This window comes from Hirsutella rhossiliensis (assembly GCF_020360975.1).
Source record: "Hirsutella rhossiliensis strain HR02 chromosome Unknown scaffold00007, whole genome shotgun sequence".
NCBI lineage: Eukaryota > Fungi > Ascomycota > Sordariomycetes > Hypocreales > Ophiocordycipitaceae > Hirsutella > Hirsutella rhossiliensis.
Genome location: NW_025408673.1, coordinates 1,642,970 through 1,784,650, shown reverse-complemented (window position 1 = coordinate 1,784,650; position 141,681 = coordinate 1,642,970). Strand labels below are relative to the sequence as shown.

General features: G+C 45.0%; 21 protein-coding genes across 21 annotated transcripts; 11 read left to right on the top strand and 10 right to left on the bottom strand.

Moving 5' to 3' along the window:
* Positions 1-73,105: 73,105 nt before the first annotated feature.
* Positions 73,106-74,758, top strand: HRG_06916 (subtilase family domain-containing protein; the record flags this gene model as incomplete). Its single annotated transcript, XM_044865387.1, has 2 exons — positions 73,106-73,477; positions 73,529-74,758. The coding sequence occupies 2 exons, from the start codon at positions 73,106-73,108 to the stop codon at positions 74,756-74,758; spliced, it is 1,602 nt and encodes a 533-aa protein (XP_044719349.1).
* A 628-nt stretch (positions 74,759-75,386) lies between these two features.
* On the top strand, positions 75,387-78,593 carry HRG_06915 (uncharacterized protein; the record flags this gene model as incomplete). The annotated part of the gene is made up of 2 exons (XM_044865386.1): positions 75,387-77,988; positions 78,058-78,593. The coding sequence occupies 2 exons, from the start codon at positions 75,387-75,389 to the stop codon at positions 78,591-78,593; spliced, it is 3,138 nt and encodes a 1,045-aa protein (XP_044719348.1).
* Positions 78,594-78,993: 400 nt separating this feature from the next.
* Positions 78,994-80,733, bottom strand: HRG_06914 (the record flags this gene model as incomplete). Its single annotated transcript, XM_044865385.1, has 1 exon — positions 78,994-80,733. One exon carries the CDS (start codon positions 80,731-80,733, stop codon positions 78,994-78,996), a length of 1,740 nt encoding a protein of 579 aa, XP_044719347.1.
* An 890-nt stretch (positions 80,734-81,623) lies between these two features.
* On the top strand, positions 81,624-81,950 carry HRG_06913 (uncharacterized protein; the record flags this gene model as incomplete). Its single annotated transcript, XM_044865384.1, has 1 exon — positions 81,624-81,950. One exon carries the CDS (start codon positions 81,624-81,626, stop codon positions 81,948-81,950), a length of 327 nt encoding a protein of 108 aa, XP_044719346.1.
* Positions 81,951-85,298: 3,348 nt separating this feature from the next.
* On the top strand, positions 85,299-86,898 carry HRG_06912 (uncharacterized protein; the record flags this gene model as incomplete). Its single annotated transcript, XM_044865383.1, has 5 exons — positions 85,299-85,383; positions 85,443-85,499; positions 85,656-85,718; positions 85,812-86,039; positions 86,279-86,898. 5 exons carry the CDS (start codon positions 85,299-85,301, stop codon positions 86,896-86,898), a joined length of 1,053 nt encoding a protein of 350 aa, XP_044719345.1.
* Positions 86,899-88,061: 1,163 nt separating this feature from the next.
* Positions 88,062-89,054, bottom strand: HRG_06911 (ahpC/TSA antioxidant enzyme domain-containing protein; the record flags this gene model as incomplete). The annotated part of the gene is made up of 2 exons (XM_044865382.1): positions 88,062-88,576; positions 88,676-89,054. 2 exons carry the CDS (start codon positions 89,052-89,054, stop codon positions 88,062-88,064), a joined length of 894 nt encoding a protein of 297 aa, XP_044719344.1.
* Positions 89,055-90,465: 1,411 nt separating this feature from the next.
* On the top strand, positions 90,466-91,581 carry HRG_06910 (uncharacterized protein; the record flags this gene model as incomplete). Its single annotated transcript, XM_044865381.1, has 1 exon — positions 90,466-91,581. The coding sequence occupies one exon, from the start codon at positions 90,466-90,468 to the stop codon at positions 91,579-91,581; it is 1,116 nt and encodes a 371-aa protein (XP_044719343.1).
* Positions 91,582-96,818: 5,237 nt separating this feature from the next.
* HRG_06909 (cid1 family poly A polymerase domain-containing protein) lies at positions 96,819-100,949 on the top strand (the record flags this gene model as incomplete). Its single annotated transcript, XM_044865380.1, has 5 exons — positions 96,819-97,857; positions 97,937-98,008; positions 98,075-98,293; positions 98,374-99,098; positions 99,147-100,949. The coding sequence occupies 5 exons, from the start codon at positions 96,819-96,821 to the stop codon at positions 100,947-100,949; spliced, it is 3,858 nt and encodes a 1,285-aa protein (XP_044719342.1).
* A 2,936-nt stretch (positions 100,950-103,885) lies between these two features.
* On the top strand, positions 103,886-106,931 carry HRG_06908 (uncharacterized protein; the record flags this gene model as incomplete). Its single annotated transcript, XM_044865379.1, has 3 exons — positions 103,886-103,957; positions 104,022-104,666; positions 104,730-106,931. 3 exons carry the CDS (start codon positions 103,886-103,888, stop codon positions 106,929-106,931), a joined length of 2,919 nt encoding a protein of 972 aa, XP_044719341.1.
* Positions 106,932-107,690: 759 nt separating this feature from the next.
* HRG_06907 (solute carrier family 35 domain-containing protein) lies at positions 107,691-109,076 on the bottom strand (the record flags this gene model as incomplete). Its single annotated transcript, XM_044865378.1, has 1 exon — positions 107,691-109,076. The coding sequence occupies one exon, from the start codon at positions 109,074-109,076 to the stop codon at positions 107,691-107,693; it is 1,386 nt and encodes a 461-aa protein (XP_044719340.1).
* Positions 109,077-110,999: 1,923 nt separating this feature from the next.
* On the bottom strand, positions 111,000-111,772 carry HRG_06906 (uncharacterized protein; the record flags this gene model as incomplete). The annotated part of the gene is made up of 2 exons (XM_044865377.1): positions 111,000-111,019; positions 111,076-111,772. The coding sequence occupies 2 exons, from the start codon at positions 111,770-111,772 to the stop codon at positions 111,000-111,002; spliced, it is 717 nt and encodes a 238-aa protein (XP_044719339.1).
* Positions 111,773-113,417: 1,645 nt separating this feature from the next.
* Positions 113,418-114,593, bottom strand: HRG_06905 (CAS1 protein; the record flags this gene model as incomplete). The annotated part of the gene is made up of 3 exons (XM_044865376.1): positions 113,418-113,644; positions 113,741-113,869; positions 113,930-114,593. 3 exons carry the CDS (start codon positions 114,591-114,593, stop codon positions 113,418-113,420), a joined length of 1,020 nt encoding a protein of 339 aa, XP_044719338.1.
* Positions 114,594-116,738: 2,145 nt separating this feature from the next.
* Positions 116,739-117,407, bottom strand: HRG_06904 (ctr copper transporter family domain-containing protein; the record flags this gene model as incomplete). Its single annotated transcript, XM_044865375.1, has 2 exons — positions 116,739-116,841; positions 116,905-117,407. The coding sequence occupies 2 exons, from the start codon at positions 117,405-117,407 to the stop codon at positions 116,739-116,741; spliced, it is 606 nt and encodes a 201-aa protein (XP_044719337.1).
* A 687-nt stretch (positions 117,408-118,094) lies between these two features.
* Positions 118,095-120,095, bottom strand: HRG_06903 (ferric reductase like transmembrane component domain-containing protein; the record flags this gene model as incomplete). Its single annotated transcript, XM_044865374.1, has 5 exons — positions 118,095-118,101; positions 118,158-119,210; positions 119,274-119,525; positions 119,585-119,705; positions 119,768-120,095. The coding sequence occupies 5 exons, from the start codon at positions 120,093-120,095 to the stop codon at positions 118,095-118,097; spliced, it is 1,761 nt and encodes a 586-aa protein (XP_044719336.1).
* Positions 120,096-123,399: 3,304 nt separating this feature from the next.
* Positions 123,400-125,373, top strand: HRG_06902 (PIF1-like helicase domain-containing protein; the record flags this gene model as incomplete). Its single annotated transcript, XM_044865373.1, has 4 exons — positions 123,400-123,573; positions 123,643-124,649; positions 124,704-124,771; positions 124,859-125,373. 4 exons carry the CDS (start codon positions 123,400-123,402, stop codon positions 125,371-125,373), a joined length of 1,764 nt encoding a protein of 587 aa, XP_044719335.1.
* Positions 125,374-130,073: 4,700 nt separating this feature from the next.
* HRG_06901 (ankyrin repeat domain-containing protein) lies at positions 130,074-130,709 on the top strand (the record flags this gene model as incomplete). The annotated part of the gene is made up of 1 exon (XM_044865372.1): positions 130,074-130,709. One exon carries the CDS (start codon positions 130,074-130,076, stop codon positions 130,707-130,709), a length of 636 nt encoding a protein of 211 aa, XP_044719334.1.
* A 653-nt stretch (positions 130,710-131,362) lies between these two features.
* Positions 131,363-132,079, top strand: HRG_06900 (uncharacterized protein; the record flags this gene model as incomplete). Its single annotated transcript, XM_044865371.1, has 1 exon — positions 131,363-132,079. The coding sequence occupies one exon, from the start codon at positions 131,363-131,365 to the stop codon at positions 132,077-132,079; it is 717 nt and encodes a 238-aa protein (XP_044719333.1).
* A 798-nt stretch (positions 132,080-132,877) lies between these two features.
* On the bottom strand, positions 132,878-133,435 carry HRG_06899 (uncharacterized protein; the record flags this gene model as incomplete). The annotated part of the gene is made up of 1 exon (XM_044865370.1): positions 132,878-133,435. One exon carries the CDS (start codon positions 133,433-133,435, stop codon positions 132,878-132,880), a length of 558 nt encoding a protein of 185 aa, XP_044719332.1.
* Positions 133,436-133,984: 549 nt separating this feature from the next.
* HRG_06898 (uncharacterized protein) lies at positions 133,985-134,701 on the bottom strand (the record flags this gene model as incomplete). Its single annotated transcript, XM_044865369.1, has 1 exon — positions 133,985-134,701. One exon carries the CDS (start codon positions 134,699-134,701, stop codon positions 133,985-133,987), a length of 717 nt encoding a protein of 238 aa, XP_044719331.1.
* Positions 134,702-136,867: 2,166 nt separating this feature from the next.
* Positions 136,868-138,067, bottom strand: HRG_06897 (tyrosinase; the record flags this gene model as incomplete). Its single annotated transcript, XM_044865368.1, has 4 exons — positions 136,868-137,282; positions 137,335-137,358; positions 137,417-137,513; positions 137,587-138,067. 4 exons carry the CDS (start codon positions 138,065-138,067, stop codon positions 136,868-136,870), a joined length of 1,017 nt encoding a protein of 338 aa, XP_044719330.1.
* A 730-nt stretch (positions 138,068-138,797) lies between these two features.
* HRG_06896 (peptidase family m3 domain-containing protein) lies at positions 138,798-141,137 on the top strand (the record flags this gene model as incomplete). Its single annotated transcript, XM_044865367.1, has 4 exons — positions 138,798-139,732; positions 139,775-140,096; positions 140,159-140,799; positions 140,915-141,137. 4 exons carry the CDS (start codon positions 138,798-138,800, stop codon positions 141,135-141,137), a joined length of 2,121 nt encoding a protein of 706 aa, XP_044719329.1.
* Positions 141,138-141,681: the final 544 nt, after the last annotated feature.

Sequence of the window (141,681 nt, the reverse complement as noted above, 5' to 3'; positions counted from 1 at the left end):
GTCGAGTGCTAGCTATAAAGGAATAAGACTACTTACTATTATACTTTAATAGCTTCTTTATTTAGTTCCTAGCTAGCTTTTCGAAAGATAGTTAAGTAACTATTACTAATAAGCTTTATTAATAGAGATATATCTTATAGCTACTAGCTAGAAAGAGCTTTTATTAGGAAGTATTAGTTAGCTTCCTTAAGGATCTCTTCTTACTTAGCTAGCTATAAAGAGGCTAGTAGATTCCTAGTAGAAAAAGCTCCTAGGTAGGCTATATAAGTCTTCTTAATATAGTTAGTTATATAGCCCCTTAAGGGAGCTATTAAGGTCTCGAGCTTTAAGAGCTACTACCTAAGAGTCTCTTCCTCTTAAAGAGAGATTAGCTTTATAGTACTAATAGATTCCGTTATCGCTATACGTATAGTAGTTAGTAGCTTTATCTTATAAAGGTATTCCTTATAGTAACTCTTATAGTTACCTAAGGTAGTAGAAAAAGCTCTTTATTATATAGAGGTTAGCTTAGAGAAGAGGAAAGCTCCCTTTATAAATTCCGTTGCCTTAGGATAAAGAAGGGGCTCGAGAGGGTCCTACTTATTAAAGAAGAATAAATTATAAATAGTTCTATCTATATAAGCCTATAGCTTCTTTACCTACTTATCTTAATCTTAGGGCTTTATAAGAATCGTCTTATAGACTATAAGGGTAGTAGAGTCGTTTTTCGATATTATTATAAGGAAGGGTAGAAAAATCAAGTAAAAATCGGCTTTTCTAGTAAGAGGGGTAAAAGGAAGCTATAAGAGATATAAGAAAGGTACCTTTTATAGTAGCTAGAAGGTATAGGAATTTTATTCCTCCTAGGCTAGTAACTCTTATAAAGAGAGATATAAGAAGTATATAAAAATATATAAAGGTAAAAGTAAAAGTAAGGGGATAGATAGGTAGGGCTAAGCTATTTAATTCTTATAAGGGTAGTAATTAAGGTAGGGGAGTAATTATTATATTACCTTAATTATCCTTCTTTCCTTTATTTAACGCCCTTCTTTATACCTATCTAGTATCTTAATTAATAAAGAAGATCTTACTTAAAGAAGCTATTAATATCCTCTTAACTACTAAGCTTTTTACCGGTTTTCCCCCTCCTTTCTAGCTATTACCGGTATATCTATCTTATCTTTCGCTACCTCTATAAGAAGCTATCGCTACTTTTACTTCCCTTTTTACCGTTACCCTCCTCTCTATACCTCCTTTTACCTCCTTCCTTAAAACCTAATTTTTTAGCTTCCTTAGTCCCTTATACTAAAGGATATTTCTAAGAACTATAAAATTAAGCTATACTTCGCGATCTCTTAACTTAATAATAAAAGGCGCTATTATTTAATTATATTTTATTTAAGGAAGTTTACTAAAGCTAAACTTAATTATAGTATTCTAGATTAAAAACTATTCGCTATCGTTAAGTTATTTAAATACTAGCGATATTATACTAAAGAGGCAGCATATAATATAAAAGTATTATTAAACTATTATAACCTTTAAACGTTTATACGCTAAACCTCTTTAAATAAAAGGTAAGTAAGATAGTATATATATTTAGTACTATTTAACTTAATAATTAAGTATTATATAAGTAAATTAAACCTAGTAAACGCGCTATTAAGAATACTTAGATATAAGAGTAAGAAGCTATTATCTCTAAAACTATTACTAAAGCTATAACCTAAGCTAGCTACTATTAATACTATATTTATATAAAGAAATAATAAAGCGTTTTTATAAGTAAAGAGATACTTAACCTTAAGTTAATATAAGTATAGTAAAGTGCTTTTATATAAGGAAAATATATAAGCTTATATATAGCGAAACTATAATAATTTAAGCGCGAGACCTAAATAATTAGCCGATTAAGCTAAATAAAGAGCTAGTTATAAATAGTTACTTTTAAGGAAGACCGCTAAAAAAGCAGCTTACTATATAAAGGTTTATATAGTAAAAGTTCTAAAACCACTACTAAAGTTACTAAAATATATTTAGTCGGTTAATATAGTAATTAGCGGGCTAAAAGAGATTAAAGACTTCTTAAAAGAAAAGGGTTTTTAGTTAGTACGCTTAAATAAACTACTATTATAAAAGGGTTATATTATAGTATCTTTAATAGTAGCTTTATAATAAGAGCTAATATAGCTCTTTTATAATAATTTATTAGTAAGATACTTTAGCTCTTAATATACTAGTAAACTATTAGTAAGGAACTTTTACTAAGATAAAATAATAAAAGATATAAATAAATACGTTTAGTTATACTTAGTATATTAAGGTATAATATTTAAGAAGTATCGCCCTTATAGTATTATATAATTATTACTATATCCTCTATAACTATAAGAAGAATTATTAATAAACTTTATTATAGGTTTACTTAAAGTATAATATAGTAAATAAGACGCTAATATAATCTTAGTAATTATAGACTAATATACTAAGTATTACCTTTTTTTTCTTATCTTTAAAATAATAATAGCTTTAAAGCTAGTAAAATTATTTTATTACTAAGTTAAATTAGTATATAGACTTCTAAAAAGTATTATCTTAGATAAAAGGTCCTTATTTATAAGTAAGTTTTAGTTAGATCTTTATTTTATCTTATAAGTAAAATATAAGCTATTAATAGTATTTTACCTATAAATTAATAGGTAAATAAAACGAATAAACTAAGCTATATAGTATTACTTAAGATACTTTACTAACTTAAAATAAACTAACTAAGTTATTACCTAATAAAGCGTTAATAGGTTACTAACTAAACTTTTATATTAATATTAAGGACGATATTATTTAAAGGGGGGTACCTAAAGTAAGAGCAAGAGTTATTAAGCTATAAGAGCTATAAAAGAGGCTTAAGGAATATTAAAGAAAGGCTATTAAATTATAAGCGAAATACTATAATTTAAGGCACTAACCGCTTATACTAAAAGTAAGAGACCTTATAGTATTATCGATATAAAACTTATACTTTAAAGACGAAAAAAGAAAATTCTTACCTAAGTATATTAAACTATTTTAGGTCCTATAAGCTATTAAAAAGTAAGTATATTATCTTATACTCTTTAAGAAGTACTTATACTTTTATAACGTCTTTTATATTAGTCTCTTAAAGCTAAAGAAGGAGTATAAAGGTACCTATAAAGATAGTAAAACCTTACTAATATTAAACTTAGAGGATAATAAAGGTAAATAAGAAGTTTAAGAGACTAAAGACTAAAAGAGATTTAAGGGTAATACCTTTTTCCTTATTAAATAAAAAGGATAGCTAGCTAAGTATAACTAATAGGTTAATACTAAAGATATAGTAAATAGCTAAGACCTTACTAAAGAATATACTACTCGCTTAACTAGGAAAAAGAAGTATAAGACTAAGTAAGGTAAGGAAATCTATTAGCGTAAGAAGGCACTATTAAATTAGTAACGAACCTTTATTAAATCGCTACTAACTTATTAATATATTAATACGCTTAAATATCTTATAACTATATATAAAATAATAAATTAAGAGAATAAGGGAAAACTATTTATACTACTTATTAAATATTATTAAGGAAAATAAAACTAAACTATAACTTTATTAAGACCTTAATAATAAAAGAGAGAAAGATAGTTATAACTAAATAAAAAAAAGATAAGACTTATTTATTACTTTTAACTACCTTTCTTTTTTACTAGTATAGTAGGAACTAACTAAGGCGCCCCTTTTATTATATTAAATACCTTTAGAAATACTAAAACTACCTTATCTTTTACTCTTTCTTTATCTTTTATATTAAGACCTATCTTTATTAGTATAGTACTTACCTTAGCCTTAGTAAATAATAAAGCGTATTACTAAGAAGTATAGCTTATATCGCTATCGATAAAGTAGAGTTTTAACTAAGATTCCTAAGCTTAGTACTCTAAGCTTATATAAGTAATATTAAATAAAGGTATAGGGTTAAAGTAAATAATAAGCTCGCGGCGCTTATTAATTAGTATATAGTAGTATTATAGTATAAGATAGGTAGTAAGCATTAATCTTAAGTAGAATAAAGCTCTTAATTCTTCTATTTAGAGAGGGAGTATAGATAATCTTATATAGCTAAAAGAATTAGTAGAAGTAAATAAATAACCTAGCTATTAGGTTATAGCTATAAAAGGCATAGGTAAAAGGAAGGTTAATTGCCTATATTAGCCTAGGTTAACTAGAAGACTAAATAAGCCTTAGCTAAGTATACGGCCGAATATACCTCGACTAAGGGAATAGTAAATAAGCCTTATAAAAGAAAGGTTAATAAGGCTTATAGATACTAATATACTAGTATAATAGTGCAATATACCCCCTTAGGTTAAGCCTAAAGATAAGGGCTAAAGGGTTAGACTAAAGAAAACTAGTAGTCTAAATTATTTAAATTATCTAATAGTTTAAGAATCGAAGAAATATCGACGAGGTTAAGGCGTTTAACGAAGTCTTTAAACTTCTAGCCTAGAAGCGGCTTAGTAAGACCGTTAGTAAGCATAAGAGCTATTAAGGTATATTTAATATTATAATACTTCTATTAATAGGCTTGCCTAGCTTAGTAAGAATAAATATTAATATACTTAAGTACTATATAGAGCTATAGAATATCTTAGGATATAAGACGAATTATCTAAAGGTTATTATACTAAATTATTAGCTAGCTATCGAGCTTTAATAAAAGCTATATAAAGAGGCGTATAGTTATAATAGTTTCCTTAATAGTATAAGTAAGGGTAAGGAGCTCGGCTTTAGTAGATAACGTTATAACGGTATCCTATTTACCTACTTTCTAAATAATTAGCCCGCCGAAAAGGGTAAGAATATATCCTTAGGATAACTTTCTAGTTTATTTATCGTCCGTAAAGGCTATATTAAACGCGATTTCGAAATTACTTATATAGTAGGTTTCGAGGGATAATATTAGGGCGGATATACCTATAAGTATAGGATCCGAAATTAAAATAAGCTCTATTAAGTCTAAGAACTTAATTACGAGATACCTTATAGCGTAGAGATACTTAATTAAATAGTCTACCGCCTTAAAATAGTATTCTAAGGGGTTAAGGAGGAATTCTAAGAGTTTTAAAGCTGCCTTAGCTATATCCGGGCGAGTAATTACTAATACGTAATTTATAGAGCCGACTTTGCCTTAGTAGAGCTAAATTTCCTTATTAGAAGCCTTAAGTAAGTTAGGCTATAACTTATTTATAGGGAAAGGGACGCCTTTAACTTTATCGAGCTATCTAAGACTATATTTTTAAACGATCTTCTCGATATAGGAATCTTAGTAGAGCTATAGCTTCCTATTAGGCCTATCGCGAAGGACGCGAATTCCTAGGAACTATTAAAGCTCTCCTTAGTCCGTTATAGCGAACTTAGCTTAAAGGGCTACTACTAGCTAATCTACTATAGCTATATTTGCCTTTTAGTAGAGGAAGACTATATTATTAACGAAGAAGAAGATAGTAAGCTAGTCGTTCTAAAAGATATAAGGTTCGTTAGGGTATTAGGTTAGTCTAAGGTCTTTAAAGGCTACTATAAGATCTTTCTACTAAAGAAGAGGGGACCTTCGTAACCTATATAAAGCTCTATTAAGTCTAAGTACCTATCCGATTTATATAAAGCTGTCGGGGAACTAGACAAAGATAACTTTATCCTTATTAAGGAGGCTATTTATAAATACGTTAACCGCGTTAAGTTACTTAGTCTCGAGGTTAAATTTAGCTATAATAGCTATTAGAATACGAAAGGAGCGGCCTATAAGGGTTACTAGATAGGTATCTTTATCTACTAGCAATTATAAGTCTCCGCGGACGTAGATTCGGGCTTTAAATTTAATAAGGAACCTATACTTATTAAACTTATATTTAAATACCTAGGTTAGGGGTATAACGCGTCCTACGGCTTCGGCCTTTAGAATTAGAGTAAATGTTCTTCTTTATTAAAGGGATCTCTATTCGACGTTTCTAGCTTCTTTAAACCGTGGTCTAAAGGGATGATTCCTAAGGTCTCTCTAGGTCTTAGGTTTAGGAGGAAGGGATCTTTAATAAAGCTTTTCTTCTTTACTAAGAAAGAAGCTACTATAAAAGCGTCCTATTATAAGAGCTAAGAATGCTCTATGCTTTCGAGGTTATAAGGGTCTTTATAACCTATAAGGTTACGGCGCTACGGCTGCTAGCTGCCGACTTAGTAGTATAAGTTAAAGAGAATCTAGTAGAGAATCTCTCGTAGGAGTAGGAGATAGATAGGGATTCTAATCTATATCCTTATAATTAAATAGTTTATTAGTTTAAACTACGATAGTATTATCGGTTTAAACTTTAGTAGCGGATTTAAGGGTCTAAGTAATATCTTTGCTAATTTCCTTATAGTTAGATTCGTCTTTAATATAAGCTAGAAGTTAAACTTCTAGACGTAAATGCTCCTTATTAGAGGGTTCTAATAGGTCTAGGTTATAGAAAGAGTCCTTAGCGAATTTAATATTACGAACTCGTTTAATTTTATCTTAGGAAGGAATCTAAATACGGAAGATATTAGTAGAATCGTAGCCGATAAGGTAGCCGACTTCGGCGTAAGGAGAGGTCTTAAGATCCTTCTTCTAGGTATTATTTAGAGCCTAAACTATTAAAGGATAGGCTTTATAACTATATGCTTAAAGGAAGGTAGTATCTAGCTTAATATAACCCTAAATATATCCTATATCCTTCTTTTCGTCGAGGAGCTATTAATAAAGCTTCTTAAAAGGGGTTTTCTAGTTAGAGGATTACTAGGGCGATCTATTATAAAGGAAGGCTACGGCGTTCTAAGTTTCTAGCTATAAATTATAGGGAAGATTTGCTCCTATTTATATAGTGCGAGACTTAGTAGATATTACCCCCCTAGATCGTTTAGCTAATCTATTCTATATAGGTATATAGGGAGTAGAAGGCTTATCCTTAATGCCTTTATATATAATCTATTTATCGTAGGCTGTCTATAGCCTAGGATCGTTATCCTTATAGATAATATAGATTTATAGCTTCTATTAACGAAAAATAAAGGCGGCGAATGCTTTAAGAGTACCTATAAGAGACTCTTATATAGTGTCGTTAAGAGGATAGACGAAAATCATACTTATAAAATCGTCTATAACTAAAAGGGCGGCTCTCTTCCCGTTAAAGGAAGGGTAATAACTAAAGATATCTATATAGATTCTCTAGAAGGGCCGCGGCGCCTTCGTCTATAGTTTCCGTCTTAAAACAAGCCGTTTTACTTTACCTAGGGAGCAAGCTTCGCAGTTAAATTATAATAGGCCTTTAATCTTATATCCGAGAGTGTTTTTAACCGTGTGTTAAAGTATATTAGCGTTTAAGTAGCCTAGTCGCTTATACTAAAGGCTAGCTTCTACTAACTATAATATATATAGGCTTAAAGAGGCTATAAATAATATTTTTAGGAGTTTATTATACTTAAGAACGGGCTAACGATATATACGCTTTATAAAGTATATAATCGTACCGTTATACTTAAATACCTTTCTTAAAGTAGGATCCTAATTATATCCCTTTTAAATAAAGAGGTCGAGCGAGGCAACGTTAGTATAGAAGTTCGGGATATATACTACGTTATTAAGCTAGAATAGCCTACCTATAATACGTAGTATTATAGTGCCGTAACTAAGAATATATAGCTATAAGTCGCTTACGAAAAGTTCTTTTAGTTAATTAAGGGGAACGTAGTTAGAAAACCGGGATTCGTTATTATAGATATATATATCGGATCTAGAATCTAGGATAAATAAGTCCTAAAGAGGATATAGAGCCTTTAAAGTTAAATAGCTCGTATAATAAGTAGGTAGAGTAGGGAATAAATCTAGCGTAGGGGCAGGCTCGTAATTAGATACTTCTTCTATCGGAAGTCCTATAAATACTATACCTTTAAGGGGTTATTCCTTCTTATCTAACTCTAGGAGAGTGCTAGTACGGTCTAAGATAGTATTAACTTTACGTTTTAAATTAATATTAGACTTAAGCTTATCCCTAATCTTCTTAAGGGCGGGTTTATAAGGGACCTATCCTTTTAGTCTAATCGTTTTATCGAGGCAGAAACATTTATTAATTAAGTAGAATTTATTACTATAAATACAATGGTTTTTCTTCTTCTTATCGTCTAAAGTAGGATTCTGCTTCCTATCTTTATTACGGCCTTAGAAGCTAGCTAGAAATGCTCCGCCTTTATTATTATTGCCCCTAGGACCGGCATTTTTAATATAGTAGGCGCGTTCGAAGATCTTAGAGATCTTAATACCGTCTAGGAAGTAGTCCTTCTAGTTAGGTTTTCCGGTAACAGCTTTATCCTCTATTTTATTAATCTAGTAGTTAGTAAATAGTTCGTTAACGGATAAGACTGCTTAAAGAAAGTCTTAAGTAGGGCGGAGACCCTATATATTAGGGAGCCCTAGTTTCCTAGCTTCGGTAAGGGTCTTCTACTACTTCGTAACCTAGGTCTTAATCTCGGACCTATTAAGGGCTTAAAGAACGGCTCGGTAACGTTCTAAGACTTCTCTCTTAAGGGCCTAGTTAGTCGGTGCGACTCTAGCTTAGAGGAGAGATAGCTGCTTAGCAACGTTATATTTATTAGCAATTATACTATAGTAATTTCCGATATACTTAACGATATATTCTTAAAGGCTAGCGAGGGCCTTTATATTATCCCGATAGGTTTAGAGCTTAGATCGGTATAATATATAAAGATATTCTAATTAACGGAATTCTTCTAAGGTTAAAGCACTAAGATTAAATGCTTAGGCGTTTACCTAGATATATATAGGCTCTAATAGCCTTATAATAGTTAATTTATCGTTATTTATAGGGTCTATAAACTTCTAGATATTATAAGATATAGCGAATTTCTAGATAACGGAAATCTATTATTTTTAGTTATAAGGTCCGTTAAGAATAATAACCTTAGAAGAGCTCTCGTAATTAGATAATTAAGCTATCTTATCGTCGCGTAATAATATAAAGTAGAAGCGATACCGTGAAAATAATATAATTACCTAGTTATATAAACCGGGCTTATAACTATTATAGTACGAGATAGGTAGTAAATATTAATCTTAAGTAGAATAAAGCTCTTAATTCTTCTATCTAGAGAGGAAGTATAGATAATCTTATATAGTTAAAAGAATTAGTAAAAGTAAATAAATAACCTAGCTATTAGGTTATAGCTATAAAAGGCATAGGTAAAAGGAAGGTTAATTGCCTATATTAGCCTAGGTTAACTAAAAGACTAAATAAGCCTTAGCTAAGTATACGGCCGAATATACCTCGACTAAGGGAATAGTAAATAAGGCTTATAAAAGAAAGGTTAATAAGGCTTATAGATACTAATATACTAGTATAATAGTATAATAAGTAGTTAGTACGCTTAACTTAGTATATTATTAAGCGGTCGCTAATAAAAAGGTTAAATAAAAACTTATAACTATAGACTTTTATATACTTATAGTCTTAAAGGACTTATAATAGGCTATCTTAGTAGCGTTAAAAGCCTTAGCTAAATACTATATTATAATAGTAAGATAGCGCTAATTAGCCTCTTTAAAAATAAGCACGCTTACGTTTAAGCTATTATCCTTAGTATCCTTATTATTAGTCTTTAGCTTATTAAGCTTATATAAGTACTTTATAATAGCGACTATATTAGCTTAGTTACTAAATATAAAAATAGCGGCCTTAAGAAGGATTAGCTTATTAATTATAATATTTAAAGTTAAGGGGAAACTTACTTAGTTATAAGTTATAGTATATTTATAGTACTACTTATAGCGTATCAAGGAAACCCTTAAGAAAATATAGCTAATTAAAAGTACCTTAATAGGCTTAGGCTTAGTTATACTATACTCCTTAATAACTATCTTAAAATAATATATATACTAGAGCTTATAAGGGATAACCCCTTAGGCCCTAACTAAGTAAGCTTTAGCTTTAAATTAAGTACGCTTTTTTATAAGAGCGCGACCGCTTTATACTACCGCTTAAGTACCTTTATCTTTAGCGCTACTATTCTTAGGTTTATTAATAAAAGGAGTTAAATTATAGCTATCTTTATTATTACTATTATTATTATCTTAGCCCTTATTTAGCTAAGTATTAAGATTATCTTAGCCTTTATTTAGCTAGGCCTTATTATTAATATCGGCCTATTTATTTTAAGGAGCGGCCTAAGTAATAATCTCTTCTTAGCTAGAGCCGCCTTATTAAAATAAAGTAGCTAGGTTATTAGTACTTACTTAAGAGCGCCTAAGTATAATTTCCTTATTAATATTAGTATCGCTAATAAGGGTAATAAACTTATAAGTTTCCTAGCCTATAAAGGTAAGCTTATTAATAGTTAGAGTTAAGGTATTTAATAGGGTAATAAGGGCACGACCCTTATTAATATTAGGTCCTAGACTAAAAGTCTCTTAAGACTAAGATTCCCTTATACCTTTCTTAGCTTTCTTTACTAAAGGGGAACTAATATTACTATAAGACTTTTAAGCTAATCGCTTATACTTTAAGGGTAAACCTACTACTACCTACTCTTATATATAGCGTAGGAAATTAACGTTATAGCTCTTTATCTTTTTTAGCGTAAAAGGTATTATTATTAATATATCGTTAATAAAAAGTAATATAAAAAAGTATAAGGGATTAATAAAAAAAGTATAAACTTTTATAGTAATCGTAAGTAAAAGAGTTAAAGAAGAAAATAAAATAAAAGAAGTAAGAAATATATATATACGCTCTTTATATTATAGTTATATAGCTAATATATAAGCGATACTATAATAGTTACTTAGCGGTAACCGCTAGTATAATAACTATTAACATTATAAAGTATAAACTAATATATATATATATAAGCGTATACGCGCGATATATAACTAAAACTACTTTTCTTCTTAACTAAATATATATATATATTAATAAGGTACTAATAAGGAAGTATACTTACTTTACTTATAAGTTATAAACTACCTACTACTTTAATAGAAAAAAAGAAATCCTTTTTCTTATAAGCTCTAGTCTTATAATAAGGAGAATATAATATATATAGCGTGATACTTTTAGCTATCTTTATTACCTAACTAATTACACCGTAATATATATTCTATTTTATATTTTTAAAACCGCTAAGCTAAAATAAGTAATAAGGTATCTATTTTACTTATAATTAACTTATATACTCTTTATTTATTCTTATTTATTAAGATAGGCTTATCTTAACTTATATTTCTTTAAGGAAGCTATAGATATTTAGTAAAGGTCTTTTATCTTTTAAAGGTTATTCTTTTAAACTATATTATAAAGCCTTTTTTTACTAGCTTATTTTATAAAGCCTCCTAATACTTATTATCTCTTTATAATAGTAAAATAAGAATATAAAGGTATATTCTTATACTTTATAAACTACTTTACTTTTAAAAGGTTATAAAGTATATTTAAAATTAAGGGTAAAAGGTAGTAGTTTAGCTTTATAATTATATTTAAAGCTTTATAGTTATAATAGAATTATATCTTACTTCCTAGCTTATATATAAATAAGACTAGCGCTCTTACTTTAAAGCTACTTACTTAAATAAAACCCTTATTTAAGAGGTCCCTTAGTATCTTTTTTAATACTAATAGCTCTATATATAATATACTATATAGTAGCTTAAATAGTATAAGTAGTTCTTACCTTTTCTTATTAATATAAAGTATAACTTTATAGTTTACCTTTAGTTTATATAAGTTAAGCTAATTTACTTTTTAAAACTTAAATAGTAATAAAAGGTTATAAAAGCGCTTTAGATCTATTACTATAGCTTAAAGTATAACTTTAGCTTTTTTATTTAAAGGGCCTTATTAATATCTACTAAGCTAACTATATAGACCGCTATATTAGCTACTATATAACCTTCCTCTTACTTTAATCGTTATATAGTTCTTATAAAAATAAAGGTTTAGACCGTTTATACTAAGTATAAAGCTTATATACTTAGTCTTATACTTATAAAACTATAGTTATAGTAGACCTATTATTATATAATCTTAAACTATAGCTTCTTTTAATATAAAATTAAGTATAACTCTATATATAATAACTAAGATTTCCTAAGAATTAAGGGAAACTTTAGTTAAAGGATTATATAAGCTATAATAAGCTTATAGTAGCTATTAACCTTTATAGCTAGCTATATAATACCTTTAATCTTTATACTTTTTATTATACTTAAGGCGCCTTTACTTACCTTAAGGTAATTCTTTTTACTAGTACTTATATCTCTTATATAAGCGCCTTATTACTTATAGTATAGTATTAATAGCCCTTATTTATAAGGGCGGCGACTAATAAAGTATTATTAATTATAACTTATATTAAAGTAAGCTTATTTTTTATATAAGTAAATAACTCTTTTTTATCTTTTACTAGTATTAATAATTAAGGCTTTAAAGCTTATCTTTACTATAGGGCTACTCTTTTTCCTTTAAGCTTAAAGGAGTAAAGTCCTCTTTATTATTTTAAAGTAAAGAGCGGTTTTATCTTTACTACTTAAACCGCTATAAGCCGCTTAGCTAAAAGGAAGGGGTAGTTTAATATAAAGTATATAAATATATTATAATATAAGTAGTAGCTATTAGTCTTCCTCTTTTTAATTTCCTTACTTATTACTTACTTTACTTACTACTTAAAGTATAAGGCGGTATAAAAGGAAGTTAATAGTATCTTCCTACCTTATTTAGCTTAGTCTATATAAGTAGCTAATATTAAAGTATCTTTATTAGTATTAATAGCTAGCTATTTACCTTATAGAAAAGTAGTAATCCTATTACTACTATATAGTATATACTTATAAAGCTTTTAAAAATATAGTATTTACTTATAGCCTTATACTATATTTATTAACTAGCTTATATACTTACTATAGTTAGTAGGTATAATTATAAGGATAAGTAGCTCTTATAGGGATAGTATAATTAAATTATATAGCTATATAAGCTTTATACTATCTTTTTATACTATAGTCCTTACTACTTATAAGAGCGTCTTATTAAAATTAAGAAGGAATTCGCTAAAGGTTTATTTATCTTTTTATTAAAAGGTCTATAACCTATCTTATACCTTCTCTTACTTTTATATATTACTAAACGTATATATAAGGTATTAAAAGTCGTTTTATTAGTTATATTTACCTTTAAGGCCGCTCTTATCTTAGAATCTAAGGATCTATTATATTTAAGGCTCTAAAAGTATATAAAGGAGTAAATACTATACTATATTATAATAGCTTATTAAGTACTATTTCTTATTAGTTATAAACTTTATTTATAGCTAGCTAAGAAAAAAGTAAAAGGACTTTAGCTTACTATCTTAAGTTAGTTAAAAGAGCAGCTTTTATATTAATAGTATTATTACTATAACTAGCGTTAAAAGGTTATAAGGGGTAATACTAGTCTTATAGATAGCCTTTTTAATATAGCGAAAACCTTATTTTTCTTACTAGCTATCGCGCTTTTAATCGCTATTAAGATAGCTATAATACTTCTTATTTATTTAAAAAAAAAAAAGTAAAGTACTTCCTTAAAGAAGTAGTACCTTCTTTAAAAAGATATTTATTAGATCTATTAGTTAATAGCTTATATTATTATAAAGTAAGTAAAGATATATATATAGGTACTATTTATAGGATAATATTAATAAGCTATATAAAGCTCTTTTATATATAGCTAGCCTATATATATCTATATAAGATCTAGCCCTTTATATATAACTATATAGCTTAAGCTATAGCTTAAGCTTATAACTTATAATAGTTAAAGACTTTTATACTTACTTTATTAATTACTATTAAGTCGCTCTTTATCTTACTTTTATCTTAATACTAATATTTTAGAAAAGAAATATATAAGAAGTATATAAAAATAAATAAAGGTAAAATTAAAAGTAAGGGGTTAGATAAGTAAGGTAGAGATATTTTAATTCTTATAAGGGTAGTAATTATAGTAAGGGAGTAATTATTATATTACCTTAATTCTCCTTCTTTCTTATATTTAATACTCTTCTTTATACTTATTTAGTATCTTAATTAATAAAGAAAATCCTACTTAAAGAAGCTATTAATATCCTTTTAACTACTAAGCTTTTTACTAGTTTTTCCCCTCCTTTCTAGCTATTACTAGTATATCTATCTTATTTCTCGCTACCTTTATAAGAAGCTATTACTACTTTTACTTTCCCTCTTACCCTTACCCTCCTCTCTATACCTCTATTTAGCTCCTTCCTTAAAACTTATTTTTTAGCTTCCTTAGTCTCTCTTACTATAAGATATCTTTAAGAACTATAAGATTAAGCTATGCTTTATAATATACCCCCTTAGCTATAGCTTACCCTTATAAAAAGGGTAAAGATAAATAATTAGGCTAGTAAGTATATAGAGAAAGTCTTAGTTTATACTTATCCCTTACAAAAGAAATCTAGGTTTTAGCCCTAGGCTCTTTTAAACTTACTTTTTAGGAAAAAGGGGCCTAAGGAGGAAATTAAGTCCTATAAAGCTATAGACGTCTCCTTTATTCTATATACTATTAGCTCCTCTTATAGACTCTTAAAGTAGGCTTCTAAGGATAGCTTCTCTTAAATATTTTCTAGCTTAATTTACTATAAAAAGATAGCTAGCTTTTACTTTAGTAAGGGCTTTATAAGACCGTTAGCTTTTATTAATACTATTAAAACCTAATAAATAAAAATAAGTCCTTTTTAAACCTCTTAGTATAACTAATACTAGTAAATATTAATATACTATAGCTAGGTTAATAGCTTTATATTTTCTATTAAAATTTATATAGTTTATATATTATTATATTTTATAGTTAATAGGGATAGAATTTATAGTTATAAAGATATTAATAGCTAGCTAAGGAAAATCGCTTCTTTTAATACTTTTAAAAGAGCTAGTAGCTTTACCTTTATACTTAGAGTTATAATAGTAGCTTATTTTAAAGCTCTTTAAGTAATAGTTCCTTTAAAAAGGGATATAATATACCTTTATAAGCTCTTTTTATCTAAGGAATTATCCGTAAAAGATAAATCGCTTAAATAAAGGAAGATTTTAGTAGCTAGTTTCCTTTCTTACCTTCTTAAGTATAGACTATTTAATCTCGTTAAATAAAGATAAAAGATAGCTTAGTCTATTACTTCTTAGTACCTAAGGCTAGTATTCTAGTTATACTTAGCTAGCTAAGAGACTATAAAAGAGATATCCGGTCTAGTAGAAATAGCTAAAAAAAAAGTAAGGAGCCTACCTTTTATTAATATTAGTATTTCTCTTACTCTTTAGCTTAAAAGGATAGATTAAGTAAAAGCTCTTTATTTAATATAAGCGTAAATAGAAGCTTCTTATTAAGGGAATTAAGGAGGAATTTATAAGCGACCTTATTAATATAGGCGTCTAAGTAAAGTAAATAGTCTATTAAGACTTATTCTAAAGGATTTAAATCCTTAGGAACTACTTTAGCTCCCTTAGCTTAGTTATATTATACCTTTATTATAGCCCTTTTATAGCCTTCTTAGTAGTTACTTCTTCCTCTTTTAAGTAAGCTTAGATAATATTATTAATATAATAAAAGACTATAATTTTACCCTTTTATATTATATATAGTTCCTAAGGGACTTTCTTAAAGGCTAGGGCTTTAAGAGAACCTATTAAATACTATTACTAAAAAGGGGGTAATCTTTATAGTCTATATAAAGCTTTCTTAAGCTATAGAACCTTTCTTAGCTCTTAAAAGCTTAGTAGAAAGTATATATAAATAACTTTTTCTTTCTTAAGTAAGTAGTTAATAAAAGCGTTAATAGTATCTATTTAATTAAGTTCGAGGTCGAATTCTACTATTATAGCTATAAGGGTCTAAAAGGATATCCTTACTAAGGTAGTTACCTTAGTAAAAAGATCCCCTTTTTCCTATTAGTTCTTATAAATAACTAGCTAGGCTTTATACTTTTAAAGGAAGCTATATTTATTTAGCTTATAGATAAAGACTTACTTATAGCTAAGGACTTATTTTCCTTTTACTTTCTCTTTAAGGACCTTTTTAAAAGACTTTATCTTTTTATATAAGGCTAGATAGTCTTTCTAGGCCTAGAAAAACTAGTCTTTAAAGGGGCGTTTTTCTAGCTACTTTTAGTTTACTAGTAGGTTTAAGAGGTCTCTTTTATATACCTTCCTTACTAATAGATACTTTAAAAAGCTAGCCTACTATAAATACTTTATAGGAACCGTTTTTAATAAGCGTTAGATAAAAGTTAGAAAAATAATTAAAATAAAAAAGAGGTTAGTCTTCTTTTATATTAGGCCTTATACCTTCTTTTACTTCTTAAAGTAAGGATAAAAAGTAGCTAAGTAATCCTTTTAAAAAGAAAGAGGTACCTTTTCTACCCCCTTAAAAGTTAAGATAAAAAGACTAATAAAAAAGCTATTTTTAGATCTTTTTCTTAGTCTATAAAAAGAAGTATAAGAAGGTAAGCGTATTCTAGCTTTATTACTTTCTTATAGTCTCCTTCTTTATTTAAATTATTATTAAGATTATACTAGGGACCTAGCTAAAGGTATCTAGAACTTTAATATTAAATAGGAGGGAAAAACTAAAGTACTTAAAGGAAAACCCTCCTTTCTTTTAGTATAGGTTTGCTTTAAACGAGGTTAAAATAGTAGTACGTAAGAAATTTACGCTAGCTATTACGGGCTCCTCCTACGTTATTATATCTTAGCGTAGGCCCTCTTAGGCTATAGCCGCTACTATCCTAAGCAGCCGCGGCCTAGGCTCGCTAGCCTAGGCCTAGGGTTATAGGTAGTAGTCTCTCTTTAAGGGGCCTAACTTATAGGCGCCTTTATTTACTATAGCTTTTATATTATAGCCGCGTAGCCGCGGTCGCGTTAGCTTATCTATCCGTTAGTTAGTAAGGTAGGTAATATCTAGTTACTAGGCCGGGCGCTAGTATAAGTCGCTCCTAGGTAAGGCCGGCTAATCGAAATTTAGTTAGCTAGCTTTATTAATCGTAAATCGGTTCCTATCTAGCTACGTAACTTCCTAATTAAGGGCGCGGCGGCCTCTATTTACCTTCTATTATATAGTTATTAATTACGCGCGCTTAGCTCGCGTATATATATACCTACCCTCCCTTTTTAGTTTTATTTATACCTCTTTTTATCTCTCTATTATCCTTCTCTTTTATAGGCTTAACTATTACCTCTCTTACTTTATTTCTATAATTCTAGGTCTCTTTAATACTATATCTAGTTTACTTATTACTATATTATAATATTTAACTAAGAAGCTAACTTAGGTAGTAGTAGCTTACTTCCTTTAAAGCCCCCTCCTTATAAGAAAGTCGCTACTATAGTAAGACTAAAGCGCTCTATTTTATATTTTATATATATTAAGCGTTTTACTAGTAAGCTTACCTATAAGTCCTTTGCTAGCTATTAAAACTAGTCTTATAAGTATTAATCCTAGTTTTATCTTAGGTCGGTCTTACTTTTAGCGTTTTTAGCTAACTTTAATAGCTATAAAAGCTAAAGCATATATTACTTATACTAACTTTAATTAGTCTTATTACTAAGTAAGTAACCTTATCCTACTATAGTATTATTTAAGTTTAATACTAATCTATATTCTAGATTACTTTTAAAGGTAAGGAGGCTATATATACTATTTACTAAGTATAGTCTAAGGTTAATAGCCCCTCCCTTATTAAGGGTTTAGTATAAAAGCGCTTTTACTATATTACTCTAAAAACTTATATTCGCGCTAGTTAGAAGGCCCTTACTACTAAAGGTAAGAGCGCGTTAAGCGAGTTTACCCTTAGTTTAGCTATAGTCGCTAAGAATATCGAAACGCTTACGTTAGCTTTTACTTATTTTATAAATAATACCTACTATATATATAAGTCCTTAAAAAAGTACCTAGGTAAGTTTAGTAATACTATTAAGACCCTAGCTTAAGTTAAGCTTAAGTCGCTCTTAGTTACCTAGAAAACTCTTATAATAGTTAACGATCTTACTAACTATTTTTATTTTATTACTAATAACGACCTTAATAGTAAGGATAGCGGTTTTAATCTTACTAGGCCCGGTCTAGCCCTAGTCCCTTTTAATAAAAAGAAGGGTAAAGGTAAGGGTAAGGCGGCTATTACGCTTAAGGCTCTATCTAAGGCTAAGGCTAAGGAGTCTATTATTATTACTATACCTATAGTCGTTATAAAGCTAGCTTAAGAGCTTATTATATCTCCCTTTATTAGTTTTAACGCTAAGCTATAGCTTAGTAGTTTTCTTAGCGCTAAGCCCGCCTTAAAGCGTCCCTATCTTATATCGCTTACTAATCCTACTAGCGCTCCTAACTTTATTTAATAGTATCTTTATAGCCGTCGCGGTTTAGTTTTAGCTAAGATTATCGCTAGTCTTAACCTTAATTAAATCTAGGGTTATAGTATAGGCTATAGTAAACGCCTCCGCGCTACCGCTAGTATAGGTCTTACCTTAGTATAAACCTTAGTTATTACTTTATCTTATAAGCTAGCCGTCTAAGCTAGCTTTAGTTTAGGTTTAAGGTTAGGCCTAACTAGTTATTATTAAGCTTCTTATAGCGGTAGTAGTCCCTATACTTCTTATAAGCCTTAGGTTACTCCCTTTTATACCTTATATACTACCCTAAGAGGGTCTTATTATTCCCGCTATAATAATAAGGTAGACGTTACTACTAATAAGCTAGGCTAAGGTTATAGTTTAAGGGGCTAGTTATTAGCTTTATCTTAGTTTAGTTTTAGGTTAAGTCTTATTTAGTTACGGTCTTTTAATAGTAGGTCTTATTCTATAGCTATTAAAGCTAGTTTAGTTAGGTTATATTAGTTTTATTCGGTCTATAGTTTAATTAGTAAGGTTTATACTTAGTCTAGGTCTAGTTTAGTTAATACTATAGTCTTATTATTATAAGTCCTCTCCCTTCCTAGGTCGCTTTAATAAAGAAAGTAGTTAGCTAAGGTAGTCTTAGTTAAGGCCGCTTTATCTTTAGCGCGACCTTAGTCTTATTATCCGGTATATCTATATATAGCCTCTAAGCTAGGTTAAACTAATAGAGCTTACTTAAGTAAAGGAACTATTATATTAGCGGCGCTACTATCCTTTTCCTTTAAAGGCTTGCTTTTATATTACTTATATCCTAGGCCTATATTAAGAGGGACTCCCTTACTTCCTTTATTAATAGATAGTCGATTATTATATAGTAAATAGTATCTTATTTTTATCTATAAGTATATATTAGCGAGACTATACTAAGGACCTATTAATTAAAGAGGAAGTTATTAAGTATAATCTTTCCTATATATATCTAAGTAATTACTATACTAATATACTTAGGGAGGCCTTTATAATAGTCTAGTATTATTACTTTATTAAACTATAGCGGGAAGTTAGTAGGGTAAAGGGTAGTTTAGTATTATTAAATTATATCTTTCTTAGCGTTCTATTAAGCAGCCTATTCCTTATTTAGCCTTTTAAGCGACTAAGCTTTATTTAAGAGGTCGTTTAATCCTATTTAGCTCTAGACCCCCCTTATCTCCTTTATAAGGGGGGGCCTACTAAGTAGTAGCGCCGCTAAGGGCCTACTTACTCTCTAGCGTCGCCTCCTCTTAAGTATACCCGCGACTATATTAAATATATATTAGATTTAGCTTAAGAGCGTTAAATCCTTTAACCTTTAAAGGGTATCCGTTATTCTTTAGTTTAAATAAAGGTTAATTAAAGGAACCTATACCTTTACCTTTACTTAGTAAACTAAGGTCGCGCGGTAGGCGCCTATTATTACTTAAAGGTAAGCTAACTAATCCTATACTAGGTCTCGCGTAATCCTATATAGTTTCCCCCTTATAAGCATTATCTTATAGAATATAACTATAGTATAAGAGATTAAGGACTAGATTACCTTATTATAGACTTCCTTAGCGTATAGTAAGGTATAGCCTTATATAGATAACGCGAGCCCGGTTAAGGCTATAGTTTAGTGCTTTATCTTTGCTTAGAGCTATTTTAAGTATACCTTTTAGCGTAGTTTCTAGTATACCTAAACCCTTAATAAGCGGGCCTCTTAGACCGGTATTACTACGTTAGTCCTAAGGTAGACTAGCGTTATTATTACTTATCTCTTTTATATAAAGTATATTAACTTACTCTTTAACGGTTTAAAAGTAACCGTAAACTTAGCCGCTTACTTTATATATACCTTTTAGGCCTCCTTTAAGCATACTACCGTTATAGCTTTATTAGGTTTAATACTAACTATATTTATATTATTAGTAAAGCTAATAGTATAAATATTATATATTATACTAAGCTTCTTATATAAGGAGGTTATATAGTAAAGAAATAAGATTAAGGATAAGGGGGAGCTTTAAGGGACTCTTATTAATACTTAAGTTAGCTTTAAAGTCTTTTTATTAAAGTAAATGGTCGATCTTTTATTACTTATAAAGCTTTATATTAAGCTTATAAGCTATCTAAGGTATCCTTAAAACTTTAGTTCCCTTATAAGCTTATTATAGTTAACTATATTAAATACGCCCTTAATATCTAGCTATAAGAATAATATAATACCCCTTTAAGCTTAGGTCGCGCGTACTAGTTCTATTATTAGTAGGATCGCTGCTTTTATAGAGCGCTCCCTTTTATTCCCTATTTATCTATTTAAAAGGATACCGTTCGCTTTTATAGCTCCCGCGATCCTTTAAGCTAGTATTTACTTTAGTAATTTCCTTACTATAGGTAGGAGGGAAATTAGTTTCTATCCCCTTACTATATAGTAAGCCTCTAGCCTTTTACCTAGCTTTTAAATTACTATTATATTCGCGCTATAAAACTATTCTAGGAAATATAAGAGCTAAGTATAAGCGTTAAAGATTATAGCTAGTCGCTAAACTAAGGCTAGTCTATACTTCTTAATAAACCTTAAAGAGATACTATTTAAACCCGCTACTTTCTAACTTACTATCTTACTTAGCGCCGCTATATCGTTAGCTAGCTAGATCTATTAGTTAACTATAAGGGTCGCTTTAGCTATAGGCTAAGGTAGCCCTTAGGTCGTACTAAACTCTAGTAAAAAGAACTTAGCGGCTAGTAGCTAGGCCTTCCCTTTAAAGGTTTCTATTAGTTAGTCCTCGCCCTCCTTAACTAATAATAAGATATAGGTTAGTTTTAATAGTAGCTTACTATAAAGTCTAGCTTACTTCTTTATATTTTAAAGCTTAGTATTATTAGCGCTAAATTCCTCTAAGAACTTACGTTAATAAGCCCTCCTTACCTTATAGATAGTTTACTTTTAAGCTATAAACGCTTTATATAGGTCTTTTTAGTTCGCTTTACTCCTTTCCTGCCTATACTTCCTCCTTACCCTCTTAGCCTCCCTTATTACCCTCTTTACTTTTAAGGTAAACTATATATTACCCTTAAATAATACTTACCCTTAGTATAGAACTATAGCTATTACGATTTATATTAAAGTAGTAAAAATATAGTCTAGGTCTTAGTTAATATCCTTAAGCGTTTAAAGTATTAGCTAGTATAATCTAAGCTAAGATATAGTCTTAGCTTTAACTAGCTTTACTTTTACTTCTTTTTACCTTAAGGTTAGTTTAAGTACCTAGGCTTAGGTATCGACCTATAGTATAATAGTTTAAGGGATATAGCTTAACTTAGTTAGGTTTAGGTTAGGCCTAGTATATTATATCTTAGTCTTTAGCGTTACTTAAGCTAGGTCGATAGTACTATCCTTTTAGCTATAGAAAAATCTTATATACTCCCTTCTTAAAGTAGCGAGTTTAAGTTATAATCTTATCGCCTTTTATATAAGTTATATTACGCTATCTAAGGTTTTATTATATCTATCCTAGAGTAAGTAATAGATATTAAAGTCCTTTAATATTACTATAAAGTACTTTAGTTTAATTATACTTAGGTTATATAATACTCTAGCCCTCGCGGCCCTTAGTAGTAAGTAAATCGCTTATAGTTTAATATTATCCCTAAAAATTACCTCGCTTTAGTCTAGCTTAGACTAAGGCGACTAAGTCCTTAGCCTAAGCCTTTTATATATATATAGCGCGTACCTCCCTTCTTTATAGACTAGGCTATAAAGCGCTGCTTTAAGGGGGAGGGGCCGCTTCTTAGTATAGCCTTTACTTCCTATAGTACTATTAGGTCGAAGCTAGCTTAATAGTAAAGCGCTAACTAAGCTAGCTTATATCTTTTTTATATATTTTAAAATAGTACTTTTAGTTATATATAAGTATAGTTAAGGTAAAGGGGGTTATTTATATAAGGAGGGAAGTACTCTATCTCTTAGCGCTTCTTTATTTACTATACCTATAAATATCGTTTATACTTAGTTTAGCCTCCTAGCCTTACTAGCTAGCGGGTGTTTTAAGCTTAACCTCTTATCTTAGCTCGGTCTACTTAGTCCTTACTTTTAGACCGCGGTCGATTTAAGAACGCCCTAGGTTTCGATAGTAGGAAGTACCTATTACTTAGTATATATCTAGGTATTCGCGAACTATTAATTTTATTATAGGTAGTTTTCCCTTACCTTTTCCTAGGCTTTATTTACTATAAGGTAAGTCTAGGTCTATAATAAGTAGTCCCTTTAATATAAGATATAGTTATAAGGGATTTTACCCTTCTTAGCTTTATATTTATCCTTACCTTTATTATATACTATACTCTTATATTAGCTATAAAGTTATATTAATATATACTATTTAGTAATATAGCTATACTTATAGTAATTATAGTATCTTTATAGTTAGACCGACTTATTATAAGGTTTATATTAAAAGATTTATACTTTAAGGACTAAGCTTAGGTTATAGAGCTTATTAGCTTCTTTTAAGCTACTAACTTTAATAAGTATAGTTATTACTATTAATATCTTAAATTAAGGGTATAGCGCTTAAGCTTAAATAACCTTAACTTTATTCGCTTTTATAATCTTATAAAGTAGTCGCTCCTTATTTACTATCGCTACCCTTAAGGGGATATTCTTAGCGACTACTATATATATATAGTAAGTAATCGTAGCTTTTAGTTTAAATATAGCCTTAACCTAGCCTTAGTCCCTTTAATAAGCTCTTACTATAGTATTAAATATAACCGTAATATCTTTACTTTAAAAGCGCCTCGCCGCTATAATACTTATAGCTTTTAGGGCTATATTTACTACCTTTACTATATCTTTTAATTCGCGGCTTAGGATTTTAGGCGGTGCCTTAGTAAGGACTATAATAATCTTATATTTATAGTATAGTAGGACCTATTTTACTATAGCTTTATATTAAGTTAGTCCTTTAGTCTTAGCTACTACTATAGCCTAGGTTCGCTTAGGGCCCCCTAGGCCTAAAGCGATACTTAGGTAGAGTTCTTCCTTAACTACCTCTTTAATTACTTCTTAGATTATTATCTTAAAGCTCTTATCTATATAGAGTACCGCTAATAACGCGCTACTAGCGCGGCTCTTTACCTTAAAGAGCTATTTAACTACTACTTATACCTTATTAAACTATACGCTTAAGATAAAGCCTATAAGTTTATTATATACTACTTTTTTTATAAGGTCGCTTAGCGCTTAGGCCGGTATTATATTACTACTTTAGGTTTATTAACTTACCTTATTAGGGTATATAAATTTAAGTAGCGTCTCTTTACGCTATACGCTTTAATTAAGCTTAGTATATCGATAGCCGCTATTATATCTACCTACCTTTTAGCCTTAGCGTAGTATTATTACTAAGGGTAATTAATACTATTAAATTAATTCCTAGTATTAGTTAGTATTTTAGTCGCGATATATACTTACTATAGGTATATATTAGTTTCGCGAAAAGTTTTTTTTCTTCTCTATTTAAATTATTTAATTTAATAGCTTCCTTTTCTTTTTCTTTAAAGTTAGCGTTATCCTTAACTACTTTAATATTAGTTTTTTTTTATTTCCTTATTTAAGACCTCTTTTTAAGACTATTAAGAAAGGGGGATTTAAATCTTTTAAACTAGCTAACGTTATAAAAGTAAGAGAGGCTATTAATCTTTCTTTTTTTAAAGAAGCTAGATTTATCGAAAATTATATCCTTAGTTAAAATAACCTTTTATAAAAAAGGAATCTAAATCTAAAAGATATTTATAAAATTATAGCTAATAAGGTAACTAATAAAGGCTTTAAGATTAAGCTTTCTTTTCTTTTTCCTTTTTAGCTATATATTAATAGTTATAGTATATACCTTATAGCTATAGGTATAAAAGTAAGCTAGTAAGGCCCTCTTTTTTATAAAGAGCTTAAAAAGGGATTTTAAGTCTATTTCTTAGTTTAGTTCCCTAAGGTCCTTAAAGTCCTTAAAGGTTTAGTTTTAAAGGTAATAAGCGGTCTTAACGACTTCCCTTTAAAGGTTATAAGGAAGCTTTATAGTAAGTCTTATTATATAAGCCCTTTCTATTATAGTACCTCTTAATCTTTTTACCTTTCTATTTTAAGGCTAGATATTTAGTACTAATAAGAGCGGTAAAATACTTCTTTTTTAAAACTAATTTAAGATATTCTTTATAAGTAGCTCTCTATTAAACTATATCTTCTTTACCTTATAGCTAAAGTAAGAATTTATTTAGTTAATAAAGTCTTAAAAGGTAGTTTTAAGGTATATAAGTAATAGTAGAATTTTAGGAAATTAAGGAATTATATAAGATTATATAATAAAGAGAAAGAAGGAGTATAAAGTAGGACTTTTAATAGAATTTATTAGTAGTATATTAGTATATAAAAGAAGTATTAAAGTTTTTAATTCTTTCTTTATTTACTAGCGGATATACTACTTTATATAGATAATTATAGCTAAATAAAGGAACCTTTTAAGACTAGATTTTAGCTGCTATATAGCCCTAAGACTAAGGAATTTAGTAATACTTTAAGTATAGCTAGAGGTATCTTAGTTCTATTAATATTTATATTTAAAGGAGGTTAGTCGTATTAGTATTCTTAAGAAGTCTTAGCTAGTATTTTAAGCTAGCTCTATTCCTTCGATTCCTAATTATATAATACCCGGTAACCTATTTACTAAATAATAATATATAAAATAACGAGCGATTCTTACTTTATAAGATAGGATTTTATTTATAATTAATATACTACTTATTAGCTTATATAATTAAGAGAGTATTTTATAGCTACTTTATTTATAGTAGGAAAATACTATTCCTTATAAGTAAACTAGTTATACTTACTTAGGTAGGTTTATAAGAAATAAAAGAAAACTATCTTTAAATAAGCGTTTATAAGAAATATTACCTTAATAAAGCTTTCTTAGTCCTTAAAGATATTAGTTTAGTTAACTTAAACTTCCTTATATAGCTTAAGCTAAAGCCTAAGCTTATAACCTATAATAGTTAAAGACTCTTATAGATATACTAGTAATAGCTAGAATAAAGGGGAAAAACTAATAAAAAGCTTAGTAGTTAATAGGATATTAATAGCTTCTTTAAGTAAGGTCTTCTTTATTAATTAAGATATTAAATAAGTATAAAAAAGGGTACTAAATAAAAGAAAGAAAGATAATTAAGGTAATATAATAATTACTACCTTACTATAATTACTACCCTTATAAAAATTAAATATCTTTACCTTACTTATTTAACCCCTTACTTTTAATTTTACTATTATATATTTTATATATACTTTTTATATCTCTTTTTAAGAGAACTTAAGTCTTACTCTTAAAGTATAGCCCTTATTAATAAGATAGTCTATTTAAGAAGCTTACTTAATAGGTATTATATATTATTATTATTAAGATTATACTAAGGACCTAGCTAAAGGTATCTAAAACTTTAATATTAAATAAGAGGGAAAAACTAAAGTACTTAAGGGAAAACCCTCCCTTCTTTTAATATAGGTCTGCCTTAAATAAGGTTATAGTAGTAGTATATAAGAAATTTACGCTAGCTACTATAGTATTCTCTTATATATTTATATTTTAGTATAAGCCTTCTTAGGCTATAGCTATTACTATCCTAAGCGGCCGCGGCCTAGGCTCGCTAGCCTAGGCCTAGGGTTATAGGTAGTAGTCTTTTTTTAAGGGCCTAACTTACGGGCGCCTTTATTCTCTATAGCTCCTATATTACTACCGCGTAGCCGCGGCCGCGTTAGCTTATCGGTCTATTAGTTAGTAAGGTAAGTAATATTTAGTTACCGGGCTAGGTACTAGTATAGGTCGCTCTTAGGTAGGGCCGGCTAATTAAATTTTAGTTAGCCGGCTCCGCTAATCGAAAATTAGGTCCTATCTAGCTATATAACTTCTTAATTAAAGGCGCGGTAGCCTATATTTACTATCTATCGTATAGTTACTAATTACGCGCGCCTAGCTCGCGTATATATATACCTACCCTCCCCCTTTAGTTTTATTCTTACCTCCTCTTACTTCTTTATTTATTATCTTTTTTATAAGCACCGATTTCTTACTTATATTATTTCTATATCCCTAGGTCTTACTAATACTATTTTTAGTTTATTTACTATTATATTACTATATTTAACTAAGAAGCTAACTTAAGTAGTAATAGCTTACCTCCTTTAAAACCCCCTCCCTATAAGAAAGTTACTATTATAGTAGGATCGGAGCGCTTTATTTTATATTTTATATATATTAAGCGCCTTACTAATAAGCTTACTTATAAGTCCTTTACTAGCTATTAAAACTAGTCTTATAAGTATTAGTCTTAGCCTTATCTTAGGTTAGTCTTACCTTTAGTACTTTTTTACTAACTTTACTAGCTATAAAGGCTAAAGTATATATTACTTACGCTAACTTTAACTAGTCTTATTACTAAGTAAGTAACCTTATCTTACTATAGTATAGTCTAAGTTTAGTATTAATCTATATTCTAAATTACCTTTAAAGGTAAAGAGGCCGCTTATACCCTTTACTAAGCTTAGTCTAAGGTTAATAGCCCCTCCCTTATTAAGGGCTTAGAATAAGAGCGCTTTTACTATACTACTTTAGAAACTTATATTCGCGCTAATTAAAAGGCCCTTACTATTAAAGGTAAGGGCGCGTTAAATAAGTCTACCCTTAGTTTAGCTATAGTCGCTAAGAATATTAAGACGCTTACCTTAGCTTTTACTTATTTTATAGATAATACCCGCTTTATATATAAGTCCTTAGAGAAGTACTTAAGTAGGTTTAGTAATACTATTAAGACCTTAGCTTAGGTTAGGCTTAAGTCGCTCTTAGTTACTTAAAAAACTCTTATAGTAGTTAATAATCTTACTAACTATTTTTATTTTATTACTAGCGACGACTATAATAGTAAGGATAATAGTCTTAATCTTACTAGGTCTAGTCTAGCTTTAGCCCCTTTTAATAAAGAAAAGGGTAAGGGTAAAGGTAAGGGTAAAGCGGCTATTAAGTTTAAGGCTTTATCTAAAGCTAAGTTTAGGGAGTTTACTATCGTTCTTATACCCGCGGTCGCTTTAAAGCTAATAAGGGATCTTACCTTATCGCCCTTTATTAGCTCCGACGCCGAGCTATAGCTTAGTAGTTCTCCTATCGCTAAGCCTACCTTAAAGCGTCCTTATCTTATATTACTTAGCGACCTTATTAATACTCTTAACTTTATTTAGTAGTATCTTTATAGCTATTATAGTTTAGTCTTAGCTAAGATTATTATTAGTTTTAACCTTAATTAGATCTATAGTTATAGTATAGGCTATAGTAAACGCCTCCGCGCTACTACTAGTATAGGTCCTACCTTAATATAGACCTTAGTTATTACTTTATCTTATAAGCTAGCTATCTAAGCTAGTTTTAGTTTAGGTTTAAGGTTAAGCTTAGCTAGCTATTATTAGTCTTCTTATAGTAATAGTAGTCCCTATACTCCTTATAAGTCTTAGGTTACTCCCTCCTATACCTTATATACTACCTTAATAGGGTCTTATTATTCCTACTATAATAATAAAGTAAACGTTACTACTAATAAGTTAAGCTAAGGTTATAGTTTAAGGGCTAGTTATTAGCTCTATCTTAGTTTAGTTTTAAGTTAGATTTTATTTAGTTATAGTCTTTTAATAGTAGGTCTTATTTTATAGCTATTAAGGCTAGCTCGGTTAAGTCTTATTAGTTTTATTTAGTTTATAGTTTAAGTAGCGAGGTTTATACTTAGTCTAAGTTTAGTTCGGTTAATACTATAGTCTTATTATTATAAGTCCTCTCCCTTTCTTAGGTCGCCTTAGTAAGGGAAGTAGTTAGCTAAGGTAGTTTTAGTTAAAGCTACTTTATTTTTAGCGCGACCTTAGTCTTATTATCTAGCGTATCTATATATAGTATCTAAGCTAGGTTAAACTAATAGAGCCTACTTAAGCGAAGGAACTACTATACTAGCGGCGCTACTATCCTTTTCCTTTAAAGGCCTACTTTTTATAAGAGCGCTACTAGGAGGTACGGGCTAATAAAGCACTCGGGTACGTAGTACTAATATATTAGTAGGGTATTAGCAGGGAATCGTGCCTACCCCGCTCGTATATTATAGACTACTCGCTACTCCGACCGAAGAGGAGAAATCCCTCTTCTCGTAAGCTTTAGTCTTACGATAAAGAGAACATAATATATATAGCGTAGTACCTCTAGCTATCTCTACTACCTAACTAATCGTACCGTAATATATATTCCCTTATAATTTCTAAAGCTTCCCTTTTTAGTTACTTAGTAGAGATAGCTACTTAGAGAAGACTACGTAACGCTCTTATAGCGCGACGTAGTAGTTAACTAGTTAAGGCCTCTTCGTTACGTATATCGAGTATCTACTCGGGAGACGAAGAATAAGAAGATATATCCTTAGAATAGACCCTTACTATAGACGGCGTTATAACTATATTAAAGATATCGCTACCTATAGGCGTAAGATAACCGTCTCGTAAGGAAAAGCTTACGGCCCTATAAGCGCGCGTTAAGGAGCTAGAGGAGACGAAACGCCTATAAGATCGCGTTATATAATTAGAGGAGGAAATTGCTAAACGCGCCGGTGCTATCGCTATCTATTCGGGGAAGCGTCGACGGTCCTCCTCCCTTAAATTAGACGGCAGTCGCGGTAGCGAGGTTAAGATTAAAAATATCGCTTAGTTATCCTAACCTACTAATACACGGAAACGTCTAGACTAGACTTACGATCTAGAGGACGCCTTTAAGGCAGCGCTTAAACGCTTTCGTCGCGACGAAATAAAGATCCTCTACGCGGTAGATTATATATATAGCGACTATAAAGCGAGATAGCGCCGATACCTTAAAGAATAGACGCCGATTAACTAAACTAAATATAGCACGGATTAGGTATACTTTAAGGAATAGATACTTATCTTAATTAAGGATACTACGAATAGGGAGATACTATTAGCGACGTAATTAAAGGAGGCTCGCTAATAAGAAGGCTAGTCCCCCTTAGAGTTTAGCTTATACCTTAACTCCTTAAAGAGGTATTTCGAACGCTTATTAGAAAAGGCGCGTACTCTTATATTTTTCGCTAAGCTAGAGCTATAACTTTAGGACTAAATTAACCTTTATTTAATACTTATCTATACCTATTAACGGGAAGAGCTTATATAAGTCGCCTAACGATATTAGGATACTACTACTAATAAGAGGCGACGCACCGATACTACTTCTACCCCTAGAAGAACCGGGAATAAAAGTAGTGCTATACCCTAAGGCGGTATATATAAGGGAAGGAATTAAAGAGGCCGATAAGCTAGGCCGAATTGTTAAGGAAATACTACCGATTTAACTAATAACTAGTAAGCTAGCGATATACCTACTAAGGGCTAAACTAAGGGACGTTATCGAGGAAAAGGATCTTCTACTTAATCGGGAATTATATATTTCTAATATAATAAGCCGGGACACCTATCTATAGAATATACTAATTCTTTAAAGGTAGAAACCCTAGCAAAGACTCTTAGACTTAATACCGTAAAATAAGGAAAAGGTAAGATATTAGGGTAAACGCCTCTCCCTTAATAAACTTAATACCTATAGGATAGTTACTTAAAACTCCTATAATAATATTAGGGCGAAACCCTACTAAAGTCCCTATATACTTAGATACTTACGGTACCGTTAACCTCGTAGATATATACTTTGCCCGATAGTAGGGATTGCTATAAGTAACGCTATTATACCCTAAGTTATTAGGGCTTAATAATAGTAGGGTAAGGGAGTATAGAGTATAGTTAGTGCCGCTTTAAATAATAGATATAAGGGGCACCGAAAAGATAATTACTTATTTCTATATTAGTACCGATAAGTTAACGCTAAACGATTAAGTACTAATCCTTTTATTAGTTACTACCTTAAAGGATAAATATATCTATATTATCCTATAAAAACGATAGTAGTAGTTTAAGTATTAACTAAGCAGCGAAACCCTATAGAATCCCTATAGATTCTTTTAGGAATATAAGAATAAAGTAAGGGTATATATAATAGTGCTTAATCCTAAGCTAATCCCGCTACTAGATAAAGACGAAGATAAAGGGATTCTATAGGAAGAATAGGCCGAAATCCTACTAACTCTCTACCGGTTTAAAGATACCTTCTTAGCTAATAAATCTAATTTATTACTAGCTAGAAAGGGAACGGATTACTTAATTAATTTAATCCCTAATATAGAACCTCCTTATAAACCGATTTACCCTTTATTATAAAGGGAACTCTAAGTATTACGCGACTAGATCTAAGACGCAATAAAAAGGAAAATAATTTAAGAGTTAAAGAGCCTAGCTAAGGCGCTTATCTTTTTCGTTCTAAAAAAGGATAGTACCTTACGGCTATATATAGACTACCGAGGACTTAACTAAGTTACGTAAAAAAATCGGTACCCTTTACCCCTTATTTTAGAGATTATTAACCGCTATTAAGGAGCTAAGTATTTTTCTAAGATTAATATATAGAATACGTATTAATATATTTAAATTTAGGAAGGAGATAAATAAAAGACTGCTTTCTAAACGTATTATAGATATTTTAAATACCTAGTAATGCCTTTTAGACTTATTAACGTACTAGCTATATTTTAGAGCTATATCTATTAGGCGCTTAAAAGGCTTATAGATATAATCTATATAGTCTACCTCGATAATATCCTTATATACTCTAAAATAAGAGAAGAATATACTAAATACTTAGGATAAGTAATAAAAAGGCTAAGGGCTATAGAGCTCTATATAAAACCATTAAAGTATATCTTCTATTAATAGTTAGTTAAGTTCCTTAGGTTTATATTATCTATTAATAGGGTATCGATAGACCCTTAATAGGTAGAGGCAATAGCTTAATAGCCTAAACCTATAACCTACTATAATATTTAGGTTTTCCTTAGGTTCTATAATTTTTACCGACGATTTATATATAGGTACTTAGGAGTTATAGCGCCCCTAACTATATTACTAAAGGAGTAAGAATAAGAAGAAGCTAGGGAGTATAGAGCTAAACCTTACTAAAAGGGTAGCGTTTTAGGCTCTTAAGGATGCTTTTTAAGGAGCCCTACTCCTTTAATATTACGATCTAGAAAGACGTATTCGCATCGAAATAGATATATCGCAATTCGCGATAGTAGGGATTATCTCTTAACCTAATAACGAAGGGCGTTACTATCCGATCGTATTCTAGTTAAGGAAGTTTACTAGAGCCGAACTTAATTATAGTATTCTAGACTAAGAACTCTTCGCTATCGTTAAGTTATTTAAATACTAGCGATATTACGTTAAAGGGGTAGTATATAAAGTAGAGGTATTATCGGACTACTATAACCTTTAGACGTTTATATACTAGACCTCCCTAAATAGGAGGTAAGTAAGATAGTATATATATTTAGCACTATTTAACTTTACGATTAAGTATCGTATAGGTAAATCTAACCTAGCGGACGCGCTATCGAGAATGCTTAAATATAAGGGCGAGAAGCCCTTATCTATAGAACTATTACCGGAGCTATAAGTAAAGCTAGCTACTATTAACACCGTATCTATATAGAGAAATAATAAGGCGTTTTTATAGGTAAAGAGATACTTAACCTTAAGTTAATATAAGCGTAGTAAAGTGCCTTTATATAAGGAAAATATATAAGCTTATCTATAGTAAAACTATAATACTTTAGGCGCGAGACTTAAACGATTAGCCGATTAAGCTAAAAAGAGAGCTAGTTATAAATAGTTACTCTTAAGGAAGACCGCTAAAGAAGCGGCCTACTATATAAAGGTTTATATAGTAGAAGTTCTAGAACTATTATTAGAGTTACTAAAACGCACTTAGTCGGTTAACGTAGCGATTAGTAGGCTAAAGGAGACTAAAGACTTCTTAAAAGGGAAGGGTTTTTAGTTAGTACGCCTAGATAGACTACTATTATAAAAGGGTCGTATCGTAGTGCCTCTAAAAGTAGCTTTACGGTAAGAGCTAATATAGCTCTTTTATAACGATCCGTTAGTAGGATACTTTAGCTCCTAACGTACTAGTAAACTACTAGTAAGGAACTTCTACTAAGATAAAATAACGAAAGATATAAATAAATACGTCTAGTTATACTTAGTATATTAAGGTATAGTATCTAGGAGGCATCGCCCCTATAGTACTATATAATTATTACTATATCCTATATAACTATAGGAAGAATTATTAATAGACTTTATTATAGGTCTACCTAAAGTATAGTATAATAGATAAGACGTTAATACGATCTTAGTAATTATAGACCGATATACTAAGTATTGCCTCTTCTTTCCTATCTCTAAGATAATAATAGCCCTAGAGCTAGTAGAATTATTCTATTACTAAGTTAAATTAGTATATAGACCTTTAAAAGGCATTATCTTAGATAAAGGGTCCCTATTTATAAGTCAGTTCTAGTTAGATCTTTATTTTATCTTATAAGTAAAACGTAAGCTATCGACGGTATTTTACCTATAAACCGATAGGTAAACGGAATAAATAAACTAAGCCGTATAGTACTACTTAAGATACTTTATTAACTCGGAATAAACTAACTAAGCGTTACTCCTACGTATTATTTAATTTATATATAATAATATAAAGAACGTAATAACTAGGTTATTACCTAACGAAGCGTTAATAGGTTACTAACTAAACTTCTATATTAATACTAAGGACGATATTATCTAGAGGGGGGTACCTAAAGTAAGAGTAAGAGTTACTAGGCTATAGGAGCTACGAAAGAGGCTTAAGGAATACTAGGGAAAGGCTATTAAATCGTAAGCGAAATACTATAATTTAAGGCACTAACCGCTTATATTAAAAGTAAGAGACCTTATAATATTATTGATAAAGAACTTATACTTTAAGGACGAAAAAAGAAAACTCTTACCTAAGTATATTAGACCGTTTCGGGTCCTATAAGCTATTAGAAAGTAAGTATATCGTCTTATACTCCCTAAGAAGTACTTACGCCTCTATAACGTTTTCTATATTAGTCTCTTAGAGCTATAGAAGGAGCGTAAAGGTACCTATAAAGATAGCGAAACCCTACCGATACTAGACTTAGAGGATAACGAAGGCGAATAGGAAGTCTAAGAGATTAAAGACTAAAAGAGATCTAAGGGCGATACCTTTTTCCTTATTAAATAGAAAGGATAGCTAGCTAAGTATAACTAATAGGTCGAGGCTAAAGATATAGTAAATAGCTAAGACCTTATTAAAGAATATACTGCTCGCTTAACTAGGAAAAAGAGGTATAAGACTAAGTAAGGTAGGGAAACCTACTAGCATAGGGAGACGCTACTAAATTAGTAATAAATCCCTATTAAATCGCTACCGACTTATTAATATATCGGCACGCTTAAACGTCCTATAACTATATATAAAATAGTAAAATAAGAGAATAAGAAAAACTATTTATACTACCTATTAAATATTATTAAGGAAAATAAAACTAAACTATAACTCTACTAAGGCCCTAATAATAAAGGAGAGAAGGATAGTCGTAGCTAAATAAAAGAAAGATAAGACCTATCTATTACTTCCGACTACCCCTCTTCTTCGCCGGTATAGCGGGAACTAACTAAGGCGCCCCCTTTACTATACTAAATACCTTTAGAAATACTAAAACTACCTTATCCTCTACTCCTTCCTTATCCTCTACGTTAAGACCTATCTTTATTAGCACGGTACTTACCTTAGCCTTAGTAAATAGTAAGGCGTATTACTATAAAGTATAGCCTATATCGCCGTCGATAAGGCGGAGTTTTAACCGGGATTCCTAGGCCCGGTACTCTAGGCTTATATAGGCGATATCGAATAAGGGCGCGGGGTTAAGGCGAATAATAAGCTCGCGGCGCTTATTAATTAGCGTATAGTAGTTAGCACGCTCGACTTAGTATATCGTTAGGCGGTCGCTAATAAAAGGGTCGGATAAAACTTACGATAGTAGACTTTTATATGCCCGTAGTCCCGAAGGACTTATAATAAGCCGTCTCGGCGGCGTCGAAAGCCTTAGCTAAATACTATACCGTAATAGCGAGACGGCGCCGATTAGCCTCCTCGAAAACGAGCACGCCTATATCTAAGCTATCGTCCTCGGTATTCTCGTTACCGGTCTTTAGCTTATTAAGCTCGCGTAGGTACTTAACGATAGCGACTATATCGGCTTAGTTACTAAATATAAGAGTAGCGGCCTCGAGAAAGATTAGCTTATTAATTATAATATTTAAAGTTAAGGGGAAACTTACTTAGTTATAGGTCGCGGTATATCTATAGCACTACTTATAGCGCGTCGAGGAAACCCCCGAGAAAATATAGCTAATCGAGAGCACCTTAATAGGCTTAAGCTCGGTTATACTATACTCCTTAACGACCGTCTTAAAATAATATATATACTAGAGCTTATAAGGGATAACCCTATAGGCCCTAACTAGGCGGGCTTTAGCCTTAGATTAGGTGCGCTTCTTCGTAGGAGCGCGACCGCCTTATACCGCCGCTTAGGTGCCCTCGTCTCTAGCGCCGCTATTCTTAGGTTCGTCGGTAGGAGGAGTCAGATCGCGGCCGTCTCCGTTATTGCCGTTATCGTTATCTTAGCCCTTATTTAGCTAGGCCTCGTCGTTAATATCGGCCTACTTATTCTAAGGAGCGGCCTAGGCGATAATCTCTTATTAGCTAGAGCCGCCCTATCGAGACGGAGTAGCTAGGTTATCGGTACTTACCTAGGAGCGCCTAGGCACGATCTCCTCGCTAGTATTAGTATCGCTAACGGGGGTAATAGACTTATAAGTTTCCGGGCCTATAGAGGTAGGCTTATTAGTAGTTAGAGTCGGGGTACTTAGCGGGGTAACGGGGGCACGACCCTCGCTAACGTTAGGTCTTAGACTAAAAGTCTCCTAGGACTAGGATTCCCTTGTACCTTTCTTAGCTTTCTTCGCTAAAGGGGAACTAGCGTCGCTATAAGACTTCTAGGCCGATTGCTTACGCTTTAAGGGCGAACCCGCCGCTACCTACTCCTATATATAGCGTAGGAAATCGGCGTTACGGTCCTTTATCTTCTTTAGCGTAGAAGGCATTATCGTTAATAAATTATCGATAAAAAGTAATATAAAAAGGTATAAGGGATTAATAAAAAAAGGTATAAAACTCTATAGTAATCGTAAGCGGAAGAGTTAAAGAAGAAAAGAAAATAGAAGAAGTAGGAGATATATACGCACGCTCTTTATATTATAGTTACGCGGCCGATATATAGGCGATACCGTAACGGTTACTCGGCGGCAACCGCTAGTATAATAACTATTAACGTTATAAAGCGTAGACTAACGTATACTTATACGGGCGTATACGCGCGATATATAACCGAAACTACCTCTCTTCTTAACTAAATATATATAGCGTAGCGAAAGCAATATATATTAAAGATATAGCCGAGACGTCTATATAGGAGGGGAGATAATTATAAGAGCGCTACTAAGAGGTATAGGCTAATAAAGCACTTAGGTACATAGTACTAATATATTAGTAGGGTATTAGTAGGGAATCGTGCCTACCCCGCTTATATATTATAGACTACTCGCTACTCCGACTAAAGAGGAGAAATCCCTCTTCTTATAAGCTTTAGTCTTACGATAAGGAGAATATAATATATATAGCGTAGTACCTCTAGCTATCTCTACTACCTAACTAATCGTACCGTGATACGTATTCCTTTATACTTTTATATTACCTATATCCTAGGCCTATATTAAAAAGGACTCCCTTACTTTTATTATTAATAAATAGTTAATTATTATATAGTAAATAGTATCTTATTTTTATCTATAGGTATATATTAGTAAGACTATACTAAGAACCTATTAATTAAAGAGGAAGTTATTAAGCTTAATCTTTTCTATATATATCTAAGTAATTACTATATTAATATACTTAAGGAGGCCTTTATAATAGTTTAGTATTATTACCTTATTAAACTATAGCGGGAAGTTAGTAAGGTAAAGGGTAGTTTAGTATTATTAAATCGCGGTTTTTTAGTATTTTATTAAGCGGCCTATTTTTTATTTAGCCTTTTAAGTAACTTAGCTTTATTTAAAAGGTCGTCCGATCTTATCTAGCTCTAGACCCCCCTTATCTCTTCTATAAGGGGGGGCCTACTAAGTAGTAGCGCCGCTAAGGGCTTACTCTCTCTTTAGTATTACCTCCTTTTAAGTATATCCGCGACCGCGTTAAATATATATTAAATTTAGCTTAAGAGCCCTAAGTCCTTTAACTTTTAAAGGGTATCTATTATTCTTTAGTTTAAGTAGAAGTCGATTAAAGGCACCTATACCTTTACTTTTACTTAGTAAACTAAGGTTATATAGTAAGTACTTATTACTACTTAAAGGTAGGCTAACTAGTCCTATATTAAGTCCCGCGCGATCCTATATAGTTTCCCCCTTATAAGCGTTATCTTATAGAATATAACTATAGTATAAGAGATTAAAGACTAAATTACCTTATTATAGGCTTCCTTAGCTTAGAGTAAACTATAGCTTTATATAAACGCCGCGAGCTTAGTTAAGGCTATAGTCTAGCGCTTTATCTTTACTTAAAGCTATTTTAGGTATATATTTTAATATAGTTTCCTATATACCTAAACCCTTAATAAGCGGGCCTCTTAAACTAGTATTACTATATTAGCCCTAAGGTAAACTAATATTATTATTGCTTATCTCTTTTATATAAAGTATATTAACTTACTTTTTAATAGTTTAAAAGTAACTATAAACTTAGTCGCTTACTTTATATATACCTTTTAAGCTTCCTTTAAGTATATTACTATAATAGCCTTATTAGGTATAATACTAACTATATTTATATTATTAGTAAAGCTAATAATATAAATACTATATATTATACTAAGCCTCTTATATAAGGGGGTTATATAGTATAGAAATAAGATTAAAGATAAAGGGGAGCCTTAAAGGACTTCTATTAGTACTTAAGTTAGCTTTAAGGTCCTTTTATTAAAGTAAAAGGTTAATCTTTTATTACTTATAACGCTTTATATTAAGCTTATAAGCTATCTAAGGTATCCCTTAAGCTTTAGTTCCCTTATAAGCTTATTATAGTTAACTATATTAAATACGCTCTTAATATCTAGCTATAAGAATAATATAATACCCTTATAGGCTTAGGTCGCGTATACTAGTTTTATTACTAATAGGATCGCTGCTTTTATAAAGTATTCCCTCTTATTCCTTATTTATTTATTTAATAAGATGCTATTTACCTTTACTACTCTTATAATCTTCTAAGCTAGTATCTACTTAAGTACTTTCCTTACTATAAGTAAGAGGGAGATTAGTCTCTATCCTCTTATTATATAGTAAGCTTCTAGCCTCTTACTTAGCTTTTAAATTACTATTATATTCGCGCTATAAAACTAACCTAGGATATATAAGAGTTAAGTATAAGCGTTAAAAGTTATAGCTAATTACTAAACTAAGGCTAGTTTATACTTCTTAATAAACCTTAAAAGAACGCTATTTAAACCCGCTACTTTCTAGCTTACTATCTTACTTAGCGCCGCTATAATATTAGCTAGCTAGATCTATTAGTTAACCATAAGGGTTACCTTTATCGGAAGACGCGGTTGCTAGATATATATTATTTATAGCGTACCTATCGGAGCGCGTATTCTACTTTTGCCTATATAGCGTAATAGTCTTCGCGATAGTTATAAGCCCGGGCTAAGGGGTTACCCCTCTAGGAACTTCGCGGTGACTACGCACGTACTTCTAGCTAGCCTAGCGCGTATTACCCGAAGGCCCGTGGTTTAAGTCCCGCTAGCGCAATTAAGCGCGGTTTTAGTATAGGGCCTGCTTATATAAAAATTCCCGCTATAGTCTAGGATATCTAGGTATCCCGGGACGAATTAACCCGATATCCCTAAGGGGGTATATCGCGTATACTATATACGTTAATTAACGCTATCGCTTATATCTAATAGGCGGCTATATCTTTTTCGTAATAGTTATAAGCCCGGGAGGGGATAGTATACTACCCCTATAACTTCTAGTAACTACGCGCGGTGCGGGGTTTAATCCCCCGTAGGTAACTACCTCTCTTAGATTTCCTTAGGTTATTAGCGCGGCGCTTAGTATTCGACTCCCGCGTCTTAGGCTACGGACTAGGGCTCTTAGCGGAGCCGCGATCCCTAAGGGGGTATATCGGAAGACGCGGTTACTAAATATATATTATTTATAGCGCACCTATCGGAGCGCGCGTTCTACTTTTACCTATATAGCGTAATAGTCTTCGAGATAACCTTAGCTATAGGCTAAGGTATCCCTTAAGTTATACTAGCTTTTAATAAAAAGAACTTAGCGGCTAATATTTAGGCCTTTCCTTTAAAGGTTTCTATTAGTTAGTCCTTACCTTTTATTATAGGACACCCTATAGTCGATAATCTAGGTACCTAGAACGATATCTACTTCCTTTAAGGAAGTTACCCTTAACTCCCTAAGGCTCCCCGCGGAAGAAGGAACCTAGAAGCTACTAAGTAAACTCTAGGAAATTACCTAGAAATCCTAGAAACGATAACTAAGTAGATTATATAGATATTTTATAGAGATTTCCCCTAGGGATATATTATATAGGGAATATACTATAATTTCCTAAGTAATAATAGTTCTTTAAGGACTATACCGATATTTCCTTAAGAAGTTACTATAAGAATATAGCGGGGAAATTATAAAGAAATACTTATACCTACTTAAGGAAAATACTAGGAGATACTATTAATATACTATACTACTATCGTATAATTATAAGGTTAAGATATTACTTAGTTAAAGCCCTAAGTAAGGTCTTACGCTCGCTATAGTATATATAGAGGATAGAGAACCTATTAGATCTTAGGTAAGTAGAGAAGAATATAGATAGTTATTATTACTCTTACTTTAATTTATAAGACTAGTAGCTAGTCTATATTTAACGCGCGTAATAATATATAGTAGCTAGTCTATATAATACGTTTAATTATATATAGTAGCTAGTCCGTTTAATTACCTATTAGACCTATACTAGATCTAAGTAAACGGTAAGGTTAACGTACTAGCCCTATATTAAGGGACTAGTATATAATAAATAGTAGTAATTCTAATTCCCTTAACTATTTATTCTCTTAAAGTCTATATTTAGCAGAATAAAAGATAAAGAATAGGGAAAGGGATAAGTTAACCTTAACCTATAAACCCCGATATCTTCTTAAAAAGAAAGCTCTTACTTATATACTAACGAATACTAGCTTCTTAATCTCTTTTTATAAAAGAAATACTTAGGGAACTCTAGATAGAGGTAGAACTTCGACGTATTAAAGCTTAAGTATTATAGAGCTTTTATTAGCGGTTAGAAAGATACCTATTTTTAGGATATTTCCTATTAAGTGCCTATAGAAATAAAAGATAGCTAGGTCGCCTACCTTAGTAGTAAGAACGACGCTTAGAGGAATTAAGAGTAGAACTTCTATAATATAACTTATTAGCCTACCTAGCTAATCGTTAAAGCCTATAAGAACGAATTAATAACCTAGAATACGTTCTAGCGATAAGGTAATATTAGCTATAAGTAATAGAGCTATATAGAAATTAGTATAGTATAGCTTCCCCCGCCCTGCCCTAACTACCTCTATTAAAAGGATAAAGCCCTAGAATTTTACTAAGAAGTTCGCTAAACTATTATAAATAAAATAAGGAAGAACCTCTAAATAATACTACCCTTAGCGGCACGTTCGCGATAATAACCCTAGTAAACTAGCTAGTAAGTCTAATTATAAAAGAAGCTCTTATAAGACTACTAATAAAAGCTATAATAAGAGAAACTAAGGATAATACTACTATAAACCCTCCTTAAGCACCCTTAGTATATATTAAACTAAAAGATATAAGGAAGTTTAACCCCGCTAGCCCCTTTAATATAACGTTTAACGTCCTTAAAGAAACTAAGAAAACGATTATATATAGAAGCGTCGATTAATTTATCGATTCCTTAAAACGGGTAGCTATCTATAGACTAAAATACGCTAATAAACTAGTAATACTAATCCCTAGCTTACTCCGCGGAACCGCTATTAAATAGTATTCTAGTAATCTTAGCGAATCCGACTAAGCTATACTTTATACCTTAGACTAAGGATATACCGCCTAGTATACTAAACTATAAAAACGCTTTACTATCTAGCTAAAAGTAGCTTTAAGATCGTTATAAATAGAATAATTTACTACCTTAGATATTATAAACAGAGCTAACTTCTATAAATAGATATTAAAGCTCCGCTAAAAAGTAAAAGTAGTACTATACTTAAAGGAGTACCTTACTATACTAGTTTATTAATAACTAAACGTATTACTATAAGAATTATTCCGCTAACCTATTAGTTTAGAATTATTTAATACCTAGATTAATAACTATAAGTAACTTATCCTATAGTTAGAAACTAAGCTAATAGTTAGGTTATAGGGGAAGATAAGTAATATAGTAAAAGGATATATATAAGGTAGGTTACGCGAAACTAAGAATAAAACTATAGTAAACTTTACCTTATTTATAGCTAAACTAACTAGCTAGAAACCCTAGGAATAAGGATAATTCTAATAGAAAGGAAATATAATAACTATATTAGGATAGAATAATCTATACTAAGTAGATATAGGCCTAGTACTAAACTAGTTAACTAGTCCTTAAACCGGACTACGGCCTTATAATTTAAAACTAAAGGAGGGCTCTTAGGAAAACCTAATCGTTATTAACCTCGCTTATTAGCTTTAAGTAGCACTAACTAATAACTAAGGCGGGATCTATCTTTCCTAGGAAATATAAAACTAGATCCTATTTACCTAGGATAAAGGGCTAGAAGATAGTAATACTACCGCTAACGTAGGAGAAGAAACTAAAGAAATAAAAGATAAGATCCTATTTATTCCTAATATAATAAAAGTAGAACCTATAGGACCGAGCCGTTTACCTAGAATACTAAGGAACTAGCTAACTATAAAAGTAGCGCTATAAACCGAAATATTAGATCTATTAAAGCTATCTTAGTTTATATACGCTTAGATATCTATCTTTAGAACTAAAGGCCTAGACTAGCTATTAAACGTATATATAGACTATATTATAGCCCGCTTTATAATTAAGAAAGACTAGCTTAACTACTTTAACGATATAACCCTTAATATAACGTAGTAGGTCCTACTATTTAGTATAAGGAAAAGCTAAACTAAGGGTTAGGCGACCTTAATAATAAATATCCTAAGGAAATAAGGAATAGGATTTAAGGTTAGATAATTTACTATTAATGCTTAGGTAGTCTAGACCTTATTTATAGGATTATTACTTAGATAAGATTTCTTAGTACTAAATAAAGTCGATATCTTAAATTTAAAGGGAATAATATTTATCGGCTTATATAGTAACTTAATAGTTATAGCTTACTTAACTTAATAGGGCTACGTAATCCGTTATTAGGTTATATACTAAGCTAACGTCGACGTCCTTATATATAGGATAGAACGCTTACTAGCGTAGATTAAGGACGTATTAAAGGATCGTAACTTAGTATTCTTTCTAAGAGACTTATTATTAGCCTATAACTTAATCTAAGGTATAACTCTAGTTATAGCGGTTAATACTACCGCTCGCTATATTAGATTTAAGAAAAGATAGTACTTAGGAATACTAGTAGACCTTAGTAATAAAATATAGTTTTTATAAATCGACCTATTTAAGGAAACCCTAGCTAAGGTAACTCCAACTAAAGAGCCGGCCGTATAAAAAACTATAAAATATAGCGACTTATACTAAGTTACTAACCTATTAATAGAAACCTTAGAAGAAAAGAGCCTTAAGTCTACTAAAAGGGAACTCCTTTTATAAACGTATAAATAGACTCCGAACTATAAGATTAGGATTTTATAAGACTATAGCCTCCTAGAAATAACTACTTTAAAGGACGTTAAAATCTATAATTAAGACCCTACGTTTATAGAAAAGATCTAATATATAGTCGCCTCCTTCCTAACCCTATAAAAAGACTAAGGTACTATTAAGGTCTACCTAGACTACTATATATATATTCCGTTAATAGAAAATTAGTACTTATATAAACTAGCGTTTAGGGCTTACCTACTTAGCTAGAAGGATAAGGTATTAATCGACTATACTTATAAGGACCTATACTAAAAGGGGTATATAAAATAGGCTATAAAGGTAACCCCGTTCGCTTACCTTATATTTATAGTCTAGAGAACTATATATAGTAACGAAAAGGGCTAAATAGTAATAGACCTATACGCTCTTAATAGTATAGCTATCTTAAACGCTTACTTAATACTACTTTAAGGAGATATAATCTAGAAGCTATAGGGGAAACGCTTTATTTCTGCTATAAACGCTTAGTCTTTCTTTTATTAGTTCCTTATTTATAAGGAGTATTAAGAAAGGTTTATAGTAATTAGCTATAGAGGCTTAGAACGACTAACGGTAGCCTTAATAAGATATAAGAACTTACCTATATATATATAAAGATTTATAAACTAAATCCTCTAGGAATATATAGAATATTCTTTTAAGTATATTAATAATATTATAATATACTTAGATATAAAAGATAACTATATTTATTACCTCTAAGCTATCTTTTAACTCTTTATAGAACTATAACCTAGCCTTAGCTCGATCGAAATTATTCTTAGGCTACTTATTTATAGAACTATTAAGATTTTAAGTTAATAGTATCGGCCTAATAAATACTAAAGAATAAGTATAAGTATTATAAGATATAGAGTTTCTAAATACCTTATAAGTACTAGAAAAGTAGCTTAGCTTAGTTAACTAGCTATAGTACTTAGTAGCTTACTTCTCTTAAAAGGTAGAGGCGCTCTAGGTTTAAAAAATAAAGATACTTAAGGAAGTATAAGATAGTTAAGCGCTACTTAAAGGATCGGTAAGGAATAAATATACCTCTAAGGTAATATACTAACCTTCCTTAGTAGAGGAATAGGCCTTTTAAGATATTATAAACGCTCTTATAAAACTAACGTAGCTATATTATTTTAACCTACGATAGCTATTATTCCTATAAATCGATGCTAGCCGCGAGCTAGGCTTTATAGTAGTAGCCTTCTACTTTATATTAAAGGTAAACTAGAACCTAAGAAGGACCCTACCCTAAATAAGTATCTAGCTAATCCTTTACCTTAGTAAACGCTTAACCGGTAAAGAACCTAGATACTAGCTTACTAAACTTAAAGTCGCTTATCTTTCCTAGGTATATTAAAAGCTCTAGTTATATATTATCTTTACCTTACTACTAAAGGTCGTTATACTAACTAACTACGCTACTATAAGTATAATCTTAAAGTAAATATCGCTATTTACTATTAGTATAAAGACTAATAATCGGCTTATACTTACTTTATAGTACCTAAGCTAGTTTCCCTTAAAGGTCTACTATATTCCTAGAACTATAAATATCCTTATTAATATATTATCTCGACTACTATTTATAATACCTAGGAAATATAAACCTAGGGAATTAGACCGCGTCTAGGAAGATAAAGCGCTAGTTAAATATATATATATAGTTATAGAATCCTTTATCTAACTTAACCTACGCTAAAAGATTTAAGGAGTATACGTAGAAGAACCTAAGTAGGCCGGTATACTAAAGTAGCTTAGAAATAATAAGTTCTAGGTCGGTCTCTTATTTATTTAGCGGAATAGGTTACTTTACTTAGTTAAGTCTAAAGGTCGTTATTAGCTTTATATCCTTACTATTTACGCTAAAGAAATTATCGCTAATAACTATATATATAAATTTTACCTTAGACGGTAAAGGATATAAGAGGAGTTATCCTTTATATTTACTATTACTAGCTTTAAGAAACTTATCGATAGCTTTATTAATAAGTATAACGCTTATTATAAGAACTAAACTAACCGGTTAAAGGCCCTTAATAAGTTAGTTTTAATTATATCCCTAGCCTTACCTTTTTATATAATTACTATAGATTTTATTATAAGACTTTTAGACGTCCTTATAGACTAAACTCTATAAATACTACCTATTAAGGTTTACTATAATATACTACTAATAATAACTAATAAGTTCTCGAAAATAGGGCTCCTTATCTTAGGCTAACTAGTTTACTATAGAAGACTAAGCTAAGGTACTATTTACTAAGTTAATATACTATAACTAAGGGATTCCTACTTAGATTATCTTTAACTAAGACCCTAAGTTCCTTTCGGTATTCTAAAAAGGACTATAGATAGTATATAGGTCTAAGTTACTAGTATTTATAGCTTAGTATCCCTAGACCGATAGCTTATTAAAATAATATAACTAGGTAGTTAAAACCACGCTTTAGTTCTTAACGACTAACTTCCTATCCTATTAATAGGTCGACGCGTTATTACTACTTTAATTTACCCTTAATAACTCTTACTCCTTAGTAATCGGTACCTCTTTAAGTAAGCTACTAACTAAGATATAGATAGATAATAGTAGGCGATACCTTAAAGAAGGCCCTTTATAGATAGATAGGGAGATACTCTAAGATTAAGCTAGGATCTTAATCGCTCTAGCTTAGGTAGGAATAAAAAAGCAGTAAAACGTAAAGTACTAAGTACTAGAGTTTAAGCTTAGAGACTAAGTATAGCTTTAGCTAGGGAAAGGATACGGCGTAGCTAATAGATAGGTAGTAAAGTTAAAGGAACGCTATATAAGACCGTTTAAAGTCCTTAAGCGGATCGGCTATCTAGCTTACCGCCTTAACCTAGCTAGATCCTTAAATATCTATAATATTATTTCTATTATATAGCTATAGCTAGCTAAACGATTAAACGCCCGACCTAGCTTAGAACTTAATACTAACTACTAAGAAGTTAAAAGAATCCTTAACTCTAGAACTTATAGATATAGCTAAGGGACCGCTTATATAAAATACCTTATTAGCTAAAAAGGCTAGCTAAGTAGCTATAATTCTTAGGTAGCTACTAAGGATATTATCGCTAAAGACCTTATTAAAGAATTTACTATATAGTAAGGAGTATTATAAGGTTATATTACTTATACTTAGAAGCTCTACGCGCGCGCTATATAATAGTACGAGCCGCTATAGCTAAGGGAGAAATAATAATATATAGTACGCGCTATTATTATTCCTTCTTTTAGAAGTCTAGGGATAGGTTAACTAGCTAATAAGTATTAATAGGCCGCCCGCGGCGAATAGTAACCTAATTCTATATTTTAGCACCTATATTTATTTTTATTTTAAGAACCTAATTTCCCTATCCTTTTACGCTCCCTTTTTTATACTAAACCGCGCCCTTCTTATACTTATATTTAAGGTTCCTACTATCTAAGGCTATAAGTATTATAGTAAGGACCTAGTATTTCGCTAGTATTTCTCTAACTAAATCTACCGCCGACTACCGCGCCTAAGCTTTAAGGGATTCCGCTAAGTAGTTTAATTATATAAGAATAAAGCGGAGCTCTTTTATAACCTTAAGTTTAATATAGCTATATTTATTAAGTAGAAATAAGATAATTATAGTATATATATTAACTACCGCGACCTCCTTATTAAAGAAGGGTATAATCTTAATATAAGCTTAGTAGAAAATAGTATATACTATACCCCTTTATCTCTTCCCTTAGCTAAAGCCTATAATCTATATAAACGTAACTAGCTATACCTCTTTATACCTTATAGTATCGCCGCTTATTATATTACTATTATAACTCCTATAACTACCTAAACTAATAGAAATATAACGTTAACTATCTAACTATAGTAGGTCGGCGATTCCTATCGCCCTATTCCTAGTACTTTATTATACGTTTACTTTAACGACTATACCTTATTACTATTAAGCTTTAGTAATTCGTTTAGTAACTTACTACCCTTAGTTTTAGGTATTATAGGGAAAACCCTTAGTACCCCTTAAAACGCTTATAGGTAGTTTACCTTATTATTTAATAAGGATAAGCTTCTTCCCTTATTACTACGCGACCTAGATAGAGCTATCTTCCTTAATAAAACTAAGAAAATAACTAGCGCTCTTAGAACTACGTAGATCGCTACTATCTTAGCTAACGTTATTAATAAGCTCCTATCTAGATAGGTAGCTTTTATAGACGCTAAGATACTTAAGATCGTTAAAACTATTACTAGTATAAACTGCCTCCCTACCTATCTAAAGATATTTAAGGCCGCCGCTATAAAAGAGTATAAGTATTACGACTACGGTTAGCGGGCTATAGGAGAACCGGCTACGTTTATATAATAAGGCGGCTCGGAATAATAGTTAGGACGAGAAGTTACTTAGGCTTAGCTTACCTAAAGCGTACGTAAGCTAAGTAAGCTTTATATAGATAGATTACTACTTAGGAGTATAGCTTATAAGTAAGCTATAGTAAGCTATAAAGGGGATTATAGCTAGGACCGTAATCTAAGGATAGTCTCTATAGGTATATATAGCTACTTACTTTTACTCCTTTAGATAGATAGCTCTCTAGCTTTTAATATATTATAGATCTTTATTATAATTCTATCTTTAATTTTAATTACTTAGTTATAGTCTATAGTCTATAACCTCCGACTTATTACTAACGTAATATACTTATTATTACTTAGACCACGCCTTATTATATTTACTAATATAAACCCCTCGATAGGTTTATCCCTTAAGAATAATACCGGTCGTTATATATTAAAAGCTGTTATTTAATATAATACCGCGTTACTTTAAGTAATATCGTAACTATTAATATACCTATATAGTAAGCTAGATTAACTAACTCTAGAGCTATTATATTACCTTAGGATATAATACGCGAGATTATTACCCTTCGATAAGAGGTATAGTTACTTAGGAACGAAGGAGGTAATAGATAAGTTAGGGACCTTAAAGAAGTAGTTAAACTAAAATAGCTAGGACTATTTAATAGTACTTATAGTACTCTTTAAGACTTTCTTACCTAACTTAAGGCCTATTACTAGTTTTACCTAATAAAACTTTCGAACTTAATCGAAAAGGTACTTTATATAGGAAATTATTTATCTAGAATAGTACTCGCTTAGTTTAGACCTATTATAAGGGACTATCTCGATAACTAACTAGTATAATAAAATAGCGAAATAGATAAAGTCTTTACTAGTTTCTAAGGATTTAAAGAAGCTATTACTAAGGCATTTAAAATAACTAACGAAGAACGAGAAGCTAAATAAAAACTTTAAGAACTTTAATAAAGGACCTTAGTATTAGACTATACTACTAAATTCCGTTAAGTTACCTTAAAACTTAAATAAAACGACGAACCCCTTATATTACGATTCTATAACGGACTTAAGGAAGAAGTTAAGGACGAACTCTATAAAGAAGATCGACCTAATAGCCTCTTAAATTATATTGCTATAGTAGTATAAATCGACGATAGATAGTATACGCAATACTAAGAAAAGAAATAAGGAAGAGGAAACTAGAATCCTTCTTATAGAAATAACTTTAGCTAACGTACTAACTATAAGAAAAAGCGCGAAATATAAATAGCCTAGGTATATATAATAAATCCTAGACTAATAGATTTAAGTATAATATAGAAAGGTAAAGGAAAGTATTTTAACTATAAGAAACTTAGATATTACTTTAAGGAATATAGATAACCTTATAAGGAGAAGAAAACCTATTAAGTACTAGCCCTAAAAGGTAAGAAATACTTAAACGCTACTAATAAATAAGAACTAAAGTATAAACTCCTTAGTTAGACTATATACTATAACAACGAATATATAGTATACTTAAGCGATAAGAACGGTACTAGATAGTTCTTAAAGCTATTAAAGAAGACCCTTATAATAATATAATAAAGGGATCTTAAAATATAGAAATAAGTTAAATTTATAGAACTAAAATACCTTTATCTTAAAGGAGTCTCTTAAGACTAGATTAAGAAGAACGGTAAATAATTCTAAGAAGATATATAAAATAAAAATCGATAATAATAATAGGTAGTCTATAAGTAATATAATAAAGAAGATATAAATATAGCCCTTATACTTATAAAACTTAGATAATAACCTAAAGAGGAATAACGGAGTATCGACGATATAAGCTCTAAAAAATAAGAAATACCTAGAGAAATAGAAGATAAGAACGAACTTATACTACTACCCTTACTACTAAGGGAAAATACTACGATTAGAGAATACGCTCTATACTTTAAAGAATTTAAAGAAATACTTAAAATTAGAACCTAATAAATACCTTAAATTCTTATAAAAAACTAATAAGCTATATTAATTTAATATTAACTAGTACTATATAGAGGAGACTATACTATAGCTATCGCTATAGTTAATACCTTTATAGCTTTATAATAAGAATAGTAACTATAAGGAGAATTTAAAGACGATTTATAAATACTACTTACTTATAAGCACTATAAGTATATTTTATAGATATTATACGTCTACTTAGATTATGTAATATACTTTTAAATAAAGGTATAATACGATGCTTTCTTAGTTAGGTTCGAAGGATAAGTACTTTCGAAACCCTACTTAAGTATAGAACTAAACTACTAGAAAATCGATTAACGCTACCTAAACGACTAAGTTATATTATTAGAACCTAATTATAGCACGCTACTTAAATACTATAATAACTATAGTTTACTAATAAGATGCCTTTTAAAGATATATAAAATCTATAAATACGCTAAAATAAAGGAATAGTATAGCGCTACTTACTCTAAGGTATCTAAACTATTAATCTTTTAAAGACTTATATAATAAATTAAATATAATAAAGAAGATTATAACGAATATATATACCTAAACTATAAAGTTTATAAATATAAAAAAGTATAAGTATAGTATAAATAATATAACGGTATACTAAAAGATTATTAGTAATATATATAAAGGCTATAAGCTATATTCGACTAAGGAAAACTTAATATAGAAATACTATATAAAAAATAGAAAGATACTAAACGAAAACTTAACCTTTAGTACGAAAACGAATAAAATTATAAAGTATAGTACGTAATTAACTTTAAAGTAGTATAATATAAATAATATAGCGTTAAGAAATAAGAAATCTTCGATTAGCTATAAGAAATTAGTTTCTTAAGCCCGATATAATACTACGCGACGAAAATATAAAGAAACGATATTAATAATAAATTAAAGAAGAATACTTAAATAAAATAAATAAGGACTAAGTAAAAAATAAGGTACGCTATCTATAAAAAGGCTATAGACTAGTATAATATAATAAGATCTAAGGACCCTATATATAGTAATAGTAAGCTATAGTAACTAAATAGTATTAGATATTTAAATCGCGGGATATTACGCGTATATACTTTTAAACTATAGCGTAATAGGCAATTACGTTTTACTTAAAGTCGTTAATCGTTACTAACTTATATAAAGATATAAGATAGATCTATATAAACTTATAAATATTAAAGGAGAGGCCTTTAACTATAATAATAGAATTATTAATATAGAGATTAATTACCTTAATATTAATATCTAGGGCTACGATAAATAAGTTAACTTTAATATTATAGATATTAAAGAATATAACCTTATATTAAGACTTTTATAGCTATAGGAGAGTAACCTATTAATTAACTAGAAAACTAGCTAGCTATATTAAAACGAAGATATAAGTTTCTAAGACTAATAGATTTAAAAGAAAGTAAAATTTTATAATAATTTAGCTACTAAATAAGATAAAAGGGATAACCGTTTAAGTAAATTATTATAGGCTTTAGTAATATAAATAAAAATAGTAACCGAACTAATAGATATAAAATTAATTAATAAGACCTATATACTAACTAATATAGCTATATAACCTAGTATTTAATATAAATAGAATAAAGGATATAATATAAAGATCTAAAGAGTTATTACTACTTTAAGGAAAGACCTTAAATAAATTAATAAATAGCTTAAGTTAAGAGAAACTAGCTCTTAAAAGAAAGAATAAAGCCTATAAGATAAAATAAAGAATATCCCCTAAGAATACTAGAAATATAATAAACTCTTTAAGGAAGAACTTAAGATAGGGTTACCTAAATATAGCTAATAAGACTATAAAATTTATCTTAAGGATAGAATAACGCCGACGTTCTATAAGATCTATAACCTAAACGAAAAGTAACTATAAACGCTACGCGACTACCTTAACGAGAATCTATAAAAGGGATATATATAAACGTTAATATCTAAAGTAAGCTACCTAGTTATATTTATTTTAAAGAAAAATAGTAAGCTATAACTAGTTATTAACTATAGATACTTAAACGATATTATAATAAAGGACTAAATACTATTACTACTTATATTAAAACTATAAGATCGATTATATAGTAAAAAATAGTTTATAGCCCTTAACCTTAAAGGCGCTTATAACTTAATACGTATAAAAAAGGGATATAAATAGATAATAGCCTTTAAAACGAAATTTAGACTATTTAAATATCTAGTAATACTATTTAAACTTATAAATATACTAGCTACCTTTTAACGGATAATTAATAATATCCTATATAAATACTTAGATATCTTTATAGTAGTATACTTAGATAATATCCTAATCTTCTTAGATACCCTAGAAGAATATAAGGAATATATCTATAAGGTACTCCGCGTACTTTAAAATATAAAGTTATTAGTTAAACTAAAGAAAAGTAAGTTCTATATATAGAAAGTAGACTTCCTTAAATATATAATCTTACTAAGAGAGATATAAATATAATAAGATAAGATTAACTTAGTTAAAGAATAGCTAATACTAAAGAACGTTAAAGATATATAAAGTTTCCTAGGATTTATAAATTACTACTAACGATTTATTAAAGATTTCGGAAAGATTATAGTACTACTATATAACTTAAGAAAAAAGGAAAAAGAATTTATATAGGACGATAAAGCTAATAAAGCTTTCGAATATATTAAAACTATAATTATATAAGAACTAGTTTTAATTACCTTTAATTTAGAACGATAAATCGAACTTAAAACTAATATATTAAACTTTACTTTAAGAGTATAAATCGGATAAAAGGATAATAAAGGAAGACTACGACTAATTATATTCTACTTAAAAAGGCTATATAGTATAGAACTTAATTACCTTATCTATAATAAAGAATTCCTTATAATTATTTAAGCTTTTAAAGAATTTTAATACTACCTTCTTAAAAGTAAGTATAAAGTTAAGGTCTATATAGATTATAAGAATATCTTATATTTTATAACGACGTAATAGTTAAACGGACGATAGATCTAATAAGCCGAATACTTATTAAAATTCGACTACGAAATAATCTATAGAAAAGGAATAGAAAACGGTCGAGCTAATACCCTTAGTCGATAAAGTAACTATAATATAGGGGCACCTATAATAAAAGGATAGCTCCTAGAAATCAACGAAAATAGGAACTACTAGCAATAATAGCTAAACGTAATATTTAAAGTATAACCTAACGACTTAACTTACTAAAAGATCCTAAAATAAATAAAAGAATATAAAGTACTAAATAGATATAATATAAGATATTTAGAAGTTCTAATATATAAAAATAAAATCTAGATACTACTAGAATTATAAGATAAAGTTATATAAGATATATATAAATATCTAATATATAGATACTAAGGAATCTAAAGAATAATAAAATAGATTAAACGATAATATAACTTTCTATAGCTTAAGAAAGTAATATAAAAAGTTATTAAAGAATATAAACTTTATATATAAAGTAAAGCTAAATAATATAAACTATATAAAGAATTATAACCGCTACTAGTACTAGAGAAACTATAGGATTTAATAGCTTTTAACTATATTATAAAGCTAATACCGTTAAAAGAACCTATAACTAACGTTAAGTATAATAGTATATTTATTATTACCGATAGATTAATAAAGTATAGATACTTTTTACTATATAAAGAAGTAAGTAATATAGAAGAGCTAGTATATATATTCCTATAAGTAATTATAGTAATTATAGACTATTAAATAAGATTATCTTTAATAAAAGAAGTATATTTATAGCTAAATTTTAGTAAGCTCTTATAATATAATTAAGGATAAAATATAAGCTTAGTATAGCTTATAACTTATAAATAGATAGATAAATAGAATAACTTAACTAAACGCTTAAATAATATTTATAATACTATATTAGCTATAAATAAAATAATTAAGTTAAATAGCTACTAATAATATAACTAGCTTATAATAGCTTAGTTATAGAAATAACTAAGCTCTTACTAATATACGCTAATTATAAATATAACCTAGAAGTATTTAAGGTTACTTAATAAGGACTATAAGTAGAATAAGCGATACTATATTATTATTAAGATTATACTAAGGACCTAGCTAGAGGTATCTAGAACTTTAATATTAAATAGGAGGGATAAACTAAAGTACTTAGGGGAAAACCCTCCCCTCTTTTAGTATAGGTCCGCTTTAAACGAGGTTATAGTAGGAGTACGTAGGAAATTTACGCCGGCTACCGCGGGCTCCTCCCGCGAAATCGCGTCTCGGCGCGGGCCCTCTTAGGCCGTGGCCGCTACTATCCCAGTGCCGCGGCCCGGCTCAGCCCGGGCCTAGGTTATAGGCAATAGTCTCTCTGGCCCGACTCGCGGGCGCCTCTATTTACCCTAGCTCCGCGTTATAGCCGCGTAGCCGCGGTCGCGTTAGCTTATCGGTCCGTTAGTTAGTAGGGCAGGTAATATCCGGTTACCGGGCCGGGCGCTAGTATAGGTCGCTCCTAAGTAGGGCCGGCTAATCGAAATTCGGTTAGCCGGCTCCGCTAATCGTAAATCGGTTCCCGTCTAGCTACGCGACTTCTTAATTAGGGGCGCGGCGGCCTATATTTACCCTCTATCTCGTAATTACTAATTACGCGCGCCCGGCTCGCGCCTATATATACCTACCCTCCCTCCTTAGTTTTATATATACCTCCTTCTATCCTTCTATTATCTATCTCTTTTATAGGCCTAACTACTACCTCGCCCGCTTTATTTCTATAACTCTAGGTCTCCTTAGCACCGTATCTAGTTCGCTCGTCGTCGCGTCGCTATATCTAACTAAGAAGCCGACTTAGGTAGTAGCGGCTCGCTTTCTCTAAAACCCCCTCCTTATAAGAAAGTCGCTATAGTAGCGGGATCGGAGCGCTCTATCCTATATTTTATATATATTAGGCGTCTTACTAGTAAGCTTACCTATAAGTCCTTCGCCGGCTATTAGAATTAGTCTTATATATATTAATCTTAGCTTTATCCTAGGTCGGTCTTACCTTTAGTATTTTTACTAACTTTAATAGCTATAAAGGCTAAAGTATATATCGCTTATACTAACTCTAACTAGTCTTATTACTAAGTAAGTAACCCCTTCCCGCTATAGTACTATCTAAGTTTAGTACTAATCTATAGTCTAGATTACCTCTAAAGGTAAGGAGGCCGCTAGTACCCTTTATTAAGTATAGTCTAAGGTTAATAGCCCTTCCCTTATTAAGGGTTTAGTATAGGAGCGCCTTTATTATACTACTTTAGAAACTTATATTCGCGCTAGTTAGAAGGCCCCTACCGCTAAGGGTAAGGGCGCGTTAGGCGAGTCCGCCCTTAGTCCGGCTATAGTCGCTAAGAATATAGAGACGCTCGCGTTAGCTTTTACCTATTTTATAGATAATACCCGCTATATATATAAGTTCTTAGAGAAGTACCTAAATAAGTTTATCGACGCTATTAAGACCTTAGCCTAGGTCGGGCCTAAGTTGCTCTTAGTTACTTAGAAGACTCTTATAGCGGTTAATAATCTCGCTAACTATTTCTATCTTATTACTAGCGACGGCCCTAATATAGAGGATAGCGGTTTTAATCTTACTAGTCTTACTAGGCCTATTCTAGCCTTAGTCCCTATCGATAAAGGGAAGGGTAAAGGTAAGGGTAAGGCGGTAGCCGCGTCTAAGGCCCTATCTAAGGCTAAGGCTAAGGTATCTATGCCCGCGGCCGTCGCGGAGCCGGCTCGGGAGCTAACCGCGTCTCCCTCCGAGTTCTCCTAGCGCCGAGCCCGCCCTAAAGCGTCCCCGTCTTACGTTGCCTACCGATCCTACTAACGCTCCCGACTTTATTTAGTAGCGTATTTATAGCTATCGCGGTTCGGTCCTAGCTAAGATCGTTACTAGTCTTAACCTTAATTAGATCTATAGTTATAATATAGGCTATAGCGAACGCCTCTATGCCGCCGCCGGTATAGGTCCTGCCTTAATATAGACCTTAGTCGTTACTCTATCTCGTAAGCTAGCCGTCTAGGCTAGCTCTAGTTTAGGTTTAGGGTCGGGTTTATTTAGTTATCGTTAGGGTTCTTATAGCGGTAGTAGTCCCTATACTCCTCGTAAGCCTTAGGTTACTCCCTCCCATGCTCTACGTACTACCCTAAGGGGGTGTTATTATTCCCGTCGCGATAATAAGGCGGACGTTGCTACCGACGAGCTAGGCTAGGGTCGTAGTTTAAGGGGGGGGCTAGTTATTAGCTCTATCTTAATTCGGTTCTAGGTTAGGTCTTATTTAGTTATAGTCTTTCGGTAGTAGGTCTTATTCTATAGCTATTAAGGTCGGTTTAGTTAGGTTATATTAGTTCTATTCGGTCTATAGTTTAATCGGCGAGGTTTACGCTTAGTCTAGGTCTAGTTCGGTCGAAGCTATAGTCTTATAATCGTAAGTCCTCTCCCTTCCTAGGTCGCCTTAGTAAGGGAAGTAGTTAGCTAGGGTAGTCCTAGTTAGGGCCGCTCCGTCCCTAGTACGACCCCGGTTCTATTATCTAGTATATCTATATATAGCCTCCGAGCTAGGTCGAACTAGCGGAGCCTGCCTAAGCGGAGGAACTATTGCGCTAGCGGCGCCGCTATCCTTTTCCCTTAAAGGCCCGCTCTTACGTTACCTACGTCCTAGGCCTATATTAAGAGGGACTCCCTCGCTTCTACTATTAATAGAGAGCGATACTATAAGTAAATTAGCTATAAAAATTATATAAAGAAATATAATAAGAACTTTAATTCGTTAGAGAATAAATATCTACTTACTATAATCGGAAAAGATTATAGGGACTAATCTTTTAAAAGGGAGATATAGTCTACCTTATATAACGAAATATTAAAATAAAATAACTAAGTAATAAATTAGATTTTAAGAAACTTAGACCGTTTAAAGTTAAGAAAACTATTTTAAAAGTTAACTATAAACTTTCGCTACTAATAATAATACGGATATACTTAATATTTTATATCTCTTTATTAAAACTAGCGCTATAAAACGCTAAACTATAGGAAAAAATTAAAGTTAATAACGATTAAGAATATAAAGTAGAATAAATACTAAATATAAGAAAATAAGGTTAGTAATAAGAATACCTTATTAAGTAAAAGGGATATAGACTAAAGGAAAATACTTAGGAACTACTTAAGTACTTAACCTACTATAGTTCTCTACTTTAATAGTTCTACTAGTAAAATCTACCCTAGGTATTATAAAATCGCTTAATAAACTAATAGTATTTTAATTAATTATATTAAATCTACCTATAGACTAAATATCGACTACCGCTTTAGATTCTTAGCGCTTAGCCTTATTAAGGCTATTTAAGGAATAAAGGCCTTAATAGACTATCTCGGTACCCTTTATCTTTAGCTAGCGCTTTTAACGGTAAAGCCGCGCTAAACGAGCTAAGGCTTTATTTAGGTCGGCTTAAGCTTTTAATATTCGCTCCTTAGTAATTTCTTCTTCTTTATTTAATCGATCGGACTTTATATTTATTTAGGATACTAAGAAATATATTAGCTATAAATAATAGGTAAGATAACGAAGTTACCTATAAGAGCTAATCGCTATACTTAATGTATCGTAAGAACGACCCCGCTATATATATTCGGTATACTTAGAAGATTTCTTTAGTATTTTATAGTAGAAGCCGCGCGACGAATAAAAAGAATATAGTATAACGTTAAAACTAAGACGATTAATAGACTTAGCTAAATAAATACGCTTAAGGGTCTTATAAGAACGATCCTTTAATACGCAACTAGATATACTATTAATAGTATATCCTAAGGGATAAAAAGGACGAAACGGGGAATATATATACGCGCGATAAGGGTATATTTATATACGGCGGCTAAGGTAGTAGTAGGTCTTATAGATAAGACTAAAAGGAAGGGAGATATTATATTATAACTATAGTTAGCGGGCTATAGGAAAACTAGCTATATTTATATAATAAGGTAGCTCGGAATAATAGTTAGGATAAGAAGTTACTTAGGCTTAGCTTACCTAGAGTATATATAAGCTAAGTAAGCCTTATATAGATAGATTACTACTTAAGAGCATAGCTTATAAGTAAGCTATAGTAAGCTACGAAGGGGATTATAGCTAGGACTATAATCTAAGAATAGTCTCTATAGGTATATATAGCTACCTACTTTTACTCCCTTAGATAAATAGCTCTTAAGCTTTTAATATATTATAGATCTTTATTACGATTCTATCTTTAATTTTAATTACCTAGTTATAGTCTATAGTTTATAACCTCTAACTTATTACTAATATAATATACTTATTATTACTTAGACTACGCCCTATTATATCTATTAATATAAACCCCTTAATAGGTTTATCTCTTAGAAATAACACCGGTCGTTATAATAAGGCCTTTAGTATACTAAGAACTTATAAGTTTAAAGAGACCCTTAAGTATACCCTAGCTAAGACTAAAGGATTTAGTATAGTAGACCTTATATTTAATAAGCTATTAAGGAACCTATTTACTAGACGCTTACTTACCGCCGCTATAGCCCCGCCCTTTACTCTCTCTAAGTAAGCTAACCTATTCGCTAAGGAATAAGCCCCGATACTAGTTTAATAAAAGCTTAACCCTTTTTAGGTTCTAAGCTATAGAAAGCCTAGACTATTCCCTATTATATATTTTATAGTATACTATAATAACCTAAGCGATATAGATAGCTATATAAGTATTATCTACTTTAGGTTAAAAGCGCTAGTCTATAAAGCCTTAAACGCGGCCGTAATCTAAGTAAATTTATTCGCTACTATCTATAAGGAGGCCGACTCCGACCTCTCGCTTAGCTAGTACGCCGCCCTCGCTAGAGTGCCCGCTAGCTTTTTCTATTAGTTCGCTTTCGCCGCCTACCTCCTAGATAACTTACCTAAGCTCGCTATAGTATACTAAAGAGCCGCCTACGTTAGCCCCCTACGTACGCTAGCCGCGGCCCGCCCTTATACGGCTAACGTAATAGCCTATTTTAACTTATTAAACTAGAAGTTTACTAACGTATACCTAAGCGGATTCTAGAACCTAGGCCTAACTATATAGGTACTAGTAGTAGTACTCTATAATTAAATTCTAGCCTCTTATAATAGACTAGCTATAATACTCCTAGTAGAACCGGCCTTAAATAACGCCTATAGCGTGCCTATTTATAGAGCCTCTAATATATAGGATGCCCCGGCTAACGTGCTAGTAGGCCCTAAGGAACTAATAGAGGAGGAAGCTAAGGAAGAGATCCCCCGCCCTACCCTTACCCCTACGGTATAAGATAGTTAGTTACTAGGTTAGCCTTATAGTATCCCTAGCCTTATTTATTTTATTACTAGCTTAACTATAGAGCGCCTCTAGTTATAATTAGTTTTTCCTAGCTTAGCTATACTATGCCCCTAGCCTTACTTATTTATTACTCCGGTTTAGCTACCTAGCGCCCTTAGTCTTAGTAGTATTTTACTCCTAGCTTAGCTGCCTCGCGCCCTTAGTATTAATTATACTAGGTTACGTTTTAGATAAGAGATAAGTTATTCCCTATATTAACCTTAGAAATCTATATAACTTTACTACGATCCTTTATTAGCGCGAATCCCGCTTAAATACCGCGGGAAACCGATAAAAACATTAGTTAATTCTTTTACCCTAGGTATTTATTATAGGACACCCTATAGTCGATAATCTAGGTACCTAGAACGATATCTACTTCCCTTAAGGAAGTTACCTTTAACTCCTTAAGGCTCCCTATAAAAGAAGGAACCTAGAAGCTACTAGGTAAACTCTAAGAAATTACTTAGAAATCCTAGATATAATAACTAAGCGGATTATATAGATATTTTATAGAGATTTCCCTTAGGGATATATTATATAGGGAATATACTATAATTTCCTAAGTAATAATAGTTCTTTAAGAACTATATTAATATTTCCCTAAGAAGTTACTATAAGAATATAGTAGGGAAATTATAAAGAAATACCTATGCTTACTTAGGGAAAATACTAGGAAATACCGCTAATATACCGTACTACTATTATACGATTATAAGGTTAAGATATTACTTAGTTAAAGCCCTAAGTAAGGTCTTACGCTTATTATAGTATATATAAAGGATAAAGAACCTACTAAATCTTAAGCGGGTAAAGAAGAATATAGATAGTTATTACTACTCTTACTTTAACTTATAAGACTAGTAGCTAGTCTATATTTAACGCGCGTAATAATATATAGTAGCTAGTTTATATAATACGTTTAATTATATATAGTAGCTAGTCCGTTTAATTACCTATTAGACCTATACCGGATCTAAGTAAATAGTAAAGTTAACGTACTAGCCCTATACTAAGGGACTAGTATATAATACCCTCCTTAACTAATAGTAGGATATAGGTTAGCTTTAGTAGTAGCTTACTATAAAGTCTAGCCTACCTTTTTATATTTTAAAGCTTAGTATTATTAGCGCTAAATTCCTTTAAGAACTCGCGCTAATAAGCCCTCCTTACCTTATAAATAGTTTACTTTTAAGCTATAAATACTTTATATAAGTCTTTTTAGTTTACCTTACTCCTTTCTTACTTATACTTCCTCCTTACCTTCTTAGCCTTCCTTATCGCCCTTCTTACTTTTAAGGTAAACTATATATTGCCCTTAAGTAATACTCGCCCTTAATATAGAACTATAGCTATCGCGATCTACGCTAAAGTAGTAAAGATATAATCTAGGTCCTAGTTAATATCCTTAGGCGTCTAAAGTATTAGCTAGTATAGTCCTAGCTAGGATATAGTCTTAGCTTTAACTAGCTTTACTTTTACTTCTTTTTACCTTAAAGCTAGTTTAAGCGCTTAGTCTTAAGTATTAACTTATATTATAATAGTTTAAGAGATATAGTTTAACTTAGTTAAGTTTAGGTTAGGTCTAGTATATTATATCTTAGTCTTTAAGGTTACTTAAGCTAGGTTAATAGTACTATCCCTTTAGCTATAGAAAAATCTTATATATTCCCTTCTTAAAGTAGTAAGTTTAAGTTATAGTCTTATTACTTTTTATATAAGTTATATTATACTATCTAAAGTTTTATTATAACTATCTTAAAGTAATTAATAGATATTAAAGTCCTTTACTATTACTATAAGGTACTTTAGTTTAATTATACTTAGGTCTTATAACGCTCTAGCCCTCGCGGCCCTTAGTAGTAAGTAAATTATTTATAGTTTAATACTATCCTTAAAAATTACCTCGCTTTAGTTTAGTTTAAAATAAGGTAACTAAGTCCCTAGCTTAAGCCTTTTATATATATATAGCGCGTACCTCCCCTTACTATAAACTAAGCTATAAGGCGCCGCTTTAAAGGGTAGGGCCTTACTTCTTAGTATAGCTTTTACTTCCTATAGTATTATTAAGTTAAAGCTAGCTTAATAGTAAAGCGCTAACTAAGCTAGCTTATATCTCTTTTATATATTCTAGAATAATACTTTTAGTTATATATAAGTAGGGTTAAGGTAAAAAGGGTCGTTTATATAAAAAGAAAAGCGCTTTATCTCTTAGCGCTTTTTTATTTACTATACTTATAAATATCGTTTATACTTAGTTTAGCCTCCCTAGCCCTACTAGCTAGTAGGTATCTTAAGCTTAACCTCTTATCTTAGTATAGTTTACCTAGTCCTTACTTTTAGACCGCGGTTAATTTAAAAACACCCTAGGTTTTAATAGTAAGTAGTACCTATTACTTAGCGTAAGTCTAAGTATTTATAAACTATTAAGGTTATTATAAGTAGTTTTCCCTTACTTTTCCTAGGCTTTATTTACTATAAAGTAAGTTTAGGTCTATAATAAATAGTCTCCTTAATATAAAATATAGTTATATAGGATTTCGCCCTTCTTAGCTTTATATTTATCCTTACCTTTATTATATACTAAACTCTTATATTAGCTATAAAGTTATATTAATATATACCGCTTAGTAATATAGCTATACTTATAGTAATTATAGTACCTCTATAGTTAAACTAACTTATTATAAGGTTTATATTAAAAGATTTATACTTTAAGGACTAAGCTTAGGTTATAAAGCCTATTAGCCTTCTTTAAGCTACTAACCTTAATAAGTATAGTTATTACTATTAATATCTTAGATTAAGGGTATAGCGCTTAAGCTTAAAGGACCTTAACTTTATTTACTTTTATAATCTTATAAAGTAATCGCTCTTTATTTACTATTACTACCCTTAAGGGGATATTCTTAGCGACTATTATATATATATAGTAGGTAATTATAGCCTTTAGTTTAAATATAGCTTTAACCTAGCCTTAGTCCTTTTAATAAGCTCTTATTATAGTATTAAATATAACCGCGATATCTTTACTTTAAAAGCGCCTTACCGCTATAGCGCTTATAGCTTTTAAGGCTATATTTACCGCCTTTACTATATCCTTTAGTTCGCGGCTTAGGATTTTAGGCGGTACCTTAGTAAGGGCTACGATAATCTTCTCGCAAAGGAGAGAGTAAAAGTAGGCATAAAAGTAGATAAAGGGACTTTTCGAAAGTTAAGTATTATATAATTAGATAGTATATAAGAATCCGTGTATTAATTGCTTTATTCGGTTACCCTATATCCGTCTAACCCTCCTTATTTATATCCCTCTATACCTTCCCTATATTTATATCCCGTGTTTAGGTAGAATATATATTCTATTAAGAAGAGGGCACTTCTTACCTCTTACTAAAGGCTACGTAAGTTATTTACGTTAGCACTTTTAGCTTAATCTCCCTAATTAATAGCTTTCTAAGCTATTAGGTCGATAGTTTAGTTACTTAAGGTCCCTAAGCTAGTAAGAGATATACCGGTCTCCTTAGAAGGTCCCCGTTTAAATAGGAGATCCTCCGGACCCCTTAGTAGTCTAGGAAGAAGAAATAATAGTCTATAGACCTCCCTCCTTACCTAGTTTTAAGCTATATTACCTAGAGAGACCTAGGGACCTTAACTCGTTTAGACCTTCTTCTCGATATACCCCCTTAGCTATAAGCCGTCCTAATAGGTTAAAGCTATAGCTAAAGGGTTATAGGTCCTTAATAAGGTTACTATATAGTCGTAGCTAGGAGACCTCCCTTAATATTCCTATATAGTTAAGGGCCTCTCTCTTAGCTATCCTACTAGAATCCGGTCTTATAAGTCTTCTATCTAGGTCTTAAGCTAAAGCCGGTCCTTTAAGTTAGATATTCCGATAAGCTGCTAAAATTGCTGCAATCTTTAATAAGGGAGTGCCTTTATTAGGCCGTTTACTTTTATCTATGCCGTTAGAACCTAACGGACTTAAATTCTTCCTTCTTATATCTCTTAGCGTAACTAATACTAATAGATATTAATATATCGTAGTCTCGTTAATAGCTTCGTAATCGTTTCTATAAGTAGTCTTATCGTCTAACTATTATTATATTCTAGCTATAAAGGGTCCGGAATCTATAGGTAAAGGGCCCTAAGTATCCGGCTAAGAAAAATAGCTTCTTTTACTACCTCTAAAATAGCTAGTAATTCGGCTTCGGTGCTAAAAGTAGTAACTACTACTTATTTCGACGCTCTCTATATAATAGGTCTACTAAATAGGGTTATAATATAACCCTATAAGCTCTTTCTATTAAGGGAATTATCGGTAAAGGAAGAATTACTAGAGCAAATAAAGATATCGGCTCTCTTATCGGTTAATCCTCCTAGGCGAATTCTAAAGGAACGGGTATTATAGAGGTAAAGAATAACCCGGTCTACTACCTTCTAGTATAATTCGTCGGGGTTCTAGTTATGCCTAGCTAGCCGGGAGACCGTAAAGGCAATGTCTGGTCTCGTTAAAATAGCTGCGAAGAGGATAGATCCTACCTTTTATAGGTATCTATAAATATCTTATTCGCTCGCTTAGCTAGTCGAAGGGAGTAGCTCTTCTATTATTATTAGCGTATCTAGAAGCTTTAAGGAAAGTCGGTCCGGTCCTAATAGCTTATAGGCTATTTTCTCGATATAGGCATCTTATATTAGCTAAATTATCTTCTTAGTCCGGTCCTAAAGGATATATATGCCTTAAAACTAGCGGGGCTCCCTAAGTAATATTATCTTATATCGTTTTTATAGTCCTCGTATAGCCTCCTTAGCTATTCCTTAGTCTTCTTTCTTATAGGCCTAGATAATATCGTCGACGTAAAAGAAGACGATAACTACTCCCTTTTTTATTATATATAGTTCTTATAGGACCTTTTCGAATCCTAATTCCTCTAGGGATCGGGTAAGGTGCCGTTGCTAAAGTAAAAGGGATCGTCGTAGACTATATAAAGCTTTCTAGAGCAAAAGAATTCTACCTAGTTTACTAAATCCGGGGGGCATCCTTATAAAGACTACCTCCTCCTTAAGTAGATAGTTAACGAAGGCGTTTACTATATTTATTTATTTAAGTTCGAGGTCGAATTCTACTATAATAGCTATAAGTGCCCGGAAAGATATCCTTACTAGGGTCGTTGCTCGAGTTAGTAGATCCCCCCTTTCCTACTAGTTACCGTAGACTATAAGCCGGGCTTTATACTTTAGAAGGAACCCGTGCTTATTCGTCTTATAGGTAAAGACCTATTTATAGTATAGAATTTACTTGCCCGTAGCTTTCTTCTAAGGAACTTCGATAAAGGACCCTATCTCCTCGTAAGAGGCTAAGTAGTCTTTTTAAGCTTAAATAAATTCCTCTTTTAAAGGGTGCTTTTCTAGCTGCTTATTGTTTTCTAGTAGGTCTAGTAGGTCTTTCTTATATACCTTAGTCCTTAGTTTTAGCTTAAATAGTCGTCTAGTAGTAAAGGCTTTATATACCCCGTCCTCTATAGGAGTAGGATAAAAGTTATTAAATCGGTCTAAAATCGGCAGTAGTTTAAGTTCTAGGTCTACCCCTATTATTTAATTAGATAACTCCTAGGTAGAAGTCGTAGAAAGAGGTCTTTTTAACTCGTCGAATAATAAAAAGGAAGCTTTCTAGGAGTTATTAAACCGCCCTACCCCCTTAGGGGTAGTAACCGGAAGAGAGACTAAGAAGCCTGCCTTAGGATCTTCTTTTATTAGTAGAGGTATTATAAGAGAAGTTTCTTTAAGCTCCCTAACCCTCTTATAGTCTTCTTCTTCTTCTAGGTCGGTATATTCCTTTTCTTCCTTATTTAAGTCTTCGTCGAATACGCTCTTAAGCTCCGATTCTTCGTCTAGGATTTCCTAGTTGATTTTCTAGTCCTCGGGTATCTTAACGCGTTAAATAAGGTTATTAATGCTAGGAAGCAGCGGCGGCTGCTCGAATTTACTATTAAAATAGGTAAATTCGTTAAAAATAATATCCCTTATTAAAATAACCTTCTTCCGCTAAGGAATCTAGATCCGGAAGATATTAGTTAAATTATATCCGACTAGGTATCCTATATATAAACGTAGATTAAGCTTCTGCCTCTTCTTTTTGCCTAGCCATACGTTAGAAGTTATAGCGTAGGCCCTATAGCCGTAGGCCTTAAGCTAGGCATACTGTTAAGGTTAATCCTTCTTCGTAAAGAGCTTAAGAGGAGTTTTCTAGTCTTCTAATAAATTCGGAGTTAAGTTCGTAGTCCTAGGGGCTCGAGGGGTTCGATTCCGTAGATAATAGGATACTTCTACGGTCTCTTTCTAAAGGTCGTAAGGAAGGCCTACTACGAACCTTATCTTACGAGCCCTTTTAATAATAATTCTACCGGACCGTTCTACCCCTCTATTCTAGGCTTATATATTCGAGGCTGATTTTTCTGCTAAAATTCCCTTCTTTCGTAGCTACTTCTTAATCTTATTAGTAAATAGCTCTCCGTTAGACCGTATAATCTTTACCGTATAGTTAAAATAAAGCTTTATCTAGCTAACGAAATCTTAAAGTACGGCTAGGTAGTGTTTTAAATAATAGGTCTTAAGGAAATAGGGGAAAACTATGCCTAAATATACGTCTATAATAAACATTACACGGACATAGCCCTCGAAATTAGGGGTAAGCTCGGTCTAGTCGATCTAAATCTCTTAGTAGGGCTCTTAACGTTCGTCTCGAATAGGGGCTCTTCGAGAAACCTATCGTATTACCCTCCCTTAAGTATAGTGCTAGCATTCGTAGGTTTTTAGGCCTCGAATATATACTCCTTTTCGTAATCCTAGCTTATAAAGAGCTAGGGGTCCTAGGTAACCTAGTCTAGTATACTAAAGGCTAGCTTCTGCTAATACTATCGGTCTTAGGTCCTAGGAGCCTCTTCTTCTTAGCTTAGAGGCTTAAAAAGCTACTTCTTTAATATCCTCCTTCTAAATAGGCTAGAAATCGAGAACAAACTAGCGATATTTCCGAAATAAAATATAGATTAGTCTCTTATCTCGGTAGACCAGCCGTATAAGCTCCGTAAAGGTATCTTAGTAGATTCCTTCGTCTCGAAGAGCCTAAAAAGATACTAGGCTTACTAAAAATTTCGGATAATAGGCAACGTTCTTTAATCGTAAAGACCGTAACGACCTATCTATAGCCGTAACTATAACGTTAACTCTACCGTAACCTTCGATCCGGACTTCTAAATCCCCTATAACTAGGTATTCGTTTCTTACTTTTCTAAAAGACTAGAATTTCGATAGGTTATTGCAAATATATAAAGAAGCTACTAAGTCTAGTAGAGTCGACTTTCGAAGAGGGTAGTCGTTAGAGGCGGTCGTCTAGCTAGCCTTAAAGATAAAGGCAGGGTTTACGTGCCCGACGATTCTTCCGACTATCCGTCTCTTCGGTAGTTGCTAGGCTTCCTTTTTATAATAGATTTTTTCTACCTTCTTTCTTAAATCTAGGTTATTTTTAAGGGCCTTTTATACCCTTTCTTCTATTCGAGGATTTAAATTATACTATAAGGGGCGTTTATCCTTAAAGAGAGCCTAGTAGTTAGAAAGTATATAACTTTACCGTCTATATATAGGGCATTGTTTTTTATTATTATTTTTAGTGGTTTTATTAGTGTTTTTATTAGAGTCGGGTTTATTTCCCTTTCTTTTCTTTTTTAGTCTTTCTATAGAATAGTCTTTCTTATTAGCTTCCTTATTAGCTAGAAAGCCGGCACCTCTCTTAATTGCTCCTTTCTACTATTGCGGCTATTGCTTAGCAATTTCTCTGATTTTTCTAGCAATAAGCTAAAAGGTCTAGTACGTCGAGGAAAGTAGTTCTGCTACTAAAGTAGGCGTGCTTCCTATAAAGTCTAGTCGAAGAGCTTAATAGACCCTATATTATACGGTAGCTGCTTCTTTATCGATTCTTCGGCTATCTTTATAGAAGATAGTAGCGTATCCGTCGCTAAGAGGCCGGATAACGCTAGCTATATCTCGTAGCTACTAGCCTATTAGCGCCTTAGTTAGGAAGTAAAGATTAGCTTCTTTTATAATCTCTTCCTACTTAGATAGCTATTCTAGTAGGTTAGTCTTTATACTAGCACGAAGGTAACTAGAATACTACTTCCTAATTCGGTTAGTTATAAAGCCGCGAGAAGGAGCAGTTAATGCTTTTAGCTTCTATATCTACTATCTAAGCGTATCCCCCTCTCGAAGGGAGGTTAGTTTAGTAGTGCTAATAGACTCTATAATAGCTATCCTAGCTGCCGTAATTAGCTTAGTCTCGTAAAGGTATTCCTTACGCCTGCCCTTATATTTATAAAGTGCCGTAGAGTAAGCTCTTTGCTGCTCGCTAGTTAGGTTAATAAATTATCTAACGCCTTCTCTAAAGTCGTTAAAAGTTAGGCGCTTAGGTAGCTCTATCGGTTTAGAGCTATCTTAAAAGATAAGCTTATAGATAAGCTTATCTACTCGTGCTCGTAGCTCCTTAACCTAACGGTCCTAGTCCTAGGGTTCCGTTAGAATCGTCCGCTTCGTCGTTGCTATAGCCGAGGTCTTCGATATAATTAATAGCTATAGATAGGCCGAAAAGGGGGCGAAGATAAGCCGAGGTAGTATAAAGCGTATAGGGAAGAGGGGTTCTTTCTTAAGGTTATAATTTTACTACTAGAAGTTATAGAAACAAAGTCTATTTCTCCCGGGCTTATAACTCTCGCGAAGGAGAGAGTAAAAGTAAGTATAAAAGTAAATAAAGGGACTTTTCGAAAGTCGAGTATTATATAATTAGATAGTATACGAGAATCCGTATATTAATTGCTCTATTCGGTTGCCCTATATCCGTCTAACCCTCCCCCTTTATATCCCTCTATACCTTCCCTATATTTATATCCTATGTTTAGGTAGAATATATATTCTATTAGGAAGAGGGCACTTCTTGCCTCTTACTAAAGGCCGCGTAAGTTATCTACGTTAGTACTTTTAGCTCGATCTCCCCGATTAATAGCTTTCTAAGCTATTAAGTCGATAGTTTAGTTATTTAAGGTCCCTAAGCTAGTAAGAGATATACCGGTCTCCTTAGAAGGTCCCCGTTTAAATAGGAGATCCTCCGGACCCCTTAGTGGTCTAGGAAGAAGAAATAATAGTCTATAGACCTCCCTCCTTACCTAGTTTTAAGCTATATTACTTAGAGAGACCTAGGGACCTTAACTCGTTCGGACCTTCTTCTCGATAAATCTCGCGTTTATAGCGTAGTAGGACCTATTTTACCGCGGCTTTATATTTAGCTAGTCCCTTAGTCTCGGCTACGACCGCGGCCTAGGTTCGCTTTAGGCCCCTTAAGCCTAAAGCGATACCTAGGCGGAGTTCTTCCTTAACTACCTCCTTAATTACTTCTTAGATTATCGTCTTAAAGCTCTCGTCCGCGTAGAGCACCGCCGACGATACGCTACTAGCGCGGCCCTTTACCTTAAAGAGCCGTTCGACTACTACCTATACCTTACTAAACTATACGCTTAGGATAAAGCCTATAAGTTTATTATATATTAATTTTTCTATAAGGTCGCTTAGCGCTTAGGCTAGTATTATATCGCTACTTTAGGTTTATTAACTTGCCCTATTAAGGTATATAAATTTAGGTAGCGTCTCTTCGCGCTACGCGCTCTAGTTAAGCCTAGTATATTAAGGGCCGCTACTACGTCTACCTACCCCTTAGCCTTAGTATAGTATCGTTACTAAGGGTAATTAATACTATTAAATTAATTCCTAGTATTAGTTAGTATTTTAGTCGCGATATATACCTATTATAAGCGTATATTAATTTCATAGAAGTTTTAATCTTTTAAGTATTATATATTATTTATTAATATCTTTTTATAACTAAGTATATATAGTTTATATAAGGTTTTATTTTTTAAGCGTAGTATTAATTATTATATAAAGTCGCGCTTCTTTAAAGCTAAGTAAGGGTATAATATAAGGGCTTTTACTTTATATTAGCTTAGACTAAGGTCTAAGCTAAGCCTATATATAAGCAGCTTTTATATTTATATAAGCTAAGCTTATACTTCTCTTTTTTTTTTCCCTTTTATAGATTATTAACCTTTTTCTTATAGACTATACTTAAGCTTATATCTTTATATACTTTATAATACTTAGATCCCTTATACTTAAGGATATTTCTAAGAATATAAAATTAAGCTATACTTTATAATAATAATAATAAGCTTCTTATTAAGTATTTATAAACTAATATTTTTATTATAATTAATAGCGTACTATTAATTTATTAATAAGGTTAGCTAATAATAGTACTTATACTTTATATAAAGCTAATAATATATATATAAAGTATTTTAAAAAGTAGTAAAGTTTAAATAAAAGGAGTCTTAATCTTATTACTAGAAAATAGGTTATAACCGTACTATATAAGCAAAGTTCGGTTAACATAGGAGCTAAGACTAAGCTACTAGGGCTATTCCTCTAACTAAATAGGGGGGGGGGGGGGGGGTGGCCCTACCTAAAGCCCTTTCCCTAGGCAAAATACTTCGGTGGGAAGTCACCCTCTATCAAGGATGTGCGGCTGTCGCGGTGCCCGACGCTAGACGGCATCATGCTCGTGTCGGAGTTGCGAGAGAGAGACCTAGTAGGAAACCGAGTTCCCGGGGAGATGAATGCCGCACAATCCAGGCTAGAGGTGTTAGCGACAGAACTATTCAGGGTGTGCTAGGCTGGCCGAGTGGCGACGCCGAAGTCGAAGCAAGCGAAGAAGCGCTCCCAGACGTGGCTTCGGGACGTGACGACGATGGACGGGAGAAGGAGCACTGAGCTGAGCACGAAGAACAGTGAACGGCGTAGGGGTCCGGAAAGACACCCAGGCAAGGATCAAAAAAGCCAACCACCAATTACAATGGTGAATCAATGATCCCGCTGCTTGACTTAAGTCCCTGCACATAGAAATGGGCACCCCCCTGTTTTGGGCACCCAAGATGGGTGCCCAACCTAAACGGCTGCGTCAACTTCAACAGCAAATTTCACCGCGGAAACGCATCCAATCTGCTAAAAAATTGACGCATGTGTCTTCAAGCCACTACTGATGAAATATACAGAGTCTGACATTCACAGCGCCCTTGAGGCAATCGCCAATGGCGGATCCGCCAAGAAGGCTGCTCGCGATTGGGGCGTCCTGAGGGCAACTCTTTACAATCGCATGCATGGTCACGAATGCAGAAAGGATGCATTTTCTGCTCTTCAGAGGCTTTCAGACACAGGAAAAGCAACTTACCGAATGGATTCTCATTCAGGACGCCTTGGGCCTTCCTCCCACTCACTCGCAGATCAGGCAGTTCGCGCAGCGCATGCTCGCCGTCAAAGGAGACCACACACCGCTCGGAAAACACTGGATGCAAGCATTTTTAAGACGAAATCCTGCAGTTCGGACCCAGAAGTGCCATCACAGAGACTCTGCGCGTGTCAACGGCGCTTCTACCGAGGTAATTCGGCCTTGGTTCAACAATTTCTTCCTTCCGAGATTCTGGCTATTAAGCCGGAGAACAGGTACAACATGGATGAAGCAGGCATCATGGAAGGACTTGGGAGAATGGCCTGGTCGTTGGCAGTGCTGAAAAACGATCTGTACAAAAGAAGACGCCTGGTTCTCGGGTCTGGACGTCGTTCATCGAGTGCGTGTCCGCTGCCGGCACCTTCCTCCTCCACCCGTCATTTTCAAGGGCAAATCGGTCCAGCAACAGTGGTTCCCAGAAGATCTCAGTACTTTTAGTGACTGGCAATTCACTGCGACAAAGAACGGCTGGACTTCGGACCAAACTGCGGTGGAGTGGCTCCGAAAGGTGTTCATTCCAAGAACCCAGCCACCCGACCCTTCGGAGCGAAGACTGCTAGTATTGGACGGCCACGGAAGTCACGAGACGGTTGACTTCATGTATCTATGCTACCAGCATCAGATTCACCTTCTTTTCTTACCTCCCCATACCTCTCATGTGCTGCAACCGCTCGATTTGTCTGTCTTCCGCTCTTAAGCACTACTACCGCAAACAGGTCGGATTTCTCAGCCTCCTGACCGATTCAAGCCCAGTCGGCAAGCAAAACTTTCTTTCCTGCTACCAGAAAGCACGCGAGCAAGCGCTCACTGTGTCAAACATCAAGGGTGGCTGGAAAGCGACGGGTTTGTGGCCGGTGTCGATGGCGAAGCCACTTTTGAGCCCTCTTCTGCTGGAGAACAGCAACAGACGCAAAAGAACGCGAAAAATGTGGCCAATGCATTCAATAGCCACTTACCCACCAGTGACTGGCAATCAGACACATCCCAGATTGCGTGGTCGACCCCGAGGCGCTCGCAAGATCTGAAGGTTCAGGTAGTTCAATTCAACCAGCTAGACGACGACGTGCCCACGAAGAGATTGCTGTTCAGGAAGATCACAAAAGGGTTTGACGAGAAGGATGGCCTTTTAGCAAAAGCTCAATTGCAGATTCAGGCACTGGAAACACAATTGGCGGCCGTCAAGCCGAAAAAGGAAGAGGGTGGTCACGAGCCCGAATTCGAGGTTCGCCAATATTGAGGCAATACGACGGGCGCAGGAGGAGGTGAACGCAGCTGAGAATGAAGAATCTGATGAAACCGAAGCTGAGGTTTCAGAAATAGGTGACGATTGTATCGTAGTGCACGGTGGTGGGCAGTGAGAAGGGATTGAATTAATGGTGTTGAAAATGGTCGTGATTTTTTGGGGTGCCCAAAACAGGGGGGTGCCCATTTCTATGTGCAGGGACTTATAGTCAATCAGAAGCGGGTGGTTTTGAGTGGGTGAAAGAAGTTTTGCGGAGGGTGGGCCGGGGGCGGGGCCTAAGTAATTACTTTCGTTCCTCAACAATCAATCCTGTTTTTGCTTCTACCAATGTGCAACTGTACTCGTGGCTGTCGCTGGCCGGAGCAAAACGCAATACTTGGTGGCGCGGAGCGCACAAAGTACAAGGAGAGGCATATCGTTGTTTTCCAATCGGGGCCTTTTTCTTCATGGATCAAGTCAGACGACGAATCAGCCTGGCCGCTCTTATATGCGGCCCAAGGTTTTCAGATGCCTTTGGACTACTGTGCATCATGTCGCTGGCGCAGGTGCCGGGAGAGGTAGGCGGGAAACGGCGAGAACGTCCGGCCCGGCCCGGCCCCGCTGCGTGACTGCACAAGGCTGAGCATGCAGAGGAGCGGCTCAAGTCTGCATGGAAGTGCGTCGCCCGCCAAGAGTGGGCGTAAGTTTAAGCTTGGCTCGTCAGTAGATGCTTGGTGCAGATTATTGGATAGCACATAATTAATACCTAGTCCATCGTCGATCCCTCTGCCCGGCCAACGTACCGTACCTACTGTACGCGTGTCTGCAAGCCGTCCAAGACAAAATTATGCAAGGTCCCGAGTCTACCGGGCGAGGCAAGGTTTGTACACCCCACGCTTTATAATAGAACAGCAGAGGGACGGCGGAATATCTCCGCCGTGTTGCTCGCTTCACGGTATTTCCTCTTCTGGACTCGTCGTTCAGTGCGTCCGCGTGATGGCTCATCCGTCCACGGCCGACTTCGCACAAGCAACAAGTGCACGTGCCAGGTGCAGGAGGACATTCCCCGCATTATTTATGGATCAGTGAGGGAGAACGCGGCATCGGACACGTCCTGTGCGCGCACTGTGCAACGGCCCGAGGAGGCTGATTATTCCCTCAAGGGGCACTGGGCTACCAGTCACGGTATCTGATCCATGCCTCTAGGCCGCTCTGGTTTCAAGGCTTTGGGACGACAAATACAGACATCGGCCCGGGCTGAGGGAGAGAAAGACGGCGCTGTTCGCATTCCCGAGATATGGAGCGGGTACCAAGTATCCACTCTATGCTGCACTGTAGCCGGCTGCGGAGTGCATGTCGAGTCCCGCTACGTACCTAGGTAGGTACCGTACCCGAAGCTCGGGGCCCAGTTTACTCGCACAGTGCACCATAGTCGTCACATTGTCAGCTCTCGGGGCTTTGTTCTCGGCCCTGTCTCAAGCCGCCAGCCAAGAGCGGTAGCGCAAGGCTATGGTGGAAGTCAGCCATGGCACTTGTCCATTTGCTACTGGTCCTGTCCGTTCAGGTGATTCGACGAAAAAGCACCTTGGCACCCTTAAGAGGCCCTGGAGGACCCAGCTCGTGTTTGGGGCACTTTTGTCACACCTCCTGTCCGATTACTGGGTACCGGCCAAAAGGCGGTCGTAACGCCACACCGTCAAGTACTGCACCAACTGACACTGTAGAACTGTCAGAGTCAAGGGTCAAGGCGTCCACGGCGCCGCCCCCAAGCTCGCGCTAATCCTCCCCGGGCCTGGCGCGCACAGTAATTCTCGGTATCCCATACCGTCTGCAAGCTGCTGCCTGCCTGGCTGGATGCGTCACCTGGCCACCGGAGCATTGTGTACGGAGTGTACTGTACGGAGTGCAGCTTACCTTATCTGGAGCTTCGCCTGTCCACGCACGCCATCCGTCTCGCCTCGCCCCCTCTCCCTCTCCCTCTCCCTCCCCTTTCCTTCATCACCCTGTCTCCTTCCTCTGCACCTCCTCCCCCTCGAACCCCCTCCATCGCCATCGTCTAACCCTTCTTTCCATCGCGTCAGAAGCCATCAGCAGCAGTCTCTTTTTTCCCTTCTCGTGTGTTCCCAACTCGCTACGTTTGCGTCGCAGGTAGACCAACGTCATCGCCATCATGAGGACCGCCTTCGCCGCCCTCCCCCTCGTGGCCGCCGCCCACGCTGCCATCCTCGACGCGGCCTCTGTCCACCACAAGTCGCACGCAGCACAATCCATTCATTCGGAGTCGATTCCCGACTCGTACATCATCAAATTCAAGGACCACGTCGATGACTCGGCTGCCGAGGACCATCACATTTGGGTCAAGGATGTCCACATGGGCGGCGGCCAGCAGCGTTTGGAGCTCCGAAAGCGAGGCGTCGACGACTCGGTAGCCGCCGACGTCTTCACTGGAACCAAGCACACCTATAAAATCGGCAACTCGTTCCGCGGCTACTCAGGCCACTTTCACCAGTCCACCATTGACGAGATCCAGAACCACCCTGATGTAGGCCTGTACCACTACCCCAGCATCATATGATGGCTAACGAGCTCCCAGGTCGAGTCTGTCGTGCGCGACACGCTGGTTCACATCATGCGTCCTCTGGAGTCTGAGCCTGCTCACACCCAAGATAAGTGCGACGGTGACACCGAGAAGCAAGCTCCTTGGGGTCTGGCCCGTATCTCCCACCGTGACAGGCTTAACTTTGGCTCCTTCAACAAGTACCTCTTCACTTCCGAGGGAGGCGAGGGCGTCGATGCCTATGTGATTGACACCGGCTGCAACACCGAGCACGTCGACTTCGAGGGTCGTGCCAAATGGGGCAAGACGATTCCCCAGGGTGATGAGGACGAGGACGGCAACGGCCACGGTACCCACTGCTCCGGCACCATCGCCGGGAAGAAGTATGGTGTCGCCAAGAAGGCAAACGTCTACGCGGTCAAGGTCCTCCGATCCAACGGCTCGGGCAGCATGTCAGACGTGGTCAAGGGCGTCGAGTTCGCCGCTACCCGTCACATTGAGCAGGTCAAGGATGCCAAGGACGGCAAGCGCAAGGGGTTCAAGGGCTCCGTTGCCAACATGTCCCTCGGCGGAGGCAAGACGACGGTTCTGGACATGGCCGTCAACGCTGCCGTCGATGCAGGACTTCACTTCGCCGTGGCCGCCGGCAACGACAACGCCGATGCCTGCAACTACTCGCCCGCTGCCGCCGAGAAGCCTCTGACGGTCGGCGCCAGTGCCCTCGACGACAGCCGCGCCTACTTCTCCAACTACGGCAAGTGTACCGACATTTTTGCCCCCGGCCTGAGCATCCTGTCTACCTGGATCGGCTCCAAGCACGCCGTCAACACCATTTCGGGCACTTCGATGGCCTCTCCCCACATTTGCGGCCTGCTCGCCTACTACCTCTCCCTCCAGCCCTCCCACGACTCCGAGTTCTCGGTGGGCGCCATGACCCCGAAGAAGCTCAAGGCCGACCTCGTCTCCATCGCCACGCGCGGCGCTCTGACGGAGATCCCCGAGGATACGCCCAACAAGCTGGCCTGGAACGGCGGTGGCTGCAGCAACTTTTCCAAGATTGTCGAGGCTGGCGGCTATGAGGCCAAGCATGCCCCGTCGGTTGTTGAGGAGCTCGAGGAGGCGGCCAAGGAGCAAGTCAAGCTCGTCTCTGACAAATTTGCCAAGGGCGCCAAGAAGTTTGGCACCAAGGCCGAGAAGTTTGCCAAGAAGATTCACGAGGCTGTCGAGGAGGAGATTGAGGAGTTTCTCTCTGAAATGTCCAACTAGAAGCGGATAGAATGAGCCTGAAGACGGAAGGGGCCTGCAGTGGCTGGCCCGATGGTGTACGTTTCCTTTCCTTTCTCATTTTCTGGCTATCGCGGAAGCGCATCTGGGGCGCAAAAGTCGTCCATGTACGAGCTACCTATTTCCCTCTCTATGTGTACTGGTTGCAGGGCTTGCGGCATGGCCTGGTATCGGGATGCACATCACGTGCACTGTCTGTCTACATGTTTAGGGTTCGGGTCAATACACTTTTCCTTGACTATCACGCCGTGTTTTTCATCTACATGTCCAAGGAGAGTCGATGGAGGCCTTTGCCGGACCCGGACCCACGGGCAGGAGGAGCTTTGGTGGTCTCTGGCATGGCTTCCTTCCTTGCACGGCAGTCGGCTCGGCTCTGGGTCGTCGGCTCCTGCAACGGTGGCTCAGGGGCAGCTCCTCCCGCTCGCCTCGGGCACACGTCGGCCTCAGCACTCGCTGCTCGCCTCATCCATTCTCGCCCTTCGTCCCGCCCATCAGCATATGCCGTTTTGCAGCTTCTAGCCGGGTGCGTCTTTTGATTAACTGCAACGCTAGCCAAGCACCATTTACAACGTCTCCAGATCATCGACCAGCCAGCCATCTGGCCTTGGCCATGCTACGCCGCAACAGCTCTCGCAACAAACAGAGGCGTCCTCTTGGCCGGAGCAAGTCGACCACGTCGATCCCCCGGAGCCCCGTCAGCCGCCTCGTCAGCATCGAGCCCGCCGTGGCAGAGCGAGACGCCCATATTGCCGCCACTCTGTCGTACCATCGGGCCCACGCGCACGAAAGGCACCGCTACGACATGCCGTCTACACCGCGTGGTCCTCGAACCTTTGCAGCGTCCACGGGCAACGGCAGTCCTGGCGGGCACGGCTTGACCCCTTCTTCGGACGCGATACACAGCCATCAAGACTCGTCGATAAACTGTTCTCTCGCGAGGCAGCAGAGCGTCCGGTTCGCCGGACCAAATGCCAGGCCCAGGCGAGCCCTGGCTCCCAGAGCAAACCAAGCATCTCTTTCGCCGGCCCACCAGAGACTTGATGCCGTGCGGCATTTGCCCGTCGGTCGCGGACAGCTCAGCTTTTCCGACAACGGAAGCTATCTAGGTGCCAGCGACGCCACCCGGAGCCTTGGTCGCGTCAGTCAGCTGTCAGGCAATGCTCTGTTCCTCGAGTCCAGCGCCGGCACGGCGCTCCCCTCGATTGGGCGTTTGCGAAAATCAAGGTCCACGCTCACCTACCCCGTTCCACCCTCGCCACAGTTCGAATTGAGCGAAGGCCCGGCAGAACGGCTCAGGGACTGGCTTTCCAACCCTCTACATGGCTCTGAAGACAAGGAAAATGAGCCGGCAGGGCTCTCTCGACCTTTTGCTCTCCGAGCTCCCAGATCCATGAGTTTCCTCCGAGGCCACGGACACTTGTCGAGGAGCAGCCGAAATGATACCAGCTTGTCTGGCCATGATGACGCCGCCGAGCAGCTACCTGATTTTGATGAGCCACGCCGTCTCCTGAGATCGCAGCCGTCAGCCTTCTTTCGGCCCAAGCACCGGCGTTGCGGGAGCTCGGCGGGGCTGCCCAAGTCCCTGCGCAACAGCAGCAACGGCAGCGCTGCGCTTTCGTCGGCCTTTTCTGGCAGCTCGATTCCCGTGTCGAAACGGACCGGGCTGCGAGTCAAGGCCCGGAAGGTCTCGAGCACGTTGAAAAGCAAGTTCAAGGGACTCTTCCGGCCCAGGAGCGCCAATGACGCCATCGGAGAGACATTGCGCATGCCCCCTTCGTCTGGCTCAGACAGCGGCGCCAGCTATCGTCGGATGGGCAACACCCCGGAGCCTGAGGAGGCATCCATGTCCCGAGTGCCGTCCCACGTACCGTCACTGCACGCAGTCCCGTCAAACCAGCAGCTGCGTTCGCGCCAGGGCAGCCTGGAGAGCCTCCGCATTGAGCAGAACCTCTCGTCCGACGACAAGTCTCGCGTTACGAGCTGGACCAACTCGAGCGCCCACACGGTGGCGAGTGTGACTTCCCATGCCGACTGGGAGCGCCAGCGTCTCTCCGTCATCAAGGAAAATGGCACGCACGTTTCGTCATGCGCCGCGGCTCGCCCGATGAATCCTCTCGTGGGATCGAAGCCTCCGCCGGGCTCGCTTACGCCTGGTACCGCGATCGACAGCCAGCGTGTATATGCAGCCTTAATGAAGAGGCTGGACGAAACGCGACAGCAAACGCACACGAAGCCAAGTGCGGTCACGCACGAGGCGTGCAACGTTGTGTCGTCGCGGGACAGCCTCGTCGAACAGGCCAGCTCTCAGGCGTGGCCGCCGCCAACGATTCGCTGTGTACAGGCAGAGGACGATGTCTTCCAAGACAAGGCGTTGGATTCGTCGTCGCAAGGGGCGGATGATGTGCCTGCGGAAGACGAGTTTCAAAGCACCAAACGATCCGGCTCGGCCCGCTCGGCGTCGTATCAGGCTTACCCCAAGCCGACGGCGGGCGATGGCAGAGGCCTGTCACCTCGAGGCAAGCCGAGACCTGGGGCCGATGCGCAGCGTTTGGCTCACAGGAGCTCGGCATTTTATGCCAGCCCAGCGAGCCACCTCTTTCGCACGGCAAGCCCGTATCGCCGGGCGCTCCGCGAGAGCATCAAGGAAGCTCAAGAGTCGGAGTGTGCTCACGCTCTCGACGCCAGATATCTCAGCACCCTTTCGGCGCTCAGCCTCCCAACGCGTCGCCCAAGCACGGCCGGATCGGATAGAGAAGCTCGTACGAGCGACGCCGGGAGCGTTTATTCGAGCACTGCTGAAGACGTCAAGGCCGGCCAGCCCGAAAACAATGCGGACGCTGGTGAAAGCACTTGCTCTTCACTCAACTACCATGGCCATGCCAACGAAACAAGTTTTGCTGACCCGCCGGCATACAATGCACCGGCCATGGCTCACGGCCGCAACATTTCGTCGGCGAGCTCGGTCGAGTGGAAGACGTGGCTTAGCGCCAACGTGTCCAAGCTGGAAACCCCTTCGACAACAATGAGTGCCGAAAGCCGGGGGGAATTATGTCATGGCTTGCCGCCGTCTTTTGGCCACGTCAGAGAGCAGGCCGAAATCGAATCGCCGGGCGACTTGCCGATGCCCGAGATGCTCAGGGCGGCGGGATTGGACAGGGCAACGCCGGCCAGGCAAATGTCGGAGAGCCCGTATCAGGCGTCGCCTAGTACTGGTTTAAGGAAGACGATGGATGCCAGACACGAGCCATCACCTACGGCTGACGAAAACTCCCCCCCTGCAGCGGCGCAGCGGCGCAGGAGTCATGGTCTGGGCGGGCCTCCTCTTATCCCCTCTCGAAGCAGCCTTCGCACCGCTCCGTCCCTGCCAGGCACTCAGTCCAGCGTGCACGCGGATGCAGAGCGACAAGATGCCAGGCTGCCGCGAATGCGCTCCCTCAACACCATGGCCACTCGAAGTTCCCCAGCGCGAGATGATCAGGTGCCAAAGCGACGGGGGCAGCCCTGCATGGGCTTTGGCGGTGTTTCCCCGGCGCAGTCGAGCCCTGGGCTGACGGCAGCTGTTGAGAAGCAGTTTGGCAAGCTCAGCACAGGTTCCCCAAGGAGGGGATATGACTGGAAGGCAGAGGGGGATGCCACGACCCCAAAGCGCAAGGCTGGCGGTAGAGTCGATGATGCAGGATCGGCGGGCTCGAGCTGGGACGCTCAGGTGATGGGAAGCAAGAGAATGGTGGACCTGTTTCTCAGCAGTCGCCGCAGGCGAATCGAGGGCAGTGCGATGGGGACTGAGAGCGAGAATACGTCGTTAGTGTTTTTATGAGCAGCCGAAAGGCCTGGCATCAAGGAATCGAGGATGTGGATCAGGAGAGACGAATCATGTACATGTGCTACGAAGGCGGGATGGGGGGGGGCAAAGATGCGGTGGATGGAGGCGGCGTCCTCGCCCGGCGTGGTCTGGTGACGAGATTACCGTGATGGCAGGGATCGTTCCGTAGGATGAAGGATACATAGTTACAGTTGCACTGACGGCACCAGACACCGCCGTGATGCGGGCTGCTCCTCTTGATGCCGGCAAAGAAGAGAGGATGGCGAGGTTTATGACTGAAGAACCGGTGGGTGGGATGGCTCGCGAGCAAGGCACCATGCGTCGCGATATCGACACGAGTGTGTCCAAGGGTAGAGGACCAGAAGTGCATACGAGACTCCAGGAATGGGGGGAGTCAATGCTTGTCATCTGCCGGGCTGACGTGAATCTCCCAGAGCCCGGCCCAGTCTTTGGGAAACGAGTCTTTGCGCTCCGGGCTGACCCACACACCGTACTCGTCGTGCGTCGGCTTCTCAGCCAGCAAGCCGGTGGCAGCGGCGCGGGAGCCAAGGGCATCGAGGAAGGCGGCGGACACATCGACGTACTGGCGCAGGGCGTCACGGGCGTCGAGGGTGGTGCGGGTAGCCCAGCGGAGGAGCAGGGGCTCGATCAGCGGGGCGTCGGAGACGCTGGGGTGCGCGACGCCGAGGCTGGTGAGGAACCAGGCAGCGCCCCGGCCGCCGGGAAGTACGTCGCGGGTGCGGGCGAGGACGGCGCGGGCCAGGTCGCGGACCGTGGCAAAGTGCGGGCGGCCGTGGAAGAGGCTGTGGGCGCGGGACCAGGCGTCGGAGTGGATGATGAGCAGGGGTGCCGAGACGTTGTTGTTGAGCGGGCCGCTCGACTTGCCCGGGTCGAGGACTATGCCGCCGCTCGGGGCGAGGTTTGCGTCGTGTCGGCCCAGGGCCTGCAAGGCGCCGGTTGCGCCGTACGAGTGGCCGGCGATGACGAGGTGGCCGAGGTCCAGCCGGGCCTTCCACAGGGGCAGCGACGAGCCCTCTGCGCGCGAGTTGGCGGCGTGGATGCGCGCGCCGTGGCCGTCGTCGAGCCTGCGCAGAAGGGCGACGGCCTCTGCGATTTCGGCGGTGCGGAAGGCGAGCTGGTGTTTCTTGAAGGCGGCGAGCTCGTCGTCGGCCGAGGCGGACGGGTTGGCGGTGACGACGTCGGCGACGCTAAAGTGGACGAGGCGGCGGTCGGGCTTTTGGCCGCCGGGTTTGATGAGGCTGCCTGGACAGCTGCCGTCGCGGTGCTCGAGGGCGGCGACGACGTAGCCCCTGCTTGCGAGCTGGGCGAGGTAGTGCGTGTAGTCTGTGCGCGAGCTGGCCATGCCATGCGAGAAGACGACGACGGGGAGCCTGTCGGTCCCATTACCACCACTCTCATCAGGCAGCTGCAGCAGGGGGCCGTCGACGTCGGCGGGGATGCGCAGGGAGCCGGCGACGGCCCACAGCACGACGGTCAAGAGGGCGCGAAAGGGCGCATAGTCGAAATGTGCGAGCCGCGCGTAGCCGGCGGCGGTGAGGCCGATGGGGCGGTCGAGCCAGAAATGCTGCCGCCGCCGCCGGGAGGAGCGCTTCGTCGACGCGGCGGCGACGGGGTAGTAGAGCGTCACGAGGACCGTCTCGAGCTCAAAGGCGCGACGGGCCGGGTCGAGGCGGAAGCGCACGTCTGCGCCTGCGTCGGTGACGGTGCGCGGCGCCGACGACGCGGGGACTTCGACGTCGATGGCGCCGACGCGGTGGGGGCCTGAGTACGAGGCTGGGAGCCGGGTGGCGAGCAGGGGCTGGCCGCGCAAGAGGCGGACGAGGGCGTATAGAAAGAAGATGACCGGGGGGAGGAGGAGGAGACGGCGTCGGGAGAAGTAGCGGCGGCGGCGGCGATGATGGTGATGGGGCCGCGGGGCGAGGCATAGGGCCCTCAGGGCGGAGGCAACGCGGTGCGGGAGGGTGCGGCGCGGCTGGAGCCATCTCGGCCTTGCCTGTGGACGGGAGGTGGCCGTGGCGAGGGGCGAGTCGGGGGCATAGGCGTCGTCGCCGTCGAGGGATGAGTCGGAGTGGGCGTCGAGGGAGTCGAGTTCGAGGTCCGAGTCTGGCGACATTTCTTGTGACTCTTCTTGTGATTCTTATTGTGACTCTTGCTGATGAAATCCAACTCCGTCATGCGTGTCCCGGGGGAAGTGTGCCCTCGCTGGTGATGTGAGTTGAGTGGTCAAGGATGGAGGTCGAGCGGTGACGCGCAGCGGCGCTTGGTGATGACGATGACTGTGGGGCTGGCACCGCTAGACAAAGGCCGTCCATATTCTTGCCTACGAATGCGAATAGAATCCCGTCTTGCAGTCATCCTTAGCGGCGGCCTGGCGTACAATCCCCCCAAGGCCATCCAACAAGTAGTCACAGTCCGCCGATGACGAGGACGGGGCCCGTCATGAATCATTCGCCACCGGGGCCTCCTTTACTGCCGCGACCTACCCTGCGGCTGCGGTGATGAATCACAGCAACACCATCCGCTCTGCTTGACCGAACGGTGAGAACCATCGATCACATCATGATCAATCTACAGCTAAGTGGTTGAGAAGCCTGGCCGCGGCTTGGGCAGTAGGCCGTCGTCCCGAGAGAGCACCAAGACGCGTGACGGGCACGTCGACGACGACGCCAGAATCTCCTCGTCACTCGGGCTGCACCGCATCCTCCGAGACCGCCTCGAGCCCATTCACCGGCCACTGCGCACCGCTCCACCAAACACCCGTCGCCAGCCTTGGTGTCACCTCGCACGCACCCTGGACCCCTTCCGAACGGTCTCGCACCACCGCAGAGCCTCGGGTCTCGAGGTCGCATATAAACCTCCCCACGATGCTCGTCCCACGCGTCTGTCCGCACCCAGGCCGCTTACCTCGTTCTGTTCCCTCCAAGATCTTGCCGTAAAGGCCCGCTCATCCATCCGTGCTAACTTGTTCGACTCGTCCACACCGCTCCCCCGCGGAAAAGCATCATGAGTGCCAGTCAGGGCGACAAAGATCCCCGCGCCGACTGGGCGAAAAACATCCGCCGAGAACCCGAGTGGAAATGGTGTCCCAAGTTCGCCCACGGATGGTACGACTTCGTCTACTACGACGAATGCCCCAAGTGCAATTCAACCGAGCCGCCCATGAAGAACAAGAAAAAGGCCAGTGCCCCAGTAGCCACCAACTGGCACTGGTGTCCCACTGAGGACCACGGATGGTACGAGGGCATCACAGGACGCGGCTTCTACAGGGTGTGCGAAAAGTGCCTCGCCGAGTTGACGGCTAGTGGCTCTGGAGGAAACACGGCCTCGTAGACCTCGAGGCTGCAACGGGTGAGTCAACAAGCCAACGCCTGCCGCCTTCAACCTATCGAGACATGTGAAGCCTGACGGATACAAGACACGGCACTGGGCCGGGCCTCCTGTCAACCCTCGCCAACAGATGCATCCTGCAGGGACGCAAATGTCCATGTGCGGCCAGAGTCTTGTATGCATGCCCTTGCATGCCCGCATGTCTGTATGCACCGGACCTTGGACTGCCATCCCTCCCACTTATCACGGACAGGTCGAGTGGGTCGTGGGCGATTTAGAGGCCGGCATGGCGCTTTGCAAATCAAGGGGCAAACGGGGACAATGGAAAACGCAGACAAGATGGACAGCCGGCGCGGCGATGGATCTGGAGAGGACGTCTCTCTCCCCGGCTTGACTGTAGACGTTCATTGCAAGGTTTCCTTTGATTCTCTCATCACTGGGCGAGACCAGTTTCCCCAATCGCCTGTGCCGACGTGGCGCCTCTGTGCAAGCTATTGCGAGTCAGCCTTTCCCGATACGGGTAGCCAGGCGGCCCGCTCGTCATGGCGCCGTCCTCAGCGCCGCCGACGAGGCGCTTTGGAGTGAGACCTCGCCCGCGCAACGAACCTTGCCTTGGTGGGAGCGCCCCCTCGCATTACCTGTCGACACGTGAATGTCTTGAGAAGGCGGGGTCTCCCGTTCTCGACTCGACGGCAGTGCCCGAGATGATGAGAACGCATCGCTACAGTACTTGCTGTTGTCGACGGCGCGTCGCGATGCGGCAACGACGGTGCGATCCATGTAGCTGCATGCATGAAATAGGCGCGACAGAGATGCGTAGATGGGGGTTTGGCGTCATATGACATGCAACGGACGACTCGGTCCAAGAACATCCGGCTCTGCATTCATCGTGCAGCCAGGAAGCATCCATGTGCAGCCCTCGTTCGCCGTGCGCCAAGTAAGTGCTCATCATGGAACAGCCAGGGGCACCGTACCGTGCAGCGGGTGTTCTGCCACGCCGTGCGACACGAGGTGCAACGTCAAAAAAAGTCTCGTGGGCCGGGGCTTTGGCGATTGGCGGCTTCGTCGGGGTCTTGTCTCGACGAGGGCTGTCTGAGCTTGCAAGCAAGCCTCTCGCCTCCATTGCCGATTCATGTCTCGCCCGTGATCCAGGGGTGCGGGAGAATGCACCAAGGCGTCGGCACGGCGACTCTGGCGACGATAGGTAGAAGACGAGGCGCTATCACAGCCCAACGGGAGACGTTTGTTGAAATTTGAGACGACACCCTGACGAGAAGCCACAGGGGCGGCGAGGGCTGCTGAGTGGATAGACGACGGAGGCATGACGTCCTGGTGCAGCAGACAGTGCGCGCGAGGCCTTGGTCGTGGCGGATTGCTTGACGCTGAAGAACGAAGTGCTACTGGCGGTTGGCACAAGGCCTGGAGGCAGTGAAAGGGGCTTCCCGTCGTTGGGGGGGGCTCTTGGGGCCACGCCACCAAGACTCTCCGTACAGTGCCGGCTACTGTACCCGAGCACCGAGCTATTCCTGTGGGAGTACTCCGTACCCCGTTGGGAGATGGAATGAGCGAGGTAGCGCACAGTGCGCCAATCTCCGCCCGTTTAATTGCACGCGGGGAACGAGTCCGACCAGGCAGGTGCGGTGGCACTCTCGAGCACACGTCCTGTGTCCTGTCACGAGAGGTGAGGCTCAGGGTCGCAGTGGCGCCGGGGTCCGGGCCTGCAGCCAGTCGGGAGGATGATGGCTTGGACGTTGGATGGTTGGGTGCCCAAGAATGAACGGAAGAGACATTCGGGTCCAGATGGGACGTGATTTTGCTGTACTGTACTCCGTACCGTACACTGTACCGCACCTCACAGTACAAATGGAGTGACATCAGGCAAGACATTGCAAACAGGCTAAAACGCGGAACGCTTCCTCCGACAGCGGGTACTGTGCCCGCGGTCCAGAGTATTAGCTGCTGTACTGCGAGCTCGTCGCCTAGGGAGCCCCGAGAGAAAAGCGACCCGGGGCAAAGTCCTCGCATACCACCCGACCAGTACCTGGAACAAGTCACGGATGTGCTGACAAGAGATGGACGAGGCCTGAACAAACGTCAGGACACAGTGTGCGCTCGGCAAGCCGGCGCTTCTGCAGCAACCAACCACAGCCGATGTCTACTTGGGGGCTAGTGCCGTGCGACCAAGTACTCTGGAGCTCATGTTTGTACTGCAGCACCTAAATTACAGTGAGTGCTGTGCATACTGCACAGCGCCTGGACGTCTCAGGCACATCGGCAATCTAATTACTACTCTTCCAGGCATCCGTGCTGGAGCGAGGGCATCTAGGCAGGCGACAGTAATGGGGAAAGGGGCGGCAAAGATGGAGGTACTGTACAAGGTGTTTCTCACATGGAACAGAGCACGCTGAGGCCACTGTAGGTGTCTGCAAGATACCACAGTACAGTGGGCACCTCAGGCATGCGCTGCGGCTGACCATCACCACCACCACCACCCGCTAGTACAGTAGGCACCCAGGCTGAATGCCAAATACGGGGGATAAATATAAAATTTAGTTACAGTACGATGTCCCACGTAAGAGAGGGAAAAAAGCTTGCCCTGGGCACTGGCTGCTGGCCACCGCAGTCTCAGTACAGGAGGCACTGTAACTTATGTACTCTCCTTTCCACTGGCTCCACTCCACCTCCCTCCCACCCTGGAAATTTCTCCTCCCCACCCCCCCGTTCTCGACAACCACGATCCCGCCTCGGTCCTTGGATTTTCTCCTCGCCCAAATTCCTCTCCCTCACTCTCTCGCACCTCCAGTGGGTTTGCGCAGCTCCCCGTTTTTTGTTTTCCTTCGACTGACTCCTCGCTCGCCCTCCGATACCCTCGTGTGTGTTTGCCCGCCGCTCTCTTTCCTATCTTTGCGCGGCACCGGCGTTTCGCTTCGCATTTGATTCCCATTGTCTTTTTTTTTCTCCACACGGCACACGGCGCTCGCCCACCTCGCCTTGCCTCTCACGCCGGCTCGTCCGCCACGCAGTGCGCCTTGTTGCAGGTAAACGAAAGGTCAGTTCTCTTGCTCTCTGACGATGTTCATCCTCCCGGCCGCCACCCGACAATCTCCCCGTCGTCTCTCACGCACCTGTCACGCAACTCGATGTGACGTTTCATTTGCCCTCGTTAAAGATGGCCATGGTGCATCTTCGCCGTCTTGGCTCGACCGCCATCGTTATGCACTCCTCCCCTGTCGACCGCTGCCCCGTCCTCCCTCTCAATTCTTCCGATGCTGACTTCGGCCTCCACTAGCCACCTTTACTGCTTTCCTCGTGCCCATCATTGCGCCTCCCGTCGAGCGGCCCTCGAGAACCATGTCCTACTACGACAACCCTCAGTGGTCTGGCCCGGCCCAGAATAATTGGGAGCACCAGGGTGCCGCTGCCCCTGCTCGCACCGGTATTTGCGCCTTGTCGATGCTTGCTCTCGGTCTCTCGACTGACCCAGGCCCTTCTTAGCTGGTGCCAGCGGACCCCAGCCCCAAGACGATTACGCCTTCTCGTATCAATTTGACGGTACGTACGTCCCAACATGCTCAGGCCCGGCATGACGAAACACTCTTACTACAAACGCCCCAACATCAATCACCTCGCTTCACCCGGAGAGGGCGCGCACGTCGCCACTGCGACTCCTCTTCTGTCCGCAACGCAGGCTGACATTTCCTCTTGCAGAGGTTGATCGCGCCTACGAGAACCTGCAAAAGTCGGGCAAGGGCTATGGAATGGGCGGACGCCGTGAGTCACCAAAGGCCGCCTGTTCACCTACCGCGTCGACTTGGACTCGGAGCGCAATTGCTGACGAGTCGAACCCGATTCGCTTCCGACCAGACTCTCGAGCCTCTCACGGTGGCGGCCCCCGCTCTCACGCCATCAACAACTTCGACGACGTCCGCGGCGCCCAGGGACCGAACCTCCACAACTTTTACGCCTCCCAGCGCCATCAGCCTTCGCGGGGCACCAACGAGGCAGAGCAGTTCATGCAGACCAAGAGAAGGATGGCGGCCCAGCGGGAACGAGAGCTGCGTAACCGACACACGGAGCAGCAATACCAACGAAGTAGGCCACCCTCTGCAGTATAGCACCTCGTGTGGCGAACAAGGATACCCCAAATAGAAAACAAAGACAAGAACTGGCCGGTCGTGGGCGCGGTCAAAGGCGACGAGCTGTCTGCCGCCTTCACTTCACGTTGTCCATGCAGACCTGTGTTGGCCTCGGAGCTGCTTGGTGCAGTGCAGCTGCATGCGTGTGCGCCGCTGGACATGATGAGCATGAGCTAACCCTTCTCTCCTGCGTAGATGACTTGGCTGAGGCGCCCCAGCACGGCAACAAGCACATGTCTGAGGAGGAGACGCGCGAGCTCATCGCCCGTCAGCGCAGCGCCCTCTACGGAGAAGGGCCCTTTGCCGACAAGAGTAGCTACGTGGACGAGTCGGGCAACATCCGATCCGGCGCTCCCCGCCCCAGCGGCCCCTCGAGCATCCGCGGCCCCTCGCCTCTGACCTTTGACGGCGTTGGTCGAACCCCCTCGGTTGCGGATGCCGGAACACCCGCCTCTGCCAGTGACCACAACAACGCCCCGGCCATCCCCAGCCCGCGCCCGCAAAGCACGACCAGCCCTCAGACTGCCGGGCCCACCAACAAGGTTTTCGACAACGCCATGGGCCTGCAGAGCCGCACGAGCACCTCGAGCCCAACTGGTGCATCTCCTCCTCGAGACCTGGCCCCGGGGTCCAAGCCTGGCCCGTCCGGGGCAACGGTCGCGCCAATCGGCACCCGCCCCTCCGGCACGCCGTCGACAGCTACATCCGGGAAGCGCTCCACCACGCCCCTTGCTTCGCCCGGCGGCTGGGGACGCGGCAACGGTGTCTGGGGCCAGTCCTCTGGCCTCGGCGCCCAAGCCAGCGTGTGGGGGTAACGCCATGGAGCCGCCGCACCAGGCGAGTGGCAGAGGGGATGCTAAGAGTGACGTTCTGCATTCGGAACGGCGCTAGGAATCCTAGTGTCGACGACATGGGGTGTACGATTGTGACGATCGACACGGGATTGAATGCTGTCCACAAATTCTTTCCCTCCTCTCCCCCCCCCGGCTGTTTCTCATTTATTTGGAGGGTTGATGTTTTTTCTGATGCGTCTTGCCTGCAACGACGCTTTTGCGGCATTTTCGTGCGACTGCGAGGAAGGAAATTGCGAAAAGTAAGGGGTCAAGGGAAGGACCGCTTTCTACACACCAGAACTCGGAATCGGCTGGGATATTGTTGGGCACAGGCAAAACGATGCACGCGGGCAGTCTTTCCTGCTCCGGCACGGTGTTGACAGGGACCGGCGTTGCCTCTTTGCCACGTCACGGCGCATGTCATTGTTCGGGCGTCGAATTGCATATGAGAACGGATGGGGTGTTGAGAATGCGCGGGGCGCGGGAGAAGCGACCCTCTGGCAACGGGCGCCAGGCGGCGATGAGCCCAGCGAGGACGGAAGCTGGCAGGAGCATGGGAGTTCAGATTGGGACGACCGACACTACACCAGGCAGCATTTCTGGGAGTGATGCATCGCGCACAGGGACGGGCTTGGGCTATTTATGACGGCGAAACCGTTGGGGAACCGGCGACTTGATTTCAGGGCGGAGTACGAAGTGCTTCGGAGCAAGGGTTCATCACACCAAAGCAGCGGGAAAACAGACCACCAAAAAAAGGAACACAAATGAGGGCTACGGGGTTTGACTTTGCTTGCACGCTTCTATTGCCGAGGCGAAGCGGTAGGGGAGTCTGGTCTTGGGAGCCTTTTTCTTAATGCCGTCGTCTTTCGGATCGCTGGAGTTACTTTGATCTTTTGGTGGAGGCAATCAAGTAGGGAGCACGGATAATGAGATTGGCTTGCGAAGGACTGGCTGCGTGTCGGTGATGGCGTCGTCGTAAGCACATGACGCGAACTGACAGATGCGGCGAGCGAATCTATGGTATCTATCATTTGGCCAAGTACGCTCGTGTATCGAATTAATGTACAGGCGCTTGTAGGCAGATCCGCCAGGTGCCGACTTCTGGCCAGATGTAGGGGGAGACACACGACCGGACGGACGTCACGTCACATGCACAGCAGTCGAGCCGCCTCGTCAAGATCCATGGCATCGTCGGCCCTCTGCGCCTTGCCGCCCCAAACGACGGTGCCCCGACCGTCGACGGCAAACGCGCCGGCCTCCTGCCACTTGTTACCGAGGACGTTGGAAGCGTCGTCGTCGTCCCCATCTCCTCCGCCGCCCGCCGCCCCCGGCACAGCCCTCGTGGGCCCGCGATCGCTCTGGACGGTGCCGCGGCGCTGGACGGCCTCTGCCACCTTTTCGCCGAGCCAGCCCTTTTCACGCCAGCCCTGGACCTGGGTGGTGGGGTTGAAGAGATACCAGACGCCGCCGGTGCCGAGCCCCCACGCGGCGTAGACGGCGCGGTCCTCGTCGATGACGACGCGGACGTTCCAGGCGCCGCCGAGCATGTCGATCCACTTGCGGGTGGCTTGCGGGGAGGAGTGGGAGACGGCGATGCAGGTCATGGTGGAGGAGTGGCGGTTTGCGAGGGTGCGGAGGTTGAGGAAGGTTTTTTGGGCGACTGCATGGTGTGTCAGTTGGTGTGAGAGGCAAAAACAGGAGGAGACGAGAGGGAACGGAGAAGAGGGCCAGATATGGGTCGAGAGAGTGAGATGCTTACAAGCACAACCGACACACCGCAGGAAGACGACGAGGACTCGGCGGCCCCCGCCAAACTCGAGCTGGCGGTCGCGGTCGCGCGGAGCCACGTCGCCAATCTGCGGCACGCGCGCAACAGCAACGGGGGGGGGCGGAGGCGCAAGCCAGGGGTGGACTGTCAGCGGCAGCGACTTGAGGGACATCCAGCTCGTCCAGCCAGCGCCGGAGTCGCTGTCGTCGACAGCGCCGTCGCCAGCAGCGGCGCCATCAGTGCGGCGCTTGGTAAGCTTTGCGGGCTGGCGGGTGTCTGCAGAAGGGCCGGTCAGGGAGGAGAAGTCGAGGGCGTTGCTGGAGAGGCCGACTTTTTTGAGGGCTATTTTGGTGGTTATGCTGGAGAACATGGTGGTGGTTGGGTGGAGATCCCGGGACGAGGGAGACGCATAATCAAAAAGGGAAAGGAGGAGAAGAAGGAAGAAAGAAATGAAAGCCGGCGTGGGGTGGCGGCGGCGGCGGCGGCGGCGAGAGAGGCCTGAGACGGGGGCTGTTAGAGCCCCTGAACGCTCTTGGACCCTTGGGGGTGCGTCGCGTTGGGCTTCCGGTTTGAAAGGGGGGTTTGTTTGGGACGAGGCTGAGAGTTGAGGTCAGAGGAGGGGCGGCAAAATATGGGGCTCAGAAGGGGCTTCCGATTGGTGTGGGAGGAACTTGGTGTCAGCCTTGCGGCTCCCGAAGATGGCCCGACGACGACCTCTCACATTGAATCATCACTCTTTTACCAACTGAGCTGGAAGACTTCCTCACCCACGCTCGCATCAGTACCGTCACGAACCTGCGGGCCCAAACCAACTTGCGGAGCCACGGGAGAGCTCGAAAGCCTGCGCAGAGATAAAAGGCATCGTGTGCGAGGTCCTGTCGAGACTTGGTGTTTTCGAAGGGAGAGCCTTTGCGGCAGACAGCGATACCCTCCCCAAACGTCCAGGGATACGCTACCTCTCCAAGTGGCTGTGCTTCCTACGACCAAGATATACATTCTTCCCTCCAGTCAGCCGGGATCGGCGCCTCCATGGCCTCTCCTTCTCCCGTCAACTTTGATCGGGCTAGCGGAACATGCAGCCGGGAAGCTTCGTGCGCGGAATGCTCGCCGGCTAGCCCCTTTTGCGAGACATTCTCCTCATGCGGCAAAGGGGACGGCATGATCGAACGGCTGGCCTTGAGTCTTGTGATGCCGACTAGCAGAGTCTGGTCGTCCGCTGGGTATAACGATGCTTTGCGAGTGCATTTCGCGATTCGGGTACAGCATCCTCGCCATCGGGAGACCAGGCGAGATGAAAGCTTGATTCAGCTGGGCATTTGCTTCTTCGGCCTTGACGACGACTCGCCGGAGAGTCTTCTCCTATAAACTCAACCATGGGCGGCGCGAGAAGCTACTGAGCTGCTATTTGCCACAATGAATGCTAGCCTTTGCCTCTGCTGGAAATTACGAGAACAAGATGGCTCATGCGTGCTTACTGGGATGCATGCCTGGCGTTGAGATTGAGCAACCAACTTATAAAGGCGCCGAGGCAGAGAAAGCTCGCTCTCGGGGTGGCAACTCATCGAGGGTCCAGCCCTTTCGGAGATGGCCAAACGTCTTTATCCAACCCTCGATTCGCTCGTTGCATGCGACCTGAGCAACTCCAAGCTGAAAGTAGGCCTTGGCCTTCTGTCCCTGCCCTGTTCTGCCTTTTCTCATATTCCACCCCCGGTCCATCCACGTCAGCCAGCTACGGGCACATTAACGACGACGGGCATCGCGGGCGATCCGCGTCTGGCAACATGCACGCCTTCAGATATGCAATGGCGACGATTTCGCTGCTGTACGTAGCCGCCCACGGCCGTCCAACGCGTCAGTTCGACCAGACGGGCTCGACCTGGTACGAGGCCGTTCAAGAAATCATCCAAAGCAAATGCGGCGTCGAATTTGAAGACTACAAACACGGACACTCGCCCAACGTGACGCAGAAGACCCGTGTCAGCGTCCTCATCAACTGCATCCTCACTCAAATGAGCGACTTCTACAAGGTCAACATGGCGGCCAGCTCCATCGTGCTCGGCTCGGCACCCATGATCCTCCAGTCGCTGGGGAGCACGACGGCCGAGACAGCCTTACTCGGCCTCCGGAGGCCCATCTTGTCCTTTTTGCTGGCCACCGGGAGCCCCGCGGTGACGACGGTCAAGGGGAGCGAGTTCATCGAGATGCTGGCGCGCTTCGTCCGCGGGGGCGAGACGCGCAACCTGGGCATGCCCGGCTTCCACTGGAGCGGGATTCACATGGGACTGCGGCCCGTCGTCAGCCTTTCCGAGTACCTCCTTGTCGGGGTGGCGGCCACCAACGTCGTGCTGGAGGCGCATCGGCTCGGCACCCGCGCCATCGTCGTCTTCGTGCCCACGACGACCTGGCTCCCCTCGCTGTGGACGCTCATTGCTGTCCTCATCCACGGCGGCGGCACCATAGCGCTGCACCTCCGGGTCAGGGTGTACAAGCCACCACCACCGCCGGGCCCGGCCGCGGGGGGCTTCGCGTCGTGGGTGCCCGACGAGCTAATCCCGTCGGCCTTCCAGCGGCCGAGCCGCATGGCGTGGCGGCGGGAGCACGTGGCCTACTACGCGCTGAGCTGGTTCCTGAGCATCTGCACGGTGGCGCACGTCGTCTTCGGCACGCTCATCTTCTCGAGCCTGCTCTTCTTCAGCGTCCGCGACGCGACAAAGGTGGTGGCGCGGTACGCGGCCAGCGCCATCATATGCAGGGCCGTGGTGCGCTTCGAGCTGGCGGGGCTGACCGAGGCGACGACGTACGGCGACGACGGGCCTCCGCCGGAGAGCACAGAAGCTCTGGACGAGGAGGTGACGATGTCGTTGGACGAGGCCAAAGACAGTAGAGGCAATGGGTAACCGGCGACGGTGCCGGGCCAATGGGGTCCACGGAGGATGGACGCCGATAAGTGGATACAACTTTCCTTGTCAATTGGGCTTGTTTCTCAAACACGTACTTTGCATGGGCTCGTTGGTTACGAGGCCGATAGAGATTGTACCGGTACAGACTTGGAAGCGGGCTGTATAGACTACCAGGCCACGGGCGTTGGAGGGTCACATTTAGGGCTTCAGGAAACAAGGCAAAGTGATTGCAAGTTCATCACGGTACACATTTTTCTTTCTTTTTTATGAGTGGATGTCTGTGCGTTTGCTAGGCAAGTCCTGACCCGGCGTCGAGGGGGCATATAGCAGCCGAGTTGGTGGGAGCGAGCCATTGGCTCCAATACTGGATTCGACTGTTGCTCACAGGCGGAACGGAACTGTTGTCGACACCACAAAACACACGCCAAGTATCCGGATTACGGGACTGTACGGCCGTCCTGTACGAAAATGTGCCAAGTAACGATGGTCGTTAGTTGGACGACGGGGTGCGAGTGGCGCTTGATCGGACGACTCAGGCTGCGAGACGAGCGAGACGCGACGACGCTATTGAATCACTCGGTCAGCATAGGCGCAGCCAGTGATCCAGCCGGGGAGTCATCACGCAGCCTCACGGAGGATGGCGGGGGCAAAGGAAGCGTCAGCAGCAGGCACAGGAGTGATATTCTTACATACGCGACTGACGGAACCGGGGGTTGGACGTCGGAGATGGAATCAAGGGCGTCTCTCTTTGGCCCAACTGAACTTGTACGCCTCGATGGGGATCAAGCGGCATTGGATGGTTTTGATTCTTATAGGCCATGTTTCCTTTTGGGGACGAGAACGACGTCGCGAGATGGCTAACAGGAACCTGGCCAGGCGTGGCGCCAGGAGCCCTCAGCCCGCCGCTAAGGATGCCGGCTTCTGCTCTCGGCCCCTCGCAGCGAGGTGCCGCGATTTATGTTGGTATGTAATTGCGGAACAGCGATATAATAATAGACTAGACGGCCGTCGTCGGGGCTGGGCTTGGCTTTCAATAGAGGGATGGATTGGATGGATGGGACGGATGGATTGGATGGATGCATAACTTAATCCGGGGCCCTTTGTTAGCCCTGCGCATGCACAGCACGGCACAGTACTTTGTCCGACGTGAGTCGCGTGGACAAGAGCCTGTTGTTGGTGGAAGACGGCCGTGTCTATCCGTGCCGTGCTGGGACATGCATGACTATGTGGGTTGTGGTCAGGTCATCCAGGTAAATATCCGTAATTACGGATACTCGGTACAAGGCATAACGTGAGAAGCTCCATGTGCTGTATGTAAACCGACAGCTACGTCAGGTTTATTCTTTATCCTCGCGCGTCCTGGCTGTTGCTCGCTGCTCCGTGTGGATCGGCACTGGAGCGGGCAAGATGAGGGGATGCTCCACGATCTGCCCCATGCAGTCCATCTTCTAGATAGATGTACGGATACATCCCACCTGCACTGCCTACACTTGCCTACACTGAAATTCTTGAATGGACACTGCAGTACCCAAGGGGTGAAGAGGCGGCCGGCAGTCGGCACGGGAAGAGTGTCCATCTACGCAACTGATTCACAAGACGGAAAAGGACATGCTCAACTCACCCCACGCAAGGACCGAGGGCTCAAAACCTGGGACGACGGGAATATATTACTGCTATTCACTGTACATGCTAATCCGTACTCCGTGATACAAGGCAAATAAGGGGCGCGGCTCGGATGCGACAGCGGCAGGGACCGGGGGTCGAGACGAAGTACATGCCGTGACTGAGAACAGAGGAGAGGGAAAAGCAACGCGAATGGGCCAATGTGCGAGGACCAGGCAGGCAGTGTGTTCCACGACGCGCCCATGTACCGGCATATCCCAGCCGCCGGTCCAGCGGGCATGCATGAGGCTGAAGGCTAGATGGGATGAAACGGCCATCTATCTGCGGTTGATGAAAACAGCCAACGCCTCTCGACTCGTCGGCGGCGAGACGACGGAGGGTTTCACCAGCGCTTTCCTGACTTGACTAAAAAAAGACCAGTCACCGACTGGAATATGACGTCGAGGTCCGGGGGGAGGGGGCAAAACAAGGACCCCCTTTTCGTCACGGTGAACCAAAGGTCGGCAGCCTCGCGCGCCAGACGGGCCAAGATGGCGCATAAGGCGCGTGTCCTTTCATGTCCTTTCATATCCTTTTTCATGTCCTTTCATGTCCTTTCATTATCCTCGGCGACGGGCCGGGGGGCCTTTTGTGGTGGGCGTTCGGAACGGTGGAAAGACAGCGTGGGCATGCGTGGCGGCACGAGTCAATCGTCTTTATTTGTGCCAGCAGACTAAGGAAGGTGTGCATGGAAGCTGGAAGACTGAACTCCGTACTCTGTATGCGCAAGCTTGTCATTAGTTAGACTCGTTACCCAATTAGTACTCACGGCAAAGCGAAGAAATGGGGCATTTCTTGAAGAATGAAAAGGGGGGGGGGATTTGCCAGCCAATTTCCATAGCGCCCTGTACCTGTACCTGCTTGCTCAGTACTAGCCTACCCACCTGAGGTACCAGTTTGCACCCGCCGAGGCTAGTGCCAGCACAGTTCGTAGGTACCTGAACACAGTGCCGCGGCGGAGAAACAGCGAGGCACTCGGCTTTTACCAAGTACGGCCGCCGACTCAGGAGACCTCCTTGTCCAGTACCTGCCATGTACCTCGGAGTCCCCTTGCTGGGGTCCGAGTAGTGCAATGCTGAGCCCAAGAGTACTTGGGAGATACTCCGCCCGTGCGGTGCGCAAGAAATGCCCCCACGTCATTCACCGCATTCCTGCCACGGGCAAGCACGCATTGCGCAACCGACGACTCTCGCTGCCGACTCTCGCTGCGCTTCGTCAGTCAGTGCCTTACTCATTCATTCATGACCAGCAGTGTGTTTCTCAGTCAGGGCCAGCGGGTCCCGGCGCTGCGGTTCGTCCATCCCTTAGCGGCGGCTGCATCACGTAGTGTACAGTACCTACCCACTCGCCAGGGCCAGGTACCGTAAGGTATTCCTGGCAGGCAGGCAGGTAGGCAGGTACCTTAGGTAGGTAGGTAGGCAGGGACGCAGCAGTCCAGCGAACTACCTAACGTCCAGTGCAGCCACGGCCGCGCCAACTTTGAGGGACTCTCGCCTTCGATAGTCGCGGACAACAAGACACCTGCCGTTGGCGAGCGGAGGGCGTCGAGCCCGTGACACTTCAGTGCTAGCTCAATGCGAGCATTCGGCTCTCTCCCAGCCATCGTCACGTGTCTAAAACCGAAGCAAGTCCTGTCCTTGCCTTGCCCAGGGGGGGGGGCTAAGCGGCCTGTTGCTTGAGACCTCCCAATACGGATACTGTACCGTGAGTACTTGACTCGACGCAAGGTGGTAGGTAGGTACCCGCCTACAAGTATCCGTACTGTACCTTAGCCTTTGACCCCTATTCCCCTATTGCTCGGGGACGGGCGAGCTGAGGCTCTTGTCGCTCTTGTTGAGCGCCGCCGGCACTCTGCGACGGCACGGACAATCGATAAGAGCCCGTCCTGCTTGCTGGGACGGGAGACGAGTGCAGGCTTGGCAGGTACAGGCCTGCTCTGTAACTTATCGCCACGACCCCTTTCAGCAGGCATCACGAGCCGCTGCCTGCTTTCCCCTACATACATACTTAACCTACCTCCTTAACTACCTACCGTAGGCGTGTAGAGTCCGCATGGCGCCACTTGCCGGCGGCTGGACGGCGCGGCCGATATCCGAAGCCCAAGGCACGGAGAACAAAGGCAGCATTACGCGCCCAACTCAACCGCCTCAAAGCACAGAAAACTATTAGCCACCACGACCTAGTACTACGTACTAGGTAATTAGGGTGTAGGTACCCGCACGCTCGTGGGATACATAGCGCGCTGCGTCGAGGGCGTAGGTATACAGTGCCCGGCGCCCTGTTTGCCGTCCGGTGTTCCGGCCACCCGCCAAAGACTGTGCTGTAGTGGATAGACGCCCGCGCGATGCTGCTAGCCTTGCCGGCCCCCAAGAGCATTGCCGTGTCGTGCCCACTCAGGCCTGGCCCGCTCGGGAAAAGCAGTGGCAAGCCAGTGTGCCGTAGTCCTGTAAGGTTGGTATGCCTACAGTGCCGCTTCCCGAGACACTGTACGGATACCCGCGTCCCCTCGATCCAGGCACGGGCTAGCAGGCACCGGCGGCGCCCTCTGTTGGGCGCTGTGGTGCCTGGCCCTCGCTCCCTGGCCCTCGCTCCCCGGCCTGCTTCTCCAGCAAATGCGGCAGCCCAAGGGAAAAGACATGCAGCGTTACTTTGCTGCCATTGGTGGCACGGCATTTCGACACTCCTCCTGGCCAGACAGTTGCCTCGCCCTGACATATTGCAAGTACCTACGGATACGCACGCACCGCCTCTCCCTCCCCCATTCTCTCTCTCTCTCTCACTCTCTCTCGCACTCTCCCTCGCACGCAACTCTCTCACCCACGCGCGCACGCTCTCTCGCAACCCACTTTCTCTCTTTCTCCCTCGTTTTCTCGCCTCCCTCTCCGGTGCCGCCACCAAGCCCCCTCCCCACACTCCGGCCGTGTCTTTCCTGGTCATCGACAACACGAGGCTGGTGGCTCGCCCATTCATCCTCTTCCCGCCCACACAGGTTATTCGTGGAACCGTGCCAGTGTCCCCCCCCCTTTTTGACTTTGGCCGGTATCCCCCGTCCCTGTGACACCCCCGACCGATCTCCGTCGTCGCAGCGCCACCCCATCATTATCACGCAACTCGTTCGTTTCGTTCCTCTCGAAGCGCGCTGCCAGAGGAGCCGCTACTTGCACCTTGCTACGCTGCGCCCACGCACCTGTGTCCCATGTTCCGCGCCTCTGATCGACCTCGGCCGCTTTGCCTTGCTTGCAAGTCGCCAACCCGAGCCGCCTTTCCTCCCAACGCCCACGACGTGTGGGCAGCCGTGGCCGCCGACGCCTGCGAGTAGCTTCTCGCCCAAGTTCCGCCATTGCCGGCCACGACGAAGCCGCTCTCGCCTACCCGCTCCCTCTCGTCTCGCTTCGATACAAGAGCCCCTCAGTCCTCGCAACAAGGCCCTCCTCCCACTCCTCCACGCCGCCGCGACTCGATACGAATTTACATAACCAGTCCTCTCCACCTCCCGCTACCCGTCCCGCCCTCGTCGACGCTCCTGCTCTTCGTCCTCGCTCCCCCTCCCCCGCCCGAGGCCCTCCCGCCTCATGGACGCCCGGGCATCGACGTCTGAACCCCGGCATTCTTTTCACTCGAGCTCCTGGTCCACGGCCGCCACCTCGGCTGTCACCTCCCCGGCGTCCCTCATAGCCTCGGACGGCTCCCCGGACCCCGTTATTGCCCCCGCCCCCGCCGCCGCCTCCTTGGGCTCCCACCTCGACTTCCTGCCCTTCCTGTTCCCCCAGCAGTCCAACATCTACCACGCTCAGCTCCTCCACTACAACAAGCTTGTCTCGCCCAGCCGCGGAGGAGGTGGCCTTCAGACGCCGCCCCTCCCCCCCGTCGTGTCGGCCCCCCACGTCCACGCCGGGTCGAGGTCGCGATCCTCTAGCAAGGTGTCGCTCAAGGACGCCCAGGCCGGGAAGGCAGCCGCAGCTGGAGGCCATGGGAGCAGGTCACAAAACAACCAGGACAAGAGCCACCCGGTTATAGCATCCAAGGACCCTCCGCCCAGGATGCCTGCCAAGCAGCTCGCCGCCGAGTCGTCGACGAGCGTCTCGCAGCGTTCGACCGCCGCCGCCACCGCCGCCGCCTCAGCCCAGGGCCAGTCCCACTCGAGCTCGGTGCCCTCGACGCCCCACCAGCACGCCCGCCAGTTCTCGTTTGAATCCCGCGGCCCGTCCCCCCCCGTCCCAAACAGCCACTCGCCACGCTCGGCGTACTCGGAGACGAACAGCACCCTGCCCTCGCTGCGGCCCCTGCCACCGCGCTTTGGCGGATGCAAGTATGAGACGGCGCAGATGAACTCGAGGCGAAGAATACCCTACTCGGTGGGCAGCGACCGCTTGGAGAAGCTTGACCTGCGCAACGTCAAGAGCAAGTTGTCCGAGGACGAGGAGCGAAGGTTAAATACAGACGTGCGCGAGATTTTCGACCGCTTATTGCCCACCGACGCCGTCGAGGCCAACAGGAAGAAATTGGTCGGCAAGCTGGAGAGGATTTTCAACGTGGAATGGCCGGGTCACGACATACGGGTCCATCTTTTTGGTTCTTCGGGCAACTTGCTCTGCTCCGACGACTCTGACGGTACGCGCCCCCTTGCCCCTCCCGCATCAATGGCGCAGCATGCAAGACAAGAACATAGCTGACGACGCTGTTTCTCTAGTGGACATTTGCATCACCACCCCGTGGCACGAGCTGGAAGGCGTCTGCATGATAGCCAATCTCCTCGCCCGCCGTACGTACCCACGCCCCGATCCCACGGTCCCTCGCCGGTACGGTCCCGCTGACGATGCTCTCGCAGGTGGAATGGAAAAGGTGGTGTGCATATCGGCCGCCAAGGTGCCCATTGTCAAGATCTGGGACCCCGAGCTGGGCCTGGCCTGCGACATGAACGTCAACAATACCCTCGCTCTCGAGAACACCCGGATGGTGCGGACGTACGTCGAGGCTGACCCCCGCGTGCGGCAGCTCGCCATGATCATCAAGTATTGGACCCGGAGGAGGATCGTCAATGATGCTGGTAAGATATGCGGTGCTGCGCGACTCGCGTGACCGCCCCTCGGATACCTCTGGCGAGACTGGCGCTAATCGTCATGGCAGGTCTCGGTGGCACGTTGAGCTCGTACACGTGGATATGCCTCATCATTGCGTTTCTCCAGGTCCGGAGCCCCCCCGTGCTTCCCGCGCTGCACCGGCTTCCACACAAGCTTCCCAAGCCGGACGGGACTGTGAGCGACTTTGCCGACAATCTCAAGAAGATTCGGGGGTACGGAAGCAAGAACAAGTCGTCGGTGCCCGAGTTGTTATTCCAGTTCTTTCGCTTCTACGCGCACGAGTTCGACTACGACAAGCACGTCCTGTCCGTCCGGCAGGGAAAGCTAATCACCAAGGTAGACAAGAAGTGGAACTATCAGTTGAACAATCAGCTCTGCGTCGAAGAGCCCTTCAACGTGTCCCGAAATCTCGGTAATACCGCCGATGAATATGCCTTTCGGGGCCTGCATCTGGAGCTTCGAAGGGCGTTTGACCTCATCTCGGCCGCCAAGCTGAGCGAGGCGTGCGAGCAGTACGTCTACCCCAAGGAGGAGGAGAGGGTATGGACCCGCCCGGCACAGCAGTCTCGCCCGGTCCTGCTGCGCAGCTCCTCGCAAACGCACTCGACGCATTCGGGCCGAGGTGGTCGCGGCGCCTACAGGGGAGGGCGTCACAACGCCAACTTCCACCGGGGGGGCGGAGGAGGAGGGGGCGCTGCAGCAGGCGGCGGCTCCAGCAGGAGAGCGTCGTCGAGCGTGCCGACGTATGACAACGGCGTCTTCATGGCGCCCGTGAGCATGCAGCAGGACATGACGTGGTACCAGAACCCGCACTTCCAGTTTCAGTACGCGCAGCAGGATCTCATGACGCAGATGGCGTACCAGGAGAACATGCGCCAGCTGCAGCTCTTTGCGCAGTCCCCCGGCTTTCTCCAGCAGTCCCAGGCCATGGGTCATCAGCGGGTGCCGACAGGCACAGCGCCGGGCCAGCAGCCGTCGGACCGCGCCCGGACGAATTCCTTCGACAACATCCCAGTCGGCACCACGCTCCGACCCGATCTGTACGCCCTCTACAACATGAGCATCGGCCACGCGTTTTACCCGCAGGTGGCCGGCGTGGGCTACGGGACCTACCCGTCGTCTCCCGCCACCACGGGCGGGTCGGGCCAGGAGTTTCGCCGTTCGCTGCAACGGTCGACGGTCACGACCGACACCGGTGCCTCGGCGTCTAGCAGTTCGCTTAGGTCGCAATCTCAGCCAGCGTCGCGGTCGCCCTCGGCAGCCTACTCCCAAACCGCCTACCATCGCGGAAGCCAGACGCCGACGAGCGCTTCCGCCTACGCGCCCAAGAACGCCCACGGAGTACCCATCCCCAGCTTCATGCCGGACGACGCCGACTTTGACGAGACACCAAAGGCCGTCTCGGAGTCGCCCGAGTCGTCCGAGGACGACGGCAGGTCGGCAGGGTTCTTCCAGGCCCGGGAGTCCAGCCTCGCCGGGCATGCCCAGCCTCAACAGCAGCAGCAGCCGACGCCGCCGCCCCAAGGTCTCTCCAACGGTATTGCCTTTGGCGATCTCGCGGCCGCGTCCACCGGCCCCGGCAGGAGGAGGCTCTCCACGGACCAGCTCCCGCAGACCATCTTGGACAGGAGGATGAAGCGGGCGTCGAGGTCGCCGTCGCCCCTCGGACATATGCGTGCCTTTTCGGTCGGCACACCAGCAGCCTCGCTGCCATCTGCGGCGTCGCCATCCAACCATGGCAAGAACTCGTCCCGACCGCTTGTGGTCAATGGGTCTTGCCTCAAGGCAAGTGCCGTGTCGGGCCAGCGGCAAGCATCGAGGAGGGAGTCCCTGCAACCAGAGGAGAATCTGGTCGCCACTGCCGATCTCGACCAGGCGGCCTGGGTCAATGGCGGTTCTGACTCGATGTCGCTCACGGCCGAGGCGCCATCGATCCCCTCCCCGGGGTCAGCCGCCGAGCAGCTCCCCATGGTTGTCAACGGCAGCAGCACACCCTCCGTGGGGCCCCCCACATCGGACGACGCGTCTTTTCGCGAGCGAGTGGCCTTGATGGCCGCGCAGCACATCAGCCCTAAAGGCTATCAACAGGAAACGACGCCCAACGGCAGCCCTGCTCGCCTCTCGCCGTCGGCGAGGCAGCGCTGGATGTCACGGCAGCCCCAGAACGGCGTGATTGCCCCTCTGGACCTCGCCATCGGCGACCAGCGCGCCAACAAGCCGACAGTCATCGACTCGGCCCACCTTTCTCCCGTGTACGAGGCCGGGGCATCGTCTCCCAACGCCGTTCGACAGAATGACGGCTTCTGGCTTCCGGCCAAGCCAGACGCGCGGAATGAAGGGCGCCCCGCCGACGCGGAGATTGACGAGGGGGCGCCGACGCCGACGGAGAGACGCATTGCAGTTTACGAAGACGACCGAGCGCAAAGGCCAGAAAAGGCCTCGGTGCCGGTCTCGAAGGCCATGAGCCCCCGCGTCAACGGACACGTACGGGGGGCCAAGAGCGAGAGCGACGGCGGCTGGCAAAAGGCCGGCAAGGGGAAGAAGAAGGCTGCCAACGCGGCTGGCCAGCAGGGGCACGCCGAACAGCCCCCGAAGCACGAGTCGGAGCGAAAGGGCGGCTGAGGTCGCACGCCAGAGAGGTCTGAGGTACGCGCGACACGGGCGCATGGAGAGCTCGGGGCGGGCGCGGGGGCCTCACGACGCTGCACGTCGACGACTCACCTGCCCTCGGATGACGTGATACGACTAGAAGCCTGAATTGTACGGCCATGGACGCGAGCGTGCCGTTTGTGAAGGTGACTTGGGAACGTATGAACCGTGTTGGATAGGCCAAGTGTTCGACACTTGGAAGACGCCTGTCAGACGAGAAAGGTCCGCGGAGGGGTGTTTGGACATGATGCAACGAGTCGGCTCCCGTGTCGAGTACGAAGTGGCATGTGTATGTATTACTTTGTGATGTGTGGCAGTCTGATGGTCAAGCTCGCAGCGGAAAGGATGGCCGTGGCCTGCGAGTGGCACGTACATTGGCAGGGATCAGGTTGCCGGAGTTTTGCATGGACATGTGCCGCATGCTGCATGGCGACAGGCAGGGCAGCAGTCCCTTTTTTTTGTTATTCTTCCACCGCCCAAGATTGGCCGGCGAAGGTTGAAAGCGGCATAGAAGGGTGGTTACGAAAAGCATGGACAGAGATATCACGAAACAAACAGAGCACAGGGGATATATATAGATGGCGAGTTGACTTGTTTTTGAGGTGATTTGCAGATTTGGGGCGCGGGTGTCGATCCGGCATGCTCCGGTGTCTCTGGCTCGGTGCGATGCGAGACACGGCGGTTGAAGTCTGGTACGTATGGATGAGGACTCGAGGAGTCGTCGAAGAAGACGTTTGGGGGAAGCGGTCACGAGGGGCGTGGCTGTGCGAGCCTTGGTGGCTTGGGTGCCGCTGCGGCTGAAGTTGGGGGTTTGAGACATGGCTTGTGCACGTACGGAGGAGTAAGTTACTCGGTACAGTACAGTGGACAGCCACTACAGCCACTACAGCCACTACAGCCACTACAGCCACTACAGCCACTACAGCCACTACAGCCACTACATCCACTACAGCCACTACAGTACCTACAGAACAAATATGGAGAGAGAGAAAAGTGAGACTCGGAGAGAGAGGCGATGACGTGGTTGGTTTGGGCTGGCACGTGTTTGTTCCCCTGGAACTGCATGCTTAATGCCTTCAAGCCTTGCTTGTTTTGGGACACCGGGTGGGAAGAGGCATTCTTGGGGCCGACGTCGCGGCCCACATATGAAAGGTCCAGGGGCGGAAGAAGGAAGCAATGGTTCCAGGGCCATTGTGCCTCATTGAGAGACGGTGGCGAGTGTTGGTGGTGCTGGTGGTGCTGGTGGTGTTGGTGGTGTTGGTGTGTTGGTGCTGCAGCTGGAGGCGTTGGTCCCTTTTTTAGACGGACCATGCCCCCGGACCCCAGAGTCCCCATACTATTGACGTGTAGCGCAGAGGAACCAAGCGGCCCCCGGGGATCGAAGGTATGCAGGACGCAATGTACAGAGTACCTAGGTATTCGTAGACGGTTCTGCCGAGAGACACAAGCGGGGACTTCTTCTCTCGCCCTGGAGAGCCCTGGAGAGTACCGCTATTCGTACCTGGAACCCCCCCACTGTGGCCTCGGCGGAATGGAGCCCCTTGTGGCCCCACCTCGGGTGCCTCGTGGGAGGGCAGACTCGGGCAAACGCACTGCAACCTCCTCGTCTGCGCGTTTCGTGTGCAGTACATCTCTTGGACACGGATGCTTACTCGTCTTCTTTTTCTTCTTTTTCTTCTTCTTCTTCTTTCTCTCCTCTTCATCTCTTGTTTCCTGCTTGGGTAACTTGAGGAACCTACTAGGCAGGTTCTTCAGTATCGCACTGAAGAACTACAATAAATACCTTGGCACTAGTACCTCGTCAGGGCAAGGGTGCAAGTTGGGGGTACCTGTACCTGGCCCAGCCACCATGTGTCAGCACTAGCCCGCTCCGCTGAGGTTCCAGGACGTCTGGGCTGTACCCAAGGTACCTGATACCTGCATCGCTGACTCGACAGCAGCCCTCTCTCTCTCTCTCTCTCTCTCTCTCTCTCTCTCTCTCTCTCTCCTGGTCCTCGAGGCAGAGTCCAATCTCATCTCTTCGCTTCTGCAACCATCGCCGTCTCTTCTTCTCCTGCTTCGCAACCTCGCCCATCTCATCGGCCATATTTCTCCCCAACTGTCGCCTCTCAAGGTCCTGGGCCTGCTCCGCTCCCACACCCTCTTGGACATACGTCCGCCTCCCTCCCTTGGGCGCCCGCCCCCATTCCAGCCTCGCCTCGTCGTCTTACATCGCCTCGCTCTTCGTCTCCTCCCGCCTCACGTCTCTGCCCCCTCGGTTCTCCCTCCCAGGCGCTCGAACCTCACCCAAAGCGACGCGCAGCCAAGCTTCGCTCGCAAAGTGGCCCTCGCGCGCCGTCTCCCCCCCCCTCACCAACGCTCAATCACACCGTCGCACAAGGTCGCTTTTCGACTTGTTTCTCCGTCCGCCGGTCGCCCGCCAAGCCCGCAAACAGGCCATTTTGCTCGACTCGGATTCACCGCTGCGACTCTGTCGACCTTCGCTTTTGTTTCTTGCGAGCTTGGTTCCTCGGTACGCCTCTTGTTCGCCCGGGAATCAAGCCGCCTGCGAATCGGCCCCGGCTTCGACCTCCCCCGTCTCGGTCGTGGGAACCCCGAGCCAACAGGTCACAGTCTGGTTGGGCATTTTCCCGTCGCACGGCCGGTTCTCGTTGCCATCCTCGTCCCTTCCTCTCTGCTGTTGAGTCTCAGTCGTCCCCCTCTCGCCCGGCCGCCTTGACCATGGTGCCACCCGCCGCCGTCCCTCTCGACACGCACGTTTGACAGAGCCATCGCCATTTGCTCCTCGACGCTCACCACCTCCCCTCCCTGCCCGAGCGCCTGCATCACTGCTCATGGGGCGCGACGCAATGCATAGGACCTCGAGTGGAGGGGGTCTCTCCTCCTCTCCCTCTGGCGGCTCGGCCAAGATGTGGCGCCTCCCCAGTGCCTTGAGGCGGAATCCGCTGAGAAACTCGGCCAAGGACGACAAGAATGGCACAGTATGTCCTGTCTGCTCCCTACCCCTTACCCTAGCCCGGGCCTCTCTTCGTCTCTGGTTCGCAGCTCATGCAAGCTCTGCAGCCGCGCTCCTCACCCGGCGAACTAGACCCCTACGACCAGTCCCTCCGCCTACGCCGCACCGACTCGAGCTCCTTCAACGAGTCTCACGAGACCAATTGCCGCAAGCTTCAGGCCCTCGTCCAGCGCGTCCGCTCCATCCACTCGAGCCCCAGCCACGTCGACGCTGCCTACCATGAGTTTAGCAAGCACAAGGACACTTGCTCCTCCCTCTGCCACGCCATCCTCCAGGACGAGATCCGCCCCGTTCGCACCCTCTCCAGCGTCGCCGGCGTCGACGGCTCCCTGACCCGCCGAGACTCGTCCATGGACTCGCCCCCCGCCGCCGCCCCCGATAGTCGCAGCTCCTTCAGCGGCCGCAGCTTGGCCGAGGTGGTGACGGGGGGCGGCCCGAGGCCCTCGTTGGCCTACGAGTCGCGCCTCGTGGCCATTGGCGAGCTGAAAAACTGCCTTGAGGCCATGGCCGACGCCTTCCAAGCCAGCCTCGCCGACACATACAAGAGCTATGAGCGAGACGCCACCCCCGAGATGGTCGATCTGCTCTTCAACAGCAAAAGGTTCCGGCGTGAGGCGGTGCACCGCATGCGCAACGCCAGCGTTACCAGCATCCGCTCCGCCGACCCCCAGTTTGTGAGCCACCCCTCCCCCCCCCCGTCATCTGCGCCCACGACAAGGACACTGACACACCGACAGTTTCCTCGATATGAGATTCGCTTTCGGGACTACGAAAAGGTAAAGCAGGAACTAAGCGAGATCCGCCGCCTTCTTCAGTGTGCCGAGTCGGGCATCTCCCCGTCGAGGCCCGTCCAGGGCCTCGATATCTCTCCTCGCGGCGACGCCATTCTCGAGTTCGCCAACCTCGCCGCCGACCAGGCCGCCGACGAGCCTGTCCTGCGCTTCCGCGTCTCCTCGTACATGCTGGCCGAGACGTCGCCCATCTTTGCACGCATGTTCTCGGGCCACGCCGCCAGCCTTCACCTCCACGAAGCCGAGGACATCTCCGAGCAGCTGCCCCCGCCGCCGACCAGCTACGTCTGCACGGACGGGTCCGAGGTCAAGCTGTACCGCATGCCCCAACGCGAGGTGAACCGTCTCGGGTCGATGGAGGTGCTCCTGCACGCCGCGCACATGCACAACGAAATGGTGCCGCGCGAGGTCGGCTTCGACCAGTTCGTCGCCATCGCTGAGTGCTCCATGCGCTACAAGAGCACCTCGCCCCTCGAGATTGTCGTCGAGCACAGGTGGCTCCCGCAGTGGATGCACAAGGGCGCCGAAAACATGCCCGACGGCCTCCTCGCCATCAGCTACGCCTTTGGCGTGCGCCAGCTCTTCACCCGCATGTCCAAGAGCGCCATCCTCGACCTCGTCGACGAAAAGGACCTGCAGAGCAAGCCGTGGCCCCAAAAGATCAAAGACAAGATTTGGGATGTGCGCTGCGCCAAGGTCGCCCAAGTCTACGCCTGCTGTACCGGCACCATCCAAGAATACATTCACACACCGGCCCGGGACGCCGGCTTGGAACCAGAGCGCGTTCCCCCCACGGATCCCCGCAACCGCCTCAACGAGCCGGCCATGACCCCGAGGCCGGCTGCGGCCCTGACAAGCTCGCCGCGGTGCCCCAAAGGCAACCACAGCTGCGACGCAGCAAACCTGGGGTGGATGATGCTCGGATTCAACGAAATGGACCTCTTGCCCCAGATTGTGCATCCCTCGGTACTGCTGCATCTGCCAGAGGCCGAGCCGAGGCCCAGGAGCCTCGCGCAGATGATTGACGTGCTGCGCCGAATGCCGAGCCCCGCTTTCCCCGTGCACCGCGGCGGCGTCTGCGACCCGGGTCCGTCCTTCCGGGCCGCCATTGCCGACATCTACGACAGCATCGCGGGACTGACGCTGCATGATATCAGCTGCAAGAGCCATGGCTGGGCTCTGTCGAAGCACCAGATGGACGAGCCGCAACCGGCGGCGGAGATTGGGCTGGAGCGCATGGCTGCCCTGGACCGAGCCTACACCGTCGCCCAAGAGCTACCGGACGGCGTCCGCCTCCAGATTCTCGACGAGCTCGACGACGTCGACGATTTACAGGCCGCTGCGCGGACCAATAGGGGCTTCTACCAGACGTACCAGGGGCACGAGGGAGATCTCGTGCGCAAGTTTCTCCGCGGAGATCGGGCCCGCGGCGGCTCCAGCAGAGAGCCGGTGGACGACCTGGACGACGGCAAGGTGCTGAAAACTGTCTCGGACCAGATGAAGAGCGAGGGGCCGGGGGTGAGAGCGGATCTGGACGCGGTGACGCTGCAGAGCGACGATGAGAGCGACGTTTCCGAGTCCGAGCCCGAGTCCGACGACGACACCATCAGCATCGATGGGACGTCGACACCGCTGGCGCATGAGTTGCCAGGGCAGCCGAGCGCCGAGCCACCGAGATACGTCGAGAGCGAGAGCAATCCGCACTGCGGCACGGAAGGCCCTCCCCAGCCGCGACAGCCGCCCGTGAACTCGCCACGGTCGCCTCACACCGTGCCGCCCAAGCAGTCTCACGTGATGACGGCAGCCGCGGACGAGGCGCCCATGACGGACGAAGAGGCGGCGCGGATCCTGTGGCCGCCGCCGCTGTATCCGGAGCCGCTGGCGGCGAGGGCGATGCCGGCGGCGAGCGTCGAGGGCATCCGGGAAAAGTTCCGCATGGGCGACGTGTGCTTCGTCGAGGGCCTCGAGGAGAAGATGCTCGTCGTCATGGGCCAGAAGCAGCTCCGCAGCGACCACGACCGGCGCATCGGGCTGGTCAAGAAGGACGCCGGCGGCGGCGGCGGCGGGTGTGGAAGACCTGCTACTGCTGCTGCTGTGGTGGCGGGCGTGGTGAGGGCCAATGCCGGCGCGGGCTGCAAGAGCGCCTAGGCCGGCTCGGGACTCGACAGGCCACGTTTGCCGAGGGGAGACCGTACCGTCCTCGACGGCTGTATTTTGCCTTATTTTTGCACACTTTTTCTTTACCCTGGCCTTTTCTTGTCTACTTACTTTGGTCTGCCGTGCTTGCGGTTTTCTCCAGAGGATGGAATGTCGACCAACGGAATGGAATGATGTTATACCCTCTGCGGGCGGGCGCTATGGTCTTCAAGGAGTGGGGGAGGGGGAGATGCCACCCCTTGTTCCTTTTATCCCAATTTTTTTTTGTTGTTTATTGTTTATTTTCGTTTTGTTTCTGAGCATGGCTGGATACAGACTTGGGACATGGTCGTGCCTCGGTGGGCTTGTTGTGTTTTGACTTGATGCGTGGGTCGACGTACTCGACGCTTGGCGCTGTGTCTGGTTGCCTTTTCGATTAGCCGGCATGCCGGGCTGGGTGCACTCGAAAGACGGAGAGGGGATTGGTGAGAATGTAAAGTCCAAAGCATGACCGCTTCCGTATCATGTATGAGTCTTTTCGCGATGGAGTGGGTTGTGTTGGCGGCGCCTCTAACCGGGGCTCTATTTTCTACATCTGGCTCCTTCTACATCCTGTGCATGTGCAACGCCTTGATCGAATGCCTCGTCCTTCCCATATGCCGACCTGAATGCAATCGCACAGACCTCATATGATGTGTCTTTCCCCGACCCACCTGCTGCTTCACCCAATAAGGGAGCCTCCTGCTCAGCCCACGAGGTAAAACGTCTTGCTCACTCCGACTTGAACAGGCCACGGAGGCGGAGAAGTCCCCGCAGCTGGGCGGGCTGGGACTCGGCATCGACGGCGGCGGTGTCAGCACCCGAGCGGATGCCCTCCTCGGGAGCCTGGGCGGCAGCGGCGCGGGCGGCGTTGATGGCGCGCAGCTTGGCGGTGCCGACGCCGGCGACGCCGGCCTCCTGGTTGCGGCCGAGCCAGGGCTTGCGCGAGTCGCCGAGGACGTTGCCGGAGAGGAAGTAGATGGCGAGGCCGACGACGATGCAGACAAAGGCGACGGGGTAGAGGAAGTGGACGGCGAGGCCGAAGACGCGGACGCCGATGATGACGCCCCAGAAGTTTGCCGTGAGGAGCGAAATGTCGAAGAAGGCGGCGCTGCCCATGCGCAGGATGAGCGGGGCGAGGGTGTAGAAGAGGGAGAGGCAGAGGGTGTAGCCGACGAGCCAGGCGGCGACGGGGCCGGACCAGCGGGCGGCGGCGAGGGAGGCGCGGTCGAAGATGGCGGCCTGGACGCCGTTGATGAGCATGCCGAGCAGGCCGATGAAGGCGAGGACGTGGTGCATGGGCGCCTTGCTGACGAGCCACTCCTCGAGGACGTTGCTGGCGCCGTAGAGGGTGGCGCCCAGCAGGCCGAACAGGTCGCCCTTGAGCATGTCGGGGCCGGGGCCGCCGTTGCGTCTCAGCATGTGGTCCGAGGCGAGCAGGATGCCCATGCCGCCGCAGCAGACGACGATGCCGAGCAGCTGGGGAAGGCGATAGCGCACGCGCAGCAGCAGGGCCGAGACGGTGACGACGCAGACAATGGACCAGAAGTTGAGCAGCTGGGCCGACAGGATGTTTGTATACTGGTAGGCCAGGACGGTGAAGTAGTTGCCCTCGACGTCGAGGAAGGCCATGACGAAGTACTTCCAGCCGTCGCGGCGGGCAGCGCGGGCCCAGGCGGCGGGGCCGTCGCGGGCGAGGAAGAGGGCGTTGTAGGCGAGGGCGAGGAAGGCGTAGTTGAAGAAGGTCTGGAAGGCGGGGGCCTTGAAGTCGGCGGCGGTGAGCAGCGTGGTGAAGGTGTTTGTGGCCGTGATGCAGAGCGCCAGCACCTGGCCGATGCCGACGACGAGCCAGAAGTCGGCCGTCGCCAGGTAGCTGTACCAGCGCGCGGGGCGGGCGTCGAGCAGGTCGAGGCCCTGGCCGGCGGCGGCGGCCTCGGCGTCGGAGGGGGGGGGCAGGGGGGAGACGGCGCCGCGGTGGCTGTCGTCGTCGGCGGCGGTCGAGGCGGCGGAGCGACGATACGGCGGAGGGAGGCCGGCGGTGTCATCGTTGGCCGAGTGCGCGACGGGGTCACCGAAGCTGTCCTTGGCGGGCGGGGGGTTGTGCTCGTGTGGCTGCATGGCGAGTGTCTCGTCCAGTGTTTGGCTCTATGGCGATTGATGCTTGGCGGCACTCGTTGGCACGCGTATGCGAGGGTATCGCGCCGAGCGTCGTGGGGGTTTGTCCCGTCGCTAAGCAAGAACAAGCCGGTCCTGGAAGAAGCGATTCCGACAAAAGTGAGAGTCCTGTTGCACGAGGATCCTCGGCAACCGGTACCAATCAAAGATGGCTGGACAGTGCAGCCAACTCAAGTCTTTCTTCGTCCCCAAAGGGCAGCAAGCGCAAAGACTCAAAAGTCGCTTGCCGGAAAGGTCAAGGGTGCGGGCGGCACATGAGGCGGCCCTGTGCCGGGGCTGAGGTCGAGCAAGAGGCGGGGATGGCGCGGCGGCGAGTCGACATGGGCGGCGGCGACGGAGCAGATGAATGGATGGATGGACGGGAGGGAAAGGGAAGAGAGGAGGGGAACCGAGGCAGCGCGGAGCGGGGGATTCGAGGCACGTCGTCGGATTGCCTGGAGGGGAAGAAAGGAAAGTCTTGCTCGGCAGGACCCTGAGCTGGCCTAGCCCCAGTAAGGCATGGCGGGCGGTGGCCAGCCAATGAGCCCCACAGGCGATCTTTTAGGTACAGGGGTAATAATACAGGGGCAATACAGGGGCAATACAGGGGTAATACAGAGGGTCGTTCCACTGCCAGCTCAAGGCGTCGACGGCACCTCAGCACCTCAGCCAACAACGCCCGCAGCGCGCTCTCGAAAGGACGGGCGACACGGACGGGCGACACGGACTGCCGAGACTCTGCCAGACGACTCTCCGGAGAGGCCCGAGTTGTGTAACCGTTAACTATAGAGCGAGCACTAGACGAAAAGGCTGCGAGGCTACATGTTCAGACTCAAGACGCTCTTCGCCTCTAGAGCTAAGCCATCATCACCTCGTTGCTGCCGGCTCTTGGCTGATCATGACGGCCAATATGAACAAAGAAATACACGAAGCCATGAATCCTCAATCCTGCCTGCCCCATACGGGCCCCCGATCTCCAGTCGTGATAGTACCAATGGCCTGTCAAGCCAGGGCAAGTCAACCGCAACCCCCTTACCCCCTTACCTCCCCACCCACTGATGCAGATACCGGAGAAGAGCACCAGGCCAACCAACGCTCAGGGACTTTCGCACATCGTCGTAGAATCATGTTTCCGAAGGCGACGCTTACATTTCGGGAGAGTCTTCCCTCATGACTCCGCGAAACTCGTTCCACGACGTCAACAGCGGTGGCCACAGAAAGGTCGAGCCATACTGCAAGATGAACAGCTCCATCAGCCCTTTGGGGAGACAGACGCCCTCGAGCCGCTGCTCGACGCTCACGCGCCCGCTCCGGTCGAACGTGGTGAATACCGTCTCTGGATCTGGACGCTTTGCCTTTCGGAGGCTGTCTGTGACGGCGCCCACGCCGATTCTTTGCGCATCCCAGAAAACGTACGCTCGTTCGCGGAGGGGACAGTGCATGAGACCATCGTCGTCGTCAATGCTAAAGTAACAGTCGTGCTCGGAGCGTTTGAACAGCTTCCAGCCCGCATTTGCATAGCGAGCGTCGTTGTCTCCAATCCCGGCTGGCACAACGATACCGCCAGGGCCACCAGCGGGGGCGCAAACCAGGGCCTCGGGGAGAAAGTCCCGCACGTTGGGCGCGTTGGCTCGGATCAGTTCTGTGAGTTGCGATCTCGTGTTAATGACGGCAAGGTCATGGATGAAAGCGCAGCCGAGGGAGGCAAGGTAGCTGACGTAGCCCGCTGACTGGGATTTGCTGTCCTCGGAAAAGAGATCGAGATCGGTGTCTTCGAGGTTCTCAAAGAGAACCAGCTTGTCCTGGTGCCTCTCGTCATACGCATCGTCGTCCCAATCCCCGGGGAACAAGGACGTGATGGGGAAAAAATTAGCGTCCAAGTTATCCTCAGTCAACGAGAGACCGCGCTCCAAGCGTTCTGTTGCTGCGGGCGAGAGTATGAGATCGGAGAGATGGCACACACCGTCATAAGAGTGAACGTTTCCGACAGCCCCGTCTTCCATGTCGTCGACGAGTTTGCCGATGAGGGAGGTATAGTAGCAATGGACGCAGCTCATCTCCTCTGCCTCCCAGGGCTCGATCCGAGCCAGGAACCTATCAAACTGCTCCTGCGCCGGCTCAAGCGAGTAGTTGGCCTCCCGGCAGTCAGGAGGGAAAAGGCGGGAGTAGAGCTCGTAGCGAAAGAAGGCTCGTTGGAAGCGTGCAAGCTCTGTGGGCGACAGGGGGGCCGAGGGGTCCGCCCCGCCATCACTAAACAGAACCATCCTTGCTTCAGACGAGTAGTCGTTGACAAAGTAGGTGGCGCGAAAAAGGAGTCGATCCAGAGCCATCAGGTCCTTCCACTCACTTGGGAAGGCAAAGGGTTTGGCCTTGTCAAAGTACTGCTCGAGACAAGCCCTGAGCGGCTCCCGGGAAGGCCTGGCCCAGCTGAGCGCGCCGGGGTCTGGCGTCCACGGGGCATGTAAGACGGCAAGAGCATCATGGAGGGCGTCTGGCTGGATGGCATTTCGGAGGATACAGGAGACGACGAGTGAGGGCGCGGCAAAGTAGAGTCGACAACACAAGGGCGATGCCTTGACGAGGGCCGCGAGGTCGCGAGGATGGTCGAGGGCTTGCATGATGGCGAGCAAGAGCTCGCTTGGCAGGCGGCTCAGGACCATGGCGGCGACTGACGCGGCCCAGATGGACTCTGGACGCGTCTTTTCGAGGTTTCCCAGACTGTTGTTGACCCAGGACAAGGTTGGGAGTGAGAGGAGGTTTGCTGCAGAGTTCAGTGACGGCGGGAAGGAAAAGGGGTTTCTGCTGGCCTGGGAGACGGTAGAACTCGCGCGAAGCAGTCTCCAAGGCAACCCGCCTCAATAGACGCATTTTCTCGGTTGCTGCCTATTGTGACGTGTTCAGAGCCTGTTTCGGCGACTCCTTACTGCGGCAGAAGTGCATTCATTCGGCAGCTAAACAAGCAAGGCAGATGATGGACCGGGCGGATGCCGTGTTCGATTTTCACCAGCGGCATAACACCATAAACGACTCGGAAATCTGTCACGAGGTCTAAAGCCCAGACAACCCTTGCCAGGGAGGGCGCGTTGGGACATCTGCCTCGTTCAACTCTGGGCATATTGACGAAACAAAGACAGACAGTGCAAGCTCGTGCTCACGTGCGTTGACCGTTGGCATCCAAGAATCAAAGTCGGCAAACGGCACAGAGCTTGCGTTGTTATGAAATCGGAGCATTTAACATGTGCAGCCATAAACCAGCCGCAGATGCAAGATTTCGAAGCAGCGGGAGGGCCCCTTTTTGGGTATTTGTTGTTCGCAAGCCCACCTTCCAGGAGTTTTGCAGCGAGTTGTGGGTGGTGCAGATGACCGTCCATGGGGCATTAGAGGGACTTGGATAACTGCAACTTGCCACGAAAATGGACAAAGAGTCCAAACAATAAATCTGGAGATGGGATTTCTTCAAGAATAGGGATAACGCGTCATGCTTAAACCCGGCCCACCTTGCATCATCCCCCAGACCTGGCACGATGAAAGGGCGAATCAAGTCGAAGCTTATACTCAGCTACCAAGGTTGTCTGAGCTTGTTGTAGACACGAGTCGGGGGGTGACAACTCGCAACTGCGACTTGGGTCTTGCCTGGGTCGAGCATCTCAGGCATTTTCTTAGCCAAATGATGATCGAAGATACCCGAGTATAGCCCACCATTGGAAGTGCCTGCGTAGCGTTCTCGAGGGCTCGCTCAACTAAAGCGACTCGTTCAGCTCAAGTTCCGTCAATGTCCCAATTGCGCAACTGTTCGTCCGTGTTCTGACAATAAAGGCAATGGAAGGTATTAAGCAGTCTTTCAAAATAGGCAGGCGTCAACTACCGCCACTGACCGCAAGGGTACCACGGCGGGAACCATTATCGGATCGGGCAAGTCGACGAGCGTCAGGGGCAGGATGGAAAATAGCTAGATTCGCCGACTGATGAGATTCGGTCACGACTGATCGGTTCTGCATACTGCGCTGTAAAGGCTAGTTAATCTTTCCATTGCCGTCAAGTAACCGCCGAATTCTATCGGAGCCGCACCTTACTTCGTAGACCTAGCCAGATCTTGCCACAGATTTCGGACGGTACAGGATTTTATGTTATAATTTCAAAAAAAAAACATGGTGTATTACATTGATTATACTAGTCTTGCTATATTGTACACGGACTTCCTCGCCTGTTGGGCAGTCACACCGTTGCCCATGTGAATTGACACAGCTGGAGCCGACAGAGAAGGACACAAAAGACAGCGCAGCTGTCGACGCGGTCCATCGGAGCTTAAGCAGAGAACTCGACAGCCCGGGTCTTGATGAAGGCAGCGCGCTTGTTGTTCTGGCCGGCGCCGGCGCCGACAGAATTGGCAGCACCGACACCGGCAGCACCGACACCGGCAGCACCGACGCCGGCAGTACCGACACCGGCAGCACCGACACCGGCAGCACCGACGCCGGCAGTACCGACACCGGCAGTACCGGAGCCAGCAGTACCGGCACCAGAAGCACCGGCTGCACCGACGCCGGCAGTACCGGCACCGACAGTACCGGCACCGACACCAGAAGTACCGGAGCCAGCAGTACCAGCACCAGAAGCACCGGCAGTACCGGCACCAGCAGTACCGGCAGCACCGACACTGGCACCGGCAGTACCGGCAGTACCGGCACCAGCAACACCGGCACCAGAATTACCGGAACCAACAGCACCGGCACCGGCAGTACCCGCAACGGCACCAGCTGCACCGGCAGCACCAGGAGCGCCAGCGGCACCAACGGCGGCAGGCGCGGCGGCAGCACCAGCGGTCCCGGCGGTCCCGGCGACCCCGGCGGCAGGCGCGGCGGCGGCGGCAGCGGTCATCTGGACCGGGACAACGCCGCCAAAGGGGCCAGCCTGGGCCGGGATCTGGCAACGGACCATGCAGACGTTCTGCTGGCCGGCAGCGGTGCCGGTGCACTGCTGGCCGGCAGGGATCTGCACCTTGAGAGGCTGGTCTTGCTTGTTGGTGGGCGGGTTTAGGCCTTGCCGGTTGCCGGGGAGGTTGGTCGTGACGTCTACCTTCTGCCAGCTCTGAGCAGTGGCGTCCGAGTTGATCATGCAAGAGTAGGGGCCGGCGCCGTCGGCGTTGACTTGGTGGACCGTCATGGTCAGCGTGCCACCGGCCTTGACCTGGGCCAGTGGCTGGCCCGTCATTGCCATGATGGCCTGGGTGCCCGACTCGATGTCGTTGGGGCCGCCCCCGAGGGTCTCGCCGACGGTCCGGGCCGTCGGGCCATTGAAGCGGGTGGAATCCTGCTGACCCGAGTTGCGTCGCGTGTTGTCACGAGGCGTGTTGGGGTCCATGCCGAGACCCGCGGACTGGCCTTGACCATTGTCGCCAACAGCCTTGATAATGACGCCGTGGCCAGCCACGAGCTCCGCAGCCAAAAGGGCCAGGGAGAGAACAGCGGCCTTGAGATACATTTGGAAGCGCTGTTGTTATTGAACCAGGAGGTTTGTCTATTCGACCCCTGGCCGGCGGGGAGCCGAGACTGTGTGATTAAGAAAGCAAGCGAACGAACAGAATTCTGAGAGCGGAATTAAGAGTTAGTGCTTGTAGCTGCTGTGAAGATGCTAGCGATGACGGTGATGAGGCATGGATGGTTCAGCGGACAGCGAGCCTCGTCTTTATACTCCAGCATGATAGCCATCTCGCTCGTGTCGTCATGGCCGACCAAACAGTCATTTCGCGAGAATAGTCTGAGCGCCGGCGGCCGAGGCCGGGAGGGAGGCCAGCCAGGAGAAGCAGAAGCTGTTGTCGGGAGAGCGCCGTTGGACAATGATGTGCCGGGACGCTGTTCATGCCTCCCGGGAGAGCAGCGCTCGCGACGCGTGCGGTTTCAAGGCCAGGAGGTGTGGATGGCGAGCCTCGTGATGGCCTCACCAACCCTCGAGGCGGGCAAAGCCGTTGCCGTGTAAGAGTGTCAGGCCTAGCTCCGGAAGCTGGATGAATGCTTGCTGTCGAGGGACCTCGCGTCCATGGTGGAGGGTTGTTTCACGGCAGAGAGACGGCGGTCGTCCTGTTCGAGGCGATGGACACTTCGAGTGCGGATCAGCAGAAGGCTGCCATCGCCCGTCAGGGAGGGTCAGATGTAAGCCGACTTCCGGACGCGGCGGGGGGAAGGTTCGGGGACGGTTTTTATCCGACGTTTGGTCTGGAGTGTCGCGGCCCGAGGACGAAGCTCCCAGTCGCCGGACGCTCAAGCCGAGAAGCATGACGAGTCACGACAAGTAGTTCGACAGGAATCTCGAGGAGTCTCCCGTCGGCCTCGACAGCTTCCAGGCGAACGGCCAGTCCGCGGTAGAATTCCCGCAAACATCCGGCGTCGCTGTCCACGCCGAGGCGGCGCTTTTGACAGCAACAACTACCCGCGGAGAGCCCAGGAAACGACCATCAAGTCGCGTCCAGCCGCTGCAGAGAGTCGGTCAGCCTCACTCCGGATTTGCGATTTGCGCGCCCGTGCGCCGATTACTAGTCCGGTGGCCTACGTAACTGGCCACCATGGCGGCCGCTTGGTCGGCGGTGGTGAATGACGACGACTTATAGCCGAGACAGCCCCGTTTCACCCGTCACTCCAGCTGGGGCGGGCAGTCCTGCGGCAGTTCGGCACCGGAAGAAGGGAAGATACGACCACGCGCGGTTCCTCGGCGGCCGTATCGGTGGATTGAGGGTCTTTGCCACGGACCTCGAGCTCCAGGGCCGCGTCACCGGGAGGCGGTCGGGGAAAAGACGGCGTTTCGGCTCCGCCGGCGCCAGCGACCGGCCAATCTTGGCCACCTGGACGTTCTGGGCCAGCGGCTCCACGGCCGTCTTTCGAACATGTAATCTTCAACTTGGCAGGATCGCATTTTGTAGCTGGTTCACGGCGTCTAGGATTTTCTATAATAGGGATATAATATTCTTGTAGTCGCTTACTGGGCTTCATCCTATCTCCGCTTTTGCATTCCCATTCACCGTCTCTTCGCGGCATCTCGCGGGGTTGGCGTGCCGTAAGCCAACCAGCTTGACGGTAACTCTCCAAGGATTCTGTGTCCCATCTCCGGCGGCTGAAGCAGTGCCTGCTGTTGGTGTCAAGAGGTGTTGGGAGTGGTAGAATTGGTCGTGAAAGGGTGGCGGACCCGTCTTCAGGGTCACGCCTTGTCGTGCAGCTCTCGTCGTGGCGCGAACTGCTCCCATCTTTGGCTTCCAGTCTCCGCCGTCTCATGGTGGCTTTCCTCCCAGATAGAATGAGATATTGCCCCTTTGCATGTTGATGCCCTGGAGCATCTCAGCTCGGTACGCAGCCCTCTTTGGGCATCGGAACAGGTGATCAACTGTCTCTCTCGCTGTCCACATGCGCATCGTGCCGAGGGCACGGGCCTTGGTCCTCGACAGACTGAGTGAAAATGTGTCCCGGGGACGTCTCACTCCTAGTCCAGGTATAACGGCGACATGGGATCTTGTATTTCGAAACTACCAGAGAAACGTTCTGCTAATGACACGAGAAAACCGCTGACTGACAGAAATTATGGCCTCCGCCGTTATCCAGTCACAAGGCAAGACGATATTGTGACTCGGTAGCAGTGAGCTCACCGGCCACTCGCAAGGCCACCGAGGAGAAACGTGCCCAACCAGACTCCGCCCAGTACTGATAGGAGGTATCCAACGTTCATTGTCATGACCGCTAACATCCTGATGGCACGTTAGCTTTCCTTTGCACATGAAGAGACCGTAACATCGAGAGGGATGACCAACAAGAGATATCCGACTCCCGCAATCAATACTTCAAACGTTGCCCTCGCCGCCGCCGCACTGGCACGCCATCCACTCCATTGTCCGGCAATGTCGTGTCTGACCGTTTGCAACCGCCGCCCTGGTGTTTTCTGCTCGTCCAGGGCCTCGAGGAGGGGGTCTCCGTTTGGGTGGAACAAATGGCCGTTTCTCCAGAAGCGCGCTTCCAAGATGGGTCTCAGGGCGAGCATGAATCGAAGGATGCAGGCCAGGGCAATGAGAAAAATGCAAGTGCCGGCGTATTCGCCCTGGGTGGTCGGCGTCCATGCGGTAGAGTAGAGCGGTGTCTGAAACGAGGTGAAGAACACCATCATCATGTCGGCCATGGACATCATGCCGCTCATGCCGTGGCCGGACATGTCTCCCATGCCAGATGCGCCGGTGGACGAAGGCATGGCCATGTTTTGCGTGCCCGTAGTCATGGCCATGTTCATGGCCTCGGAGGATGTCGCCATTGACATTGACATGCCGTCTGTCATTCACGAGCCTACGCGAAACGGCTGAAAGAAGAGCCTGGGTGGAGGTAAGTCGAATGGGGTGCTGTGTCGAGCCGGTCTGGCAGGGCCTTGAGAGATCATAACGAGGCAGATGCCGGGCAGAAATAGAAAAGATGGCTCCATGCAGAGCGCAAATAGAGCGTCGTGAAATGGTGGGTTGAGCAAGTTTCCATGGGGTGAGCGTGTTTCACCTCATACTCACAGACAGTTTTCGAGTCGGCTACCGACTACGGACTCAGACACTCACCCGGTACTGTCAGACGGAGCAGACAAGGAAATCAGCTATAACACGCACTAATAGAGGCGTTTGTTAGAGCTTTCTACTTTTGCCTAGTGGGCCGTGGACGCCCAGGCCTCTACGGGACGATTTGACGATCTGCCGCCGAAAAAACCCATGCGTTAATAACCCGGGGTGAGCTATTGGTTGGCACACATTGTTTAATAATTCTGCGAATTCTCTGTCGTGTTTTCCACGACGTTTAAAGCGGCATGTGGATTTGGAATTTATTTACAATGTTCATCGAGGCAATTGGGGAAAGCAAGGCGATGTTCAAGACATGCCACCGAACAATACTACAAATATAGGTATTCTATGTGAACTTGATGAACGGCTAAATCTCGTGTCCATATGCAGGGAAAATAAAACACTCGTGTCGTTCAAATCCTGCAAATTTGTGTCAATGGTTTGTCGTCGAGGTCAGAACGATCCCAGTCACTTACGAGAAACTCTCTTTGTGGAACCAGACTTCTCTGGCGCCCGTGCCGCCTCCAAGTATGCCCTGCTGAGCAACGGCAGCAGCATGGCCCAGGTCGTAGACCATGGACGATGGCCCGCAGGCAACCAAGCCCACGGAAGCACCCTCCTGCGTTGTCAATTTCTCCGAAAGGGACTTGATGTCTGGCCGCCCCTTGAAAAACCGGACATCAAAAACCCCCGACCTGTCCAGCTGGCTTTCTTTGCCCTCGACCGAGGGCTCTTCCGTCTTCTGGCTGCCGTTCGACTCGAGATCAGCGCCCCGTTCAAGTGGTCCCATGCTGCCCGTTTCATAGATTTGGATAGATACGGCTGCCGTCTTCGCTTCTCCCAGCGGATGTCGCGCGGCCGTTTCTGCGAGAGCTTCGAGGTACCAGTCACGCAAGCCCAAGTCCCGTGTTGCGATGACCACCGTCAGCTCCGGGCCGCTCTCCAATTGGGCCCTAAACTGCAGGAAATACTCAATGAGCGACAAGGTGAAGCCGGCACCTGCACCGCCGCCGACGACCAGGGTCTTGTCGAAGCCGTCGAACCATCGGTTCGTAATGCTACCGTACGGCCCGTCAAGAAGCACGGCAATGGTCGGGTTGGGCTCCTTGGACGCCATTTTGGCAAGCCGTCCAGTAAGGCCACCGCGAGGCTGGATATAGAAGACCATCTCACTAGGCCCTCGCGCCCGCGGCGTCGAGCAAATGGTGAACGGGTGTGCCGCCAGCAGGTGCATGTCGCCGGTGAGAAATCGCAGGTATACGTGCTGGCCAGGCCGCCACTGCGCACTTGTCTGCACGACGATCTTGAAAGTGCGGTTCGTAACGAGCAAGAGACGGGCTCTGTGGTAAAAGCCATGCTCAAGGTATGTCTTGAGCTGGGAGTAGAACCAAGAGACGGAGTAGAGCACGCCAGCAGCGATGAAATAGTCCCACGAGGTCATGCGGAAATCGCAGTGGAGAAAGAAGAAGACAACGAAGACGGCGGCGAAGAAGAAATGGGTGGCTTTGAAGAATTCATAATAGCGGTTTCTGAGCAAGCGACGTGTCAGCAGACCCGATGCCTGAGGGGAGAAGGTGAGGAAGAGATCGCACCGTATCCAGCGAATGGACATGATTGTCAACCACGCTTGCGCAATAATGGCGATTACACCAGTAACCCAGACACCGCCAGTGTCCCATTGCGCCCTGATATCTCCCTTCCAGTTGTGATAGACAATGAAGGGAAATGTATGTATCATGGCCAAAGCAAACATGGCCCAAGCAATCCAGTTGTGCCAGACATTGAGCTTCTCGTGGGAAATGCCTGTTAGGGCAGTGACGGGATTCGCCTTGGTCCCAAGTATGCTTTGACAATATCAGCCATGAACATGCCCATATTATACAAAGGGGCGTGATGGTCTTACAGAAGGAAGGGCAAGCATGCAAGGGCCATGTATCCGGCACGCGTGGCGATGGGAGGCGAGTCCCCAAAACTGATCTCTCTCGTGTTTGGCCAATAGTACGGCCGCGGGCCAAGCGTCATGGCTGGTTTTCATCCGGTGAGAATCATATCTCCGCACAGCAACCGAGTTGTTTTGCCAGCTTACCCATGAAGAAGATGAGACCGACTGCACCGAGCAGGTAGACGCCCATCGATTGCGAGTTCCAACGCCCAATGCGCCAACTCTTATAGGCCAGTAACCGGTTCAGGGACACGACACGGAGCCACGCAGTCCGGTTCTTCAGCCCTCGCGGCGCATAAAGAGAGACGAAATGGGCAATGGCAAAGACGATGATGGTGGCGAGGAAGAGGGCTGTCGTCGGCAAGCCATAGCGGTGGTCGGCCTCGTACCAAAACACCCAGTATCGCGTCTTGTAAGCGCATTGCTCTGCCGTCATGCTGCAACGGCCCGCATTGCGGCTCGAGTGCAGCATGACAGGCTGGGTCAGCCAAGGCAAAGACATATTGTCGTTCTCGCCCCTTGTATCGGCTCTCAGTTATGAATTTATGACGCTCTCAAAGCGCGTGACGCGAGCAAGCTTGTAAGGGGAACAGGGCACAGCCGGTTAAAAGCATCAAAGCCTCAAAGACTATATGTATACATGCCGAAAAGAAGGAAGATGGTGGAGCCGTCACCTTTAGAGACCTTTGACCGCGTCTTCCCGGTTTATATCTGTCCGTCTCGTCGGAGGCGTTGCGCAGCTGCCGATCTGGGTGCCCATAATCCCCGTCCACTCTACTAGTCGACTACACACACACACACTCACGGAGAGCCTGCGCAAGTTTGAGAAAGTTTACAGCGCATGTTACAAGCCACAGGTAAGACCCCCGTGGACGTCTAGCGGCCATGCTCGCCCCCGCACGCACGGCGCCTCGGCAAAGGCTGTTTGTTCTGCTTTGCACAGCAAATCTCGTCTCGAGGAGGTTGACCTTGCAGGCCAGTTCTTGACGTCCCCTCAGCAGTCGCGAAATTCCAGCGGCATGTTGGGGAGCTACGTAAACATCCTGGCGGTGATCATTTTCTCGATTGAGGGTGCGAGTAGGCGAAGGTGATTGGCTCCCGTTTGAGACGATGGTGAGGCAGGGAAACGCGCACGAAGCCGTCGAGCCAAGTGTTTTACATCCACTCCAACGGGGTCCGAGACACGGCGCGGCGACCCGAAGGCACGGCCGAAATGGAAGAGGAAACCTTGCCGACAGGCGACATGCGCGGCACTCGTTCGAGCTGGGTCCGGCCGGCCGAGCGAGCCGAGCGAGCCTGCAACACTGCAAGCCATGGAGGAAACCTTTTATGCCAACATCAAAAGGCCTCGGAGCCGTAGCATCCCCCTTAAAAGTGACTGTTCCCTTACACTCTCTTGGGTTTAGCAATGACAGCTCTGGCCCTTGAAGCCTTCCAGGCGCCTGTAAGTGCAGCACATTATAAAACCGCAAACTTAAAGAAAAATTCACAAGGTACTGCCGTTTAAATATCTCGTCTAGTTCAGTTTTCTTTCCAATATCCATAGAGAGTGTAACAAGCTGGAATGATTCTTTCGAGCAAATAATAGAGCTAAACTCATCGTCCCGTCCGGTGTCATAGTCGGGAAGATCGTCCTGGCCCGGGACAGATGCATCTATAGAGGGGCCAATTCAGCGAAAATCCCAAAGTTGCTAGTCCTTATCTCTCAAAGGACTGAACGAGGACGAATAATAATAAATATTAGAAAATTCCCTAAAAAACAGGCATGTACCAGAAGATTTGCTAGGTTGGAAGGGAGATGTCATATCGTTATAATCCGTAGGTAAATCGACTTTATATAAATATTAGCGGATATTAGCGGATACTTATATGCGAGTATTGGAGTACGGGCCCTGGCAATAAGAGAGCATACCGCATGCTTAGGAGGGGTTTCGACTGTAGTATTCCCGCCCTTAAAGAAAGCATCTTCGTAAATTGTAACGGTAGGCTTGGAGTCGGGCTCCAGCAAATACAGGCGCTAATCGCACCGTTAAAGTCGCGGTTGTTGTCGGAAAAATTGTCGTAGCCTGAATTAGAAGCCTCGAAAGGGGGGCCATCGCACTCGTAATCCCTAAACCGGCTAACAAATCTACAACGCCTTCAAAGCTAAGGAATACCGAGAAATTACCAATAAGGCGACAGCGACTAGCAGTTTATTCGGGAGGACAGAAGATACTATATTTTTATACCCTTCGAGCAAGCTCACTTTCCTATATCTGTCGGCAGAAACCGATACCGGGTCAGAGAATCTGTCGCAAGTGGAGAATGCTATTGCACCGCTCAAGAGCGACTTCAATTTCAGTACACCGCTCATGATAGGAAGCATTTTCGCCATGTGTTAACGCTAGGGTCTTTTCCCGGGCTCTGTGGCAGAACCTGACCAGCCACCCAAGGCAGAGGAGCTCGCTCTCGAGCTATCCGCGCCGCGTTACGGGCGTCATGTGGCCGACGACGAGTTAGGTCTCATACCGTTGTGTCGGCCACCACCGATGGAAATAAGCTTCCCATGACGAAATAGTCCATTTGTGCCGTGGGAACCAACTAACATGCGGAGCTGAGATCGATTATATGGGTCCTCAAATGTACAGTCGAGGTGAGACGCGACATCCCGAATTCGTTCAGTGCTATAGACGATACCCTACTTTGTACGAGGCAATTGCTTGTATATACCTAGTCACACTCACACATTAATACAGTCTTGGCAGTCTGCCTTGCTACCCAAGCTTGAGGCGGAAGGAAGCTCCCTTGGGAGCCACCGCGAAGGTGGACGTCCTATATTGTCAAGGATATAACAGGACAAGATAAGCGGCGTTGGTTGGAGCCGCGGCAAAAGGACTTTATGCGGGCTGACCAGGCCAGATGGTCTGGGGGGAAAAGGAAGAAAGAGAAGCTCTATATGATCTCAAACAGCAAGTAGTGCCAATGGCACGTCATGTTGCGCAGCACGCCATGGGAACCAAGGCTGAACAGAACCATTACAGCCTGCAATGAACATTTTTTGGGGGTGGGAGAGGTGCCATGACCTGAAGTTGTGGACTTCGGGCGGCCGAGGCGTCCGGTCAGGCTTCCTGGCGTAGCTGGCTCGTCGTAGCTTGACTCGGATACCAGGGCCAAGATTGTTTCGAACTGTGGTGCCGTGAACTCGGCCTGCTTTGCAGCGATGATCGGAACCAACAGCCAGGGAAGCGCAAGGATGGCGCCGAATATCTCGTCATGCTGATGCGTGTCAAGCTCGGCGGGCGGTTTAGGTAGCTGTTTGTTAGAGAAGCAATTTGTAAAGTGCTTGGGCCGAACCGTCGCTGTAGGCGATGACGAGCGAGGACAGAAGCATCAACAGGTCGCCGAGGACTGATGAAGCCTCGCTATTATTGCTGGTCTTGTCCATGTTGTCAACCAGCCTTGATGAGCGCGCGCTCATAGTCGCCAGGAGCGAGTTTCTCGTCGTTCGTCGCGCTGCATTTTGGTGCCAAGGTCCCGTGACCAGCAACGGCCGGGTAATCCACGGCACAGCACTATAGCAGAGGCATCGCGCCGCTCAGTGAACAGACGACACGCATGTTCAAGGCGATGCAATAAGGCGTCGTTTGCCTCCCAATACGAGACAGCGAATGTGGGTGCCGAATCCGCGCTCTTCATGACCGTCTTCACTGGACTCGATGATCCCGGTCCCTGGCCCCCCCCTTGCATTGGCGGCGCCGACGTGTGCGCCACTCGAAGCTGGCAGCCCCCAGAGCTCCATGGCCGACTCGTCGCGCACGGGCACTTGTTGGTCTCCCTCGAGTCCGCCGAGCTGTAAGCGCAAGCGCAGGTGGGACGCCGAGCCGCCGTGCTTCCTTCGTGTCTCGCCAGACAGCGGCTCCGACTCGCTCGACCCGACTGCCTCGGGGGGCGCGAGCCGAGAACCACAGGCAGTCGTCTTGACCGATCCGCCGTCAGAGCAGCCGCTCCGGGCAGCAACGCTTCATTCCCTCCCGCATCAGCCAGACCCTGTACCCCAGACTCCCCTCGAGCCTCAGCCCAAGCTGTGCCAGGAGCAGCAGGACCTGGTCGACCTGATTGCCAGCGGCCGCAATGTCTTCTACACTGGCTCGGCGGGATGTGGCAAGTCCACCGTCCTCAAGGATGCTCTCCAGAGACTCAAGGCCATGGGTCTCATCGTCCACACCCTGGCGCCCACCGGCCGAGCCGCCCTCCAAGTCAACGGCACCACGACGTGGTCCTACATGGGCTGGACGCCCGACCACCACAAGGTCCCCATGGACAAGCTCACAAAACTGGCCTTTCGAAAGCATGTCCGGCGACGCCTCAAGAGCACCGATGTACTCATCATCGACGAGATCAGCATGGTCGAGAACCATCACCTAGAGCGCATCAACATCTGCATGAAGGAGGCGAGGCGTTGGAAAGAAAACAACGTGGCCGCGTTTGGCGGAGCACAGGTCGTCGTCACGGGCGACTTCTGTCAGCTGCCTCCGGTCAAGCCCTTTCAGCACTGCATCACTTGCGGCCAGGAGATGACCATGGATGAGCACGGGACCGAGTACAACTGCCCGGACAACCATGGGCCGTTCCGCGAGCACGAGAAGTGGGCCTTTATGAGCGACGCATGGGAAGAATGCGATTTCACTCACGTCCACCTGAAGCAGATTCATCGACAAAACGACCAACACTTCATCAAGATGCTCCAGAAATGCCGCCTTGGAATCCCATTCTCGCCAGACGAGACCATGACGTTGATGAACCACCCGTGCAATGTTACCAACGCAACCCGCCTCTTCTCAACAAGGGCAGAGGTCACCGAGGTCAACCTGCAGAACTTCAGCAAGCTACGGACCCCGATCGTCACTTATCAGACTTTGGACGGCTTTGTGTGGCAACACGTCGAGCATCCTCACCTGGAGCATTGCAACGATCGCCTCCCGGACGGCTCCTTGGCGGCTCTGCAGGACCATCGCCTGGAACGACGCGTGGAGCTGAGGGTAGGCATGCTCGTGGTGCTGCAGGTCAATCTCGACCTCCGGGCGGGTCTTTGCAATGGCAGTCAAGGCATCATCTGCGGATTCGAAGACCACGATCCTGCCAAAATCCCGAGAGCCAAGCCATACAATGGTCCACATACAGCCAAGCCATCATCCCATGGCTCATCCACAGCCAAATCATGCAGTGGCTCAGGTATAGGACCGGCGCCCGATGAAGATAAGCCCACAAGCCGTAGGAACAACCACGAGGAGCTCAGAGAACGACAAGTAATGCGCTTCATGAGCGGGCAGAGCAACAAGGTCTGGCCCCGTGTGTTGTTCCACTGCGGCGAGAAGCGCACCATCTACGCTGGATGTGTCGTCAACTCGGTCGGCAACCAGGAGCCCTACTCCCTCCTGCACCGCACACAGGTTCCTCTTGTCGCCGCCTGGGCCATGAGCATCCACAAGAGCCAGGGCATAACGCTGGACCGCGTCATTGTCAACCTGACCAAGGCTTTTGAAGAGGGCCAGGTTTACGTTGCGCTGAGTCGGGCGACGAGTATGGAGGGACTGAAGGTGGAGGGGAACCCAGACGGGCTGGCTGTCGGGCGTGGAGGCAACCCCGACGTACAGCAGTTTATCCGCGAAAAGTTTGGGCCGGGACTCGTGCGGGAACAGCCGGGAACGCCCAATGGTGCCCGAGACCGTCTTACTTCGCAGCCGTCTCAGGCAAAGCCCCAAGGCGGCTAGTTTGGCCTTGAGACTCTTGGTTTATAACTTGCTCGAGGCAAATGCACAAGCTGGATATCGACGGCTATTTTGCCTGGAGTCCCGAATTTGAGCCAAGACCGTGACGGATGTAATATAATAAATTCTAGAGGTAAAAGGAGTGACTGTACAGGTGAAGGAACAGGCAAATAGTTGAATGATGATGCCGAATAATATCAGTCTCGACAGGCGGGAGCTGTTGTCTACTGATTTGAGTAGATAGAATGTCGGTATGAGTACGGTGTGTGGTGCGATCCTGCAGATAGATGACGGGTGAATCCCTCATCGACCGGGAACCTGCCCATGTGCATCACGACTCGTCGTCCGGCCCCGATCAGCAGAAATCTAGTTGCGCAAGACTAAAGATTTGGATTATGTTCCATGTTGTACGATGCCTACGCTACAGGACGTTCCTACTGTGGCGTTATGCGAAGCTTGCGCCCAACTATTCACCAGCCTCGACATGATTCTTTCCTTCTGCGGCCGCAAGGGAGTTGAATTGGTCACCGAGAAAAATTTGGAGAACCACATCTGTGCAATGGAGATTATACGCGCCGGCCAGTGAGCATCATCATAGACGTCAAAATAGTGCTCTGGCTTATAAACATGATAGGTGACCCTGCATCTGCCATCACCCCCTAGAATAGTAATACTTACCGAGTTTACTTCCGCGTAAGATGCAAGTACGTCTGTACGGCATTATCACCTTACTTTCAATTTTATCTGCTTGGCCAGGGCTGTTACCCTCTTTGTCCGCACTTCTAGCTATAACCCTGTATGCAAATGATCAGCTAGAGTCGCTGCAAGGGGAGCATATGGCTCTATAGAATTACGCAATAAACTAGTTCTTCGTCGTCCTAAAGCTGCACTGCCAATTTAATGACGTTCTGAGTTTCCCACGCTTACAGTGGACAGTAGATATGAATACGCTGTGATTAACTGTCTAGTGACGGAACTTAGCCCTAATCAACCTATGATGATTCAACTGACGAAAATGAGGTGGATCATAAGATAGTTCCGGATGTTTTACGATCCGAGAAAGGGAGCGTACGCATAGTGTCTATAGAGATAGAGACTTGCACCAAATGTCTTTGGACTCTAAGTCGCACTCGGTGCACGCCAATCCGGTGGCAAGAGACAATATTTCGTGGATTCGACGGTTTTGAGGTGCCCGACGAAATATTGCGTAATCTGACTCCTGATCCTGAAGCTGTAGCGCCGAAGGGGAGAAGAGAGTAGCTTAGGAAGGGTAGACTTAGATTGAGGTTCCGAATATGAGGATGATATATGAGGACCCCGAAAGACTGATTTAAACATGAGGGCACAGTGCAAGAAAGCTGTTCGACGGCAATATCGATATTATTATTATCGTCCTGCCTAGGAAGTTAAGCGGCAGCTTGCTGAAGGCAGTTAAGACGATGACGAGGGTGGTTACATCACATGGCGCCACTTATGCACCTAGACTAACTTGGCTGCGTGTGACTTACGGAACTATTCTGCTAACAATGAGGCAAACAGTCTGAGGTGTGATGACCTCGCCCAGTTGCCTATCGAGGTGGTTAAGCTCATAGTGGCTCTCAGAGGCAAGAGAAAGTTTCTGTGTTATATTAACGATGGAGTAATATTCACTGTGCAAAGAAGTATCTTTCATTGCTTAATAGCGACAAGGAATGATCACTAGGGCCGCAAATAAATGGACACAATGAGGTCATCTGTGGCTGCCCAAGGTGGAAAAAGGCAGGTTAAAAGGCTTAGAAGTCAATTGTGTCTGGAATCTTACTGCTTGGGTTTACGACGTCGTACTGAGATCCTTGCGACAGTGGCGAGCGATCTGAGAAACGTTATGGGCTCGGCTGGTATACCTTGTCTCTCTGGTCGAAAGTCCTCCAGCAGTCTGATGGCTTTTTTCTCTCGTTCTTCGCCCGGTATTGCTTAATTTACTGGCTGCAGTCACGATTGCCCATCCGGTTAAACAGATCGCGCAAGTCGACCTGACAGCATGTTTTGCTTCCAAATCGCAATAAAGATCATGTTTTTTACATGTTTCGTTTGGCAAGAAAGTTGCGAAAACGGGTACTGAATAACGTCAGGTCTTGTGCATTTGAAGACTGGGATGCAGATGCCGCGAAGAGAGTCTTCGCCGATGCAGCGGTAGTCAACTCCCTGTAGAAGCCCATTGCCTCCGACTATTTTGCCATTGAATATCGAAGGGAACATCACGTGGCTGGTGAAGGACATCCGGCCATTCAGGACGGAATAAATTGTACCGACGTTGCACCATTCTTGGCCGCCTACGTGCACGTTAGAATGACCACGCCCTATTGTCGTGGGATGAACGGATCTTAACATTGCCAGCCAAGTCGGCTAGCACTTGGAACTTGTAGAATTTCGTATTCCGAAGCCCATTATCCTCAAGGTATGCTATGCCTTGCAGCACCAGCAGCTATCAATAGAACTCATTGCCTGCTAGGACGTGAAACCTACTTGACCCAGGATTGCCGTGAGGTTCAGCTCGCCAAGTTCGGCGTACGCTTGCGCGCACACGACAACGACCATTATGGGCATGAGGTTGAAAAGCACGGTGGAGTTGTCTCCCTCTCGGTGGGGGAGGATGGTGTATACGTTGACGAAGGTCTGGTGCCGAATGTGTTGGAGAAAGGACGATTTCTCTGTCTGATTAGGCCCAGTGAAGAAACGCATAACCTTGAAGCCGCGGTAGGTGTGAGTGATTCTGAGATGAGATTTCTACCATTATGTCGCCGTCGCCGTCTTTGCTAGTGAAGTTTATTCCCGTTTGGCCTGGCGTTGAGCACAAGATGTCATTACCGGTGGCAGAGTCGCTCAAACTATCGCTCGACGTTGTCGCTCGAAGTGTCGCGCATAGTGTTGTTCGGGTTTACAAGAAAGACAAATGGCAAAAGTTTTGGGTGATAAGGGGCGATTTATGTAGTTTTGCTAGAGCCCACAGCTTGTACAAGCTGGGCACGGAGACATAGGTAGCGTCCGGTGCCCGCCCAACGCCTCACGGCAGCGACTTGCGCGACAGTGCGATAGCATTCGGTGCTTTTCGGCCGAGAACAGCGTTTTTCTCAACCAACAAATGCGGCTAATAATAGTGGCTTTCAATATCCAAAAGTTCTTATATGATCAGTTTCGCGGTACTTTGTATATGCACCTTCCACAATCGTCACGCACTGCTCTTTGTACTTCATCTGATCTCAGCGTTTCCTTAACCAGGGCATCCACTGTATGAAGTGATCCCTTCAAAAGGTTCCGAGCCGGAGCCCGCTCGGCATGCCGCCAGTCTCCACTCTCCACTGTCATGATTCCCAGGCTACGTGTACCTGCCTCAAGCGCCCTAGCACCTCGAAGCCTCTGCTTCTTCTCTCCAGACGCCGAGCAAGTGTCAGAGACGGCGTCACCGAGTAATACACATTACACATGATGATGCCCAAGGTGGAAATCACGGCAGACGGGTGCCTGCGTGCCTGGTCCAGGCTTCCAGGGTCGTCTTAAAAGCATGCTGTGTAACTTATTACACCCCTGGACAAAATGATTCGGAAGTCTTGGGCCGGTTTGGTGCCCCCCAGACAAGCAGGTAAGCACTAATAATGGAGCAGCAGATTGTAGGCTGACCAAAATCTGATGCAGATACGGATAGAGGTCCTTTTTTCCCGCGGCTACGTGCCTTTTCCCGAGCATATCCTCCGCTTACCTTGCAGATTGTTATCAGCATAATGCATGCCCACGTTCACCATCTCACCGAAGCTGACAGGTTATCGGGCCGAGCTCTCTGGCCGCTTTGTGCAATGCGTAGCGCAGAACGCGATGTGATGGAGTGCATCCTTAGTTCCTTACAAGTTCTTGAGCGCACATTCGATGGATAAGTCAATTCAACCCCCTATGGTCAACTAAAAGAGAAAGGGCTTACATACAGTTCGGTTTCGCCCACGTGCTGTTTCGGAATTCGTCCATTGTTGCAGTCATGGGTGAGTCTCACTCGGTCCCACTGCTCGGCAATTGTACACGGTGAGACGCGACCAATAATAGGTCCCTTTGTGCATGTTGGGCATACAGGTGTCCTACCTGCTTGAATGTGGCTGGGAACCGCCGTTGAGGTCCAAGTTGCTTACCCCGATCCGAAAACGAGGCTCTCGTTGGAGATTTGAACCCACGGTCGAAGAGGACTAAGCTCCGGACCTCATCATGGCTAACACTTGTATCCAACCTCCTTCACCCTAACCAACCTAACCAGCCTTACCTTTTTACTGATCAGTGAAGACTTCCCCACCATGCCGCGACTTTTGGCAGCAACAAACGCTGCCCAGCAGCCAGAACAAGAGCTGCGGCGAGGTCTGAGCAAGTTGGAGCGCAAACGGGAGCTTAACCGGATCGCCCAGCGGAATTATAGTTAGGCCCCCTGATGCCCTTGTCCCTGCTGGCGCTGTTCAAGTCGTAGGACGCTTTGCCGAGCCGGAAATGACTGACAGTCTTTGGTCATTTCAGGGCGGAACCAAAAGCAACGCATCATAGCACTCGAGGCGGCGGCAGCACAGTCTCTGTCGGCCGCAACAGAGCCCCTCCTCGATTCTAGAGTCCATGTATCTGCATCTACTGGCACTGCTTGTGCAACTTCTCCCCTTGAAGATGCCTCGGCTGGTATGACGCCTTCACTTTCAACCATGACGACTCCCACGACTACAAGCCGTGACTGCGCTCCTGCTATCCCTCTCACCCCTCCTTCTTTCTCTTCCCCCCCTGATGCTGCGCTGTCGGTTGATCTGCCAAAAGACTCACTTTTTGCTTCCGGCCCTCTTGATCCGGCTTTATCCCTGATTGGGCTCGAAGATGAAGACCATGACGGGGCTGTTTGGGAAGGCGACGTTGAATGGAATTGCAAGGCGCCCTCGAGTCCGACTCATCGCCAGGGCCAGGGCGCCCTTCATGTTGCCGTCTGCGGCGGGAACGAGGACATGGTGCGACTACTCTTGGATCACGGGGCCGACATTGCAAAGCGGGACTCAAGAGGCAATACCGCCCTGCATGTGGCCGCGGCCATGGGATCTGAGATCGTTGTCAAGCTTCTTCTCCGGAAAACCGCGGACCCAGACGAGGCCAACCTCATGGGCCAGACGCCGCTGTTCATGGCTGTTCAAAACGACAACGAAGCTGTTGCACGGATTTTGTTGCTAGACGCCATGGCTGACGTCAATGTCCAAGACTGCTTCGGCAATGCCGCTTTACATGTCGCCGTGCAAGGGGGTTCCGTGTCGATGACGAGCTTGCTTTTGAAGAACGGCGCAAACATCAACGCTTAAGTGTGGTATTTTGGCTTTGGAGTCCATGGAACGTGGTGCGGATAAGCGAATGCAAAGGGAGTGTTTGTCAGGTATTGATATATATGAGCTTGGTGGCATACCAAGCCGAGACATAAACATCAGGAATCACTCATTGATGTCACTTTTGGGCTTCGAGGCAACTAGGCCAAACCGTTTCTTTGTCCACCTTGCTGCACTGTCACTCTTAATTACTCGCCTCACTCTGAATGCGAAACACTGATTGGTTGCCGACGGCTGACTACTTCATCGTAGTTGAAATGACGGCGTGTGTAGTTGATACAAAGCAACATCACCTCATGGCATAATGGTTCTTGTCATCGTAGTATGCAACTGTCGTGGTCCACGTAAGGATTACCGCTTTAGTCACGACAATTTCTCTTTACCTTGCTCATGACGTTACCCATACACGTAACGTAGAGGACAGTACTTTGGAGGCTTACTTCAAACATGTAGCGGCACAACGCAAGACGATGCGTGCCTGAAGCTGTGCACATACCTCGATTAGCGCTTGGTCGCATCATGACCACACACACAAACTCAAAGACAACTCTATCTAGACTCGTCCCCTAGTTTCTCAGCCATTTACTACGGCCAAATCACCATCCGAGGAATCACATTTTTGACAATCATCAATGGCATCATCCGACGAGACCGAGGCGTTTCTCAAGGCTTCCAGCTTCGAATCAAGACGAGACTCCCCCGTCACTCTGCCCAATTCTCAAATCCGCGTCCCTGCACGGTTCCGAAGACTGACGCGCGCCTTCAATTCATGGCGTGTCGATCTATTCTTAGTAGTCGCCGTCACCTCCATCTTTTGGGTCGCGGTATTCCTCTCGTTTCGCCTTGTCCTCGCCCGAGCTACACCAGGTCAAGAATGGAACCTGGGAACGAACCACAGCATTTTTGAGCAAGCTGCATTCTCTGGATGTGGCCGCTCTGCCGTCGAGGCCAAGGCCGCCGGGTGCCAATACGATATCCTAAGCAATCATTGGGTGCCGCAGCCGTGTATGGACGACGAGGCCATACGTGACTACCAATCGGACGGCTCGTGGCATGGCTACGCGGACAAGAACCGCACCAAGCTGATACCTAGCACAGAGGCTATGGGCGATCTCGGTGTTTACTATACATCAACGCGCGACCACATTGTCCATTGTGCGGCACTCTGGAGAAAGCAGTACCGAGCCTTTGCCGAGAACAGGCGCTTTTTCGATTCAATAATTGCGGATGCAATGCATACGATGCATTGCTCAAACTTTCTTGTGGATATGACGGATAACGGAATGGACTACTGGAACAGGTCTATTGCCGTCGAGGTCGGATTCGCGGGATGCTTGAAGAGAGGGTGAGAAATTCGTGCGTGTATGTAAGGATGAGAGAACCCCATTGTTGATGGAGCAGCAATGTATCGAGTGATAGTGTCCGGTAACATGGCCCAAGGAAGAGTTAGGGCCGTCTTGGAGCTTTTTGATACAACATCTGCCAACGGGTTCCATCTTCGCCTGATGAAGCTAAGATAGCAACCAGTGGTCACCCGACGTGAGGGTGATTGCAAACAGGCTCCAGCTCAATCTCACTCAATATGTAAATTTATGCGCTCAGCCCCGCGGATTGGCCTCGGAGTCTTGCCGTTGACGATGGAAAGACCAGAGAGGTCCACGATGAAACGTTGGCTGCTTTTCATCATCCAGTTGCCGAAGATCTCAAGTTCTTACTTCCAGTCGCCCAAGCAACTGCAATATTCCGAATAATACAAGTGGCGAGCGCGTCTCTAGTTGAAAGTAGGTATCAGCGCGCGATATGAGCAGTAAAACTGAAACTTAGAGAAGCGCTCATGAGGGCTTTGAACAAGTTAGAGAAACTCCTTAATTTATATCAGCGAGCTGATAGAAGTAACCATATAAATGGAATGACCTGAAGAACAGCATGTTGACGCCAATACTGAGAAAGTAACCGAATGCGTCTTTCAAGAATTTAGGTTGCTAACCAACAAGAGAGTGATCTGGCTACATGACCGGTGGCTATGTCCCTCAACCCATAGTGGCTTAACGTTCCTTTTCTTCAGAGTTGCTGTCCCACCCGCCTGAGATGGAACCATCTCGCCGGGCACCATCCGCGCCATCTTGTAGAGCATTCTTCTTTTCGACTCAGTGCTTGCCGTAAGAAGTACCGTCTCGCTTGTCGTCGGGAGAGGCATGGCCATTGGACCTGCCATAGAGAGTGCCGTCTCGCTTGTCGTCAGGCGAGGCGTGACCGTTGGCCCTGCTATAGATCGTGCCATCCCGCTTGCTATCGGGAGAGGCGTGACCGTTGGCCCTGCTATAGATCGTGCCATCCCGCTTGTTATCGGGAGAGGCGTGACCGTTGGCCCTGCTATAGATCGTGCCATCCCGCTTGTTATCGGGAGAGGCATGGCCGTTGGCCCTGCCATAAAGAGTGCCGTCTCGCTTGTCGTCAGGCGAGGCGTGACCGTTGGCCCTGCTATAGATCGTACCATCCCGCTTGCTATCGGGAGAGGCATGGCCGTTGGCCCTGCCATAAAGAGTGCCGTCTCGCTTGTCGTCAGGCGAGGCATGACCGTTGGCCCTGCTATAGATCGTGCCATCCCGCTTGTCATCAGGGTTGGCGTGGTGCGTGTCGCGAACGTAGGCGGCAGCGACAACAGTCAGCCCCTTGCCCGGCGCCAGAGGTGCTGCGCTTGTCATGGCAAGCAGGCTGGCCGCGACTGCAAGAGAGATACGCATCTTGTCTTGGAAGAATAATAAGTTGGGAGGTCAAATTTTGAGGACGAGTTGAAGTCTCAGAAGGATGCCGCGTGTTGGATCGTCTTGGTAAGATGATTTATTCCTCGGGCTCAGCTTTAAACCGGCTTTCTCGCCCCCAGAAACTATGAGAACGAAGCAACTTGGACATAGACATGTCAGAGTCATCATAAAACTATGACAACACGTTATTGACCGCTGACTTACGTGGTCTGGACTGGCTTGAGTGTACCGAGATACACTCGTCCTGTACTTCAGAGCTATTGCCATGGTAATAGTCACCGGTCCTACGGCATCATGCCCACGTTCCCGTCTATCTTCCCGTGTCCATATCACCCGGTATGAATCGAAAGAGAGAGTTTCTTGCGAAACATGAGGTCGAACCCACGTTATTTGCAGTTGCTTTAATGTTCATATATCCGGTTGGAATAATCTTAAGATGGATTTCCGGAACTGGATTACGTGAAACGATGTTCTTTCTAAATCATCTAGCTAGCAATGCTGGTTGTAGTTGACTTTAGGAACTCTGGTCTCGATCCGTTCCCATCTCTCGTCTTTCTGTATGGCCTCGAGGAGGAAATATGCGCAATGATGGGCATGCTCATATTCCTTTAGCTTTGGCGTAATTTGTGATGCATTGTCCCGGATTATTTGGGCCATGCTCAGAAACATGAAGACGCAGTGAGTCAGGTGCTCTCCCCGCTGGCCGTAAAGCCTGATCTCGTTATCCAGAGCCTTGGACCAGTTCTCCCCGACTGCGACTTCCTTGCCCAAGCCATCGAGATAGTAAGTCCAATTTTGCACACTGATAAACTCATCGTTGGCGTAATGAGGGCAGCCTGGAGGAGACCACGCCCAAGTCAGATGGTCGAATGAGCAGCCACGCTCCACAGCCTCCCTTGATGAATTTCCACACAAAGACGCCGTCGCGACCTCGGCTGACTCTTTCTTGCTCATTGAAAGGCCTTGGGGCCCAGAGTGTCTCAGCCAAAACGACCAGGTAATGACGAAGGCGACGAGGAATCCGCAGACCACGCCGCCCAGGAAAGTGAACAGCATTGCCCGACGTTTATTGGTCGGTCGTTCTTGCTGTCCACTTGTGCCGCTTGCTGAGAGAATTTTGTCATTTTCGAGGGCGGTTTCCGGATATGCTATTGGCACGACTCTGTATGGTCCTCTGGAGAACAGGAAGCGGATTCGTTGAGGCATTGTTTGCGAGTCTGTATAGTGTATGTCACGCTTTGCTGGCGAAATGGAAGAATGGAAAACGTGCTAAACTGCTTCCCATGTCGACGAGGCTCGTGTTATTTTGCCCATGACAGTACGTGGAAGTCTTGCCCGCTCCTTACGGCACGTTCAGCCGCGCAGCTACTACGTTTTCCCAATATTGCAGTTGGGGTGATGACATGACGTGAGACCAAAAAAAAAGATAAGACGAGGTAGAGTACATATGTGATGCGGATCCACGTAGTATGCAACGCAAAGAATCTGTCATTGATGTGAAGTTCCTGCACCAGCCAGAATTACCTACAACATCTTGGCAGAAGTCTTGCAAGACCATGCCTTGAAGATGAATCCCACGACGAGACAATCTCCGAGACCAAGTTGGGAATCAAGTCGTGAGGGCAAACGAATGCTAGACATGGGTGTTCCGATTGGCCCATCACACTGCGGACATGAGTGCCACAGCTTACACCCTCGTCGCCCCTGGAAAACAGTCGTCCCCTGGAGCATTTCCTTTGTTCTCCTCATAGCCCTTCTGCTCTCTCAACATACTTCGTCGCAAGCTTGCAGACGGCAAGGATTTTGGAGAGAGGCTGAGTTCGGTAACAAGAGCATGCTCCTCCTGAGGCCAGTAGCAGCCCTAACGATAACTAGACACCGCCAAAAAAGAGATTGCTCCGGCCCTGCAGCCGCGACGCTTCGAAGCCACTCTCAAGTATAACGAGAGCCACATGCTCTATCGGCCAGTTACGTATCCGCAATACGTTGGAGATCCGAGTCCTGAAATCGACAAGGCGTGGGACGAGCTTGTGGGGCGTATGAGCTTTCTCACACCTTGCTGTGCGACTGAATACTGACTTGTTCGTCCTCATCAGCCGTTACCCTGTTAGTGTCTCCGGAAGAAAAGAAACTCTTTCCTGGTGCCGATCTCTTTTTGGATCCGGAGACAGGATTGCATCTAGCGCAGTGAGTTTTGATGGTCCCTGAAACGGAGTAGGATACTGGCCTTGATTGCTAATCTAGTGTCGATGAAGGCTGACCGTTATGCATGACCTGCATTGTCTGGTACGTCGCGCAGGGAGTTGGCAAAGAAATCCATCACTAAAGAGCTGCCCTCGTAGAACATGCTTCGTATGTCGAGGCACCTTGACTACTACACGGAAATGGATGACTACACTCTCCAGCCGCACATTGGTATTGTTTGGACCGTTCCACTGTGCCGGTCCCGCTAACGTTGGGCAATCTCTTAGAGCATTGCATCGATAGTCTCCGTCTGAGCTTAATGTGCACCGGCGACATGACTCTGCTCCCGGTAGAATGGTCAGCAAACAGAAACTGGCTGATGCCAGTTTTTGAGTCGGTCCATACGTGCAGAGACTTTGGCGAGCTGAAGGCTTGGGCTAAAAACAGGGACGGCAAGGGTGCGCGGAGTGTACGCGAAAACTCTCAAAGGTACCGGAAAACTGGTGGTTTTCAACCTCGACGGTAGGCGTTGGTTTGCATTTTCCAGTAACGATATCCTGTTTGACCAGCAATTCATCGTGTGGAGTAGAACTGGTATCCTGAATTGCCTTGCAAGACCATTTGAGCCACTTAAGACAAAAGCCGCCGACCATTGTATCCCTCGCTCTGACGATTCTTGCCGCGACATGGGTAGAGTTCCGCTACAGATAATGGAGCAGTTACTTTGCCTTTGTCCGAGTTCCAGTTGTCTGTTCTTCCCTGTCGCGAATCAAGTTGTCTCACACAATTTGCTCGTTGACAATATGAGAAGAGTCTCAAAGAACGAGTCTGCATTATCTGGGCCGGGTGAACTAGCGCAAGCACTGTTTCCTCACTCATGGCAACACGTGGTCTATATTCATGCCCTCAACGTACAAATTATCAATACGTATAGCAAAGAACCCCAGCCTCGGTTGCCATCACATCAGATACCGGGACCGTGGGGGCCAGCAAAGTACCGAGAGAAATTTCATCTGTCAGTCGCGCAAGGGTCGTCTCATCGTTTCGCGATATACCGTGATACTCGTTGACGCGCTTATCGGGCTTCCGATTTTGCCACGTCCACCAAAGTCTATCGAGCTGACTGGTAGCAGCGGCAAGTTAGCTCCAGGCGATAAAGAAAAAAACGACCAGGAAGCTCGTGAGAAACTAGGAGGAGGGCAAAGGACTGCTGTACCTGAGATGCAAGATATAGAGCGGATCATTGGGCCCGGAATACTGAGAAAAATCTCCACCAATGCTCGCGCTTATTGATTGACTGGGGCCGGACTGCAACTGGACTAGAAACCTGTCATAGTCCTCTTGGCCCAAAATTTGCTCAATGACGGCCGGCTTTGCCTGGTCGCCTGCAATTCTGCCTTCTATTTGGCCGTCATGGAAGCGACGCGAAAGACAGTGGATCTTTGGGTCGACGAATGATGAGGAAGCGAATGTCAGGGTGAGGTTGGCAAACGGGCCATCTGTGACACAGAATGCTTCATCGACGCCCTGTTTCGACGATGCATTGCCGTTGCCTCCAAAGCCGACAGTTGCGGAGAAGACGTCCGATGAGGCCATAGACTCCCTAAATGAAATGAGATTCCGAGAATGAGAATTATCGCTGAAATGATACGCACCAGTCGACTGTCCAGTCCCAATACCTGAGCAAGACACGTCAGCGATTACCACACGGAACAATGTCGAGATAGGGGCGCTCACATCAAGCTGCCATTATATCCGCACTCGTTTCTCAGCATTTGTTGATAAACATGAAGAAAGTATCGGTTCCAAGGCAGAAAAGATGCGGCACCAGTGGCTAAGTTGTGACATTGAGTTAAGACCGAGAGTCCCTGTTCGTTCAGGTCAAGGTCAGAGAAAAGGTGACCTACTATGACGGCCAAGGTATGCGCGAACAAACGGAAAGTCGTCGTATAGATTGCCATGACTTCGAGTCTTGGATGGTCTGGCTGACAAACATTGTACGGCACGAATGTACTCGTCCTTGTCTGCGGCACTTAGACTTCGCCATTCAACTCGCTTCTGTGGGTTCTCGCAGTGGCTGTCACGGTGCTCTTTCTCATGCTGTATCTTGGCAATAAGACCATTGTCTTGGAGGAACTCGCCGGCAAGGAAGCCCAGACTTAGGAGCAAGAGACAAAATGCAGCTAGAGGAATGGGGCCGAGTGACAGTTTCCGCGTTAGAAAGGTCTCGTGGAAGCGTTGTGTTTCTTTCGTGGCTGAGGTGTGATTTCCAGGGCCTGGTTCAACGCTGCTGCCTCGGGGACTCGACTCCTCGTCCCCTAAAGCATCGTATTTGGCTCCTTGTTGGCGTCCAGGCAGAAAGGAGAGCACTCTGTTGAACATGCCCATGGTAAATGGCAGCGCCGTCGACTGTTTACCCGTCTCTAGCAATGCAAGTACGAAAATTGATGAGATACTGGCTCCGGAGGTCCAAAGTACGTCAAGCCTTGCAAAGCTACATTTCGCGGAATGTTGCTCGACAAGAGTGAGAGCTCCAAGTTCGGAGCACTGTATTGGCAACCACAGAGTTCACTTTCTCTGTCATAGGCGGGAGACAATGACGTGAGACGTGTTGCGGGGCGTCATGATATTACCCTTTCGTGCCCAAGAGTATTACGTGCTGCAGAAGATGTACATAAGCTTGTCGCACGACCTGCGCACCGTGTGATACGACTGCATAGAACATGTCTAACTAAAGGGCCAGGTACGTGATTACTAGAATTTGTCTTTGGGTGATCTACGGCATACATAATCGTCGTGAGTGACGTATTAGTTAACGTTGTCTACTTTTTGCTCATCCTATTGGTCTCACAAACGAGTGGGATAGCGTTGTTGGTCCGCAGTGTCACGTACTTTTGACCCTTACGTTGCACTGCCTCGGTAGGACGACTTTATGTCTTTCGTCTCGGGTATCATTCCCTGTTGTTGTCGTCTCTCACCAAGCATTGACACGTGAACATGCTTACGGGTACGATAATGTCTCAGTCTGCCGCAGTATTGGTGCTCGTCGACCAGACTGACTGCTAATTGCCTTATAGTCATCTAAACACACTGCAACTTGCTGTCGAAGCGTGCCCCCATGAATTTGGCAAACATTCCCAACCACCTGCAGTCGCCGCCGCAGAAGCCTCCGGGGTTCACGGCGACTGCCGACTCCATTGTCCAAGAAACCGACTTCTTTCTGCAAGGTCTGCTCGAGACGCATGATCGCGTCTCACGACAAGTCACGCCAGAAGACGCCCGTTTCGATAATGTAATTCTTCCTCTTGTCCACGGGGACAATAGTCGTATTCACCACGGACGTACACTGGACTTGTACGACCTGTTGTCCTCCGATGCCGACGTCCAAGAAGCTGCTAGCAAGGCCCGGGCGCGCCTTGATCAATTCGCCCTTGAGTCCGGCCTCCGACAAGATTTATACCAGCTGGTCGGCCCGGTCAAGACACAGCTCGACAATCTCGACGATGAGTCGCAGCACCTAGTGCGGCAAATGTGCCAGAGCTTTGTTCGCAGCGGCACTTGCCTACCACTGAGTGCTCAGGATCGGCTCAAAGAGATTAATGCGCGAATCAATACTGTCAAATCCGAGTTCAAGAAGAATCTCTTGCAAAGTAGAACGAGTGGAGGCGTTTGCTTTACCCACGAGGAGCTTCATGGTGTTCCCGATGACAACTTGTCTCGTCTGCCCCGCGGCAAGGTTGAGGACGGGGATCAAGATAAGCTGCTTGTGACCAGCCCGGCACTGGTAATGAGACACGCCAAGCGCGGAGAGACCAGAAGGCGATGTGAAATGGAATCGCATAATCGGATTCCCCAAAACGTCCCCCTCTTCAAGGCGGTCGTTGTGCTGCGGGACGAGGCCGCGCGACTGCTTGGATATCCCAGCCACGCCGCATTTCGCATCGAGACCAAGCTAGCACGCGACCCAGACACGGTCAACAGCTTTCTTCAGCAGCTGTCGTCTCGACTTTCTATCACTGGGAAAAGCGAAGTGGAGGAACTGAGACGCGTCAAGCAAGCCGATGCTGAAAGAGGTAACCACGGGGATGATGTCAGTGATGACAACGTCTACCTGTGGGATCTCCACTACTACCAGGCCATGTTGAGGGAGAAGGAGTTCTCCATAGACCAAAAGGCCGTGTCCGAATATTTCTGCTTGGAACCCACTGTTTCGGGTTTGCTAGGCATATTTGAGCACCTTTTCGGGCTGACATTTGTCGAGCTCTCAACCAGCGAATGCGGTGCATGGAGTGACGACGTACAGCTTTTGGGCGTTTGGAACAGCGATAGAGATAACGCCTTTCTCGGCTACCTCTACCTGGACATGTTTGAACGCGACGCCAAGGCTGGCATCCAGTCGGCTTTGAACGTGGTGCCCGTAAGTTGCTACCCTGAAGCACAGCTTGAGCGGTGCCATCGTTGACCGTGCTTTCATGTCAGGGTTATCGTCGACAAACGGGCGACTATAACTACCCCGTGTCCGTCCTGATTTGGAACTTTTCCAAGCCTAAGCCGGGACACCCAAAGCTCATGGATCATGGTCAGCTTGTGCAGCTCTTCCACGAGCTCGGCCACGGCGTTCACGACATGGTGTCGCACACGCGTTACGCCTGCTTTCACGGATCTTGCGGCACCTCAGTCGACTTTGGAGAGGCGCCGAGCCAGCTGCTCGAGAACTGGACCTGGGTCCCTTCGCAAGTCCAGTCGCTCAGCAGACACTACTCATACCTTTCGAATGAGTACTATCAGATGTGGCAAGAAGAGCAAGGAGCAACTGCAAGGGACCAGCCCCCGGAGAAGATGCCGGATGACATGATTGCTTCCCTCTTGAGGGCAAAACACGTAGGAACCGCCATCACCCATTTGCTCACGCTTGCGCTCAGCATCTACGACATGACGGTCCATCAAGCCAAGAGTCAGCAAGACGTGCAAAATAGCAACATGTCTGCCCTTTACAACCAAGCGCTGAGAAAGACGTACCCTCTTCAGCAGCCAGAAGGCGACGAATGGGGCCACAATCAGACCAAGCTCCAGCATCTCATCAGCTCAGACTACGACGCAGGGCTGTACAGTTATCTTTTGTGAGTGTTCTAAGAGTGTGCATGACGTTTCCTGTTTCCGCGTTGCGATGCTTGCTTTGTTGTCCCCACTCTACCCTTCTTGTCTTGATTTCTGTCTTGCTGATACTGGCTGTAGCTCCCGGGCGTATTCCGCGGACATGTTTAACACATACTTTCGACATGACCCCATGAGCGCGACAGAAGGTCGCAGGTTTCGCCAACAAGTGCTTGAGAAAGGTGGCAGCCAGGACGAGCTCAAGACCATGGAGGATTATCTGGGCCGGCCTCTCAACATGACAGGTCTATACAAGGAGCTTTGCTACAACGAAGTGCGAGAAAAGGAAAACCACTGCAGCTAGTATGAGCTGGTAGTAACTTCTGCCCTTCCAAGGCATGGGTTCCCGTTGGGGGGCAGCGCGCGCGTCTGGAGAGTCAGTCGAACCGGAAATTGACCAGGGGTCGGCCGAAATGCATCATTCGCAGCACACGCACGCTCAAGTTTATCGACCATGCTTTCAATATACTGCTTACGGCGGCGACAACGAGCAGATTCCAGGTCTAGGCACTGAACCTCAACCTTGGTGGTCGAAATTATCACTCAACCACAGCATATAGAGCGGCATGCTCGACATAGCACTGATCACATCGAGAGTCTGCCAAGTGGTAGACCTAGGCGAGCAGTTCGTCGAGATATTGCATGGAGATGAAGATTCTCTGCTCGATGGCTTTGGCTGCTTTCTAAGCCTGCTCCCTGGACTTGCAAGCTTCCATTTGGCCTTTAGCGAACACTAATGCCTCGAGCCAGTAATGCCGACGCTCGCCAGAGGGCTGTTCATTCCCAACTTGAGAGAGCCACATTTGTAGTTCAAAAGCTCCGCGTCTTGATTTAGCGAAACGCCTTCG